Source organism: Anopheles arabiensis, chromosome 2, assembly GCF_016920715.1.
Source record: "Anopheles arabiensis isolate DONGOLA chromosome 2, AaraD3, whole genome shotgun sequence".
NCBI lineage: Eukaryota > Metazoa > Arthropoda > Insecta > Diptera > Culicidae > Anopheles > Anopheles arabiensis.
Genome location: NC_053517.1, coordinates 68,739,490 through 68,883,668, shown reverse-complemented (window position 1 = coordinate 68,883,668; position 144,179 = coordinate 68,739,490). Strand labels below are relative to the sequence as shown.

Genomic DNA, 144,179 nt, shown 5'->3' with positions numbered 1-144,179 from the left:
TTTTGCTACAGCGCCTACCATAACTATGTGGACAGTCGTTATCGCGATTTGCGAAAAATATAGAGGAGAACGATAAAAACAGTGAATTTATGAATTGTGCAGAATACTATTTCACTTCGTATATTTTTATCTTCAAATTTTTAAAACCATTATTACATGAAACCGATTTCTAACAAAAAAACCAAATTAAAGGTCGTAACATAACTATAAAGACACCTCGAAAAATAAGTTTTTTTGTGCTAAGTAAAACTTTAAAAAATCGTCCAAAATACAGGCGGTCCCCGAGGTACTCGGTACCTCTTATAAAAGGATTCGGATATTCGCGGCTTTCTAAATTTGACAGTTATTTGAGAAAATTGTACTGATTTGACACATCAATTGTAAATTCCATGTAATTTAATTGTTGATCGAATGTTAAAATTAAATTATACGAAAATTTGTGATATTTTGCCTGGAAATCACGAGATTCGACTTACGCGGAAATTCGAGATACGCGGTATTTTGTGGCCTATAGCATAATTATATTTTAGAAAAGTTTCACAGAAATATTTTTTTGGCGAATGTTAAAAAATGTTTTTATAACTGTTCTGAAATTTTTATGAGTGTTGAGACACAGGCACGGATTCCCTGTCATCGAATCGTGTTTAACGAAACACGAAGATTGTTTCGTTTAGCTTTGAGCTTTCGGCTCGGGTGATTAGTTTATAAGTATAAGTGTAGTTCTAAAAATAAACTCTCTTCTAATTTTGCAACAGAACAAGCCACAACCGCCGAATAAATATCGAACGCTAGAAAAGTTACACCGAAACAGGAAAGAAAAGATTATCCGAAAGCGTAAGATCGAACAATGAGTTTTATAAGAGTAATTATCAAAATATATTTATTCTAAATAAAAAAAAATAAAAAAAATTGTGTGCCAGTAATGATTGTTTTTTAACATGCAATCCAAAGTATGGAAAAAGATTCTCAAAAAATATTTTTAAATTGCCATGTGAACCATATCAATTTAGTGAATATTTGTTGCTGTTACATACATACTTAAGGAATGTAATCCTAGTTTGAAATTTTATCCTCTTATGACCCATTTCACCATCGTTGCTCTCTTAAACCGCTACAAAGCCCAGTCGAGCGGCAGAATAAACAGCAGCATTGACATTTACTCAAAACACCAAACCAGCTAAAACCAAACTGATGAATACATGTAAGTAGACTCTCAAATTGATATTACTTGCCAATCATTCAATAGAATTTGGCCGCGTGGTCCAAAAATGTAATATTACTACTACAGATTAATTGGAGGATGATTAAGTCTTGTAGGATGCTTGGGTCAAACAGTCCATCCAACAAGTATTCGTCTAGCTGAATATTTTTCAGAAAAAGGCGAATTATGGCCGCAATACTATTCGTCCAGCTTGCTTTTTAATTATTTACGCTGGACAAACACTACGTAGACGTCAATTAAATTTATTATTATCAATCTACTGGTGACTTCCTTCTAAAATAATGCATTTCTGTTGTTTCAATTGCACTTTAAGCGGTCAGAGAGGCACTAAAGGCGGGGGAGTTAAATGATTGGAGTATGATGGCGAAAATCGTTTCTTAATCCCGTGCTTAACCAATCCTATCCATTTCTAAAGGCTGCAAAATTTGTGGGAGGCATCGTTCCATCATTTGATCAGAGTTTGGCCATTTTTCTGACACTAATAGTGCGACAAACTGCCATGTAATCAGCCATCCTTGACGGTTAATCTAACGAAAGAAGCGGTTTAATTTCCAACAAATCAAATTTTACTCAGTAATCAGTTCATTTTGTGATGGCCAATAAGATCAGGAAAAGAGATGGGTCACATTTGTTTGATGGGTCATGCTGCATTTCATCGTAGCTGGTCATGTAATAGCTTGAATGAGTGAGTTGTTACAAACATGTTTTGTTTGAATGATACAATACACAGAAAGTGGTCAAATCTGTTAAGGTGCATCAAATAATTCAGGAATTTATTTCAAATTGCTAACATATTAAAACATGTTTAAATCGCCAAGGTCATACGGCCGACGTCTACCATAGCGAAAACAGTTTACTCACAGCATCAAAATCTCGTGTAACGGTAGCACCATGGAGTCAAGATACTAGGGCTCAGTGAGGAAAGGTGAGCTAAAGACATGATTTAAATTTATGGGGAAAAAGATTCGGAAACATATTAATGCAGTTTACAGGGTTTCGAATCATATAAGGGAATAGTTCAACCACTTAGGGGAATGTTGCAAATCGGTAGGGGAATGTTGCAAGCAAGCTGTGGATGTTTGCAATCACTTAGGGGAGTTTTGCAATCGATTAGGGGAATGTTGCAAGCGTACTGTGGAGCTGTCATCAGACTGTGGGTGCATGAAATGATGCATAAAATGCATGTTCCAAGAACAGTCGAGCTGGAGAACATACAGGGCATTGTCATTTGCCCGAAACGCCAAACCAGCATTAACCAAACTGATGAAAATGATTTAGTCGACTCTCAATATGATATCAGTTGCTAATTGTTAAATGGAACTTGGCCACGCATCCGATCCGATCGGATAATATGCTTGATTCCACCGGTAGAATTTGTTTTCCAATTGTCTCACATATCATAATGGTGCTGGCAAGTTCATCCAGAGATGGCGAGGACACCTCGTCGTCGGCGCCAATGCTGTCGCTGTTGTTACTGCTGTGCTGCTGCTTTGGCAGTTGCCTTGTTCTGCCACTTGCGCTAACTTCTCCTGCCTCTGCTCCATTCAGATATCCTTCGTAGTAGCACTTCCACCTTTCGATCATCTCCCACTCGTCCGTTAGGAGATTTCCTTCTGCATCCCGGCACATTGCGGTTTTATGAGCAAATCCGCTCCGTGCCTCCTTCAATCTCCTGTAGAACAAGCAAGTGTCCACCGATTGGGCAAGCTGCTCCAACAGCTGTTCGTCTGACTCTTCAAAACGGCGCTGCTTGGCTTGGAAGAGCAGGAATTCCTGTTTACTCAGTCGTCTGTAGATCTCCACGCATTGACGAGTTTCATGCCGTAGCATGCGGGCGCGCGGTGCGTTCTTCTCGGATAGTGCTCTTCTGCACTAGTGATGGGAAAAATGAAGTTTTTGTTGTAATCGATTCCGGCTAGATCCGCAGTTTTCTGGAATCGATTCCGGATAGTAGGTCCGGAATCAGTTTCCGGAATCGATTCCAGAATCGAAATCGACTCCGGAACTGGTTGCGAAATCGGCTCCATAATTGATTCCGGAATCGGAATCGATTCTAGCATCGGAATCGGCTCCGGAATTGATTCCGAACACGGAATCGGAATCGGGTAGGTCCGATTCCGAGCTCCCACCACTAGTCTGCACTCTTCGTCGAACCCAAGGTTATTAGACTCTATACAGGTTACGACAGAGCTCTTGAACAGCTCACCATTTTGAATATCTTGTTTACAATTTGTCTGTCAAAATCGCCGCCAATCAGCTGATGCTTAGCATCAACAACAGAGGTAAGTTAACGGAAGATAAAACTTTTGCGTACTTTTTCAATAAACTAAAACATATCCCACAGTTAATATAAAAATATGTACACATGCGCTACGCGCTATGATACAGGTGCTGAGTAAGAAAACGGTCGCAAGCGAGCCATCGATGTTACTCCACGCGCGGAGTCAGGTTCCAACGGGAACTCCACTGGAAGCAGGTTCCCACGACCAGGTGTGGTGTCGTATGGTCAGACGGACCGAGGCAACATGATCATCATAAACGTGGATGACAACGTGACCGGCAAACCTGGCAGCACCGAAAACACCAGCCTAGCTAAATAGCACCGAATGCAGAAGTTAGCTTTAGTCTTAGTTTAGCAGTTCGCAAATAAAGATCCCCAGTAATATTTTTTTAAAACTTACTCCGGGCAATCGTAAACATAATTATAATTTTATATTTTAGCTCAGCATAGCCGATCATAGAGACCCGGTATATGGTCGATCCTTACAGCTTTGCCGTAATTCTTCTTTCACAACAATCAGCTGCTAAGGCGACTGTGAGAAATAATGCAGCGGGCAAAGTTTTCAAACGCGTATGCTGGTTCTACAAAGTGAATGTAGGATTTCAATGAATGGCCCACGATCGAACGATTAACGTCGATTCTATAACATAACATGGTTATCTGAGGAGCAACGACTGAGTGCAGGAGCAAGTGCGGAAAGCCACTATGGTTACCGGACCGGGCAGGCAGTGAACCGGCTGATCGGATGATGGACTAATCATACAATGACATCAGCAGGTCGGTTGATGGACCGATTTGCAGACCAGAGAGTGGATCCTACGGTGCGCTCAGCATTAGGTGACTGATAATATAACTGACTCTGGCCAGTTCAGCGCTTGATGGCGAATCAGGTGGGTATCAGGTGTGCATTACAACCCAATGTTTACAAGTCAATCCGTCATCTAGACCGTGCCGTGCTGACCGCTCAATCGGACGCTTGTTGGTTTCAATCATTTGGCTAAAAATCGCGCTTAGCTCATGAGGCACGTAATAAACATGATATAGGAAGCGACCAAGAAGTGTAATATGCTGCTTCACACAGTAAAGGATTTAGGGTGCCGGGAGCCTTAAGCGGTAACTAGTCCGATTATCGTTGAAGCCGCCACTAACTTCACATTGTTGATTGATATTATATTTTGATATGCGAGCTCTGCGCGTGTGTGCAGATTCAATTGTGATTATGGAATTAATATTTTATTCTTTTTTGTAGGACAACAAGAGAATTGGTTGGTCTGGTTACACATCTCACATCACACATGCTAAGAGAAACCCGGTACATGATGTCTTGTTACACATGGTCCAGTCTACTTGAACATAGCTAATTTTACTATTTGCATGAAGCTAAATTATAAAAATGTTGCGAGTAACCATTCAAAATAAACGCATCGTTAATAGTGATGGGCGGGTCGACCCGAACCTATCGGGTCGGAGCCATCCGTAAGCGACCCGGAGTCGTTCGGGTTGACCCGAAAAGTACAAGTAGGTTCAGTAGATACAACGACTCCGGTAGGTGCAAAAAAGCATAAGCGACCCTGACCCATTGGTGCAACGAGTTCGGGTCGGGTCGAGCCAAGGTGGGCTCATTCCGACCCGCTGGTGCAGCGATTTCGGGTCGGGTCGAGTCAAGATAGGTTCAATCCGACTCGACCCGACCCGAACTTGCTGCACCAACGGGTCGGAGTCGCTTATGCTCTCTCGCACCTACACATCATTCGGGTCGATCCGAACTCGTTGCGGGTCGCGGGTTACTAGGTGTTTTCCCCAAAATAATTGTACGTATTCGATACACACAGCTTAGTGGAGAAGGATGGTCATAGGCTCCTCCCATTTGCCTTATTTGCGAAAATAAATTCTCTAATACGTCTTGGTTTAGCTGAAAAATAAAAATATAAACTTTATTAAATACAAAACTCTAAATACTTAAATATTGCTTACTTTATGTGTGCAGATGAATTGTATATCATGTTTTTTTTCATATCTGCAAAAACCATTTGCAAAAACGTGATTTGCATTATAATGGATCTTTGGAATACTTGCAAATTTGACTTTCCTGGTATGGTCATAGTTGATACAGTTTCAAACATATCTCTCAAGGCGCCAATTTGATCGTCACTCGCTTTGAAAGCTATTTTATAGTCTAACTTTGCAAACGACGTGTAAGAATTTGACACACTAAACCATAAATCAACCTTTTCAATAAAATCAGCTAAAACTTTTGCATTTTCATTGTAAGGGTAATAAGTTCGAAAAGCTACAGCGGTAGTGCGATACAGCAATTCTGCAGCTCGACGAACATTTTGACGCTGTTGGGGGGTCATATATATGTGTGCCATTGTAAGCTTGAACAAAGGAGTCATTTCGGACTCCATTCTTTGAGCTACCATACGTAAAAGGTTGCTGGTTTCTATGTGTTTGCCGTTATGTTCAAACCCATGATGCAATAACCAGTTCTTCAACAATTTTAGAAGATGCGGAGTATCTGGGACTACATATACATTATTTTGTGTTTTAGGATGTAAAAAATGTGGTTTTTCGATGTCATCCCTAGCTCCTAACTCCTTCCAACATTTTATGTTTGCTTGGCAATTATCGCTAACTATCGCTACAACATTTATCATCTTATCACTGAGCCTTGTTATTATGTCAATTACTATTTGTCAAAAGTCAAAAGGACCTACCACTTCATCCGCCGATGGATCGTATTCCAATATACGAGACACCTTCATCTCATCGAACGACAATACACATTCTCTATCCATAGTACTCAATGTTTGAGCAAAGGACCCAATGAATGATAAAATATCATCTAGAATGCCTTGTTTAAGGTCAATCCTGCTTGCATAACGTTGTAATGTTCTTATGAATGGCAGAGGAATTTTTAAATAAAAAATTATATATTTGTAAGCCCTTTGACTGAAATATTTTAATGTAAATGGTGCAGAAAGTTCTTGCATTGACCATCTTACTGTTTTCTTGATTTCTAAAATGAGATCAATTTGGTTGCTTGATAAAATGCCTTTCAGTGCCTCTTTTATAGTTTCTATAAATTTGTTTCGTGGCCATTCTTCCTTAATTTTGTTATTTGCTTAATATGAGCTTTTTCTTTTTCATAAAATATTTTCAATTTTTCGCTTAGCTAATTATTACATCAGCTAACCGCTCGTTCCTGTCTTCTACTGATTTAAGTTTAGATTCTAGATCACATATTTTCTCTTCATAGTCTTTACACTTGAAACACACATCTTTTTCATTTATTTTAATAGTAAAGTTGCCTGCACTTTGTTCAATGATATGTTCATTACAAAACGAAGAACCAGCTGAAATTATATTGATTTGCATATTAGTATAGATGAAAGTATGTAATACTAACACATAATTTGGTAACAACTTACCTTCCGGCAGGGGGCAATCGATTCTCCCTTCGTTTGTGTTTTGGTTTTTGGTATTGTTGTCTAAGTGCAATAATGCAATATCACTATCACTTTCTAACGACGATAAAACTGACGGAATGGCTGTAAACACAACAAAAAGTTAAAAAAATCGTAAATAGAATAATCATCAGGATTTATAGAAACATACCTTGAGGTTTTAACCAATTAGATCCTCGCTTAATTTCCTGCATGGTACAAAATGTTCCGAGCATACAACATTATTTGGAGAAGGCATCCAAGGATTATCCTTTTCACAAAATACAATCCATTTTTGCTTCGTTGCTAAACACTCTGGGAATTTATGGAAGTAAATTTTAGCTCCCATCTTCTTCACATTGTACCTATTGTTTTTACAAGAGGCTACAGAGCACTTATAGTTTGAAGACATAATAAATAATTAATTATAATATGTTGAGAACGATAAAGGTTGTTGAAATACACTCTGGAAATAACGATGGCTTTGCGACTGACCGATTGCAAACTGATTGTAAACAAACCGTTCAAATTGTAAACAAACCTTTCCAATTTGTCTGAAAAAATTTTTTCATTCATTTTTTTATTGGAGATCGGCCAAAAAGGGCTTTTGTCATAACCTGTATAGAGTCTAATAACCTTGGTCGAACCATTCCTTTTTCTCTCTGCGTGGTAAGCGGTCAAATTTGTGTTCGGCTGCAGTGCTGATGGCTCGTTCCAATTTATGCCAGTGGTCTTCGAGGGGTATCACGGCGATGTTGTTGTCGGCCGCGTACCCCTCCGCCACATCAGCCCATTTCAACCGGTCCAGGTTGAGCCGTGGGATGGACTGACTCCGTTGGTTATTAACCACGGAATGTTTTTGGCGTAGTTATACGTTTTGACTCTATTCGTTTTGACGTCGATGATATCCGAGAAGTGTCTTCCGTCAAACAGAACGTGGTCGATTTGGGACTTTGTATTACCCTTAGGGTGTCTTCAGGTGTAACTAAGGCGGCGTGAAGGTGCTGCGTATGCTAAGATACGGTTTGATTCCCGTAAGAAAGAATCAAGAAAGTGTCGCAAAATCATGAGAACTTCTGCAAGCCCCTGTAACGAATAGTCCGTCAATCCGTTTGTCAATAATCAAAGATGGAAAACTACGACGGATTGAAATGTCATGCGAAAAGTTGTTCAGTATTTTTTATACGAATAGTTTCTTCTCATCTTGCAAAATCAGGCAAATCTCTTCGTGGTCCAGATTTAATGTTGCGGCGAGCTGCATTTGACCCGTGGGCCGAACTTTCCCGATCCCGCTGATTTAAATAGTGTATGTAAATAAATACAATATATTTATTAGTGTAGTTAGTTTTATGGTTTTAAGTAATGAAAATGTTACATTTTTTGTTCTATATTTATTATAATAAGGTATGAAGCATAGGTACAAATACTAAATTGCTGTCACTAGTTTTAATTGCTACCATTTTACATTTTATATCCGACACATAAAATACCATTTCCTCTGTAGAAAGATCGCTTAATTTCGCTTCATATATATCTTTCATCCATTTAGAAGAATAATATGAGATAGTTACACTTATGCAACTAAAAGCCTTGCCGCTAATTATAATATCTGATCCTTCCATTTTGGCACTGCAATATTTAACAATATAGAAATCATGAGTTAGAAACCAATTGGATTGTTCATTAGGATAAAGAGTAATAATTGAGTTAATGTGCACAACTGCCCCATTACGTGTGGAGTCGATGTAAGGAAACGGGGAATGTTCACTGCTTGACGAACGTGTTGGAATCTGTTCTGATATCCTGTTTGCAGCCTGTACTAAAACTGTTTGGCCATTTCTTAGGGATCTACCCACATCGCATAATTTGGCTGCATAGCGATACGATGAAAAATTAACAAGTGGTCCAAATTTGTTCACATTTTCGTACACATGCAATAAATTATGCACATTGCTGGTTATACAATGTTCTCCGTAAATAGTACCATACTGTTCAACAAACTGTACAAGCAAAACATGTGCAGCTGGCCAATGCTCTTTGTAACATTCTGAAGAAAATAATCTAATCGCACAATAGTACAACATAAAATGTTCATACTGTTCTTTAGTTAACACTTCCTTCAACACTATGAAACTAGCATAGTTCAAAAACATATTGAATTCACTGGCTTTCCAAAACCCAGTATCTTCAATACTACGCAATTTGTGGTGAAGTTCTAAAGGAATTTCCACGTTGTCGAGAACATTATTGATCCAATTTAATGTTTCTGAACTCCATTTGGGACCTCCACCTAACATGCCGGATTTCCAGCCGTTGATTGCCGTTCGTGTAACTCCGAAGTCAATCAGGTGCAACAGATCAGCAATTATTACATTAAGAATTATATCGAAGTGAAGAAGATCTACAAGTGGCGTTGTTTCTCTGTGATGTTCATCGTCTTTGGAATCCTTGAAATCTTGGTGCGTTCTCGCTGGTGCGTCAATCCTGGGAAAATACATGACTCCTGTAGTTTCGTGAAATTTTCCTTCAACGGTACATTTCTGGCAACCTTTTTTATGGTTGAAGTAGACCTCTCCTGAAAGTAAAAGACGAAAACAAAATTGTTGCCATGAGTACATGCCAACAATATAGACGTGCTATTAAACTCTAAAACATAGAACAGCGAATGCTAATATGTTACAATTCTAACATGTTACGTTAATCTACCTTTTATAAGAGCTCGTGCAGGTGAGTCAGCGATAAAAGCCCAAACGCGTACTTCGATCAGCTTATTGGAAATTTGTATGCCATTCTCCATCAATCCGTTGAGCTCTTTTACAAGAGGTCGAAGGTACTCCTCCACGCTTGCGGGTCTTGACTCACCCAAATAGTTTCCAACCATCAATACTGGAACATCAGGTAATTCTTTAATGCTCATTAGTATCGGCCAAAACTGCTTACGAGAACTTTTGTATAATGGCAGGCCGGCAATACAGAAGTTTAATGAAAACTTGCTGACTCTTGGTTGAACATTACCAAATTGTTTCTCCAGAGCTGCCTTTATTCCTGGATACCAAAACTCTCCCCTGCTATTTGCTCTATTTCTTGACCACACTGCTTCGTTTTAAGCAACGTTCGCGCATCTTTGGGCAGCTTATGGCTGGTTGTAACCCGTAATATTTCTAGCATTTCGTCGATAGCCTTATGCGTCTGATAGGTATTCAAAGCCCAATTTCTGATTCGATCGGTTATTACTTCACTGTTATTTGATTGTGTTTCCTGTGCACTATCAGACGCTGTCTCTACTTCGTTTTCGTCGTCTTCGATATTTGCATTCGCTTCGATATTGTCACACCCGTCGATGTTTATCCAATCACTGATTTGTTCTTCTTCATCGATTCGTTCTTCGACCGGGTAGCCGATATTTTCTTGATGATCACTTGATGACGGAATATTTGAAGCACTAAGCATGTCTGCATCCGACGATACTACGTTTATGTGATGCAAGCCAGATGTACTAAGTACGTTCAACAGTTCTGCCTCTTCTTGCTTGTTAATTTTCTTAATGATTTTATACATCGAACCTGTTTTACGCATCCTTTTTGCCGCCATTGTAATAATGCACACAGTCCTCCCAAATTCACGACAAATCGTATGTTTCACACTAACCACAGTTTAACTTCACCAGTGTCTTCCTGGAATGTGACTGCTTAAGTCCGCATGTAGTGACTGCCCTAATACAATTGACAAACGAACATTATTTTTTGTACATACTGATACTTCGTAGAAGGTATTTTTTATTTATGAACAACAGGTAAGGTTTAAAAACATCCAACCTCTGCCCGGATAAAGATTATTATAGACGAGGTAGACTTTTTTAAAAGCAGAGCTATAAAACACAATTTAAAAACAGGTGGTGATGGTATAATTTCTCGTGTGAGGTATATTTGTTTGAAATGTGTACTTGTACCCATGTGATACCTGTTTTTAAATTGTGTTTTATAACTCTGCTTTTAAAAAAGTCTACCTCGTCTATAATAATCTTTATCCGGGCAGAGGTTGGATGTTTTTTAAACCTTACCTGTTGTTCATAAATAAAAAAATACCTTCTACGAAGTATCAGTATGTACCGATTTGTACCTCTTGTCGCGCTTATAAAAGTAAAAAAATAATGTTCGTTTGTCAATTGTATTAGGGCAGTCACTACATGCGGACTTAAGCAGTCACATTCCAGGAAGACACTGGTGAAGTTAAACTGTGGTTAGTGTGAAACATACGATTTGTCGTGAATTTGGGAGGACTGTGTGCATTATTACAATGGCGGCAAAAAGGATGCGTAAAACAGGTTCGATGTATAAAATCATTAAGAAAATTAACAAGCAAGAAGAGGCAGAACTGTTGAACGTACTTAGTACATCTGGCTTGCATCACATAAACGTAGTATCGTCGGATGCAGACATGCTTAGTGCTTCAAATATTCCGTCATCAAGTGATCATCAAGAAAATATCGGCTACCCGGTCGAAGAACGAATCGATGAAGAAGAACAAATCAGTGATTGGATAAACATCGACGGGTGTGACAATATAGAAGCGAATGCAAATATCGAAGACGACGAAAACGAAATAGAGACAGCGTCTGATAGTGCACAGGAAACACAATCAAATAACAGTGAAGTAATAGCCGATCGAATCAGAAATTGGGCTTTGAATACCTATCAGACGCATAAGGCTATCGACGAAATGCTAGAAATATTACGGGTTACAACCAGCCATAAGCTGCCCAAAGATGCGCGAACGTTGCTTAAAACGAAGCAGTGTGGTCAAGAAATAGAGCAAATAGCAGGGGGAGAGTTTTGGTATCCAGGAATAAAGGCAGCTCTGGAGAAACAATTTGGTAATGTTCAACCAAGAGTCAGCAAGTTTTCATTAAACTTCTGTATTGCCGGCCTGCCATTATACAAAAGCTCTCGTAAGCAGTTTTGGCCGATACTAATGAGCATTAAAGAATTACCTGATGTTCCAGTATTGATGGTTGGAAACTATTTGGGTGAGTCAAGACCCGCAAGCGTGGAGGAGTACCTTCGACCTCTTGTAAAAGAGCTCAACGGATTGATGGAGAATGGCATACAAATTTCCAATAAGCTGATCGAAGTACGCGTTTGGGCTTTTATCGCTGACTCACCTGCACGAGCTCTTATAAAAGGTAGATTAACGTAACATGTTAGAATTGTAACATATTAGCATTCGCTGTTCTATGTTTTAGAGTTTAATAGCACGTCTATATTGTTGGCATGTACTCATGGCAACAATTTTGTTTTCGTCTTTTACTTTCAGGAGAGGTCTACTTCAACCATAAAAAAGGTTGCCAGAAATGTACCGTTGAAGGAAAATTTCACGAAACTACAGGAGTCATGTATTTTCCCAGGATTGACGCACCAGCGAGAACGCACCAAGATTTCAAGGATTCCAAAGACGATGAACATCACAGAGAAACAACGCCACTTGTAGATCTTCTTCACTTCGATATAATTCTTAATGTAATAATTGCTGATCTGTTGCACCTGATTGACTTCGGAGTTACACGAACGGCAATCAACGGCTGGAAATCCGGCATGTTAGGTGGAGGTCCCAAATGGAGTTCAGAAACATTAAATTGGATCAATAATGTTCTCGACAACGTGGAAATTCCTTTAGAACTTCACCACAAATTGCGTAGTATTGAAGATACTGGGTTTTGGAAAGCCAGTGAATTCAATATGTTTTTGAACTATGCTAGTTTCATAGTGTTGAAGGAAGTGTTAACTAAAGAACAGTATGAACATTTTATGTTGTACTATTGTGCGATTAGATTATTTTCTTCAGAATGTTACAAAGAGCATTGGCCAGCTGCACATGTTTTGCTTGTACAGTTTGTTGAACAGTATGGTACTATTTACGGAGAACATTGTATAACCAGCAATGTGCATAATTTATTGCATGTGTACGAAAATGTGAACAAATTTGGACCTCTTGTTAATTTTTCATCGTATCGCTATGCAGCCAAATTATGCGATGTGGGTAGATCCCTAAGAAATGGCCATACAGTTTTAGTACAGGCTGCAAACAGGATATCAGAACAGATTCCAACACGTTCGTCAAGCAGTGAACATTCCCCGTTTCCTTACATCGACTCCACACGTAATGGGGCAGTTGTGCACATTAACTCAATTATTACTCTTTATCCTAATGAACAATCCAATTGGTTTCTAACTCATGATTTCTATATTGTTAAATATTGCAGTGTCAAAATGGAAGGATCAGATATTATAATTAGCGGCAAGGCTTTTAGTTGCATAAGTGTAACTATCTCATATTATTCTTCTAAATGGATGAAAGATATATATGAAGCGAAATTAAGCGATCTTTCTACAGAGGAAATGGTATTTTATGTGTCGGATATAAAATGTAAAATGGTAGCAATTAAAACTAGTGACAGCAATTTAGTATTTGTACCTATGCTTCATACCTTATTATAATAAATATAGAACAAAAAATGTAACATTTTCATTACTTAAAACCATAAAACTAACTACACTAATAAATATATTGTATTTATTTACATACATTATTTAAATCAGCGGGATCGGGAAAGTTCGGCCCACGGGTCAAATGCAGCTCGCCGCAACATTAAATCTGGACCACGAAGAGATTTGCCTGATTTTGCAAGATGAGAAGAAACTATTCGTATAAAAAATACTGAACAACTTTTCGCATGACATTTCAATCCGTCGTAGTTTTCCATCTTTGATCATCGTAAAAAGGATTTTGAGAAGTTGATTTTGGGAACTTTTTGACTCTTTCGTACGGAAATTGAACTTTATGTATCAAGAAGTGAACCCGCTCCGTGCCTCCTTCAATCTCCTGTAAAATAAGCGGGTATACCCCGACTGGCAGCTGAACTAGAAAAGAATGGAGATGCAATGAAAACGAAATTCATCAAATCGTTACTGAGGTGTGGGATAGTGAATCGATACATTGTTTTTGGAAAAACATATAAAATTATCTCCATGCTCCTTCAGGATCGCTTTGTCCCGCACGTCGAAGAGATAGTCGGAAACTATCAAAGAGGATTCCGAAACTGTCAATCAAATACTGATCAGATCTTCACCATGCGGCAGATTTTGGAGAAGATGGCTGAATACAGACACGACACATACCATCTGTTAATTGACTTCAAAGCCGCATATGATAGCATAGCCAGGGTAAAACTGTACGACGCTATGAGCTCTTTTGGAATCCCGGCCAAACTGATAAGGCTAGTTAGAATGACTATGACCAACGTCACATGCCTGATGAGGGTGGATGAAAAACTCTCAGGACCTTTTGCTATCACCAAGGGTCTGCGTCAAGGGGACGGGCTTGCCTGTCTCCTATTCAACCTTTCGCTAGAGAGGGCTATCCGCGACTAGAGGGTGGAGACTACGGGAACCATCTTCTATAAGTCAACCCAGATCCTGGCATACGCTAATGATATAGACATCATTGGTCTACGGCTCTCCTATGTAGCAGAAGCCTACCAAGGGATCGAGCAGGCGGCAGAGAACCTCGGATTGCAGATAAACGAGGCAAAGACCAAACTGATGGTGGCAACATCAGCGGGACTACCATTAAATAATCAGAATCTACGTAGGCGTGACGTGCAGATAGGTGAACGCACTTTTGAAGTCGTCCCACAATTCACCTATCTGGGATCAAAGGTCAGCAACGACAATAGCATGGAAGCTGAGTTGCGCGCAAGGATGCTGGCTGGCAACCGGTCATTCTACAGCCTGAAAGATCAGTTCACCTCAAAGAACCTGTCGCGACGGACGAAGCTGGGACTATATAGTACCTATATAGTACCGGTACTCACATACGCCTCTGAAACATGAACACTGTCCAAATCTGACGAAACCCTCTTAGCCGTGCTTGAAAGGAAGATGCTCAGAAGGATCCTTGGTTCCGTGTGTGTGGAATGATAATGGAGGAACCGCTATAATGACGAGCTATGCAAGATGTACGGCGACATCACTGTTGTGCAACGTATCAAGCTCGCCAGGCTCCGGTGGACTGGCCATGTTGTACGCATGGAAACGGACGACCCAGCCCGTAAAGTCTTTTTAGGCCGTCCGCAAGGACAGAGGAGGCGTGGTAGGCCCACATTGAGGTGGTAAGATGGCGTGGAGGCGTTCGCCATTAAGGCCGGGATAACGGACTGGCAGATGAAGGCGCGAGATCGTGGGCGGTTTCGGACATTTCTTAGGCAGCCCAAGACCGCAAAGCGGTTGTATCGCCGTATAAGTAAGTAAGTAAGAGATAGAGGAACTTTTTTATGTTACTAAATATCGTTCATACATAATTTATTACTTGATTTTTTTGTTATTAATTATGTTTTTCATTTTTTTCTCTATGAATTGTGACTAATTTACTTTTTGTCCCATGCTTCTATAATGAAAATATTTCACGAAAAGTTTTTGTTGCAGTTTTTCCTTTCCTTCGATCCATTTTATTCACTAAAATATTCACGTAGTAGTCATTGAATTGAAGAAAGTTGTTTCATTCAGCAAATTTAATTAATACGAACACATTTGCAAACGAATAAAATGCGATTTTTTTATTTGGACGACCAATCTATATGGACGACCAATCTATTTGGACGACCAAATAATCTATAGTTTCTTCAAGTCTTTCTTTGACATTTTGTATACGATCAATTGTATACAAAAGTGAACATAGCATTTTAGCCATATACGTATTAACATTTAAATTAGCATAAAAGGTTTCTATATCTTCTTCTGTATCAATGGTGGTGATAGATGTATTGCGTGAGGTTGTCCGTGCTTTCGGATTCATATCGTTAAACTTAATTTTGACCTCAGACGTAGTCTGCTTCCATAGCTTAATAAGAGTGTCTCATTTTTTCGAGTGTGTTATTATGCGCGCCGGGTGACGAAAATGAATCAGGTAAAGACGGCAGACTGGGCGAGGATGATGGTCGGGAAGAGGTTTGCTATCCCGGCATGTCTGACTAAACGGGTATAAACATCTGAAACATACAAAAGCTGAAGTGTCCAACAAATGAGGGGTACGACTATGTTTTTTCGCACAGGGGCATTTTATACCAAATGTTTTTTTTTTTTCAAACAAACAGCCATGATGGAACTTGAGCGCCCATGATGGCTTCAACCTTGAGTGTCACTAAGCGCCCCGTGAAATAGCATTTCGGGGGATGTCATCGTAATGGTAATCATTGCGGCTCGGGTAATGGACTCTGCTAGCACCTATCAATGGGACCCTTCACGATTCTAGTCAGTTTTTTTGTATGGAGTTTGACAGTTGGAAGTTGAAATCATGTAAACAATCCAAACAAACCACACACAAAACTAGCTCGCAATTTTCAGTGTAGATTATTCTAGCCTCAAAACTAGAATTAGATTCGAGTACCTGCCCGAAAATATGTCATTACAAGGTGGTGTTTACGTTTATCCCAAGGTACATTGAAGAGATAAGGTAATGGAATCTAGAATCAAAGTGTATGTAGTCGAGGTGGTCTCCTAGCATGTTTTTTATAACCAAATTTGAACATAACTTTTTGACAGGATGGGTGAAATTTTTTGTTCAAACAAGCATTCTGGAGACTTGACGAATACACAAAACACTCTTAAAATCTTCATTCAGAAACAGAAGCGATAAAAATCAGCCTTCTAAATACATACATGTTGGGTTAAGCCCACCTGTATATTATACCCATTTACCCTGCGCTCTAGCACCAATCGAACGGGCAAGGTTGGAGCAGCGCGAAAAACATAAATGCCGGGCTATATTGACCGTACTCCGTAATTTTCCGTGTAATTTTGATTTTCACTAGCGCATCTGGCGGAAGCTGGTGGAAGCTTTTTTTGGTCGTCAAGGGAATGGTCATGCCGGATCTCAAATTTAAGTTGTTTTTTAATTGTTTTTTTTTTATGCGAAAATGGTTGCAATACTTGCACAACATGTTTATCTATCAATTGCATAGCTTTTCCAGACCAGTTTGTGTAAAAAACATGGAAAAATAACATATTTTCTGAAGCGGCTACAAATTGTTTGGCAAAATGCTTCAGTCAAACGCAGCCAGATGCGCTAGTAAAAATCGAAATTACGCTATAGAGTACGATCAATGTAGCCCGGCCTTAAGAATAGAGGAAAAGCCAAACAAAAAATCCAAGCAAAGCGAAAAGAAATCGGAACTTCTTATGATGCACTCTAAGAATGAATTTTTGATGACTGTCCACAAAAATATCGGTCAAAGAATGTCATGTTTTTCCTGTGGTTTCTGGGAAACTTCATATCAACACCTTAATTAGTTTTTGCTAATTAGCCAACCATCTATCAAACTAAACCATCCGTGGATATCTTTCCTCAGTATGAATATCTCTCTACCGTCCGCTGCCCCTTGAAGATTCATCTCAGAGAGATTTCACTGTAATTGAATTATTGATAATTTTATTCGTTGTTGTGAACTTAAAAATAAAAATTAAGAAATTCTTAATTTTGTGTTTTCTTCAAGAAGATTTTATTTTTAGATTAAAGGATAGAATTAAAATTACCTACTTGCCACTATAAAAAAAAAATCTTTGACTCTTGAATAAAAAAACATCTTTCTTATAAAATATACATTGTGTTGGCACGATATCTACCTCGTGGTAGATCAGCAGCCGTAATGTTTATAAAACAACGAGCTGTCAAGGACAGCTCGAATAATATACGAATAAAGCACCAGATGGCGCTGTAAAACAGATAAGGACAAAAAGATATCCCAAAGGCGAAACAGCTAGATTATCAAAAATAGGGCCAATTAGGATAAAGTTCGGCAGCGGTCGCGAAATAGGGTCAAATGCGGTCAAGACTGATCAGCTGTTCGTAAAAATAGGCGCCATCGAGAATGTTAGGCCAGTAGCAAAAGTCAATCGACCGAAGAAAGACTAATTTTTAAACTGAGCAAATACATATTATATACAAACAAGCCAGTTCTAAGAAAGTCTATCCAGCTACTCACCAAATTGTTACCAGGCGTAACAACAGAAACGAACCGGTGGACCGAAGAACCACCGAAGAACCACATAAAGGAAACTCGGTTCGGTCTACCCCACGAACCCATCGCAGTAAGGAGCGCCCTGGGCTGGGCCATCTACGGGCCAAACAACGCAAAGACAGGAAGGACGATGCTGGGAATGCATCAAATTCCCCAGCAACTAGAAGAGAGTTCCCGCGGAAAAGTCTGCGACGAGGGAACGCAAGACGATCTTCTTCAAGAGATCCTACCGGAGAGCTCCCGCGAACCCCATCGCGATGAGGGAGCTAACACGGATCTACAGGAGGAATTGGTGATTCCACAACAATCGGTGAGCGAAACACACTACCTACATACTCTACCGGTTAAGATAACAGTAGATAAATGTGCCCGCGATGTACCTCGCGACGAGGGTACAGAAAAGGTAGAAGTTGACCGCGAACTAAACGAATTGCTACGACAACAATTCTTGCTAGACGATGTAGGGACGTTTACTGGCCCGATTCCGGAGCCCAAAGATATAGAGAGAGCAAAAACAATTTAAAAAGCACCTCATTTAAGATAGGCGGTAGGTTTATAACCGGCCTACTTTGGAAAAATGATAGTATTTGCTTCCCAGACAGCAGACCGATGGCCTTGAAACGACTGTTTGCTCTGGAGAAGAAGTTAGAAAAGGACCCTGAACTTAAAATAGAGGTACATAAGCAGATTAGGGACTATGTGGAGAACGGATTTGCCCATATTGCGTCACCAGAAGAGCTCCGTTCAGCTGATCCAAACAGAGTATGGTACTTTCCTCTTAACATCGTGTCGCATCCAAAGAAACCAACAAAAAAAACGCCTAGTTTGGGATGCTGCGGCAAAGGTAGGTGGGATGTCCTTGAACTCACAACTCCTAAAAGGTCCTGACTTACTAGTAATGCTTCCTCAAGTTTTATGCACATTCAGACAAAGACGAATTGCGTTTGGAGGAGACATAGAGAAGATGTTTCACCAAATTCGCATTAAAAAGGAAGACACACATAGCCAGAGGTTTTTGTTCCGATTTGAAAAGGACCAAGATCCAAAAACATACCTCATGGATGTAGCCACCTTTGGAGCTACTTGCTCCCCCTGCTCAGCTCAATACATAATGCATCGTAACGCAGACGAATGTGCGAACGAATATCCGATAGCAGCTGCTGCCATAAAACGATCTACATATATGGATGATTATTTCGACAGCTGCGATACACGAGAAGAAGCCATCGAGCGTGCAAAACAAGTTAGATTAATTCATTCCCAAGCTGGTTTTAATATGCGAAACTGGGTGTGCAACGATCCCATCGTTTTAGAGCATCTGGAAGAACGAAAAACGAATCAAAACCCGATAGTTTTCAAAACTACAACTGATGATTATCAGACAAGAGTACTCGGTATGGTCTGGGACCCGGCAGAAGACATTTTCCAATTTTCTTCAGCTTGGCACAAAGACTTAATCCCCTACGTGAATGAGGGGAAAAGACCAACAAAGAGAATAGCATTAAGGGTGATTATGAGCATCTTTGATCCCTTGGGAGTTCTAGCTCCTATGTTAATTCACGGTCGCTTGCTTATGCAAGATCTTTGGCGAGCACACATTAATTGGGATGAACAAATGAGCGATGAGGAATTCGTCAAATGGACAAAATGGGCCGCTACACTTCCCAACATATTTGAGCTAAAAATACCACGATGGTATTTCAAAGGCACTGGATCGATACCCCAAGAACCTATGCAATTACACGTATTTACCGACGCGAGCGAACAAGCCTATGGTTGCGTGGCGTATTTTAGAGTAAATGATGGAGGTAAAATCCGCTGCGCATTAGTAATGTCGCGAAGCAAGGTAGCGCCCTTGAAACACTTATCAGTACCTAGACTTGAGTTGCAGGCAGCCCTGTTGGGAGCGAAATTGATGAAAACGGTGTGGGAAAATCACGATTATACATTGAAAAAAACCACATTATTTATTATTTGTGGTCCAATTCACATTGTTAGTGTACAATTCCTAATTTTGTCATGTTTTGATAAAATCATGAAAATGATTTTTCCTACTACGAGGGCTGACAATAAAGTAAGGTCTCCAATTTTTTTTTTCATAGAAAATGATATTTATTAACAAAAAGCGATACACCGTTGGAAAGGCCAAGGTCTTGGCTACTTTTCTACATAATCGCCATTTTTTCCAACACCTTGCGCATCCGCACGATGAACTTGTCTTTGCCGGCAAAATACCACTCTCCGTCCGCCTCGCGCAGCCAGGTGTTGACCTCTTTCTGAACCTCCGCGTCACTTTAAAACTTCTTCCCTCCGAGATGTTTTTTTCGGTATCAATTCAAAGCTTTTTACACCGGCACCCACCGTCACACGAAAGCTCCACAGTACGCTTGCAAAATTCCGCTAAACGATTGCAACACTCCCCTAAGTGATTGCAAACATCCACAACATGCTTGCAACATTCCCCTACCGATTTGCAACATTCCTCTAAGTGATTGTACTATTCCCTTATATGATTCGAAACCCTGTATTTTGATACAAAAATGGAATTTAATTAGTTCAGATTTGATTTAGCTCACAATTAGAAATATATTACGTGTTTTTAAGGTATTTCAGTGCAAATAACGTAGATTCTAAGATTGTTTGTGTGTTAGGCAAGTCGTCAGAAAGCTTGTTTGGGGAAATGTTTTCACCCATGCTGTCAAAAAGTGACGTTCAGCTTTTGCTATAAAAAACAAGCTATGAGACCACCTGATCTTCATACACTTTGGTTTATATCCATCACAGGAACCCTTATGGAGATGAACACTGTAGCCAATAGTACCCATTATGGGGGTCCTTTCCGCTTTAAGTTGGTAGGCTGAAATTTCAGCCTGTCAGCTGTTTGCATTGTATAGCAGTTTTCGAGCAGCTATCTAGGGCGGCGCTCTAGCAGCAATGGAACATGACATCCGACACAAACAAACCCATATAATCATATGGAGGTGCACTGTCAGACACAAACAAACAAGTCAAATCCCATACATTTTTCATGTTCTATATCGTTTTGCTACCTATATCGTTTTCCTTTGTATTCTCGGCGTTATTTAGATTTTCTTTTTCTTAGTTGCTCCTCTTTTTCTTTTTGTCCTTTTTTATGTCGGATTGCCTCCGTACGCTCTCCAGCCGTTAGTACGGGGTGAAAATTGGTTTTGTAATTTCGATGTCATTAGTACGTAGTATTACGACGTAGCGTTGCCGGTAGAGTTAATACCTCGAGCAGGATACGTGTGGTATTTTTGGAAAATTAGTTACATCCTCAAGAACATTATCCACTTGTTTCGATTGCGTATTGGTTTTCATATCCTATTTAACAATATGACCGTTGAAGATGTCTAGCTACACTGTAATTAAAAAAGAAATATCAGTTGGGAAAAAAGTCAGAAAAGTCAGATTTTTCTTTTTACTTACCATGCTCGAAATTCGTGCTCTAACATAATTTTTCAAATTTGTGGTTCATCGGAAAGATATTTATCCAAAGGCAATATATTAGGCAACATTTCAGTGTTTTGATTGTGAACAATTTCACATTTGCTTATATCGATATCCGTATAATTGATCTCAAAGCTATTCACTTTTTTTTTTAACAATCGGGTTAGTTTATTTCAGTAAATTTACAATATTTAAAAATTCCCCAACCCTCTTCCTGCCCCTTCCCCTGTGCCCCGCGAGGGGTCTAGGGGGAGGGGATGTTATAGCTCTTAGGAGCGCATCCTTTATCCTCCTTGGTCTCGCTGGTAATTTGCACTCTCTGCCCTTGTGTGGGGCAAATTCGCACCAATTTTGGCATTCCTTCGCGTGCTTCCGTGTGATTTTTTGGCTGACTAGCGGTAGGCCACGTCCGCCTCCACCGCCGCCGCCTCCTCTGCCGAGGTCAAACCGCCTTGCCGGCTGGCCAGCTGGCCAGCTCAGGATAGACTGACTCCCCTCTCTCTATATCACCTCCTTCAAACTCCTCGTCGCTCATCCTGTTGTTGCTGGCGATGTCGCTGCCGAAGTCTTGTCATCCGAGTGTGGATATTCGCCCGGCGCTCCGACGTTCGTGGTGACGATGAAGGCACAGACGGCCGTTCGCCACGCTGCTCCTCCCTTTGACGCACCGTCTGCGTCCTTCTCGCTACATTTCGAAGGTCATTCCGGGTACGCCGGACTGCTTCTGGGTCGAGCCGATTGGCGGGTTCCTCCAGCATGGCCTGTGCGGCGAGAATGGCGCGTTCCTCGTCCCAGCTGCGTTGGAGTTCTGAGGTGATGCGCTTGGCGGCCTCGCTCACGTTGCTCCAGTTGGTGGGTGATTGAAGCATGTATTTAAGAAGCCGAGGTATTTGAGGGTACGCGAGAACGGCACCACATGTACCTTTTACGGTGATGGTGATGTCCTCCGGAGGCTGCTGCAGGCTAGAGATCACCGTCATCTCCGTTTTCGCATGTGCGAGCTCCAAGTGATGCTCGCGCAGCCACCGGTCTACCGCTGACACAGCTTCCTCAGCTACTACTGCTGCTGCTGCCGGCGTTGTACCTGGAGCCAGCAAAACGAGGTCATCAGCATAGCCGATAAGTTCCGCCCCAGGTGGTAGCTCAACGCCAAGGACTCCGTCGTACATCACGTTCCACAGGGTCGGGCCCAAGATGGACCCCTGTGGAACTCCCGCGCTGATGTGACGCTCGACCGGGCTCGCGCTGGTGTTGTATATCAGCTTGCGTTCCTCGAAGTAGCTTCCTAATATATTTAGAAGCGCTGATGGGACCCCCTTATTCCGCAACGCATCAGCTATAGACTGCCAACTAGCGGTGTTAAACGCGTTGCGAATATCCAATGCGACCACCATCAGACAGCGCTTGTCGCGATTGTTGGTACGACGGAACGACTTGGCCCTACTTCCTGCGTCTACAACACGCAGGATCGCACTGATGGTGGAGCGTCCTCGGCGGAAACCGTATTGGGCATCGGACAACCGCGGTGAATCCGGGTCCTAGAGATGCTTGTTGAGGCGGTTCAGGGTTAGTCGCTCCAATACCTTGCCGAGTGCGCCGAGCATGCACATCGGCCGATATGAGCTGCTTTCCCCGGGTGGTTTGCCCGTCTTCGGAAGTAGTACCAGGCGCTGGCGCTTCCACTCGGACGGGAACGTGCCACGAGTTAAGCAGTCCTGGTACATTCTGCAAAAAACATCCGGGTACATCCCGATCGCCGCCTTCACCGCGGCGTTGGGAATTCCATCCAGTCCTGGTGCCTTCCTTGTTGCCATCTGGTGGGCTATATCCTGCAGCTCCCTGGGAGTTACGTCGTCGACGGATGCCTCTCCCTGGGTGACATCACTTACATACGGCCATGGGACCGGCGGGTGGTTGGGAAACAGGTCAGACACGATCCGCCCCAGCTCGATAGGGTCTTTCTCCTGCGGCACTCGACTGCCGCGCAGCGTGGGCATCACCACCCTGTACCCGCCACCAAACTCATTATCCTCGGCTGTATCGATCAGTGCGTCAATCTGCTGACGTTTGCTGCCACGAATCGCCTTCTCCAGGTTGCGTTTCGCCGTGCGATGGTCTGCCGCAGCAAAACTCCTCTCTTTTAGATCGGTGATGAGTCTAAGCCGCTCGCGCGCGGCTAGACATATTCCACGTAGCCGCTCCAGCTCAGGAGACCACCAGTAAAGGTCACGATAAGGGTTGCTGGACAAGTGGTTGGCTCGTTGCATCACTTCATCACATGCCCTCGTCATCATCTCGACTATATCCGCATCAGTCACAGCTTGCTCGGCGAAGTTCACGTCTCTGAGTGCTAGGAGGAAAGAATTTTCGCTGAATTGTTTAGTTTTCCACCTCCTACCGGCACATGGAGTGTGCTGCCGGTTGATTGGTGAATCACGGCGGGGAGACCGTTGTTGCGACCGATTCCGCTGGGAAAGCTGAACTCTCCTTGCGGCCAGTGCAGGGCTGTTGGTCTCGAACCGGATCAGCTGGTGGTCGGATCTGGCGAAATCTAGTACCTCCCAGGTGTCATGCAGTACTAGCGACGGAGTTGCGAAGGTCACGTTAATGACACTGGGCCTTGCTGTTCCTCTGCCGATGAACGTCGGTGCGCTGCCACTATTGAGAATGGAGAGTCCCAGCACCTCCACCATCTGCAGTAATTCCTCGCCACGCAGGTTATTGCGTCTGCTACCCCATTCCGTGTGCCAAGCATTGAAATCACCAGCGATCACGACGTGGGAGTGGGATGAGGCCTCCAGCTCAACGGCCTCAAGAAGCCGCTCGTATTCCTGTAGAGATAGGCTCGGAGGAGCGTAGACGCTGATAAAGACGATCCCGGCCACTTTAGCAGCCACCAGTCCCGGCACTGTACTGCCCCATACCCCTTGTATTGGGTACGAGCCGGTGGCTACTATAGCTACTTTCCTCGATGCGTCGAATGCCCATCGCCCGTTGTTGTTGGGAGGCGTAAACATGTCCGACAAGATCAGGACATCAGCACGATGTTCCCGCGCGGATTGCAGTGCTATGCCCTGTCCTTCCCGACAATGATCCACATTGAGTTGAAGTACCCTTAGTGAGGACATCGCAGCATGGGGCGTACACAATCTCTGTGGCCGACGCGATGAGGACCACTGCACACGGCGCACTTCACCTCGGCGTTGCAGTCTTTAGCCAAGTGGCCTTCTGCGCCACACCGAATGCATGCTTTCTGTCGGTCGACCGGAAAACGACATTCGCTAGCAATATGGCCACGCTCCAGGCAGCGGTAACAGCGCTGCTGTTGGAGATTGATGGCCGGGGCTTCCTAGATATTGCTTATACAACAACTTACCGTCAACTTTTGCCCCACGAGTTGTTTGGCTGCCTTTGCCGGTAGTCTAACGCGGGATCGTTTTGTGCCATCGGACAGTTGCCACATGCTGACCTTAGTAACGGCACTAGCTTGCAACTTTCTGTCTACGGCCTCCTTTAATTCTTCTTCGCTTGCGAGAGGATCGATGTGAGTGATGAGAATCTCGCCCATCTCTGTTATCACTCGCGCAATACCAGCATTTCCAATAATTTGTTGCACTTCCTGTAGCACCAGCGTTGAGTCTGCCGTGCAACTGAGCTGTATCCGAAGACGGGCAGCATGAGTCCGGCGGCCGATTACTACGTGATCCGCCAGATCCTTATGCGCCGGGTCGAACTTAGTGGCATCCTTAACCTTTTGGTAAACAGTTTCCCAGGTCTGGTTCTCGCCTGGGATGACTTCTACCTTATCGACATTATGCCGACGCACCGTATGCTTTTGCTGGCGTTGATGTTGTTGTTCCGGTTGCAGGCACTCCTGCTGCGTGCTGATAACCACCTGTCGGTGAGACTGGCTTTGCTGCTGCTGGTGGCCGCGCGGTTTGCCGGTATTCCGCCCCCATTTGCGCCTCACCACCTCAGCGAAACTGCCTTGACCATCGTCCCCCTCCGGGTCGAACGATGCTCCCGACACTAGGAGTTGAGGCGGTGCAGCCGAGGTAGATGGGCCTATTTGCTGGTGCTGCTGCTGTGGCGGCTGCCGCTGTTTCTCCTGATGCTGCTGCATTCGGCGTGGCTGAGGTGTTGGTGTTGTTGGTGTTGCTGCTGCCCGATGGCTGCTAGTACCGGCCCCCTGCATAAGCAACTTGTTGAGCGCAGTACGGTCGCGCTCATGTGCTGCACGCATCTTCTCCATTTCTTCCCGGGCAATCAATTCCCGATGCTCCGCATACTCCTGCTGTTTAGTCATGAGGATGCGCATCTGTGTTAGCTCCTCATTGATGCGTTCGTTTCTTGCATTCGCCTCGGCCAACGAGTTAGTGAGTTGCCTGATTGCCTCTCTCATCTCCGTAAGCACTGGCGAAGCTGCTTGCTTCTGCGTTGCTCCGCGGCTTAGCCGCTGTCCTGCAGCCACGGGACCGGTGCCAAGCTTCGGCACTGTTGCGTTGCTGGCATTCGAACGTAACGCCCTCCCGAAGGTCGACATCACGCTACTTCAATTTACACACCTTGCTATTTGTCCGCCTCTTGGTCTTATCCGAGCGTTATCCGACTCTTGTCTGACACTTTTACTAGCAGCTCCCCCTTTAGATGTAGTTTTGTCCTTTGGAGTTTGTTTTTTTTGTCAGTTGGACGTGACGTCTTTCCAATGTCACCTAGTTTACGCCATATTGTTGTATTGTTGTTCCAGACTTGGGCCCTCGCACTTTTATCTTTTTAATGAAAAATACTCCACTTTCCACTCGGTACTCGTGCTGCGCACATACTCTATCACTGCACACATCTACCAATGTTTCTTTTTAGGACTATACTGGTGTTTTTAACTATAATTTCCTAGTTTAACACGGAGCGCACTTTTGGACGTCAGCACTGTTTTGACAGCTCACGAGGATGTCTCAAAGCTATTCACTGGAGATTTTTGTTGGTAGAATGCAACATGAGGACGAACAAATTCTCTGTAAAAAAGCGAATGACACGTTCTTCACGAGACAGGAGGTTCACGTCTCCTTCGATTTTAGTTCTCATATCAACGTCAATCAAGTCGTATGTCTCAATTATACGTTCCATCCTTATTGTGACGTTTTCCTCACCACTATCTTCCTGTATAGCTGTGATAATTGGCTCCACAATTCATGTACGAAGAGCATCGCAAGTGTCATCCACTTCAGAATGTTCAACTTTAAATGCCGCTGCTGTCATAGCAATGCACTTGGAATAGTCCACCGAAAACTTTGCACTACCTCTTGTAGTAAACGTTAACCTGGCAGTATCACTTTTTACAATAACTTTGGCGGCAGTTTACTCTGCTTCATAAACATTGCGGGAACCAGTAGGAGCAATAACCTCTTTTGATTTTGGATGACAGAAAAATGAGAATACGAAATCTCATGTTAAAAATTCTAGCTTTATCATTCAATATTTCTTCGCATTCTTCGCTCCATTCTCAGTTAGCCAACCATCTATCAAACTAAAACATCTGCGGATATCTTTCTCGCCAACTCGGCTACTAGCACTAGACAAAGCTTCGGGTATACGGAAATTCTAGAAATTCTTTTAACTTAAAGAGCAAAACCCTTTGGGTGACTGAAAATCCACCATCCTGCATTTCGCTCAACCAGTCAGCAATGTGTTGTTCCTCATCCGCTGATAGTACAGACTGTGGACCCGGTTTAAACTTATTTCTGCAATTACCACTTATTCTGTAACGGATGATAGACATCGGGATACCAAATTCCTTACAGGCAGCGTACAATGTTTTACCGGTATGAATAGACTTAATACAGTCGCTAATCGCATATTCGGTGTACGTTTTCAAATTACGGTTGCGGTGCCAATATTCTAAAAATATACAATAAACGATATTGTAACTAATATTTTGCAAATAAAGATGTTTTAACTTAGTCAGACTGTTTTTCTTTAACGGCAATGTTCATCATAACCATTCCCAAAGGAATGCGTTTTTGTTGACGGTATTTGGTACGGCATTCGTCAGTTTTAATCGTTCAAACACAAATTTTGCTGTGAAATGATTAAATAAATAACATTTTGTACCATGATATTGTTTTTGAAGAAAAACTAATTGTTGTGGGCAGCCGTGCAGACCCCTGGACTTGTCGTGGTAGTTTGTTTATTTGAACTGTTTATAGAGGCTTTGGCTCCAACGGAGTTCTTTCGCCGTAGTCCGAAGCTCCTAATTGCCGTGGCAGTTACGCTGCCACCGGTCAACGTCCAGGAGGACGAGAGTGTCAGTGTCGCCGACAGAAATGAACTAGGTGGATTCTAAAAATAGAAATGAACTAATTAGGATTAGGACTAGAACTAGGATGAATTCGGAAGTAGGATGAACTATAGCATAGGATTAGATAGGAAGGCCACGCCCACTTTATAGATTAGGACAGCTAGTGCGGGTAGTAGTTTAAGTAGTGTTAGTAATTAGGATGCGCGCGTAAAGTGCGTGGGCATAGAAGCCACATTAAAATAAGGGTGGGGGTATTCATGATAAGGACATAGGACATAAGGAAACTAGGATTAGGAAAATTAGGATTAGGCATCGCTAGAGTAAGATAGCGGCGTAGAACGGCTACGCCGAAATGAATGAATAAAGTTAGTTCCGTTCTTCCCTAAGAACAGTGTAGCGTTTACTTACTCCGCTTGCATACGGGGTTGCGATTCCGTCACTGCAGACCTTTTATTGGGATTATTGCCCGGTTAAGGATAGTCAGTGTTGTGAGCTTGAATCAATTGGGGGATTCAAGCACGCAGACATGATGCCTATCCTGAGGGAAAAGGTGAAAAAAGAGGATGTGCATAGAATTCGCACAAACTTTAAGGGTCATCTACTCCTGGAATTAGCACCAATGTCGCACCAGGAAACGATGACCCTTTGGAGAGAGGTGTCTGCGGCCCTTGATGGCAAAGCAAAATGCCGTCCGCGGACACCCTCAGTGCGGGTGAACTGCACCAACATTCCGCCTGGCACTTCGTCCGAAGAAATTTCTTCGGAAATGAGTGCCGCGCTGGGCGTTGAAATTTTCAGCGACCAGATCACGACCGTAAAAACGAATTACGGTACGTTGGTCGCATTTTTCGACTGTCCAGCAATAGCGATGACAGACCAGGCCCTGGCGAGGCAATACACGGTCGGTTTCAGCAAATGCTGCAGGCTTCGGCTTTTGGAGCGTCGGTGGCAGTGCTACCGTTGCTACGAATACGGGCATACTGCTGCCCGTTGCCGTGGCAAGGACCGCAGTAACAAATGCCACCGCTGCGCGGAAGATAAGCACGAGGGACCGTGCACTAGGGAGCGGAAGTGCTTGGGATGCGAGGGCCCGGATGCAATCGGGCATTCGCTGGGCCAGCGCAGTTGCCGCTACTTTGGAAAGGTAACCCCACAGCCCAGTCATGATTAGAGTGTTCCAACAGAACCTCAATCATGACCAAACGGCACAAGACTTGCTTTTGCAAAGTGCTCGTGCTGAGGGTTGTGATATTCTGATTATCTCGGACCCCTATTGGGTGCCGAATAATAACAGCAATTGGGTTACCGATACCACTGGTCGGGTAGCAGTGGTATCAGTTGGGGATTATCCTTTTCAGCGCATCATTGACAACCAACGCGAGGACTTCATTGTGGTCGAGATGCGGGGAATTGTTTTCTGCTCCGTCTACCTACCACCCGTGGGTTCCGATTTGACTGTCGAGGAGTACAAACGCAAATGGACCGAAATTGTGTCTGTACTCCCACGGAATCGGGACACCGTGATCGGGGGTGATGTAAACGCCTGGTCAGGTGCATGGGGAATGGAGCGGAGGCCAAACGATGGGGAAAGGGTATCTAGGGGGGGAGTTGTGATGGATGCGGCGGCTGCTCTGGGATTGGTTCTCCTGAACCAGGGCAACCAGAGCACTTGGATTGGGGCAAATGGTCGCAACTCCATTGTGGACGTATCCTTTTGCAGCCCCTCCTTGATAGGGGACAATAATTGGCGCGTGTGTGACGAAACCCCAAGTGACCACACTAGGTACACTCAGCAGTTGATGGGGGAAGGTGGTCCACAAGATTCTTCGACAAGGATTTGTTCGTTGAAATCTTGAGGGACCAGGACATTTTTGGGCATGTTGCTACGCCAGAGGAGCTGACCCAGGCCATTACGGTGGCCTGTGATGGCACAATGCCTAGGCAACCCCCAAGGCGACAGGGCCGGCGGCCAGTTTATTGGTGGACGTCCGAGATTGATCGGTTGCGCAGCCATTTTCATGGAATGAAACGGCGGTTCAACCGGGCCCGGACCGAGGAGCAGCGCGAGGAAAGGCGTCAAATGAAGTCGGACGCACGCGCTGCCCTGAAACGGGCCATCAAACTCAGCAAGGACCAACACAAGCAGGATCTGCCGGAACAATTGGAACCGCACGGCTTTGGCCCTGCGTACCAAATCCGCAAGCAGTGGGAAGGAGCTCGGGTTCCGATGGAACGGGATGCCAATAAGCTCCAGTTCATCGTGAATGAGCTCTTTCCCGATCGTCCCCCGATGGAGTGGCCCGAGACGGAAGTAGGTGGGGATCCACAGGATCCGGTCTCGGAGGAGGAGTTGGCGGAAGAGTTGAAGGAGATTGCCCGCTCACTCAACCCCAAGAAAGCTCCGGGGGACGACAACATTCCGAATATGGCAGCAGCTGCGGCAATTCTGGCTTTTCCGGAAGTTTTTGCTAAAAGCTATAAGCGGCTACTGGAGGCAGGCACTTTTCCCGACGCATGGAAGCGGCAACAGCTGGTGCTGCTTACCAAGTCGGGGAAACCACCTGGGGAGCCCTCGTCGTACCGGCCAATTTGTTTGCTGAGTGTGCTGGGGAAAATTTTAGAGCGGTTTATTCAGCGGAGGCTGACAACCCATCTGGAGTCGACCGGGGGACTTTCGGACGCCCAATACGGTTTCCGTAAAGGGCGTTCAACCGTTGATGCCATCACTCGGGTGATGAACAACGGGAAAGTCGCTCTAGACAAGAAGCGAAAGGGAGATCGTCTCTGTGCGGTGGTAACGGTGGACGTCCGGAATGCCTTCAACTCGGCAAACTGGACAGCGATCGGCCAAGCTCTGCAGCGTAAAAACACTCCGCCTTATTTGCAGGCGTTGCTGCGGAACTATTTCATTGGCCGAACGCTCCACTATGATACGGATGAAGGAGTAGTGTCGAGGACTGTATCTGCTGGCGTTCCTCAGGGTTCGGTTATAGGACGAACACTTTGGAACGTCATGTACGACGACCTACTCCGCTTGCCGCTCGAGGGACTACGAGCGGACATCATCGGGTTTGCTGACGACGTGGCCTTCACATTTTTTGGGAAGGACCACGGAACAGGTCAGCGCATTAGCAACGGCTAACCTGGAGAGGATCGAGCGGTGGCTGCAAGGAGTCGGTTTGGAACTTGCCCACCAAAAGACCGGGTTCATGATCTTTTGTACCCATCATGTCCCGCAGCTCACAGAGCTTCAAGCGGGCGGTCACTCGATCCAATCCACGGAAACGCTGAAGTACCTGGGAGTGGACCTCTGCCGCAAACAGCACCACAGCCGGCATCTGGAGAAGGTGGTCAATAAGGCTTCACGGATTACGAACGCCTTCACCTGCCTAATGCCGAATAAGCGTGGTCCTAAGAGCCTCAGTAGGAGACAGCTCGTAAACGTCGGCAACAGTATCATCCGATACGGAGTTGCCACCTGGGGGCGATGGGTGCTCGACAAGGAGATCCATCGCAAATCGGTCCAAAGGGCGCATCGACCGGGGGCTCTCCGAGTCGCCAGCGCCTTCCAGACCGTGTCCTATGATGCCGCTTGCGTTGTCGCCAACACCACCCCGTTAGTCCTCCTCATGCAGGAGGATATCCGCTGCCACGACGAAAAGGTAGCGAGTGGTAGTGTTCAGTCAGACATACGGAAGCGACAACGGGAGGAGACGATGAGGCGCTGGCAGGACCAGTGGACAACGGGTGCAGGGCAACCAGGAGCACCAGGACTGAAGACGAGGAGGCTGATTCCAGACATTAATCTCTGGGTCAGCCGCAAGCATGGGGAAGTCGACTTTTTCCTCACCCAGCTCCTCACGGGGCACGGGTTCTTGCGCTCCTATTTCGTCGAGAAAGGCATCCTGGAAGGCTCGCCCAACTGCCCCGAATGTGGGGACGCCGTGGAAGACGTTGAACACGTGCTGTTCCACTGTCCACGGTTCGATCGGATCCGGAACGAGATGCAGCAGCGGTGCCATTCCCGAGTAACAATGGATAACATCGTCTCGGAAATGTGCGCCCGCAGCGATACGTGGGAGGCCGTCCGCGCCGCCGCCAGGACAATCTTCTCCACTCTCCAAGCGAGATGGGATGTTGAGCGTCCACCAACGGCAAGGCGACGCAGGCGGGCCAGACGGCGGGCGAGGAACGCAAATGGTGGTCCCTCAGGCCCTGCGGCACGGCAACAACCCGCGCCGCAAGGGCCACCATAAGATGGAAAGTTACTAATCTTTTATCTCTTTTCTCTTCGTTTCTTCCGGCTTTCTTTTTCTCTTCTCTCATCTATTTTCAGCTTTCTTCTATCTCTTTCTCCTTTCTCTTGTTTCCTCTATCCAAATTTCGTTTCAGGAGAACTGCCTCACGGGCTTGGAGTGGTGACAAACGATGCAGACCCCCATTGCCCACCCGAAGCGTGGGCGATAGGACCAAAGGGACCGCGTCGCACCACGGAAAGCAGCGTAATAAGCAGAATCATCAGACCAGATCGCCGCAGAAGATGCGTCGTGACCCAGGGTGCAACCGCACACACGACTCTGCATGAAGTAATACGCACCACAAGCGTACCGCCCGAGTTGGGTGAGTCGGAGAGGGGGATGGAATATGCTCACTCTTCGTTAACAAAAAAAAAAAACAAAACAAAAAAAAAAGGATAGTCAGTGTTGGGTTTCATAAATCTTTCGTTGAGATTCATTCATATGAAACTTCAGTGATGAGTGATTCAAATCTTTATGAATCTTTGAAGATTCATGAATCTGTAAAAAATCATGAATCTTCAAAGATTCATGATTCTCCATGGATTCTCTTAAGATTCGTGAATCTATAATACTCACAAATCCATTAAAAATCATAAATCTCTTGGGATTCATGAATCTTTAGAGATGTATGATCTCCAAAATATTGAATTTGCCCAGTCCCACCTACAACTTTCCCGTTGTCGGTTCAAATGCGTGGTACTTTTCAATAAGTACAGGCTTTTGAGACTGGCATGAAGGCTGGCCAGACCACGTAGGTGGTTACGCCAAAAAGAAGAGTAATAAAAAGCTCAAGCTTTACGATTAATGAATCCTTAGACTTTAATGAATCCCTAGAGATTCGTTTGGGACCGGTCTGGTGGTACAGTCATCAACTCGTATGACTTAACAACATGCCCGTCATGGGTTCAAGTCCCGAATAGATCAGACCGTATACCCCCATATGTAGGACTTGACTATCCTGCTATGATAACAATAAGTCACTGAAAGCCAAGCTCACTTCACTAGTGGGTACAGGCAGGTCTTGACCGACAGCGGTTGTTGTGCCAAAAGAAGAAGAAGAAAGAGATTCGTTAATCTTTCTAGATATACATGAATCTTTAGAGCTTAATCAATCTTTCGAAATTCATGAATCTTTTGAGATTAATGAATCCTTCGAGATTTATGAATCTTATCATCTTTCAGGCTCATGAATATTTCCAATCGGGATTCAGAGTCATTGCATCATTCCAAAGTTTCATTCAGATTCATGTACAGGCGTCCCCCGAGTTACGACCCCCTCGAGTTACGACGATTCGCAGATACGACGATTCTGATTTTGACAGTTAAAAGTTGTCATTGACAAGAAATTTATGTATTTTTTTTTGAATTTCTGGGCTGATAACCGTTATACACACATTTCCAAAGATTCCACAACTACTCTATCTTGAATATCTATATTGTGTACGGTTTTTAAAATATAATTCTTACATTATCAAACATTATTTTAAATAAAATACACGATATCATAAACTCCAACTCTTCAACTTCGGTTATAACCTTAATATTCATAGATATTCGACATACGACTTTTTCGACTTACGCCTTGCTTTGGGACATTTTTTCGGTCCCAAATACAGTCGTATCTCGGGGGACACCTGTTTCTGAATCTGAATTACCCAACACTAGACAGTGTGTCACGCACACTGTCGCACACACTAAGCGCGCGAGGCTTAGGCCCAGGTCTATGAAAATGTTGCGGGAACATTTGTTGCCAAATCGTATGGACGAACCGTCAAACTCATGTTGCGGGAACATTTTTGATGCAAGTGAAACAAATCGATTTGTTTCATGTTTATGTGTTGCAGGAACATTCTCGGACTTGTTTCATCAACACGGATGATACATAATTTCAGCTTAATTTTAAAATGTTTTTGTGAGCAAATTTGTGCACAGTTTGTGAAATAAACAGAGAAATAAATAAATGTTGCCATTGAACAAATGTTGCCGCAACATGTTCATAGACCTGGGCCTTAGTGTGTGACGAGCGCCGCACGACGAGAGTGTGTAGGAAGGCCGATCGCGCATGAGCTCTCGACAGGGACGCTCGGTGCGGCTGGTGCGCGGCTCGCACTTGTATAATTTTAAAGTGTATTGTGTATCTTATTTATTTTGTATGTTTTATGAATGTAGATAAAGTATTTAAGTCTAAAAGTTTCAAACATAACACTAATACTAAATATTCCTTATTACTCAACGATATTACCTGTTGAAAAACGCGGTGGATTTTTTAGAGAAAACACTTTATTTACGGAATGAGGTTGTTAATAATTATTAACAACCGATTCGCACAGAAGGTGTTGTTCCCTGTAATTGCCGACAGAGGGCGACGCGGTAAATGATTAGTGTGGACAAAGTCCAACACTGATCGGGCCGAGTACTCCCGAAGGCTCGCGATCAGGGCTACGGGAGAGAAGAATATTCACTCTTTCGCCTTAGCCCGAGACAAGTGACGGATTTTTTAGCGTCTCTCAATAAAATTCTAACTTAAAGATAGCTTAAAAAACGCTTGTTTTTATTAACAATAATTTACTGCGGGCGAAAGAACGAGTGCTGTTGATAACGTCTCAACAGAGGTTAAATAAAAAAAATTAGTCCACATGTACCGATTGTCGAATTTCAACTGCCAGGCCAGGAGCGCACGAATATGTCAAACATCTTGGTAACATATTTTAAAAGGGTGATATTTAACAATCGGAAGTGGCCAGCATGGAACTAACAAAGCTCCAATGTTTTTAAAATGATCATATTTGAAATAAAAATCCATCAGTGGTTTGAAAACGCAAATTGACTGCATTAGAGCCAAATTAATATTGTTCGTTAAATCCACAATTGTTGCCATAGTCACAATTGGTACACTTACCCTATATAAGTTAGATCAAGGTTAAAAAAAAGAATATAGGACTTGTGATGTTGACTAGGACATACAGCTACAATTTTGTTCAGCCATGTAACAACTAAGTAGGAGAAGAGCGGAGATGATGTGCATTCTAATTATTTGTTTGCGACACTTTTATTTCAGCGGCGGAGAAAGCCATGTTCATATCGCTTTGCCGGTTTTGTATTTTTGCCGAATGGTATGTGGTCGTTGGGCCTTATGCATGATGATAATATCCTAAAACTAAACAAATAAAACAATGAATTTGCCGCAAAATCACAAATCGTGCTTGCATCGCAAAGAAAATCGGTATGTATTTCTTTTTCGGTTCAATAAAAAACGGGGTTTCCATGTGTTGTTGGCTGTTATGCGTATTGATGCGTTTAGTGTGATAATAAAAATCGGTTTGTTTTGGCGATTTTTTATTTTGTTTACTTTTTCTCACGTCATATACAAATTTGGCAATCATTCTTCCACCCCACATCCAGGCGCTTCATACGTCTCGGTCCGTTGTCTGCCAAAATTACAATCATAGCAGGGCAAAAAGAACTTACAGGGTTTCACACTTTATCTTAAGACCGCGGGCCCCTTGCCGAATCTGTATAAGCCAATGCCATGACTGCGGTATCATGCTTGAAAACGTTGATGACACCTGAATTCTTCGGAAGCAATGCTGAATCAGCGGCACATTTCTCGAACACACTGTTGTGCGTTTCGGTTGTTTTTGATAAGTATGTCACATCTAATATTTGTATGAATGGACGGCCTGAACTCTCGCGGGTGTGTTGCTATCGTATAATCTGATTTCTGAATTCATTATCTGAATGTGTTATAATGAATGGGTTACAATGGTGTGGTGAGCGGAGCCGCGAAATTGTCTGGAGCCGGTCGGAGCCGGCTCCGGCTTCGGAGCCGTTTTGCCCATCACTAATTATAATATGTTCTATAGAGCAGATATGCTACAATACGATTATATCTTTATTATTAACGTAAGAGGGATACCACGAACGTACCCGTAAGGTATGCATGCTTCACTCATCAGGATCTTAAGGACAGGCAAGGACAAGACAAAAGAGACACTGAAAAGTTTCTTCACGGCTACACATGTCCTTTTGATGCATAGGTAACGCGTCTCGCTCGGTATCAGCGCATACGCCAGGTAAGCATTAAGGTAACTTCAGCTACCTGATACGCATACATGTTTATCAAACACAATTATTCGGTTCGGCTTGGTAAACGTCGGGTGGATGTCAGAACGCGCAGGGCGCAGACTTTTCCTGATTTTGTATGACTTCGGCTGTTTTTAACCTCACGATGGGATGCTCGCATTCGGGAAGGGGTCCCGCGGTCTTGAGATTAAGTGTGAAACCTTGTATAACCCAGGTTGGACGCATGTCTTAAAATTGCATGCAAAAGTACTGAAAATCTTGTCCCAATTTTGAAATACAACATGATAAAATGAAATTGGTTTTAAATTTTAATGAGTCAACATCACAAAATACGTTGCACGTAATCCGTGTTTCAATCCTGACGATATTTTGGTAAATAAAACTTACAGGGTTTCTCTGGCCAGCTGAGCATCGGAAACGTACAATACCCCTTAAAATCGTAACGTACAATCCCGTAAAATACATTTCAACTATGAAAATTAAAACTCGAATGATCTGTTATGGGTTGTTCGGTATAGGTACGACATTCATTTGACAATGTTGAATAGGGATTTTACGGATTGGAAATGAAACTTACAGTGTTGAGCTGGCTGGAGAAACAATGTATAACCCAGGTTGCACGAAAATCTTGAAATTGCATGCAAATGGGCACGAGGGTACGTGACGAGCAGCTTGGCGACATTCGGTAGTACCACCAACAGGCGCAATTTCTTAATCTAACTAACAGCAATGAACAAACAGCAGGGAGACTAAGAGCAGAGCTTAAATATTAAAATAAAAATGATATTAGTATGTCTATGAAAAAAATCAGTGCAATTACTCAAAATTATTTTTGTGGCGACCAACTACGCCATTGTAAACAGCTGTAGACAGCCGTTTAGATCAGTTATTCCTGAATGGGATGCTATGGTGTGGGAGTCAGAATTAAAATAATAACAGTTTCATAACAAGCCTTATCATAGTTAGTTGAATTTAGCTAGCAACTAGGTTATCTGTAGTCGGCGCTCTATCCTCGGCATGAAAGCATAACATTGTAAACCCAAAATAACATTGGATATCACGGCATATCCATTTCCTTCTCCTACATGTCGTTAAGCTCCTCCCACTCTTTCATAAGTCTGCGCACCGGCATTGAGCACGAAAAGGACAACCGGCAGCTCGAAAATGTACACCAGCAGCTCGAAAATGCAAAAAAATGCCGTATAAAAGCGCTAAAACTTTGTTACCCGATTTAAGTTTAACTTCAGACTTCCAAGTTAAAACATCGTGTCAGATAGTGCTTCGTGAAAAAGTGCCCCACAATAAATCACCAGCTTCAGTACAAAAAGTATCCTCAATGCTCTTTGTTTAAATTTGAAAATATTAGTGCAATTCCGTACACTTGCAGAAGTTACACCATGTCGACGCAAGATAAACTAACGTGTCTTCATTTGGTGGAAGAAGTTGTGGAAGAGTTTCAAGTGCCACTTCCTTTACAAGTGATGCCTTCAGCCATTGCTTGTGTGCAATCTCCGAGTAAAACGTCATCATCATCAACTGCTGTAGGACGATTTCTTCCGGTAGTTGGTGCTGGTGAACAAGAGCCGTTAAGGAGCGCTGTCACCGCATCGTTTCCTGCAACAAATGCAGTTCACGCAGCGTTTCATCAGTCAGATGTACCAGTCCGTGTTGTTGGTCAACTGCCGTCGACGGGTGCAGTGCCATCGATTGTGCCGGTAGTCGTTTCCCGTGCCGTTCGTCCTCCAGGCTTGGCGGTCCGTATTGTTAGAGAACTTCCGTCGACGAGTACAGTGCCATCGGTGGTTCCGGAGGCCGTTGCTCGTGCCATCCGTTCTCCAGGCTTGGCGGTCCGTGTCGTAAAGCAACTGTCGTCGACGAGTGCAGTGCCATCAGTGGTTTCGGTGGCCGGTCAGTGCGCACAGATCAATCAACAAAGCATGCCTGTCCGTGCTGTTGGACAGCTGAAGTTAACGGATGCAGTGTCATCAGTGGTTTCGAATGTCTGTGATGGTAACCATCATCGGTCAACAAGTGTTGCTGCTTTATCATTGGTATCATTGCCTGGAGTTCATGCACCAATCCGTTCGTCAGACGAGCAACATGGACAGCAACCGTCAACTGGTACTGTTACGCCATCATTGGTACCGGTTGCTGATGTTCCACCGCAGGAATCAGGCATTAAGATCGGTAGAAAAAAGGCATCGACAGGATCTGCAGTACCATCGATTGCATCGCTTGCCGATGTTAATATCCCGAAGAATCAGCATGGTATGATGACTGCTGTTGTAAGACAAAAACTACCTATCAGTGCTTCTGCATCGGTGATACCGGCTGGTGGAGGATCTGTTTGTGTTGTGAGCCGTACACCAGCCAAAATGATCAGCGTTCAAAAACCATTAACGAGAACTGTACCTGAGCTCTGCTTTACCAGTGTTCCTAGCCAGATCCGTCCTCCAGGCAAGATACTTAATGTCAGTAACCAAAAGCCATCGACAAGTGCCGGTACATCGGACATAACGACTGATCGAGCAACTGACCCTGTTATGATAAATTTGCCTGAAAATATAACCAGGGATAGTGATCAGAAACCGTCAACGAGTGTTGCTACGTTTTCGGTGTACGAACCTGTGCTGCCTTCGTCGCCTATAATGATGATCACCGATGAACACCAGGCCGCTACAGGAACAAATCAACCAGTCGTTTCAACTACTTGTACAGAGCACTCTGAAAGTTGCTGCCTTCGTTGTCGGATGCTATTAATGAAAATAGAAGCACGCAGCGCACAGATAATGGTGGCATTATGTGAGCAGTCCGCGATATTGAATCGAATGAAGGGAATAAGAAGAAATGCGCGGAGGTTAGCAATGGAAATAATCGGAAATCAACAACAGTTTGATGCATTTCAAGCAAATATAGATGAAGATGATTGTGCATTTTACAGTTTGACCCAAAGATTAGATGCAGAAATCAACAGCCAGAATGCCAACAACAGGATGCACGAGGCATTGGATGTGTTGTTTGATAGGATTTTTCTAGCTCATTGTAGCTGAGAAGGATTGTCAGGAAAAAATATCTTTTAGTAAATACACAAATACAGTGTGCTTATTTAAGTTTATCGCCAAAAAACATTTGGGAATATAAGTAGATATAGAATATGAACAAGAATATTTAAAAAGAGAACTGACACATGCACCGGCAAAGGTAAGAATGCAGGGAAATGCAATAGCTGAAAGAAAAAAAAAGTTAAACAGGTGTACCGATTAATTGTTGCCGTTAACGTAAGGTCGTTTATATGTTACATGTTATTTATTTATAATTTCTTTCGTTTTATACTTGTGTTGCGTAAGACCACTTTATAAATCAATAATACTTCAAGTAAATACATCTCAAGCAAAAGCGCGAGCTACAGAAACGCAACAAACAAAAATAGGTATTCCGGCTCTCGTGGTACAAACGAGGAAGTTACCTTAGGCAATTTACAAATCATATGTACATGGGTACATAAAGAATAAATTAATACATGTTATCGTAATAGTCATCGTTACAATCAGCTGAGTTATATACAATAGTACACAAGAGATCAGAACCTAATTAAATTAAGCGCATTCAAACACAAACCTCAGAATCGCTCGTTTGAGAGTACCTCGTAAGAGGTACGAAAGCGATCCATGCATCCATCCACGTCAAATAACATTATAAAAAACGTACGCCCGAAAATGGCTAAAGTTAGACAGGGTAGAGCAATAGACAGGCCAAACGAGCCAAAAAAAGTAAACAACTCCAAGCTAAACAAAGGATATGGCGGGTATAAATTTACATCCTCGGGCCTCGCAAAAAAGGAAGGAGACAAACGATCAGGGCAAAGATAAAGGGAAATCTTACCCGTAAAATAGGGATAGCAAAGATGGAAAAATAGAATTTAATACATTTCTAATTGCTAACAAATATTTGCTATTTTAACTTCAAATTCAAAAATCATGTGTGTCTTCTACTTCTTCTATTTGGCGTAACGTCCTACGCGGACATGCCGGCGGCCTATACAGGCTTTCGAGATTTAATTCATTACCACACAGCCGGATAGTCAATCATTGCTACGGGGGGACGGTCCATTCTACGACTTGAACCCATGACGGGCATGTTATTGAATCGTTCGAAATGACGACTGTACCACGGGACCGCCCGACCCTGCAGGTGGATTAAAATGCCAATAAAATCCTTCCGTAGCACACCTTTGTTGAATTTGTGCTATTACTCTACAAACGCGAACAAAAGAAATACCATTTTCGCGACATTTATGGGCAGTTTTTCCCCTTCGATGCTGCATATTTTTGAAATTCATTATAAAGGTGTTAAAACTAAGATCGTTGGCAAGCTCTAAATGAACATCTCGGTTTGTTAGGCTTGTAAACAATGATCCCCATCTTTTTTCAGACCGGCTACCAATCGTAACAGTAAGTTATCCAAAATAATCCACTCCTGTATGCGTAAATGGTTTTAAATATGCGGCTGTCCCACAAGGTGGCAACGCTGACATTTGAGGCTCTTGTGGGTTGGCTTTATTATTTTTACATTTTTGGCAGATATCTGCTACCCTTTAATTCTGCTGCATAGCTGCACATTGCAATTCTAAACAGCAACGCAACGCGAGATTTTGATGCTATAGGATAGACTTCAATGCCATTTGAACTGATTGCTCTCATGTATACAATGGCTGCAAACGCTTTGTCGGACGCATCGACAAACATGTGAATTTCCCTTCGAGTTATGCTGTGATTTGTTTTGGAATAACGTTTCAACTATTTTCATGCTCTTAACCCAATCATTCGAGTAATTATATCAGTTGGAATCTTGGCATCCCAATAATGATCTAAATGTCACAACTTCACGCTTTGTTGTAAGTTCGTTGGCCATGTTAAGAAATGTTAGTATGTATTCAAAACAGTCGCCTTCTGTATCCCACCATTGCACAATGGGCAGTTTAGAACAAATTTCAGGATAAAATTATGTTTGCAGAAATTGTTAGTTTTTTTCGTTTGTAGGCAAGTATTATGATTATTAGTACCCGTCAAACATTGCGAGGGTTGCAAGTAGAATCATTTGCTTGAAATTTTATGATATTTCAAATATTATTTATTTTTTATTCATAAATTATTTTTTTTGTGATATTATTCGTTTGAAAGATCACTATTTCTAATTTTATGGATCTTTGCAAAATAAAATGTTAAAATTCACGTGTTTCTTAGGCTACAAATTGCACTGTTATACCCGCTCTCGCGTTGCTATAATTATAAATGTTAAAACTACATAGCAAATTTTCTCATCCGGCTTCAGTAAAGTTTTTTACTGAAACGGTTCAGTAATAGAATATTTTACTGGTTTCAGCATGAAAGTCATGTTTTACAGACTTTCAGTAAAACAATTTACTGAATGCATTTCAGTAATACACATTCTACTGAAAATCAGTAAAATAAGTGTCAAATTTGTCGTTTCACTGGATATCAGTAAAACAAATTACTGTAAATGCAGCAATTCATTCTGTAAAATAGACCTGTCAGTCAGAACATCAAAACAAAACAATGCGGTACCCACTTGCTCGTGATGTGCAAAAAGTTGATTTGGCAGGCGCTTACAGACACCCTGGTGAAATTTCAGGTGAGATTTCGGCTTACGGGATTAATTTCACACAATTGGCAGCCGTGCTGGTATGTAAAATGTTTGCTACAATCCACTGCGCTTGCTAAAATTGCGTGGTGTCTGTGAGCGCTTACTGAACCATTTACACTTGCGGCAACAAAATACAGTATAAAAACTGTATAAAACTACACAAAACATGTATGAACATGAATTGAGGAACTGCCAATCTCAGTGCATCAATAAAAAACTCAATTTTAAATAAAAATTTCGTCACTTTTTCATCGTTACCAACTACTGAAAAATCAGTAATATGAGAATGGCTTTACTGCGGTTTCAGTAAACGAGCTGTCATTTTGGTGAGCACCAGACATTACTGAATGGTTCACATTCTTTTTAATGAAAGGATTACTGAAACTTCAGTTAAAAAAAATTCAGTAAAATTTAAAAAAAAAAATCAGTAAATTAAAAAAAAATTCAGTAAAAATACTCTTCTACACTTTAAGCGCCGCATCATATGAAACCGCATGACGGCTTTGCTCACCGCTCAGTTTTATATCTGACGCTCAGTGATTCTCTTGAGAACGAATGAGGTAGGAAAGAGAACGAGAACGACATGTGCTACGCCGCTTATCGCAATGAAACAAACGAGTGATGACAATCGCACGGATTTGTCGCTCCAATAACTCTCTTCCCGCCATGCAATTGACGATTTGCGACGACATGCAAGCGATTTGCGAGGGCGCGCGAGGGCTCGCACGCCATACAAGTTCACCGCCCCAGAGCCCTCGCATTACGGCCAAGCTACACGTACCGGACGACATCGGACGATGCTATAAAACGTAGGACCGCAGACAATAGATTTGCGTCGTGCCGGGCCATGACGGATCACAGCGGGCCGATTTTGTATGGGATTTGACAGTTGGCTGTAACGGATTTATGGCATCGTCCGGTACGTGTAGCTTGGCCGTAACAGCTTGATATCTAGCATACGATACACCTGAATTTCGATATTTTATTTTGTAAAAATCCATAAAATTTAAATAGTGATCTTATCGACAAATACCACCGCAAACAAAATAATGAAGAAAAACTAAAGAATTTTTTAAATACCAAATATTTGGAGCAGATACCACTCCCAACTCTCACAATGTTTGACGGGGTGCCGTGCGCTACGTGCTCACTCGAAAATCTGTGACGTCAGACCGGCGATCAAAGTGTTGATAATAAAGTTAGATTAGAATAAAAATTTACATACTAGATAAGTACATGAACGAAAACTAAGATACACAACTTACTAAATGGAAATGAAAGGTGATCAAAAGCACGTAGAATATATTTTTGTAGAATACTCAAAATACGCTACACTAGGCACCTATGGAGCCGTCTAGTTACGCATGTGTCTGTTGTTAGAAAAAGTTGCTGTGAAAAAACTTCAATAAAATTCGCGTTCGCAAACTTTCGCAGAATATTTCATCGCAGATTGATTGTATATATATTACACTAGTATGTGACATATATGAGACAACGCCTCTGTACGCCTCTTATTGCATAATGGCATCAAGTAAGAAATTATAAGGATAAAAAATTTCAGGAGGTTTCTTCAGTTATTATCGTATATTTTATTATAGTATTAACTTAACTCAAAACATTTTATGTATTTATAAAGTTGACTAAATATCATTTTCAAATTGCTCAAACTTATCTAAATCGGTTCATATTTCAAAAAATTAACGCATGAATGCTAACAGCCGTGTAAAACACTGCACATGCGTCCCGTGCTTTTCTGCACATGCGGTTACGTGTTTTACCATAGTGGATGCACCACCCAAGTTGGAAATAAACAAGGAAGACCTCCAAAGTAGGTCATAAATAAAGAAGAACAATTAGCATAAGAAACGCATTAGACCTTAAGCAAAACATTGTCATGTGGCCTTCCTGGTGGCCTTCCTGGTGGGCTTTTACAATTTACAAACATTCGTTAGTCAAAGCGGATCAAGTTGCGAAAGGGAAAGTTACGAGCGTAAACATCTGGTGGACAAATGTGCGCTAATTTTCTTAAGATGGGAGTATAAATAAAGCTACTAGAAAGGACAGAAGGTCAGTTCTGATCGGACATAGTATAGTACATCTTGTCCCTTCAACTCATTTATGAGCAGTATTGTCCCCTTGCCCAAGGTAAGGCTTTACTGTCTCCAACAAACGCACTGTACATCAGCTGGCCGGTCAGTAAAACTTCAATCCGAAAGGTTTACGTATGCTAGGTGGCATAACGTCGAAAGTTCCCACGGTTTGGCATACCTGGAAGTCCGCTTTTCACCTGACGCATCCTATCGATAGCAATTGTTACGCAAGGTCAAGTTCGAATAGTTTACCGCGCCAAAGTTCGAAGTGCTAACTCAGCGCTGCCACCAGGCCTATGACGTGAAACCGTACCGAACCAACAACATTTTTCATCACCACATTTGTGCACATGAGGGTGAGCACCGAAGGTCATAACCTGCATGACGTATACATCGGGCGCCTTCCGTTAATCATATACACGACATAGTATGCCTTGCGATTGCCGATCCTTCTGTCGCACCATAACCTGGTGTAAGATTTCTTTTTTATCATCTGCTACAGCAATCTTCCCTTCTCTGAATCTCACAAGTATACCGAATAGCGACGTCGTTGCATCCGGACCTGCTAAAAGCTGAGTGATACTCCTTCAATCTTAGCGGCGGCGTCAAACAACAATCGTGGCTTCGAATTCGGCTTGATTTTGTTGGTGACGATGATCGCAAACATCAGAAAGTAAAGTACATCCGTGAATTAATCTTTAACAACTCTGACGGCGTAAGCTTTCGAATGTACCCTTTTCCATCGTAGTCCTTGAACGTTTGTAATTCCTTAAGGACAGGTTGTTTGTTCAATTGTCGCTCTAGACTCGTCAGTCCACCCATTGCATTTGAATAATTGTCAGGAAAGTTGACTACATTCGCCCTCCACAAGAGACCGATTTCACAGCTCTCTATGTCTCCTGTCCATTTAATCGTTAGTGGATCTCGCACACCTTGAAGTTTCATACGTTTCGCCATACTTTCTTCCAAAAGTGTCACAGTCGACAATCTCTCACTTGGTGTTATGTGTATTTCAATCAACCGTGGCAATTACCTGACTTTCTGACGATCGTTAATTTTGTACAAATATCTCGTTCGCAAAATGTTGCACAATCTGTTAGCCAATGATCGCCGTTGCAGCTTCAACACGATTCCCTCGAATGTTCTTTCGATTAATTGGGGGCGTGACGGTATTTTTTGTGTCATCTCCGTGTGTTCGGATGGCTCAGGTGTTTAATCTGGGGTACGTCCAGATAGCTTGGTTTTTAGTTGGGTTCTGTTTTTACAAATTTGTTTCTTACGCTATCCCTAACACTAATACTAATAACGCTAATGTTCATTTCGATATTAGTTCGATTAGTGATCTAGAACATATGCTGTGAGTTCAGGAATGCATACATTTCGGCGCAAACCCGTTCACGGCCAGGTTATGTTACGAATTTTTGCGCCGCTGTCTGCTGCGATCTCTCACGCGCTCCTTGATGTATCAGGAAAAATTGCTTGACTACATGTCTAGTTTTACCATGATATCGTCGATCAATCTTGCATCGTTTAAGTATGACGTTGAAGACAATCCTTTCGTCTTCCTTAATTTTTTAGATTTCGGTCGGGGAGAAATAAGGCACGTCAAGATCCTTCGATGGTCCGTTATAAACGAGACTGTCCATTTATTCTATTACCCCTACCTACGCCCTTACGCTAATCACGTACACTAATACTTATGTTCTACTGCCAAGCTTACGCGCTACATGCGCGTATAAGATTTTATGACATATCGTTACAGGGCTCGCTGTCGTTACTGTACAACGTACACTTTAGCACGATGATGTTAGTGACCAGATTATCGATAGCGTTTGATAACTCTGGTATTTTTGTTACATATTCAACTCGTACCTTCATCACATACTTCAATAAAATAACTCCCTGTACACCAGTTTAGGTCTACCAAAGCTTTCTTCTGGTCTATCGACTATAGCAGCTACCTCGCACATATTGTAGGATTCGGTAGAGATTCTCCAGCTCCGTAAATCTACCTTGCTTAGTAATTTCTGTGAAGGTTTACTTAAAGAACGGCCAATTTCTCGGCCTTCTGTCAAACACAATAAGTTCGACCAATTCGTCTTTTTTACAGCTGGTACAGTGATAGTTTTTGGCTCTTTGGAACTCTTTCCTCTCGTTTCTATATCATCGGCTGGTCGTCTCGTCTCTTCTCCTATTACTGAACCAGATTGAGCCAATTGTCTCACGTCGCTGCCTGTTGCTGATGAGTTGCCACCAGTTGGTTCTTGTTCGCAGGCCAGATAACGCGATCACTTGGCGCTTTCTTCCGCCTTCCGGAAACACCTGCTCGAACGTCCAACGGTACGTTGGAAGCACCTTCTCGGAGCACCGTTGAGCGTTGATACAGTCCGTATCCGTACGCCTGACGATGTGGAATCTAGGGGTTGCTATTCCTCTCTGGAAACACCATTTACTCACTGCGGGATCGATTATTCCGGAGCGTTCGAAGTAGCAGTCCGCCGATCAACTGAGAAAAAATGGGGAGTGATTTTCGTGTATATGCCCACATGAGCCATATATTTGAAGGTAGCAACGAAACTCGACACGGACAGCTTTATCATGTGTCTTAAGAATTTCCAGCACAGAAGAGGAAAGGTTAGTCTCATGTATTGTGACAATGACATAAACTTCGTTGGTGCGGAGAAGGAACTTCGCAACCCAGCGAAGGAAATAAACGATAGAATGGGAAGGGAAACAACCAGTGAATTTCTAATAGAATGGCACTTAAACCCTCCATCAGTATCGCACTTCGGCGGAATATGGGAAAGGCAGATTCAGAGGATATATACCGGTGGATAACAACCTGATACCTGGTGGATGATACCTGGTTCGATTCCGCACAGTAATTATCATTTTCGTTGTTACGACCCCGAACAGGATAGGACTAAACATGGAAAAGGACTCCAAATGTATTTACATTTTCGCGGAAAATTCTCTAGCCAATGTCTAGTGCAGCATGTCCTTTGTGAACGACTCCAGTGGAAGAAAAATATATAGTTAATAATAGTTAGTAGCAAAAGGAAAAAAATAGTGCAAGCGATTATTACATATTTAGAACCGTTCCACGCAAGCCCTGTACTTCCTTCGAGACCCTACCCAAGGTGATCTTAACTGGACACTACTTGGCGAGAATTCGTGGTCACCATCCTCTCCTTAACTACCCGGGCTCGTTCCCTCGTTCCCGCTCACAATTTGTGCCGAAATTTTATGCCATATTCGAGAATGAAACAATATAATAGTGAAGGATGATCGAATAGACCATATTTTTGGCGAATTGGTGAAAAGAAATTCTCATGAACATCTTGATTGAACTGAAAACGAGGTGAATAAAATGATACAGATAATGCATAAGATAATTGAAATCAAATGAAATCAAAAATCAAATTAAATCACATTTACCTCATGCGTTGATATAAATATCATGTATGATGTTTTTCTTTCGTGTTTTCAAACTGCATTCCTAGTGATGTAATAGCCTCAATGTTGATTTTTGAAACAATTGCATGTTTTTACCAATTAGAATTGCTTTCGACATGAGATCAAGCATATCGTTTAACGCTTGATTTTGATTTGCATTAAACGATTTTTTTAAATGGACTTTTGCAATCGGTGAGTATTAATTTGAAATATTGAACGAAACATATTTTTAAAAATAAAATCGGCTTATTGTTTGGCATCTGTACGGGTCGGAAAATATATCTTAAAGCAGTAGCAGTGCTTTGCGACAGTATTACGGCTGCTTTTCGTGCATTTTGCCTCTCTTCTGTGGATGTGTTCAAGTGATTTTGAGTGAGTTTAAAGAAAGGAGTAGTCTCGAATTTAATTCTTTCGAGGACTAGTTCACCAGGAATATGAGCGCTTATAAGATTTTCTTTGAATTTAAAACCGGTGTCAAGTTTTCCTTCCCACGAGGATGTTTTATCTTAATAATCTATAGGTATATGGGAAACTAAGTCTGTCCTGTTCAATATTACTCTAGTTCATAGGATCTTTTGGATAGACGTATGCAATTTAATCAGTTCAGCTGTTATTAAGATACGAAAATAAATACATCGTTAGGCATTCGTTGCTTCCAGTTTTCTTGCGTAGCGTTGCTATGGTGATATAAATAATATCGGTATATTTAAATCAATGATTATTTATTTTAGTTCGTTTAGTGACATGCCGCGGTGTAAATGCCTTAAGGCCGGGGGACACTGTCCGTACCTGCTAGAGTAATTTCGATTTTCGATTTTCTTATTCCATCTACCAAATCTTATTGCACCTGTTGTGTGCGAAGTGCATGCAGAATAAAAATTGGAGTTGGATTAGCAAACATTTTCCCTTAACTTTTAACGCGTGTGGTGTTACAGGAATATTCGCTTCCCGCTGCTGAAGAATCTAGCAAGAAGAAGAATTCGGTAACGTCATGCGTCTTCATATTTTTTTTCCATTTTCATCATGCGACTTACCTTCGTTCAAATTCCTTGCAATTTCGCACCTTCTCGCAAGCGTTTTATTACGTTTCGTTATAGTCGGTGCGGTATTCATAGCAAGAATCAAACAATTGTATGATAAAAAAAGCCAAACTTATTCACCGTCACTATCTGAACAATTAAATGAAAAGTGAAATGTGTGTTATGTGAATCCAAAGGGATAACTATGGCCAACGTTGATGAAAGTAGTACAGCACAGTAATTTTCTGTTTTTATTTGGTTGCTTTGATGGTTACAATTACATTATAACGAACATCGTCCGCTTATTGAAAAGTAAAAACATCCCAGTTAGCGGACCCTTACTGTAATTATGGTAGGCGGTGTATTAACGATAGCGAGAAATGATCGTTAAGGCTCGTCAAAAAAAAAAAATTCAACGAAAAAGCAGCCAGGCAGTTCGCCGAGATAAAAAAAAGGAAAATTTGGTTTTACTCTCACTACCGATAGCGAGAAAACAGCTCTTAGTATAGTCTCACCGATAGTTTTGTCGAAAGAACGTATACCCTTGGATGCTTAGATTTTCTCTTAGTGTAGATGTTTCTCATGCCTCTTTCAACTTTCACCATTGCAGGAAAACTCTCGCTCTCATGATATAAGTTGGCGAGAGTAAAGCCTCCCTAACACACTGCAAAACGAACCAGAGTTCCGCAATCTCCATTTCTCTCAGTGGATCATCTTTACTGTATGTCATGCTGTTTACAGTATTACACGACCGCTCCCCGACAACGGAGTGTTTTTCCTCGAAAATTACAGTACAATATTTCCGTTTCGTGATAAGATCTGGAATAGTGCATTATCTCATGTGTTTGAATCCCCATTATATGTGCTTGAAACAAATCAAGCAATATTAACCATACGCCAGTGTTAGTGTACGATTCAAATAAAATTGGCAAAGATTTCTGTTGAAGAAAGAAAAAATGACTAGTCCAGTGCAGTCATCAAACGGTGCAATGAACAACGCGCTGCTGGAACACTTTCAGAAGATTGACGTTAATGTGGTTGATGAGCCCAAAACCTTCGCTGATCATGTTGCCAGTTTTTGCCATCGCTGGCATATTAAGAAAATGTTATCGCATCTTGGTTTACTAGTGTCACTTGCCATCTACTGCGGTGTTGGTGGATATGTGAGTAATATTTATTTTCTACAACAGTAATACTTACCTTGCGGGTGGTTTGGTGTAACAGTTAGTGATGTTTCATGATATAAATAATTAATATTGAAAATATAAATAATACAAATTCATCAAAATTATAAACAGCTACAAAAAAAAAAAAAAAAAAAATATTTGCAATTTTGAACTTACTGAACTTGCTCTGTTCAATATCGTGTCAAATGTCAAATCTGTGTTAAAGAGTGGTGATGAAATGTTTGTTTTCAACATAAGCGGAACGTTTTATTATGTGTGTAAAATGTGTATGTGTGTGTTTTTGTGAAGGACTGTTAGTAAAAAAAAAGAAAAGTTTTTAGAAACAAAACAACGTTGAATCGGGTTTACTGTATATTATTTAGGGTAGCAGAAATCATTACAAAGGAACTGTCCATATTACTAAAGAAGTAATAACAATGATACAATTGTCAAAATTTAACGGAAAAAGGTTATCTCTCAGTTCAGTATACATTTTGCTTGCTACTCTTACTCAACCACAAATTGCATAGGATCGTAAACCGAAATGAGACCAATGTTCGTTGCTCGGTACTTTTATCCTCGGTTTCAAAGGGTCATAAAATAAGCACTTTGGTTACGGTAATGGTTTTGAAACATTTCGATGTTCCAGTGATCTTTTAATGGCATGCCACGCCTGGTTTTTTGCCATTCTAATAATGCAATAGTTCATACAGCATATTCTTATAAGACAAAAACATGTTTGTTAGAAGAATGTAGCGTAAAACCTTTGGAGGAATATTGAAAAAAAAAAACAAAATGAACAGAATAAAAACAAATAGATAAAAAATTCCAATCCTCAAAAATACTGCTCAACAAACTTGGTACATTTACTTTTTCGAATCGGCTACCCATTAATATTTATTTTTTAATATTTATTCAAACAAGCAAACAAATACATTAAATAAAACATTTACGACACCGTTGTCAAACAACACGCAGAGCATGATGTAAAACAAATTAGGAAAATTGAAGTAATCAACTAGTCGTATCGAATCGTATAGACGTAAAGTCGTGCACAAACGATTTTTTTATTTGTCAGAAACGGCTTCGTTTGTGTTCAATTATATTTATCGAGCATTAAATTAACAATATGACAGAATGACCATTTTTCAGCTAGCGAGTAATTGATTTTTGAACACAACAAAATAAACTTAGCTCTATTCGTTCCTCACTAGCGATGGAAATGTAAAATGCGCGTGCATAAACACGAGATTCAACGCAAACTAAAAATAGCTCTTTCAAATCGACTATCCCTTTCTTGCCGTTTTCTATTAACGCGCGCTCTTGGTTAATCTCACGGAGATTCGTGTCGAAGATGTTCGTCGCTCACATACAATATAGAATAGACTTAAACAACAAACTCTCCATCGTACAACTGTTCACATGCACCAAACGTGCTTCTGAAAAGATTGACCGAGTTCATTGCGCTCTATTTAATAAAATGTAACTGAAACTGCGTCAAAACATTAACATTTGATCACGCAGAGTTCATCATGGAGAGATGGGGTGGGTTCGAATGAAAAATAGTTGTATTTGAGGAAATTCTACTAACACTTCCACCCACTCATCTGCAACAAAGTATTATTCATTATAATGATTGTGTTAACATTTATAGTAGGTTTTTACAAAGTGCATTATGGCTTCAATAGCTTAGACAAAAATATTTAAGGATCAAATAATATATTCTAACACCTTTTCTATGATGTAGCACAAAACCATAGATTATCTACTTCATCCATACAAAAGGTTGATTGATGATGATAATTGATCGGTATACAGATAATTATCTCTGTTCATTGGGTACATGGTGTATGCGAGATTTGATGCAATACAAATGTTTAATGTGTAAAAATTGTACGACTTACCACGAGAATAAGTTTCTTATTAAATTACATATATTTTATTACATTTGCAACTCTCTGTAATGACCATTCATTAAGCTATCCAATAATATTTTATACATTTGCTCAAACGCAAAGTAAACATGGTTACTAATCATGTATCTAATTGATTGCCAACACATGTAAAGGAAAACCGATATACCAACGATAGAACTTCGTTAGAGAAATGAAGTCCCTTGGGATGGACACACAGAGGGGTCAGAGCAGTGGAGGTTGTTTATGGCTTTGCTTCATCTCCATCAAATAGGGGGAATCTACCCAACGTAGTTCAGCCAATTTTCTCGAGCGGTCACAGTGCAATAAGTATAATATGCCTTGTGGTAACTGTCGTTCACTCTAATGATGCAATGTTTCGTTTGTTAGACAACTTTAGAGGTATTATTCGAGCCTGATTTTGTATATTAAGAAATATATACTAGCATAAGAATGAAAATAAGCAAAGCATTTTTGTTATTTCAAACGCGAAACCCATAGATGAATTTGTCTTTTTTTATATTTAGAGAAACCATGGATGAAGATCCTGGATATTACTGAAATTAAATCATAAAGGGGATAGAGATTTTTTTTCCAAACTAGTTCTGAACTGTGCAGCTACTAACGGTGAAATTGAAAAATTTCTGAAAAAATAGCACTATAATGCAGTACCTAACAGATACCATTCATATCGAAGGAGGATTTTAAGAGCCAGAAGCCAAACGAAAGGAATGCTTATTTTTAATATATTTTTTTTAAATTTAAACTAGCATGTTTAGAAGCTTAAACTATATTAAAGGAGTAACTAACTTGTGTTGTCCATTATGCTAGATCTTCTTCATTAAAATTGCAGATGAATTAAATTAGATCGTTATGCAAAAGAGCCGTTGCACTCTATATGATTGTATAAAAACTAATAAATCAGTTCCCCACACACACATGAATAATACAAATGTCCATATGATGACGTTCCATTAAACGCTCACTGGAACAGTGAAGAGGTAGGGTATAATAGGGCACATCTTTCAGCGTTATAGCTTGGTCGCTCCTTTCTACTATATAACAATGTCTTAAATTGTAACAAAACATAAGATGATTTTAAAGTTGCAACTTTCTTAAATTGATTCAATTTTCAAAAGAAAAGCAAGTTTCTTCTTCTTCTTTGCTGCAACAACCGTCGTCGGTCAAGGCCTGCCTGTACCACTAGCGGGCTTGGCTTTGACTGGCTTACTGATTACACTCAGCAATCGTCAACCCTACGCATGGGAACACGGCCCATTCGGGGCTTGAACCAATATGAGGGGGGCATTTTATCAAGTCGTACGAGTTGACGGCTGTACCATCAGATCGGCATGAACAAAAGCGAAAATTAGGTTTTACTATGAGAAGAAAGAAATAAAAATCTTGTTGTTAGAAATACACAATATTCAACCGTTAGAACAATCAGGGTTAGGGAACGTTCGGAAAATTATGTTAAAACACGAAAAATCACGATATTTCGATTGACCTGTCAAAAGATTGCTAGCAAATATTTTTGTTATCCATCCAGCGATGGATAGCATACATTGCTTGAAAAAGATTCGCCACAGGTTACTAGACTTCCCCTTCATCAGTGAAAATGTTGGTTAGACAGATATTTTCTAGCAGAATATGTCGTGAACGCGGTTATTCAGTTCTTGTTTGATCCGTAGCAATGGTTTTGTAGGACCAACTGCAACCAGATCTTCGGTACTAAGTTGATAGAGATCCACCAAAAGATTATATTGCTCTAGTTCCAAAAATCCGAACATGGAAAAAGTTGGGTTTGTTTCCTGACCTCGCTACCTGCGGAGTAACATTATGATCTTTGCGGTGGATGTTTGATGAACAATGCCGTACTTCTTTAGGTAGTTTGGGAAATCTGTGTTGACATATTCTTTTCCATTGTCAGTTCTGAGTACCTGAAATTTTTGTCCAGATTGCTGTTTCATTGTATTGTGAAAATCCTAGAAAATTTGGTTTACCTCAGTTTCCAACCTAGAGTTCAAGAAATACGTCCACATCCGGCGTGATTAGTCATCCACAAATACGATATAGTATCGGCTTCCTCCTAGCGATTTGACTTACATTGGCTCGCCAATGTCACAATGAACCAAATCAAGTATTTCAGCCGCCCGCGACACTATCTTGCTTAAAGGATGATGGCTTTGCTTGCCCATTGGACTATCAATCGACCATGGTTTCTCCAACAATATTGATGCCAGTCACTATTCCACTCGCAAGGCTTCGCACACCGTTGATTTTAAGATGGTCCATCCTTTGATGCCATAGTTCCAAGCTTCCTGTAGAAGAAATTGTCATCGCGATTTTCTTATTTTCCTTAAGTTCGTCAAGCTTGAACATATCGTTGTCATGGCTACCATTAGTAATGATATTGCCGTTTCGCTTGACCATTTCACATCCTTCAATCTTGAACGTAACGGAATAGCATTTTTAACAATTTGATTCACCGATAATAGGTTCACACATAGATTCGGTATTAGCTGCACCTCATCAACAGGAACTTCACCTTTTTAACACGAAGGCTTCAAAACACAAGATCCCTTCGCGATGATTTGCATATTCTACCTGTTGGCTGTTACCACAGTACTACTGGATGCTTTCGTATTCACCAAGAAATTGCTGTTGTTCGTCATGTGGACACTTGCCCCGGAATATAAATACCATTTTCCATTTTCCTTCGATCCTCACGTAGAATGCACTACACAGAACGAAACGTTTCCTTTCGTGCTGTAGCAATCTTTCGCTATATGACCAAATTTGGAACATTTTCGAAATTTTGGTTCTAGAAACGTTTGCACAGCAACCTTCCATGTTTCCCAATGTTCGATGGGATGAGTTGTTCAATGCCAGGAAAACTTGATGTTGTAATTTTACTACCTGCAGCGTTTGAGGATCCAGTGGAATTAGCGTTCATCTTCAAATTTCTTCGGAATAACGGCGAAAATATTCTGATCCTTTTCTGGGCATATAACCTATTGGGAATAGTGCAATCAATCAGCTTGTTGTACGGTTAGAATCAGAATGAATATATTTCAAATAAAAACTCGTAACTGTACTGAATCATTACTATGATTAAGATACTCGTTACCGAAATATGGCTTACTATGATTCTAACACCTCAACCTCAGTCTTTAAACTAAAATTGGAGTTTTGATCTGGCTTTAATCAACCTGTAAACGTATTCTTAAGCACGTTTAAAGACTTAAAGACGTTACTTGAGACTAAGGCATCAATATCAATTGATCTTGTTAAATGCATGCAAGTCTTGGACGAAGGGAACTTGGAACATGATATACAGGTTGTACCTGAAATACGCTATTAACGCAAAACGTTGATAAGCCGAGTATTTGCATTATTGGCTGGTAACTTATGTGTAAGTTGTATTTTGCGATTTTCAGCCAAACAATATTTAATTTTAGTTTCTTTTTGCTTGCTGTGGGTGGTTTCATCGCCTGCAAAGATTATTCCATAAATGGCTAATTCTATTAATAAATAGAAATGGATAAAACAGAGAAAAACGCGAATATGTAAATATGCGTGTACCAGGTTCCGCGTATCTCTGACACCGCCTGTACGAGGAGATTCTTAAAACTTATTAGTCTGCACAAGCGGTTCCTATAGCTATGTGCTGTTTAAAAACATCTTAGCCACACATATTGCACTTCAAATCAACTGAACTTGTGATCAGGAAAGTCCTTCTGATCTTAAGCCAATGGAATCCATTTTTATTATTATGATTGTTCATTTGTGTATGCAACATGTGTCAGCCATGTTGATATTTTAATAAACAAATTCGTAGTTTACAAGACAAATAGAAACAATGACAATTTGCAAAACGACCTTCACCTCATGTTTATTACGACACACCTTTTAGTGCAAATTGAGGGCATTTAAAACAAATCTGTATTTTTAATAATTTATTTTTCAACTTTAAAGGTGCATATTATTGAGGCGCTTTGATATTTTTTCAAATTATTGTAATGTATTTCAACAGTGAACTTATATTGGCATGGATTTCAGCTCATACGCGAGCGAGATCATCAGAGAAAAAAATCGATACAACATAAAAATTCGCAAATAACTCTCAACCATTATTATGACTTCATATTCAATGCTTCATTGCCATCTCAAGAACATATACATAGCAATATAATGTAATTTGGATAGTTTATTTGCGCCTCACGTTTTAAAGGTCTAGAAATTGTTTTAACTAGTCTTTCAGTCTGAAGAGAGTTTACCCTTAAGCTATGACTGGTTTTGGGACCGAAAAAATGTCAAAAAGTAAGGCGTAAGTCGAAAAAGTCGTATGTCAAGTTTCTGTCAATTTATAACCTATAACCCAAGTTGAACAGAAAAAAACTCTATCGAATATTGTTTTAGTTAAAATTGCACAATATCGCAATAAGCACAATACATTTGTATTGATTTTATACCAAAGGTCGCTTACACAATTGAAAAATTCAAGATTGGGTGGTGGAAATCATCATTAATGTGTATGTTAATGGTTATGGTGATTTTAGACTAGGTAGATGGAATAGGAATTTTTCTGCCAACACCGATGCCAGCGAGCGATTTGACATGAAAACTCTACTCGCTAGTAGAATAAACCGCAGCGAACCAGAAAAGGTTTTTGTAGTCAATATTCTACTTCAACGATAAAAAAAACACAGTTTTGCCTTTCATCTAAGGGACAATTAGCTTTGGTTCATTGGTAATAGAGCACTCTGACAGTTAACAAATTCGACTGTTCTTCTTCTATATATGCGAGCTTTGGGATATATCCTCCTATGAATAGACCCAACGTGCCGTTTTCATATTCAGAGGCTTACCAGGCTTTTTTAAACCCTTTTGATTAATCGGAGTCCTATAGGTGCTTAGGTTAAAAAGTTCGTCTATAGGCTTGCTGTCTGCTTTTAGCTGTTGGCTTCAAATTCTGCTTTTAGCTGTTGGTTTAAAATTCTAACTTTGTTTTTATAAATTACATGACTTGTTTTATATTTTTTCCATCCCTGTCTTTCCAATGTTGTTTGGAAATTCGGCATTTAACATAGAGTTCCAAATTCGTACAAGCGTTACAAGACGTACACACCCTGTTATGGTGTCATTAACAGTAAGAAACTGGAACAGAAATATATCAGTTTCTTCTAAATACCAGTTTTAAATGGTCAAAATCAAAATCGATGTAACTCAAAGGGATCGTATCTTAAGGGTCGCCTGTAATTGTTTTTGTTGTTAGTGCATGCTCTCTCGCTCAGGGACATATCACCGTGCAAATAGACATAGAGCGAAAAGTCGCGAGGAAATTGTATGGTATATGATGAAATTTCGATTAGTTACGATGAAAAATATCTCCTCGCGTGCTTTGAAGTTGCTCAATCCAGTCGGTAAACCTGCATATTTTTTCTTGATAAACAAAATAAATTAATATAAGTTTATGTTTAATTTTAACTTTTTTAATGCCGAACTCACAAAGTTACACACATGACATTCTGGCTTGTAAACAGACGACTGTTCCGTATGAAACAGAAATTTCGCTTGAGACTAATAGCCCTGTTTGAAGATTAAGCTACTTTTACAAAATTTCGCTCTACGTCTATTTGCACGGTCATTTCATGTTAGGCAGAGAAAGAAGGAATTTCGGTTTAGTTGATGTGAAGAGTCAAGAGTGCATGTGTGCACATGAAGAGAGGAGAGAGCATAATTATCTCGTATTGGAAACAAACATAAAAAAGACATCAATAGAAAACGTGTAATAAAAAATGATCCTACGCGAGAATGATTAGTAATCCTGAAAAAATGATAGCGATCATTTGTGAAGCACAACATACAAGCAAGAGGCAAACGTTTGTCAAGTAATTTAACCAATCTTTTACACTTCGTATACACTGGTATCTACTGTTTCAAACATCCAACTATCATTTTAAACTTGAACTTTTGAATTAAGTATATTTAATATATTAAAAAACTTGAATTATTGAGTAATTGATAGAAATAAATGAAGAAAATAGAGCGTTAATAAAAAAAACATTAAAAAACACATTTTAGACATATTTGTTCTCATTTCTCTGCTTTTTCTCGTGAGAGAAGTAGTTTGTAAAAAAAGAGTTGGCCATACTTTACGCACCCACAGGCAGCAGGCCTACCGAGCTTGTGTTCCAAAAAATCTTTGCTTCAAAAAAAAAAAAAACAAAAATCGTCGCGTGGTGAGGTCGGCAGACAACCTATAAAATGCGCAGTGTGAATTGCGCAGTGGGATATCTTAGACATAAATAAAAATAAACGTAAGTGTTTTTGTTTCGTAGCTGGTGCAGTTCTGGTCTTTCGTGCGACAAGAAAAGGAAATGTGTTGTCAACTTTCTTCCGTGTTCATTCCTGTAATACGATACACATTACTCTGATCTTGTAACAGTGGGGAATCTGTGGCTATATATTGTGCGAATTGTTTGCCAAACCATTAGCACTGGATGGAACCTAAAATAACATACATGGGGGTGACAACTATCGCATGTGCTTTTCTTTTTTCTCATTGTATTGAATGTTATAAAGGTATTGATTGAAGGTTAATGATTTGTAGGTTAGTGATAATTTAGATATGCATTTGTTGCACGCATTATTTATATTCAACCAACATTTAATAAGGTTATTAATTGTTATACATTCATTGTTATACATTAAATGCATTTAACATGCTGAATAAACATTTAAATAATCAAGACATTTATGATTTTCTATTTCAATGTACATGTGTATTAGTTTAAAGTATTAGTTTTCAACTTTTCAATTCACTTTATTAATCTATCTTTTTAGAAATACGTCTTTTGACCTTTTTGCTTTTTGAAAACAAATTTAACCGTAATAACTATATGCATTCACTGCAAACCATTTGCCCTTATATGTGTGCCACCAAAAGTCGGAAACTTAATATTTTAACATTTTATTTAATTATGCAGTACCCTGGATAGTTCCTAAGTAGTTGTTGTTTTATTTTTTTATGAGCCTTTTTAGTACTCACCTCTCGTAATTCACAATTGAGAAACCACTTATACTATTTGAGATAAAATATAAAAATGAATTAAAAGTTCAAGAAGAAAAAAAATACAAGAGTTCTTATGGTAATGGTGAATGGTGAAAATGTTTGTTGATTCTGATGCTTTTTCATTTAAATTATGTTTTTATAAATATATTTTTATCCGTATTTTCTATACTTGTTTGTAGAGATTAGTGTCCTTTAAATAATTCAAGAGCTTTTCACTTTCATTGTCATTGTTTGAAAGTACCATGTTCTCCAAGTTTGTGTGTTTTCTTTTCGGCGGCATATCCAAGACAATTTATTAAAATGTGTTCTACAGGTGATTCCTTTTTTAGTTTGTAGGTATGCGTAAGTCGGGTGTGTCCAATTCTCAATAGTTCCTAAGTAGTGATGGGAAAAGTGAAGTTTGGTGGGATTGATTCCGGATAATAAGTTCGGAATCAGTTTCGGAATTGGAATTGGCACCTGATCGCAATCGGTTCTGGAATCAGAATCGGCTCTACAATCATGATCGGCTCGTTTCAAGTACATTTGGATCCTTTGCGGCTTATTAAATAGAGGTCTAAGCATTCAGTACATTCGGGTAAAAACCATGGGACCATTTTGACAGTTACATGCAAAAGTATTCATCTTTTCATTGCACCATGCATTGAATGTTTAGAAGTGTTGCATGCATTCCCGCCATGCAATTGACAGCGATTTGCGAGGTCGCGCGAAGGCTCGCACGCCATACAAGTTCACCGCATCAGAGCCCTCGCATTAAAGAACTTGCGAGCCTTGGTAATTTTTTCAGCCCTAGTTTTAGCAGTTATAATTATAGCACCCCATTTAAGCAATACGGCAAAGCCGTCCCTCTTGAATAAAAAAAGATTATAGCATCCCGAGAGCAGGTAAAGCAGTGCAAATTGTAGCATACTAAACACTTGAATTTTGTCATTTTATTTTGAAAAAATCCACAAAAATTTAAATTGTGATATTTTTGACAAATACTACCGCAAAAAAATCAATGATTGTTAAAAATACCATAAGATTTCGAGTAGATGATTCCATTCGCAACCCTCACAATGTTTGACGGGCGTTCGCAATGTTTACTTTTTTCAAAATTAAATTTTAGAACTTTTAGTGCTTTTAGTGTTTTTATTACATCAAATAAAAAAAGAAAGAAAAAAGAGTAAGTTTGATCATAAAGCCATAAATATCAAATAATAGTAACCTTTATGTCATGCATCCTTTATGTCACCATTTTTTACAATTAACTGCATTAACTTTCATTCAATTAACTGATATAATTATGTTATTGATTATGCCTATATCCAAAGGTTAAAAAACACATGTGTGTTTGGGAGGAAGAACTGGAAGAATTTTTTGATGTGATGGACAATTGTCTTAACACAACAGCACATGTCTTTGCTGTATGTTTAATGTTGTGTCCAATTGTGTTAGCCAGGTTTCGAAAATTGAAGTGGTCATCTAAACTTTCGAGTTGTTCTTAAACATGACAAATATTACAAACAAATCAAAAACAAGTTATAGTTCTTTAAACTTCGTGAGTTTCTACTTTTTCGTATGACGGACAGAGCAAGCTTCTCGCTATCATCTATGTTGTTTGCAAAAATTCGCTATGTTGTTATTGTGTTAAACCAGTTGTAAACCGACGGTTTAGCCGGTCTTGTGGTACAGTCGTCAACTCGTACGACTTAACAACATGCCTGTCAGGGGGCTTGAATCCTATTTGGACCGTCCCGCCATACGTAGGACTGACTATCCTGCTATGGGAGAAATAAATTAGTCACTGAAAGCCAACCCTACATGTGGGTACAGGCAGGCCTTGACCGACAACGGTTGTTAAGCCAAAAGAAGAAGAAGAAATCGACCGTTGCCATCACGGAACTAAATAAATATTCATTTTTTTGTGCGTATTCTTTACACTTCAATAACAAATCATACATAATTTGATTATATGATGAAATTGACCAACAATAGCGCGTGGCCACGGGGGTGAAAAAATGTTGAAAAAATTTTCAACTTTGTCAAAATTGCTTGTCAACTGCAAAAAAGAGCTTTTCTCGTGGCCGCACCAAAAACATATACAAGAGCGACAAAAAGCTCCAACATCTGAATATCATCGATATTTTGTTTAAGAAGCACGAAATAGGTACATAAATCAATTATAATCATGCATTTTTGCATTATTATCATAGCAATGGGTCACAACTGCCCCAAATAGCTGTTTGTTTACGCTTTTCCGCAAACGTCAAATTTTGTCACTTTTTGTCAACTTTTGTCAACTTTATTTCCTGGTTGTTCCAGGTTACAAAATTTTGACAAAAGCTCAAAAAAGTGACAAAAGCAAATTTTGAAAAATTTCTCAGCATTTTGTCACTTCCATGGCCTTTCGCTTATAGACCAGTAAAACCACTAAAAAAAGATTTAATAAAACTATACACTGTGCCGTTACTCGTTTGTGCTGTATAAGTTCGAAACCACAATCAGAATCACTGTTTTTAATCACGCATGTTTTTTCGCATTATTTTATATTGTAAATAGATTTTTCGCGAGTTTGAACGACCGGCTGAGGTTAATCGAATTCAAGGTCTACGAAAGCTCTTGGTCCAGCACAGGCAAGAGTTTATCTACTCCATCGTTAATAATACGGACGTACAGAATTTGGATCGACTTCTGACACTAGAACTCGAAAAGTACGAGCAGGTAATCGGAACATTAACGATAAACTTTACATCTTACATAAAACAACCATTTGGAACTCTCTTACTACTTAGGTGGTTCAAGATGCGGCACAAGGTGGGATTTTGATCGACGCTAATGAGAACTTCCCAGTAGCGGTTGAGAAATGGAGTATGCTGCAGGCAGTCTTTTTTGCTTCTACTGTAATTACAACTATAGGTACGTTACACTTTAAGAGATACAGGCTACATTTGATTATTGTGCATTTATAATTAATACGCATGTTAAAAAATAGCAAAGGGGGATTCCACCAATTTGACTATCAAATTTGTGAGATGAAGTAATAATCGGTCAATTGTGATAAAATACTAATAAACCTGTAAATATTCATAACATTTCATAAATGTCATGTTAAATAAACATTCATTAATTGTATAATTTCATTAATATCATTAAAAATAAATGAATTAAATAAATGAAAAATGAATTAATAAATTAATATATAACAAATTAATATAATAAATAACAATATAAATATATAAACATAAATAAATTGATGAACCTAAAACTTGTAGAGATTAGTTAATTTAATTATTAATTATATTATCGTTATTTATTAGTAATACTTTGTTAGCGTGAGAGGGATGTATTTTTAAAAACATATGGAATGAGGAATAACGAAGACGAAAGCGGTATTGGAAAACAGGGACGTTGCAATCGAATAGGTGATAAGAGTCATTAAATGCAGAAATATCACCTAAGAAATAAGATCATTCTGGCCGTAAGTCGGCGGCCGTAAGGCGATTCTCGACTTAAGAATATCGGAGAATCGCGGTTTTCGACAATTGTAATTTTGTGGAACAAAAAGCTTATTAATTTTGTAATCCAAATATTGCTTTTCATTAAAACCTGTAGCAAACGATTGGAACACTATTTAACTTTCTCTGTTTTAGTGTCTAAAATAAAATAAAACAAATATTACTCATATTTTGAATGAAATTTTGATATAAAATTGTTAATTTGGCTAGTCATAATATTCGAGTGATGATACTGACTTAAGCATTTAATATATAAGGTTTTTTAAAAAGCTTGCTTATCTCTCCAAAAACTCAATAATAAGAACAAATATTGTTAGGTCAACAAAAACAAATCAATGTTCCCGAGCATTAAGGTTATTGCAATAATACCATTAATTTGTTTTTGTTGACCTGTTTGTTTTCATAATGATGAATGATGATCATAATAATGTTTTCATAATGATCATATTGATTTTAATGTCGGCATTACAATTTCCGTTTTTAGGATATGGTAACATCGTTCCTGTTACACTAGGTGGCAGAGTTTTTTGCATGTTGTTTGCTCTCATCGGAATACCTTTCACTTTGACCGTAATAGCTGATTGGGGTCGCCTGTTCGCTACAGCTGTCTCAATTCTGGCTAAAAACATTCCTGATTTACCTTTGGCAAGTAAGTATGCTCTTATTTACTTCAAACAATATTTATAACATTAAAATGTCATGTATGTGATACTGTTAAATCAAGCAACTCGAACAATCATCCAATATGAGCATTCACCGTCTCACGCGTGTAATAAGAAACGGAAAATTCGGTTAAAAACGTTAATTTTTAAAATTTCTAAACGGTTCATGTTGGTAAAATTCAAAGCATTTAACTAACTGTTATTTAATATTTTTTTGACTTATAATATCAACATTATTAATTTGATTGTATCTTTTTCTATTGTTTTGATTTTTTAAGAATTTTGTCCTGATGTTGGGATCAAAATGTCCGACAAGAAATGGCTGTATGCAGTTGGTGCAGTCGGTTTCCTGGGTGTGTATCTGGCTGCTGGAACTGGGCTACTATTGTTATGGGAAGAAGATTGGGATTTCTTTGATGGATATTACTTTTGCTTCATTACGATGACCACTATTGGATTCGGTGATTTAGTACCAAGTGAGTTGGACCACTGATTGACTTATATTAGAAAAACGTGACTAATAGTGTGTTTTTTGCAATGTTCTTTGAAACAGGCAAACCAAACTATATGCTGCTGTGCACGTTATACATTCTGGTTGGATTAGCCCTTACCAGCACTATTATTGAGCTGGTTCGAAGACAATACGCACAAAGCTGGCAGAAATTACAGGTAAATGATCAGTTATTTGTAACTACACAAAACCCAATTAATTTCCTTCTATTTTTGCTCTAAAGGCACTCTCGGGACCATTAGCGGAAACTTTACGCAGATTGGGAGAATCGGCCGGAACCGGTATAGACGTTACAGCTCTTCACAATGATTTGCGCCGTGTGTTGACTGTTGTATCAATGCCGCGCAGACATGGAAACAAAAAGGCACAAGCGAAAGAAATGGCCGCCTTAGAAGCTATCACAAATGCTATTTTGCAGGACATAAAGGAAAAGCAAAACAGTCAGGAAGGGGTACCAAAGGTGGTACAAATAGTTATCTACGAATCTTCAGTGTAAATGTATAAAGTTCTCAATAAAAAATAGGCGTTTCCTATTCATAAACGAAACGTATATTAAAAGCATGCTTCCTATCAGTTAGAGTTGCTCATAGCATAGTTCCCAGGATGTGCATATTCAATCTCGGTCTTTGCGCCTCCATCTTCCACTATTTGAATCAATGCGACCTACAGCTGCTGGTCTGGATGATATTAGATTGCGTGCGGGGCAATTATTTAATTTGTTCGGCCACTTGTTTAATCATCATCTCTCCTTAGCAGCATTCTGCACAAATTTCAGAGTTAATATTTACACATGTCGACACGTTATGTAATCAATTATTAAGGTCTGCTGTTAAGATATTACAGAAATGATGATGATGAAATAAATAAATAAATAAATAAATAAGAACCTAATTTCTACCCGCTTTGTCTTACACGTGGACGGACAATGCTTAGATGCGGTGATTCAAGGTTTCTCAAGCCTGCTCAAAATCGTAACAAATTTTTTGGAACACGTAAATCCATTGTTAACATTCTACATACAATTCGAATTCGTGTAAACTCTTTTGAAATTTGTAACACTAGGTTGTGAACCCATAAAATACTATCACGAATCTGGTAATTGTATATTGGCCAACAGAACAAAAACCCCGTATGTAGATCGAATCAATCTATTGCATAACTTGTTTTTTTTTTTTATTCAGGAGGAACGGTCAAATTGTATAACCTGTTAAGCAATATACAAATCCATTTCATATCCAGTGTGAGAGTTGTCATGAGTGAAGTGAAGTAATTAGAAGAACACGCTATTGCAACGCCTCCTCCTCAACGATTTTTTTTTCTTTTTCTTCCAATTCTTTTTACCGCTCTAGAACGATCACAACGGTAAAAATCGCAGTCTGTACACAGGCGGAATTGTGAACTTTGATGAGGAAATTTGGTGCGCATGAGACCATTCAAAAATTCCAAGCTGGGCTTCTATTTTGAAGCTGATGCGTTTGAAAGATCAGCCAGTTTTCCCAAGCGCGAGAGGGTTTTCTAAGGCACTTTAATGCTGGAACCGAAATTGTAAGCATCTCTTATAGTGATGACCGGTCCATGATTCCGTCAACTGTGCAATGATATAAGCCTACATTGAAAAATAGAGGCACGATTATAAAACAAAACTATCAGTTTTGAATTGGCCAATTAGTTTTTAATTGGAACCCGCGCAGCCTTCAATATTAATTTAATGTTGTTAAAATTCTCAGATTCAACATTACAACGGCTTACAAACCCTGTATTTATCTCGAAGATGAATTAAAAGCTGCTACACTCACTGCAGCGCTCAATCGAGTGAACTTGATAGAATTATATAAAATGAAAATAAAATGAGGTGGTGTTCGTAAAAAGCGGCCAACTCCATAGTATATTTTTTTCGGAGGGGAAACGAAAGGAACCAGAAGGGACTAGCCAAAATACCAACCTGTGAAATTACATACATGTGACAATTAGTGTAAACAAGGATGGTGACAGACTAGTAGCGACATCTATTGGCGAGTAGCTAGAATATCAGAGTAATGCATATTGCATACTCTTTCGCCAACAGTAGTAAGGATAGAGATTCACTTTTTTTTGATATCACTTTTTGTTGAACGCTAGGATTTATATTTGAGAATTTTTACAGTGCTCTAATAAGTTGAAGAAAGATATGAAGATATGAGCGATTTGTCAGGTGTTGGGTGTTTAATTATTTATTCGTTTTGAATGTGTGAAGTTAAGTAAAGGTAAGTATGATAGATCTAAAATAAATGTTATTAACCCATGGCTGACTTTATAGTGAATGACTTTTATTTAGAAAGTTAAGTAATTAAAGTGTGTTTTTACACACCCTAACATTGCATTTCTTACGATTGTATTTAAATTGTTTACTTTTAGTCTTTTCGTACCTGCTAAATATAATTAACCTTGGGAATTAAATTACAAAAAAAACTAATTAAAGTAAAATTAAAATGATTGAACATTAATAAATAATTGTCCATTAATTATTTACAAAAATAATCAACAACAAATTAATCAAATGGAAAATTTAAAGAAAAAATATAAAAAAAGCTTGTGAATAAGTACGAAAAAAAATAATGTTATTTTTTATATACTCAACAGAGTAAATAATGTCGAACAGGTCTCACTTGCTAGCTGAATTCATTTATCTATTTTATGTTAATCAATTGTCAACCATCAGTATCAGCTAAAAAAATGCATCCGACTACTATAGCTGCTGCAATCTGAACATCTTTGTGACAGTGCATAGAATTATCAATAATTTACCCGACTGCACGCGCACTACATTATGCGCGCGAGAGGAAGGAACAATACTTGACGCAACATAAATGAGGAGGGTGAACATGACGTTGTGTGAACACAGGTTGAAAGCCGCTAATCGACATTACGTAGCCAAAGTCCGACGTCATTCTTAGTGAGCAGCGTTGTGTTATCGTAGACAGACTGGGGATTCTGTTGCTACCGATGGTAGAGAATGGTTGCTGCATAAAGTCGAGTGCCAGCAACAATAGCGGTCACTTTTGAACGTGCCGACTGTGTGAAATATAAGTCCTCGATGAACGAGCCCGAGTGATTTTGCTTAATCCGTAAAGGTTCTGTGCAGTGTTCAAACTAAGTTAACAATGAAAAGTTTCACTTTATTAATCTGCTATGGTAAGTTATAATAAATACGTAAATAAATAATAGTAATAAATACTTTACATTGCCTAATTGAATGCGCAAGACCTCAATTAGTAGTATCCAGTGAAAGGTGTTTAAGTGCTAATTAGTATCAATAAACAATTTAGCCCCAGTTGTTTATTTAACGTGTGCATTTTGCCTTTAGTTTCAACATGATGAAATTATGAGGTTTTCATAATTAAATTGTATGACAATTGTTAATATATGGCAACTTGCCATTGTAGTAGTATCACTTTGAAATCATAATTGTTTTCTTTAAAGTAAATGATAATTCCCAGTGTAAATGGTTGTAGTTTTGAACAAGTTGAAACGATGTTTGATGGGAATTACTGAGTAGACTTCCTTTTCCAAAGAGAAAAGATGCCTCGTGAATTGAAATCAAAGATGATAAGTAAGAAATCAAAAATGATTAACTTATTCCGTTGCTGTGGATGGGATATATTTGTTCATCTAACGAAGGCCAATTCATACTAAATCAGCTGACTAGTACGGGAAACTGTCCATAAATAATCAACTAACAAATTGATGGCGTTGCAATAGTGATGGATTGGCTTAAGATAATTGATAAGACATACCATCTGCCGAAAAAAACAACGTTCCTTTCACTACCTTTCCTGGACGGGTGAGCTTCGATTTGATTGCTTTTGTTTCAGTATGTTTTTAATAAGCATGATAAGCATGATTCGCTATTGATAAGCAAACTATTCCGGTATAGACAATTATTGTAAAAGTTATCAATCATATTCAGCAATATTATTTGATTCTCGGCCATTGATTGTTTATGAACGATTGGTAGTGATCAATTGCATTTGTGACACTCCACATTTCATACAACATTTATTGATGTAGGTCTGCTGTACGAAATAGAGATATATGGATAAGGCAGTGGTTCTTTACAAATGTAGATAGTATATTTAAACCAATCAATTGTGTCAAATTGATAATAATGATGTTAATTTGTTTAGCTTGTTGTTCGTTCAACTGAATAGATTTCGTGAGGGGCTTGAAGTTAATGATTTCAATTTAAAATTTTAAATTATTGTTCTCTCAACCAAGTGATGCTTGAGGCACGCGTGAGCAATACAAGCGGCAAACAAAGCATCGAACAGTAATGAAAGATGCAAATAATCCAAATTACGAAATTCATCAACTCCTAAAAAAGCAATCGCATTATCAAAATGTATGCAGATTTGATTTTATTTGGAATTATTTAAAGGTTTAATTATAGAAGAAAAAATATTAGCTTTTTTAAATATTTTGTTGGTATGTTTTGACTTTTAAATATTATTTTAATAGTGGATAAAAGGGACAACGGGGTCTGTTTAATACTGAACATAATTAGATTCAATACTATAGGTAAATTATGCTTATAAATGAGGACTTTTTTATTGTGACATTTTAATTTCTTAGCTCTGTTCGTGCTTCATGCTGCTCGTGGCGATGAATGGAATTATCCTACACCTGGGACAAATGGTGTCATGAGTGGTAAGTATGATGCTGAAAAAAAACTATGCGATGTACGGGACTCTTTATCAGAAATTTCACTGCCTTTAGGTATTTATTTACAATACATTTCGCACAAAACAAATGCTATTACCGACACAAGTACAAAGGCGTCCGCGTGGTAACGTTAATTTGCTAATCGTTTAACATGGATTTAAGCGGATCTAAGCGAGTGGGTTGATATAGCATCATGAAACTCTGTTCTAAAATATATGATTAGTTAGGATGTACTATATTTTAGCACCTCGCTTGTATTGTTTTATTCGACGGTACTATCACATCATTCATGTGTCTTTTTGTTCATGGGGAGGATTTTTTCTTGTATTAAATACATTATCTTGGTACAGTCACGTCGTACGACCTAGCAACATGACCCGTCATGGTCATGATCCTCGTGTGGACCGTGCGCTAGGTAAATCAATTTAGCATGTTTTCAAATGTGTCCTACATATCAATCGAACCTAACAGGAGACACTTGGCACGATAGGAAAGCAGCAGATTCATCCTTCGAATAGAGAAGCCGGATCGCATAGTGTGTAAATTTCCCTTAGAATGATTCAAATTTATTGCTCCATGGTGACGGATCGTAAATGGTTAGGTCAGGGATTGATAAAGTCCGGCCAGATAGCATAACCAAAATGACTTGCGAGAACATTTTGCTATCTTATTTACAATAATCCAAAAGAGTATCATGTGAATAAAACTCTCGACTACACTTCTTCTGACAATCATTAACCCAATTGACGAATTACCTGAATTGCAGATCTTAGGCATACATTAAAAACGCGTCAAATACAAACAGCTGCATAGTATGATGCCATTTATTATTCGAAATATTACATCAACGTTAACACAATAACATCTATCCTGGTGAAGTCAGTATGGCGTAACCCATGGTATTAGATGAATATAAATTTTGAAATTAATTGTGCTTATTCAGAACACTGATCCCTAAAAAGACAAGGACTCACAGATTCTTTGGAAATGGTTGTTTGCATGATTTTTATATGAATTCACTTCCATCCATTGAAACATTCTGCAATGAATGGTTTGGCTGAATTGACTACATAATATAAAAACTGTCTACATTAAATTTAAGAGGGTTTTATTAAATTATTGTTAACACCTTGTCCCCAGCTTCTTCAAAAAGTGTATATTCCCTTTGTTAGGCATTCATGATAACGGTGTGTTGACAAGACAAGATGTAAACACGCGATCAAGGTTAGAAGTGAGCTTGCTGTATTGATCGATAACAGATTAAACAGATTACTGATAAAATGTCGCACTAGAAAATATTGAACCAGATTAAGAAGCAATAAGAAAAAAAGGAAAAGCTTGGAATGATATAAAACAACCTTGCCTCTAAATCGTGAAGTAAAACCGCAATAAATATATCACAAATGAACTAGTAACCGCTGACATTGTTTGGTCATTATAATTAAAAGTAATACAAACAATAATACCATAAATCAAAAGTAAACGAGCATCGTTGCAAACGTACCTGATAACCACCGCTACTGATAAAGTATGTGCGTTGAAAGGTTACGTCAAATAATAATTATTTGAGTATTTCAAACAATTGTGGCGTTTGCTTTGCAAAATGAAAGACCAAATACCATGAAGGATGGGAGCTGGAAAGAAAATGTAATAGACGAGTGGCACCTTATCAATCCATGTCTTCAACCTTGCCTGGATGGAACCATGCTTAAGTTGGGCTCATTGCTCTCGGTCAATAGCAGCTGCACTTGATAGTTACGGCCTTGACACTACTGTACGAGCTAATTATCATTCCCTGGAGAGCTGAACCCTGAACATTTCAGGGTATTTCCGATATGTCTGTTTCTACAATGCTGACGTACGCGACGAAGATAAAAATAATACTTTTGACGCCAAATGTGTATTTCGGTATCCACGTTAAAATTTGCAAATTTGCACCGCAGCACTGATTGCCGTTAGCTGACCGTATTTTTTCTACAGTTGTCAATCATTGCCTCAAACTGACACATTCTTTGTTTATTTTCGTTGAGCGCTATCGGAATTTACACTTTGCGCCTGCGTTAATTGACAGGAGACGATTAGGAAATCTAACTTGCAAGTCTGAAAAAATAAACAAAAGCAAAATAAGCCAAAAGCGTAACTTGAAACTTCTGTCTTGACCATCTTACGCGTCAGAAAAAAAACAAAAGAAAAAAACAAAAATGGATTGATTATACAAAAAGCAACCATCCAGCGAATAAGAAACCATGAGCTAAGAAAGTGAAAATCATTCAGTTTTCAGCTTTTACTGAGTTCTATTTACTCTCACTTTCCCTTGTCTTATTTTAGCTTCGAACAACTACACTTTGACCATCTGTGACTTATAACAAATTGACTGGCACACCATACGCCATGCATAGGTGACTGACACCTAAGTTTTCACTTATATTATATTCGTCTACTAGCTCTGTAGCAAAACCGTGCGGCAGCCGTAATGAATGCTTGACAGTGAGCAAACATTACTTCCATGCCGCTTTGCTCGGTCCTTGACACTGACCGAGGTGTAGCATAGTGCCCCATTGATCGATGTTGAAATGCATCATCTGAACGGTGCATGCATTATTATTTCTATGGATTTGTAAAATCAACGATAGAGATTTGGTTGATCTTAATCCATACCTATAAGACATAAAGCTATAATATTATGTAGTTAACAAAATAAAACACATCGCTTACAACTGGAAACATCCTGTTGAGGACGTTAAAATACGAGCAGTTGGGTTTTTCTGACCGAACATTTCGAGAAATATGTTAAATATTCCATGAATGGGCGGTCCCGTGGTACAGTCGTCAGCTCGAACGACTCAATAACATGCCCGTCATGGGTTCAAGTCGTAGAATGGACCGTCCCCCCGTAGCAATGATTGACTATCCGGCTGCGTGGTAATGAATTAAGTCTCGAAAGCCTGTATAGGCCAGCATGTCCGCGTAGGACGTTACGCCAAATAGAAGAAGAAGATTTGATAAATAATTGCTATCCGTATATAATTTTATCAACAAGTATGGAATATTTTGATACTACTAAAAAATTTAATTGCATTTGAGGAGCATGAATTGTAAAAGCAACCAAGATTTTTTTTTGTTGGAGTTTGTTTATCATATCTTCTTCTTTTTGGCTCAACAACCGTTGTCGGTCAAGGGCTGCCTGTACCACTACTTGTGGGCTTGGCTTTCAGTGACTAATTGATTCCCCCCCATAGCTGGATAGTCAAGTCCTACGTATGGCGGCACGGTCTATTTGGGGCTTGAACCCATGACGGGCATGTTGTTAAGTCGTACAAGTTGGCTCGAACCGGTTTATCATATCAGGTTTCGGTAATTTTGCGAGACACTGCACTACAAAAACGAAAAAAATAAATACCCAAAGCAAAAAGATCTGACCGTTTCTATACAACAAGTCCTTTAGTTGTGTTTTCTAATGATCATTACTACCAATCTACAACTTTTAAACGCTCTCCTGACGTGCTTTTCGGATTGCGTAAAGAGAGGCGGTTCCCGTGGTACAGATATCAATTCGCACGACTTGACCGTCCACTGTTGGATAAAACGAGAGCACATTTGAGGAAAAAGTAGTGCATAATGCATATTGAAATAATATACATAACATTTTAAACTGTAATGTGATGAGCGTACAACTGTACCTCGAGTACCGTCGCGGTAGGTCAGTTTTTACTGATATGAGCCGAGGTGGAATAAAACTTCGATCGAGCGGACTTTTCGACACTTGATCGTCCAGGCGATCATAAAAACCCAATTTGGAGCATACCTGGAGGTTTTTGAATAGACGCTTTCAGAGCGTCGACACTGGTGTGAGAATTACCACAGGTCTGAACATTTGCTCATATGTAGTAATTGAGGGGGTTACAGTCTGGGCTGCTAGTAGGCTATACATATTTTAAATATTATCCTTACACCACTAAATTATGTTATCCTTACACCTCTCTCGAGTCCTTTTAGAGGTATGTCAGGACGCTCGGTCTTGTTGAACTGTTCCTTGTAACTTGTTTGTGACTTGTTGTAGCTTATCGACAATCTTTTTGATCCAAGGTAGGACCTTCTTCATCAAAATATTCAAATAGATATCAGTATTCACCCTCTACCCAGCTTTGATGAAAATCGGTGGCATTTTGAACCCATTACTTGCAACTGATCCGAAAAGCTTCTGTGACAAAATAAACCTATCGTTGCGTGAATTTGAAACAAGATGGATGGTGGCTTGTTTCTCATAAGAGAACACAACAATAGGATGATTTTTTTTAACGTGTTCAACAGAACCTTCGATCGTTCCATTCGCAGAGCTTTGATCCGGTTTGTTATTAGTGTCTTACTCATGGTACGCGTGACACCTTTTGTTGATGAAATACGCAACAGGTATCACGAACTAAACATTCTTATTGTCACTAATCATACAAAAATTGGCAGAAGTTCGTAACGTTCCGGCAGGTTCAGAAACATAGACAAATTTTGGTAGACAAAACCTTTTTAAAAAAGGAGCCCGAAGAAGATTCAATAGTAAATATTAAATAACCTCATGTACTGATACAGGTAATCCTCGAGATACGCGCCTTTGGAGACACGCTATTTTCTAAATTTATCAATTCTTTGCGCAAATCGTACTGATGTGACACATCAATTGTGCAATGCAAAGATATTTTTTCATGTTGGTCGAATTTTAAAATAATTTAAAATGATTCCAATTGTACTCTTCAGCTAGAATCGAATCAAATAGTAAATTCAGTAGCTTAAACTTAACCCAAAGTAAAATTACACGAAAATAACTATATTTTGACTGAAAACCTAGGGAATCGACAAATGTGGAAATCAATATACGCGAGTTCTTCTCGGTCCCAAGAATATATTAATTCTTGTCCGCCAATGATGGCTCCACAATATAAAAAAATGGATAGTGGATAAAAATGTAAAATGGATGTGTGGAAATCAACTAATGCGTTGAATAAATTAAAACTACGTGCCATTGCTGATATCGGCTCATTTGCCGTATAATTCGTGTTGGCTATCTACATACAAAAGGGACGATGAACGAGGACTAGAGCGAAGAGCGTATTAGTTCACTTTGCTTTATAGGCGAAGGGCGTCAATTTCTCCTTTTAGCAGTTTAGCTCCACGATTGCCGAATTACCACTCTAAGCCATTTCATTATTTATTTTACAATCTTGTATTATTAAAAACATATTATTATTTTTAAAAAATACTATCTTTTCAGAACCAGAACGATGGGGCGGTCAATGTGACAATGGTCGACGTCAGTCTCCTATCGACCTAACAATAGCAGCTGCGGTTCGTGGCCAGTTCGCTCCGTTATTTTTCAGCAATTACATGTTGCCACTTAAACAACCCCGCGTGACAAATACCGGTCACTCAATTCAGATAAACAATCGAGATTCTGCCATTACAATGCAAGGAGGTGGATTAGGTGGACGATTTGTGCTTGATCAAATGCATTTTCACTGGGGCTCTGAGCACACTTTAGACGACACACGCTACGGGCTCGAACTTCACTTAGTGCACCATGATACTCGTTATGCGTCACTAGAAGACGCTGTACAAGCGCGTAACGGTGTAGCCGTACTTGGAGTATTATTTCATGTGGGTAGCCAGCCAAACATGCACATTGATACTATTCTGGACACAGCAACAGAAATTCAGAACGAGGTTGGAAAAGAAGCACTCCTGAGAGGAAAACTTTCCCCGTACAACTTATTGCCATCTAACCGTACTTCATTTTATCGATACGAAGGCTCACTCACTACACCGGCCTGCGCTGAATCAGTTATTTGGACTGTGTTTACCGAAAGTATTTCCGTGTCACTTGAACAGGTAGAAAGGTTTAAAGCTATTCATGATCAAACCGGTCGAGAATTAGTGAACAATTTCCGGTCTGTACAACCATTGAACACGCGAGCGCTAGTTTATGCGACTGAGTGGGATCAACAAGGAAACAATTTTGCAACAAAAATGACTTCAAATGTTGTGTTTCTGGGAGCGATAGTACTACTAGCCATTACATCCAGATTAAGTTACCACTGAAAAAATGAAATCCAAAGAATTTACCAAAAGCAATATAATTATACAGTTTAAACGCTTTAATGGTTTTAAGCAGCTCAAAAATGGCTTACCATTGAAGATCGACAGACGATCGATTTGAAATACATAAAAGTTAAACTTTCATTTGATAATTAAAATTTCAATCGTCTATGACGGTGTTAATTGTGTTCCAAATCAAAACATGTTATGACATGAAAATATCACAAAATAAATAATTTTAGGTTGAATGACTATACTACTGAAGGTAAATACACGTTTTATCATGGCAGTAGCACAGCAGTAGCAGTATCCCTACACAAACTCAAATGATGAGTTTGAATCGCCCAAACCAAAAGCAGATTTTCCATTATTCAGCATTTTACCCTTTCCAAGTATTGGTTTTATGCAATACACTAGTGCAAGGATGTTCATGTTACCGTTGTAGGTTGCCACCAAACCAAGCACGGATAGGTCAAAAATACTTAATTAAGGAAAGAACGACATATTCGGCTCCTATAGCAAAGCAAATTATATCGAACGAAAAAAAACATATGTTATACAAAAACAAAAATATAAATATACATAAAAACATTCAAAAAAAAATTTAAAAAGTGTTCGTAATTATTTCAAACTCCCATGTTCTCTCACCAAGGTTACATAATGTCTACTTTCATACCGTATTTAGGATACATGTATCGTAAAAATGAATTGTTGGTGCAAGATGAACATTTCTAGGATCTCTGATCTTATACAAAGCGTTAAAAAGTTAAAAAAAAGTCATTCCGTCACAATCGTTTGAATTTCATCACGAAACTCATATTTTTGTTAACGCTGTAAATGACCACATAACAACGCAATTATTATTTTCAACATAACTTTTATCAAATGTTATTGATTTACTTAAATTCACCATATTATTGGTTGAACCGTATTGAAACCGAATTTATTAATTTATTTTACTTCTTATATTGGGTGTACAACTTAAAAATCGGAATTTTTTAGCGAAATTTTATGCTTTATTGTGGAAAAATCTATATTTTATTCAAAGTATTGTCCGTCAGAAGTGGGCGTTGCAATTGCGTTGCTTCAGTGACTGAAGGCCTAGCAGCGCACAGCGACCGTCATAATCTCCTTGGACACTATATCTTACACACTCCTTACGTCTTACATGATTGATTACACCGTACCTTCGTTTGATATACCCACAGTAGAAAAGTGTCTCAAAAACCTTAAACCATCTACAGTTCCTGGCATCGCGAGTTTCATTATCAGTAAATGTTATCAGTCCCTGGCACCTGTATTAACAAACATATACAACACGTCACTGAGTTCCGGTATTTTCCCACGCTTATGGAAGTCCTCGTGGATGGTACCAATATTTAAAAAAGGGGATCGTTCATGTGCTTCAAACTGTCGCGGTATCACATCACTTTGTGCGGTATCAAAAGCTATTGAGCTTCTGCTTTACGGTTCTATGCTCTCCGCTACATCGAATTACATTATGGATAACCAACACGGGTTCGTACCCAAACGTTCATCATTAACGAACCTCACTGAATTCGTTAGTTTCTGCAAACGTAACCTCGACTCCGGCGGCCAAGTGGATGTCATTTACACAGATCTCAAGGCAGATTTCGACCTCATCTCACACGACATTTTAATCGCCAAATTGCAGAAGTTAAGATTTTCGGAACAAATAGTTAAGTGGCTGCATTCCTACCTCACAGAACGCTCATACAAAATCAAGAAACCCGACCCGACTCGAACTCGCTGGACCAACGTGTCGGAGTCGCTTATGCTTACTTGCACTTACCGGAGTCGTTGCAACTACTGAACCTACTTGTACCTTTCGGGTCGACAAAGACTCCGGGTCGCCTACGGATGGTGGAGGTTCAGGTCGACTCGCCCATCACTAGTAAGTATTATGTTAACGCCACAACTAAATATTAAGATTTTTACCGAAGAAATATTAAGATGTATATTAAGATATTAATGTTTAAAAAAAAATCATTGTTTTTGTTAAGCTACAAATTATAATTTGTAAAACTGCCAGTTATGTGTCCATAATCAATTTTAAATATTTTACTTAATGTATTTACAATCCATATCCAAACGCTGTGAACCCTCTCTTATTCGACACCTCTCCAATTTGAGAAACCCTTCTTATTTGAATATTTTTAAAGGTTCCTTCATTTTCAGTACATTTTTGCCTTTCCTATGTGGAAAACCCAAAGTGTATGAATATCAGGTGGTCTCATAGCCTGTTTTTTATAGCAAAAGTTGAACGTCACTTTTTGACAGCATGAGTGAAAACATTTCCCCAAACAAGCTTTCTGACGACTTGCCTTACACACAAACAATCTTAGAATCTTCGTTATTTGCACTGAAATACCTTAAAAAGCACTCAAAATATATGTTACTGTAAGCTAAACCAAATCTGAACTAATTAAAATCCATTTTTGGATCAAAATAATGCCGTCGATGAGGACACCAATGTGTACTACGTATGTGTTGCTAAGAACAAAGCGAACGGTTCCAATGGAAATTCACTTCACCCATTCTGTCAAAAGGAGATTTTTTTGATTTCGAAATTAGTTGTCAATTTGTATGGGACGAGACCACCTGATATTCATACACTTTGGGAAAACCTCTCAAATCTGTATCCCTCTTATTTGTGCATGGCGTTGCCATGGCGCGCTTCTCTAGTCTGCAATTTTATGCGTGGTTTCCCATAGCAACGGTCACACGTCCTAGCATTTCAATATTCTCTAATTTGGGCATCAGTCTGTTCTGAGCGAGCCAGCCATTCAAGTGTTTTTATCAAGAGGGAATCAATTTGAAGTGGACCTTTTACTTTTGTAACTTGAAACTAAGATGAACTTCAAGCATAAATTTTTAACACTAAACGAACGCTTACAAATTATAGCGGAAAAGGAAAATGGCAAAAGTTTTGCTGAACTTAGCCAATTATTCGGCGTTTCACGCACTACTGATTACATTAGGCTAGAGCTGAAGATTAAATAAATAATAATAATAATATTTTCCACCGAATACAACATCTGTTCTCCAGCCATGGGTGTGGACTTGGGTGTGATCAAAAATTTGAAACACTACTACCGATATAATTTAGTCAGAAAGCGATTGCAAGAATTAGAGGAGGAAAAAGTAAGCATTTAATGATTAGTAGTGAGTTAATGTAACCAAATTTTCCTTATTTTTTCAGAGTCCATCAGAAGTAACAGTTTTGGAAGCAATCAAGATTGTGGCTAAAGTATGGGCAGTAGACGTTAAGCCGGAGACAATCGAGCATTGTTTTAGAAAAGCCTGATTTGTGGCATTCAATTATAATGAAGTGACCCTTGAAGATCACCAATATATAGATCATGATTTGGAAACAGATATGTGTTTAGAACAGGCTTTAATGGAACTGGATCCTAATTGTTGTGCAATCGATTATCTAAACATCGACGAATCTTTAGTTTGCTACGAAATGCTGACAATTTTGATATTCTAGAGTCGGTTACAAAGATAGAACCTCAATTAAATGGTGCAGTGCTAAATAATGCAGATATGGATACAGAAGATGACGAGTGAGAAAATGTAAACCATTCAATCTGTAACTGAAAATCTTATGTTTATGACCAATACTTTGCATAAAACTTGTGAAGTTCCTCCAGAAATTTTCCACCACTAGTACAATCTGCAACGTTTTTATTTATGAAAACATAAAAATTTCCTTCGGACAGTTTCCCGTGATGATTCACCAAGCTATGGAAATGCAATAGAACGAAACATTAATTTGATTAATTAATGAATTCATAACTACCTATTTAACCACTTTTTTCTTATCCTAGAAGTGCTTTACATGAATTCATATTGGTTCATTAATTACCATAAAATAAATTTCAATACTTGTTGATTTTAATAAGATTGTACATTTTTTTATGTATTATTTTAGTAATGATTTTAAACACACCAACCTAAGGTTATAATTACATCATTTAAACAATTATAATTAGACAACAGTCTCATATTTCGATAGTAATATTTTTATTTGGTCCTATTCTAATTTTTTTACTATTTTGACGACAACGAAATCAATTATTTGAAATAATAATAATAAGCGATCCCATAGGAGATTTGGATATATACGTAACGGTATGACTAGTGTAACGGTATAATACATTTGTTGGTATCAGTGTTAGAAATGATAATACCAACTTACTTCTTCTTCTTCATTGGCTCAACAACCGTTGTCGGTCAGGGCCTGCCTGTACCACTTGTGGGCTTGGCTTTCAGTGACTAATTGATTTCCCCCCATAGCAGGATAGTCAGTCCTACGTATGGCGGCACGGTCTATTTGGGGATTGAACCCATGACGGGTATGTTGTTAAATCATACGAGTTGACGACTGTACTACGAGACCGGCTATACCAACTTACACATTACATTATAATAGTATATTAAGCGTATTAGTGTAAGCCTAGCCATAAGTAGTAGTGTTAGTCCAAAAATGTTGAATTATATAAAACTATCGCAGTCGAGCAACGTACTCCGAAGCGACAGCATCACCCGTTGTCATAACTTATATATATATAACCCGTCATGGGTTCAATATATATATATATATATATATATATATATATATATATATATATATATATATATATATATATATATATATATACACATATTTTTTCATGATCAAATTGCCATTGCCATGAAGAAACTCTCTAATTTGAAAACTCCAAAAATGTTGAATTATATAAAACTATCGCAGTCGAGCAACGTACTCCGAAGCGACAGCATCACCCGTTGTCATAACTTATATATATATATATATATATATATATATATATATATATATATATATACACATATTTTTTTCATGATCAAATTGCCATTGCCATGAAGAAACTCTCTAATTTGCAAACTCTTCTTATTTGCCGGTCCCGACGACTCTCAAATAAGAGAGGGTTCACTGTACATAATTTAATTTACTTACAATGTATTATATAGGGCAAGGTAGGTAAAGACGGACACTGCGGGTAAGATGGACACTTCTCATAAATGCATCAAAATGGTAATTTTCGAAAAAATCAACTATGCAGCATCCTAACTTAACGTTGAACAACACATTTGAGAAAATTTTTGGCAATATATGTGCAAAATTGGTTAAATCAGCGAACAAAATAAACTTTCAGTCATGAGCATCCTTGTGGATCTAATTTGACTACTACGGATCTTAAGCTCTACAACTTGAATTGTTTATATTTTCGGAAATTTTATTTCATGAATGGGTTGTCGTGATCATTGATGAAAAAACTGGCGAAAGAACGAGGATAAAAGCAATACAAAATATTGTTTTCTGGTGGATTAAACATTCTGACACCAAAGCGGGAAAGACGACCTTGTTGTAGGGAAAGATGGACACCAAATTTATTGATTTTTTTACTTCTGATATCAATTGGTGATGAATATATTTCTTCAAATACCTTAAATAAGGCTATTCCGGTGCTATAAATCAATCAGTAACTAGAGAAAGTATTTAAATAATCGAGAAATGAAACCGGTCAAAATAGTAGCTATTACAGTAGTATGCTATTACACGCTCGACGCTGATGAGGCGCTTCACGAAATCCAATATCTTGTCACGACTTGGACAACTTTAAACAATAAAAAGATGATGCATTGATACGACATTTTTCAGGAATAGATGAGAAATTCTATGGGATTACAAACATCAAATGTTGAATTTTGACATGGTGGAAAATGGATTAAACTATTAACAAGTCCCTCAAAAAATCGTGGTCTTTTCGCGGAGTAATTTCCTTAAAGGAAGTTCTAGACTGTTGTTCTGTACACTGGAGCAATTTCAGCTGTAAGTGCGCGATATGTCAATAAAGCTTTAGATGCTGCATTCTACGATATATTAGAAGCGGTGCTTACAATTTCTAAAACCACGGCTGAATGAATTGTCGTTGCAATAAGCCAAGAATTGGTTTATAAACGTACCAGGACATGGAAAGCGATAGAATTTGTTAAAATACTGTAAAACTCTTCACTTTCCAACGTTTTCTGCAGGTGTCCATCTTACCCTTGATGGTGTCCATCTTTCCCATATCAGGTGTCCGTCTTACCCGAACATTTGATAACCGCACGAAAAAAATCATGTTTTTCATTCGTAAAAAAAACGCAAAAATCGATGGAAACTTAAAAGTTTCAACACATTTTCTGATAAAACATGAGTGTAAGATAATGTATGCACATTTTCATGGTCGTTGCACTTATATATCCCTAGATTTTTACCATTTCCCTTAACGTGTCCGTCTTTACCTACCTTCCCCTACTGCGTGCCCTATCATGTTTTTTGTAAAAACTATGAAAATACCATATTAATAAAGATTTTTTTATTGCAGAATATAATAACCTGTTCTACACCTTTTCAGGACATTTTTTAATAAAGTGATGTGATATTTTTCTATTATTTAGAAATGTTCCTCAAAAGAGATGTGAAGTAGCATTCGCGTAAAAATAGTTTTCTGTTATTTTTTTTCGATATTTCTTTTAGGCTATGATTCAGTTTCGATTAGTAATCATCAGAACATAATTGATGCTCAAAGAGAAACAAAATTGATATTATTTTTGCCGAAGACTACCAGCATTGGATTGGTCGCACCCACCGTCTGACGATCGGCACCCACCGTCTGACGACAGCTCCACAGTAGTGGTGGGAGCTCGGAATCGGACCTACCTGATTCCGATTCCGTGTTCGGAATCAATTCCGGAGCCGATTTTGATGCTGGAATCGATTCCGATTCCGGAGTCGATTCCGGAGGCGATTCCGGAGTCGATTCCGGAGCCGATTCCGGAGTCGATTCCGGAGCCGATTCCGGATAAGATTCTGGAGCCGATTTCGGAGCCGATTCCGGAGCCGATACCGAAGCTGGCTCCGGAGCCGATTCCGGAGTTGGCTCCGGAGCCGATTCCGATGTTGACTCCGCAGCGAAATCAGTCCGGGAATCTCCATGAGAATGGATCTTTTACAAGTAAATTTGGATTTTTGCGGTTATCAATAAGTAGTATGGACCCAAACGCCTTTTTATGGCGATGCCGAAACTGACTCCGTTTGGTAGCCGATTCTAATTTATGAGCCATTTCCGATTCGAGAGCCGACTTCGATTCCGGAGTCGATTTCGGAGTCGATTCCGGAACCGACTCCGATTCCGGAGCCGATTCCGGAGTCGATTTCGGAGTCGATTCCGGAGTTGATTCCGGAACCGATTCTTATTCCGGAGCCGATTCCGGAGTCGATTCCGGAACCGATTCCTATTCCGGAGCCGATTCCGGAATCATCTCTGGAGCCGATTCCGGAGTCGATTCCGATTCCGGAGCCGATTCCGGAATCGATTCCGGAAACTGATTCCGGACCTACTATCCGGAATCGATTTCAGAAAACTGCGGAGCTAGCCGGAATCGATTCCGACAAAAACTTCATTTTTCCCATCACTACTCCACAGTACGCTTGCAAAATTCCCCTAATCGATTGCAACACTCCTCTAAGTGATTGCAAACATCCACAGCTTGCTTGCAACATTCCCCTACTGATTTGCAACATTCCCCTAAGTGATTGAACTATTCCCTTATATGATTCGAAACCCTGTAACGGACTACTTGATCCACTCGGTGGAATGTTTGAAATAGTTAGGGGATGTTTGCTATGGAGGCAACGTTGCTATGGAGGCTTGCAAGCATATAGGGGAATATGTGAAACGCTTAGGAGAAGTGTGCAAAACAGCTATGGAGTTTAGCTGGATGGCTTTAAATGTTTGGGGTGATTAAACATATGTCTTTGGTATTGTCATGCAAATGGTATTATGGATCAAGTAGTCCATTATTGGCCGGTCTCGTAGTACAGTCGTCAACTCGTACGACTTAACAACATGCCCGTCGTGGGTTCAATCCCCAAATAGACCGCGCCGTCATACGTAGGACTGACTATCCTGCTATGGGGGGAATCAATTAGTCACTGAAAGCCAAGCCCACAAGTGGGTACAGGCAGGCCTTGAGCGACATCGGTTGTTGAGCCAAAGAAGAAGAAAAAGAGAAGTCCATTATATGATTCGAAACCCTGTAACGATTAGATATTTTGTAGAAATTTATAAATTAGGTGCCCAAACGTCAACGGTTCAATTTGCCGCTTGAAAACCGAAGAAGCCAATATAGTTTTCTGTGTGAAAAGTGTGAAGTGAGGATTTAGGTACGTTTACAATTTTTATTCGTCGAAATATTCGTCAATTTTATAGGGATCCGAAGCCCATTTTCGGATTGTTTCTTTCATGTACTGGCGGCATTTAGGTAGAATTTTTTAAAACTCTTAATTAAACTACTTCAAAAATTCCTCGTCATCGGGATTCGGAATTTCCTCAGTGGGTGGAAAAGACAGACCGGGTGGTGGTGAAGACTCTCGTGGCATGTCAGAGGAGTGGGACTAGAATGACATAATTAAATAATAAAATTATAATTAATTAAATTTATAAATAACTAATTTTATAAATGTTGATTCCAAAAAATCTTATGTTTGATAAACTATCGTAGTATGTTAGGATATTTTCGGAGTTTTGGATAATTATCTTATTTTTTAATATTAATTTATATACTTCATGTTTTTCCTATGAGGAAATTTGAAATTTGCCATGAATTATAGTGTTTTTTGTTCTTGAAATTTGCTCTGATAATCGCTTTTTCAAATACCTTTGAATTGGACTGTCATTTCTATTGACAGCACGAATAAACGTACAGCTGGACAAAAGGTACCCGGATAAACGGCGCTCCAATATAACTATAATTAATCGTTCACCATAAACTGTAAATTCAAATTGTTCCCAGCTCCATCGTTCTTTGCATGCCGAGCAGATTTTCCGAGGAGATTTTCCGAGGAGAAAGCATTCGGTCAGTTATTGTCTCAGTAGCTCTCTCGGTGCATGAAGAATCGCTCTTTGACGATTGATGTGACAAATCAGTACCATTTGTTAAAAAAACTGTCAAATTTACTAAACCGCGCATCTCCAAGTCCGCGTATAACACGTACCATATATCTTGGGGACCGCCTGTAATATTAATTTTGAAATTATTGTACAAATCTTACCCGTTATTGTACCCCGGTGAAAAAAAAGATGACAGATATCCTTTGAAGGGTTGAAAATCATGCTGACAGAGTTGAAAATAATGCTGATGGAAATGAAATATCATATGCAATAACATTTTACACGGGATGAATTACAACATTTAAATTCGAAAATGTCTTGGAAAATCCTGTGAGGAAATTTGGGTATTTGGTTTACTAACTTAAACGTAATTTACCGTATCTGTTGCCGTGTTTAAAAATTTTAATTCCTCATATGCATACCACTTTAGCGTAGTCCGTCTGTCTGTAGCCTGTCCGACTTAAATTAAATATATAAAAGATTTAATTACTATGCAAGAAACCGAAAAGTAAAATATTTTATAGATCATACGTTGTTCGCTTTCAATTTTCTTGTAATGCCAAAAAGAGCTATTCAATGAGATCCATTTTTTTGTAATTGCTCCCATGGCATCTCAAAATCTACTTCTAGCATTTATCTGTGCTTGCTTGTTTTTATGTTCTGGTGATTGTTTGCACCAGATCACTGGTTTTTTTTAACAGCGTGGATGAATGCAATGCTGATCTCGTTCGTCATACTGACCGCCTAAAAACAGTTGTAGTAGTAGGAGTAGTAGTTTATTTGAATTCGAAGCATTAAATGTAATTATGTTTTACAAATTTTCCTTGCGATAATGGGTTCTTAAGCTCTTAAGCTCTTAAGCTTTCCTCATTATTTTTTTCTGTGTAGCAATTGCTGGATTTTTCGATTTTGTTCTGATGTTGAGTAGTAGCGTGGGAAAAATTTACAAAAAAATCACAAATTTTGTTTTAGAAACTATCCTATCTAACTATGCTAACTAAACTAACTAACCTAGCTATGCAAACTACACTAACTAACTTTACATTAAATATTACAAACAAGACCATAACCTATAACTAAGCCTAAAATTTAGCTAAATTCTATGCTAGGCTACCAATTGATTTAATATGGGAATTTCGCTCGATTCACAACTATCGTGATATTTTCTATAGATTCTTTCAATGTATTCTTTGATTGTAGCCATATTTGAAATCCTATGAAGCTCTCTTGTGTTAAATCATAGACGGACATTAATAATCATTTTAAAGATTTCGTTTTGCTTAATTTGTAACTTTTTATAATGAGACTGAGCAATTCCTTTCCAGGCTGGTGCAGCATATTACTGGCCGAAAAAATGCCTTATAAATAAGTAATTTGTTTTTTAAATTCAATTTCGATTTCCGGTTTAAGAAGGGATACATAGTTTAAACCATTTTCTCTAATTTTATAAGGGTATTCTCAGTTTGTGTTTTGAATGTAACACGCTGTTCAAAGTGCATACCAAGGTATTTTATACTCCTTTTCCATGGTATGTTTTCTTGTCTCATCACTAGATCTCTTTGGGGATGTCTTCTCATACACGTATTCCTTATGAAAAAGATTGCTTCTGACTTGGTACTATTGGTTTTGAGCTTCCAGTTTATACAATATTTAGCATACGCCTCTAGTGCGATGTTTAAGCGTCTAATGATTGTTTTAGGATTTTTCGCTGAGGACGAGATAGCGAAATCATCAGCATAAAGGAAATTAGAACAATATCTTGTGTTTGGTATATCTGCTATGTAAATATTGAATAACAGAGGAGACAGCACGCTTCCTTGTGGTACACCAGCTACATTATGGTATGGTTTCGATTTGGATTTTCCAATGTGTACAGAGTTTTTCCGGTTATTCAAAAATGATCTTACTATGTTTGTTATATAAGGAGGAAAATTAAACTTATTAAGTTTGAAAAGTTTAAGCAATACGGCAAAGCCGTCCCTACTGAATAAAAAAAAAAAGTTTGAAAAGTAGTCCCTGGTGCCATATCTAATCAAAAGCCTTTTCATTGTCTAAAAGCACTAAATCAGTAGATTTTTTAAGTCCCTATTTTCAACAATGCTATTTTTTAATCGATGGATCTGATGTGTTGTACATCTAGCAGACTGAAACCCAAATTGAGATTCAGGTATAATATTATTGTTATCGACATGTTTGCGAATTCTGATAGCAATCAGTTTTTCCAAAAGTTTTCCCAAACAACTTAGAAGACTGATTGGTCCGTAGCTTTCAGGATTCGTATGGTCTTTACCAGGTTTAGGAATAGCAATTATTTTAGCAATTTTCCATTCAGAAGGAAAATATCCTATTTGTAGACATGCGTTAAAAATAAGAACTAGATAGACTATGGCTTTTCTCGGGAGATGCTTAATGGTTTTGTTGTTGACTCTATCACAACCAGTTGATTTTTTGTTTATTAAATTTTTAATTAATCTCGTAAGCTCGCTTGGTTTAATAAGTTCAGATGAATGTGGTTGTTTTCTCATATTGGAAGTCAAATATTTTTCATTTTTGTTAAGTATCCTACTTTCAATGGGACTAACATTATGATGTGTTATATTATGCGCATTTTGAAAATGATTTTTAAGAGCTTAAAATTTTCCTTTAGTCGTAAGTAAATAGTGGTTGTGGTTTTTGAGTATAGGAATATTTCTTTGTTGGTTTTTTATAGTACCTACGAGCTTCCAGAAGCGATTTGTGTTTTCATGACGGGGATTTATACTTTCTAGGGTATTCGCCCATGCCTTATTCCGTTCCAGGGTTATTAAGTATTCAATTTTCCGTTTAAGAAAATAATAATTGTTTTGGTATGAAGGATCCCCTACTAGTAATGAGAATGTAATAGTGTGCGTCTTTCAGGCGAGGGGTATGTAGAAGCAGGGGGAGGCGGTTGGAAATACGCGGAATTACGCGTCGGCGAGAGCGTGTTTTGCTTTCTACACAGTTTTCGCACTCACACAATCACACATGTGTGAATGTGTGCGTTCACTTTCAGCCAGCGCGCTCAGTTTGGTTTTCTCGCAGCGGCTTGCTGGTGTCGGTGTCTCGCTCGCACTAGTGCAGCGAGTGTTCCTCGTGCGTTCCCTTTCTTGCTACCACACAAAATCGTCAGTACAGTTCAAGCCTTCGCAGTGTGAGGCCGCGCGTGTTTTAGCCTAAGTCCCGGGCGCTCGATGTAATTTGAAGTGAAGTGTTGAAGTGTTGTTGATTTCAATTCACATTATTACGGCATCGGCCGTATTTTCTATTGATAAAGTGTTGTGCGCATTGAAATAAAGCAGCGTTAATCTTTCGTAATTCAACATGAATATGTAAATTATGCTGCTTTATTTTGTAAAAGTTTGGAAAATGTATATACGTGTAAACGCTACTTGATGTCACGGTACGTGTATATTAGCATTAGGTTATTTTTGACAGCTGCCATTAGAACAGAATAAAAAGCGAACGAATCAGGATGCCAAATCGAAGTGACTAAAATTTAATCGATTTTACATCTCAGAAGTGGGATAGTGAGCCCAAAATGTCCGTAGATGACCAGAGAGTGACTAAGGATGAGATGCTGTGCGCACTCCAGTCGGCCGAAATAACCGTGCCATGTACGGCAACACTGATGCAGATCCGTGCTCTCTATAAGGAAGCGTACCCTAGCTCGCAACAAAATGGCGATTCCAACGACACCATGTGCAACGCAGCCATTGCCGAAAGTAAAGAAGAGAGCGTCACCCAGATCATGAAAACTGATGTGATCAAAGAAAACGACGAAGCTGCAGCAGAAATTGTGCTCCTAAAGCAAAAATGTGAGATACTTGAACTGCGGAACAAATTAGCAGCGCTTGAGAGCCAAAGTCGTGAATACTCCAATACAGCTAGATTGCTTCATCCGGAAGAGGTTAAGCAGATTATTCCGATGTTTGGAGAGGGTGCCAGTTTCTTGCAGTGGATAAAAACGGTAAAACACAGTGCTGAAGTTTATGGTTGGACCGACCAAATGACATTGATGTACGCTAGCAGTCAGCTAACTGGCGCTGCAAAGGAGTGGTATAGTGGTTTCCGGCATTCTGTAACATCGTTTAAAGAATTTGCCGAAGGAATGGGAAAAGCTTTCCCAGACACGCATAATGAAGCTGCTATTCACAAGAAGCTGTTGCATACATTCAAAAGGAATGATGAGTCCTACGCCGCCTACATCTTTCGTGTACATGCCCTTGGAACAACTGGGAATGTGAGTAACGCAGCGATTATAACATACATCATCCGAGGACTATCGCGCGATCCCATGTATGACAACTTAGTGGCGAAAGAATATCGTGATGTGTATGATCTGATTGATCATGTAAACCGATGCGAGATGCATTACCAAATGCGTGAACCACCGTCATCCCCCACTCGTCCACAACCTTCAAGCCGTTTTACATCGATGCTGAAAACCAACACCAAACCAGCCAATGGGCGAGAAGAAATGGTGCGATGCTACAATTGTTCGAGTTTCGGCCATTTTTCCAACCAGTGCCGAAAACCACGTCAGTCTGCCCAACTATGTTTCTTGTGTGGAAGCCCTGATCACAAGAAACAAGACTGCCCGAACGTTGCCCAGAAGATGCCTGCCGCTATATTTGCACCGTGCGATCAGCAGAGTTTCCAACATCAGTGTCCGGCATCACGATTGCCTCAACCCGGTGGCAATGATTACTCACATCTGAACCTGTCGATGGCTGCTGCAGCAGAAAACAATTACGGAGATGATAATGGAAATCAAGTGACTGGTTCAGGAGCTAGGATCGATCCAATTCAGGAGGTAAGTGTCGCATTGCTGAATGATAATGAATTAAGCGCAACGCAATCACGTGTGTTTTGTTTGTTTGATTCTGGCAGCCCTAAAAGTTTCATCAGTGAACAACTTGTGCCAAACATCAAACATACTCCTCAATTTTCGGGATTCTGTGGATTAGGCAACCAGCAGCTTACATCTTTGGGCCATGTGAACATTAGAATAAAATTTCGAAATATCAGCGTTTCCCATTCCTTTATGATACTGCCAAAACAACAAACAGCATGGCCCTTGATTGCAGGAAGGGACTTATTAAAAAAGATGAACATCCATTTACATTACCTTTGTTATCGTTATTCTCAAGACAATCTGATGAACTTACTAAAAGAAAATAAATCTACTCTTGCAACACACGTGAAAGCGCGCCTTAATTCATTGGGGATTTTTAAAACTAATTCGAAGGATGAGGCAGACATTTGGACGCAATCTATTTTCCAATCAGACCAGAAAAGATACGATAGTGTTGATGAACATAATCAGACCAACGATAGTGGTACGGAGGCTGAGAGTATTTTGAGGACTTTTTCAGAGTTATGTGCTATTGATATTAGTAAGGAAGCGAACACATTGGATATAGGAAACGAATTGAGTGAAGACCAGATGTGTCTGATAGCTTCATGTGTGGAAAATAACTATCTTCAGCCCTTAAATGAAACTATTCTTGAATCACAACATTCAATGAAAATAAGTGTTACAAATGATACTCCAATATTCTGTAAACCTAGGCGGTTGTCTTTTGCCGAACGCAATCAGGTTCGTGATATAGTTAAAAATTTATTAGAAAAACAAATTATTCGACCCAGCAATTCACCTTACGCATCTGCTATTGTGTTAGTACGGAAGAAAAATGGTGAGGTACGAATGTGTGTTGACTACCGTCCGTTAAATAAGATAACAATTCGTGATAACTATCCAATACCTTTGATTGACACTTGCCTCGAACACCTAAGCGGTAAACGGTATTTTACTCTCTTAGATCTCAAAAGCGGCTTTCATCAAATTAAGATGCACGAAGATTCTATTAGTTACACTGCCTTTGTAACACCTGACGGACAGTATGAATATCTGAAAATGCCATTTGGGCTAAAAAACGCTCCATCAGGATTTCAAAGATTCATTAACTCAGTACTGCGAGAATTCATCGACGAAGCCAAACTAGTCGTCTATCTTGACGACATAATCATAGCGTCAAAGACGTTTCAAGATCATTTAGAAACTCTAGGTGCTGTTTTAAAAACTCTTAGGAAGAATGGATTGGAACTGCGTATTGACAAATGCAAATTTGGGTGCAGTAACTTGGATTACCTTGGTTACTATGTAAACTCAAAGGGAATTCAACCAAGCAACTACCACATTAAGGCTATCCAAAATTACCCAGTGCCTAAAACCTCAAAGGAAGTTCAGCGTTGTCTTGGTTTGTTTTCCTATTTTAGACGATTCGTCCCGTCTTTCTCGAACATTGCAAAACCTTTGAGCAATCTACTTAAAGAAAAAGTGTCTTTCCAATTTGATGAAGCATGTATGAACGCATTTAATGAATTGAAAACCAAATTAATTAATGCTCCTGTGTTGGCAATTTATGATCCTTCTCGAGAAACAGAACTACATTGCGATGCCAGCACAGTTGGATTTGGCTCGGTTTTACTTCAAAAGCAAGATGATGGGAAATTCCATCCAGTGGCATATTTTTCGAAAACTGCTTCTTCTAGTGAGTCCAATCTTCACAGCTACGAGTTAGAAACTTTGTCAGTGATTTACGCCTTGAAGCGTTTTCATGCATATGTGCATGGTATCCCTATAAAGATAGTAACCGATTGTAATTCCCTAGTGGAAACTTTGAAGAACAGGAACTGCTCCGCCAAAATTGCAAGGTGGTCCCTGTTCTTAGAAAACTATGAATACACTATGCAGTATCGCCCTGGAACAGCAATGGGTCACGCTGATGCACTTAGTCGCTCCAAAATGGCAGGTGCTGTTGACGAGTTGGATCTCGACATTCAGTTGCAGATAGCTCAGGGCCGAGATCCTACATTAGTTCATCTAAGAACCGAACTAGAAACAAAACCAATTCCAGGGTACACACTACTGGATGGTGTGATATACCGTCAATCCCCTGAAAGCAAATTGCAATTGATCGTTCCAAAAGAACTGATAAAAAATGTGATTAGAAGCACTCATGAAAGCATAGGCCATTTAGGTGTTGACAAGTGCTGTTCACAAATCGCCAAACACTATTGGTTTTCAGGTATGAAAAATCAGGTACAAAATTTCATTCAGAATTGCCTTAAATGTATACTTTTCTCTGCCCCCCCAAGAAAAAACAAGCGCAATTTGTACAACATCCCCAAAAGTTCAGTACCTTTCGATACCCTTCACATCGACCATTTTGGCCCATTACCATCCATAAAATCTAAAAAGAAATACATTTTAGTGGTGATTGATTCTTTTACTAAATTCACAAAACTTTACCCCACCACTACGACCAACACAAGGGAGGTTTGTTCTGTGTTGGGACAATATTTTAACTATTATAGCCGTCCCAAACGAATAGTGAGTGATCGTGCAACTTGTTTTTCATCTCAGGAGTTTAAAACGTTTCTCAGTGATCGTAACATAATACATGTTCAAAATGCCGTTTGTTCCCCTCAAGCCAACGGTCAGGTTGAGAGAGTTAACAGAGTAATCAAACCCATGTTAAGCAAAATTACTGATTCCGTGGATCATGCAGATTGGTGTTCCAAATTATCTGAAGTCGAATATGCGCTGAACAACACAACACACTCGTCAACGTATTTTGCTCCTTCGGTTTTGTTATTCGGTGTCGAACAACGTGGTACCATTATAAACGAATTCAAAGAGTATCTAGATAACAAAAACGAACCTTCTAGAAATTTAGAAACTATTCGTTCTGAAGCTTCTGAAAATATAAAAAGATCACAGGAAATCAACCTGATTCAGTTTGGCAAAAGACACAACCCAGCGGTAGAATTTGCGGAAGGGGATCTTGTTGTTATTCGAAACGTCGATAATTCAGCAAATTCTAACAAGAAATTTATTGCCAAGTTCAAAGGTCCTTACATAGTTCACAAACAACTTCCGAACGACCGTTATGTAATTCGAGATATCGATGGTTTCCAACATACTCAAATCCCATATGATGGTATACTTGAGTCTGATAAGCTTAGACATTGGATTGCGCCAGAAGCTGATCTTGCCCCAGAATTATGTGATGCGACACTACATGATGAGAATGTTTAACGAATTGAGGACAATTTATTTGTCAGGATAGGCCGAGTTGTAAAAGTTTGGAAAATGTATATACGTGTAAACGCTACTTGATGTCACGGTACGTGTATATTAGCATTAGGTTATTTTTGACAGCTGCCATTAGAACAGAATAAAAAGCGAACGAATCAGGATGCCAAATCGAAGTGACTAAAATTTAATCGATTTTACAATTTCAATGTTTTTTTTACAGTATTCAACATACACAACATACAGGCAGTAAGGCGGGTGCTTGAAGTGACGATTTTTTAAATTATTTATAATAAAAAATATGTGTGGTTTTGTGGCAAGATTGTGGTTAGCGATGTGTGGAACTGTGCCTTAAGTTTCAATAAAGTGTTAAAATATCAAACGAGTTTGATGTGTTTAAGTTTTATTTCGATGCATGCGATTTTATTACGCTGCAAATCACAGTGAACGAAAGCGCACAGCGCACAACGCGCAACGAAAGAAACGAGGGGGAGGGGGTGTCCAGCGCTACGCGCAAAGTGCGGCAACAGCGCAGCGCAAACCGAAAAGAACGCGCGGGAGGGGGTGTTCAGCGCAGCGCGCAAGTGCGGCAACAGCGCAGCGCAAACCGAAAGAAACGGGAGAGAGCAAGAACAGCTGATCCGCGCATCCAGCGCAGCGCGAGAGGAAAGAAACGGGAGGGAGGGGGTATCAGCTGATCAGCTGTTTTGTATCGCGAGAGCGCCCCGTGTAATTTGAAGGCATGCGAGAGAGCGCTGCCCGCACTCACTCTCAATTCGGAAAAAAATCACTGCGGCTCGACTATGGCGGCCAATACAAAATCGACCGAACCCCTTCCCCCTGTTTCTACATGCCCCTCGCCTGTAAATTTTGCTCTCTTTGTCTGTAGGGCAATGTCTGGGTGAGACGGTGATTGTGTGAAACGCTTCTTGCTTCAAGCTCTTGCAGTAACAGCGTTAAAGACAACAACAACAACAGAGAATAACGCATCGCGTAGAAACAAACGGTGTGTTCGTGGGTATGTCAGGGGGGGAAACAACGGGAAAAGCTCAATTCTCTCTCAGCGATGCCGCTTGGGTCAGCTGTTCTTGCTCTCTCGCGTTTCTTTCGGTTTGCGCTGCGCTGTTGCCGCACTTGCGCGCTGCGCTGAACACCCCCTCCCGCGCGTTCTTTTCGGTTTGCGCTGCGCTGTTGCAGCACTTTGCGCGTAGCGCTGGACACCCCCTCCCCCTCGTTTCTTTCGTTGCGCGTTGTGCGCTGTGCGCTTTCGTTCACTTTGATTTGCAGCGCAATAAAATCGCATGCATCGAAATAAAACTTAAACACATCAAGCTCGTTTGATATTGTAACACTTTATTGAAACTTAAGGCACAGTTCCACACATCGCTAACCACAATCTTGCCACAAAACCACACACATTTTTTATTATAAATAATTAAAAAAATCGTCACTTCAAGCCAACTTACTGCCTGTATGTTGTTCATGTTGAATACTGTAAAAAAAGCATTGAAATAAAGCAGCAAAATTTACATATTCATGTTGTATTATGAAAGATTAACGCTGCTTTATTTCAATGCGCACAACACTTCAACATTTGAAAATACGACCGAGGCCGTAATAATGTGAATTGAAATAAATAACACTTCAACACTTTACTTCAAATTACATCGAGCGCCCGGGACTTAGACTAAAACCCGCGCGGGGCCTCACACTGCGAAGGCTTGAACTGTACTGACGATTTTGTGTGGTAGCAAGAAAGGGAACGCACGAGGAACACTCGCTGCACTAGTGCGAGCGAGACACCGACACCAGCAAGCCACTGCGAGAAAACCAAACTGAGCGCGCTGGCTGAAAGTGAACGCACACATTCACACATGTGTGATTGTGTGAGTGCGAAAACTGTGTAGAAAGCAAAACACGCTCTCGCCGCCGCGTAATTCCGCGTATTTCCAACCGTCTCCCCCTGCTTCTACATGCCCCTCGCCTGAAAGACGCATACTTTTACATTCTCATTGCTAGTAGGGTGGTGTTGTGATGCGTTTATTTGTACCCCCGCCCCTATGTTCTTCTTACCCGTACCGCGCACCCCATACATTCTGACTTAGAATTCAAAGCAAAGCGAGATGGTCTAACTGAATTTGGAAAAGATGACTGATGGATATTTCATAACGTTTCAGATCACATATTTTAAAAACAAAATTAAAAGAAACTTGTACTAAAATTTTATGAAAAAATTAAAGGTTTCCGCCATTGGTATAATGATATAAAAATAATTATATTAACAACTTATATATAATATTATATATTATATATATATATATATATACACATATATATATATATACATATATATAAATGAATATATATATATATATATATATATATATATATATATATATATATATATATATATATATATATATATATATATATATATATATATATATATATATATATATATATATATATATATGTATATATATATATATATATATATATATTTATATATATATATATATATTTATTTTATATATATATATATATTTATTTATTTATTTATTTCTATATTTATATTTATATATGTTTGTGTATTAATATATGTATTTATATATGTTTTTTAAACAAAATTACATGTTTCTATTAAAAAAAAACCGTATCTTGAAGAATTGAAAAAGGGACAGAGTAAATTGTCTGTTTTACTTAATAACATTCATATTGGGATCACAGAAAAAAATATCAAATAATTACACACGTGCATGAACATGCTTACTAGTTAGGTTATCGTTGTACATAAATGTAATAAAATACATTTTAATCATTATTAAGTTTTTAATTATCTTTCTGATTATTTAAAAAAAAAGCACTGATGTTTGTTTTAATTTATACCGCTTTGAAAATAGCAATATATATGATACAATTAGAACTCGCTAATTGCATTTATATCATATGTCTACAAAAAAAGATAGATTTTGTTTATTAGAAAGACATTTTGTAACACGACTAATGTCTGCGTATTTTGTCATGTTTGTTATTTTATACAATGTGGATTAACTGACTTTTTCTCATATTTATGTGAACAACTCGGATTTTTTGTCTTCAATTGAAAAAGCAGACTTGCAATTGGCGAGGTTTGAATGTATTTCACTTCGTCACATGACAGCTTGCATATCTGTCAAGTCAGAAACCTAAACAAACACGGACAACCGCCCAGATTGTGTGCAGAATAATCGTAAAATTTTATGTGAAAACTCGAGAAAAGGTAAGTGTTCTGTGCATATTTCAGTAAATAAACTATCTTTTAATGCTTGAACACATTATTCCACAGGAAAAACATCATTTCATCCCGAAATTTGGCAACATTCGTCCGAGTATGATCGAGCAGCTATGTGTGTGTGTGTGTGTATGCCGACGAAATACGACGCCGGTAAGATGAAATGTTTTACTTTTTCACTTTTACTTTACTTTTTCACTTTACTTTTTCATGAAATCACAATGAATTGTAAAAATAATGCAGATTTAATGATAGTGATCTTTGTTACAGTTTCTACAACAATCACTAAAGCCGGCTGTGATCGTGATCGGCACATTCTCAACTGGACCAACACACCGGTCGTTGTGTATCTTCAAGCAAACCAACGTTTCCATACACCACAAAATAGCATGGAAAGGAAAGTATTATAAAATAATGTCATATTTGAAAGCATTCTAATCTTTCATTGTTATTTTTCCACTGCAAACAGGACATTGAATCACCGCATCGACAAGTGGTTTTTATGTGCAAGTGTTGTTAAGAAGTGTGTTGTATGGTGTATTATGTGTTTTACTTTATTTGTATCGCTTTGCAAGTGGTACAATTAGTGCGTTTAATCGTTGTGCTACTGCTAACGAAAATACGACCCGAGCATTAGAAGCGGCAACAATAAATGTGCCTGACGCAGAGACAACAACGCCGTCGGCATCCGTTGATACCATCCAAAGAGATGGTTGAAATCGTATTTAAACGTGTAAAACCATGTATTGGGGCATGTAAGTATTGAATAATAGTTAAATAAAATACATTTTATCGTTGTACTGGACAATGTGCATCGAAATTTAAAAAAAGTGTGTGTGTTTTTGTTTACATCCGAATACAGAACCCTCAGCGTTATACTGTGGTTCGAGCACTCGCTAAGTAACGCTTGAGCTTTGAGCTTTCATTGAGCTTACATAGAATGTTACACGCTACCTGCTCACTAAGGACTGCTATCGAGCAGTGTTATGAGCAGGTAGCGAGCAGTAACGCCTCCATACAAAAATCGCGAAACGTAACGCTCCAATGCTATTTGGGGATCCGCGCATCCAGCGCAGCGCAAGAGGAAAGAAACGGGAGGGAGGGGGTATCAGCTGATCAGCTGTTTTGTATCGCGAGAGCGCCCCGTGTAATTTGAAGGCAAGCGAGAGAGCGCTGCGCGCGCTTACTCTCAATTCGGAAAAAAATCGCTTCCGCTCGACTATGGCGGACAATACAACTTCGATCGAACCCCTTCCCCTGTTTCTACATGCCCCTCGCCTGTAAATTTCGCTCTCTTTGTCTGTAGGGTCTAATCTGTTCGACGGGAGGTATCGGTGATCAGCGAGCGTTTTGCACGCGGAAGCCCGCGATTAGGCGGATGCGCGCGCTTCTCTCAATTCGCTCTTTGCTGTAGGGTCTAATCTGTCCCGACAGACAAAGAGAGCGAAATTTACAGGCGAGGGCATGTAGAAACAGGGGAAGGGGTTCGGTCGAAGTTGTATTGTCCGCCATAGTCGAGCGGAAGCGATATTTTTCCGAATTGAGAGTAAGCGCGCGCAGCGCTCTCTCGCTTGCCTTCAAATTACACGGGGCGCTCTCGCGATACAAAACAGCTGATCAGCTGATACCCCCTCCCTCCCGTTTTTTCCTCTCGCGCTGCGCTGGATGCGCGGATCAGCTGTTCTTGCTCTCTCGCGTTTCTTTCGGTTTGCGCTGCGCTGTTGCCGCACTTGCGCGCTGCGCTGAACACCCCCTCCCCCTCGTTTCTTTCGTTGCGCGTTGTGCGCTGTGCGCTTTCGTTCACTTAGATTTGCTGCGTAATAAAATCGCATGCATCGAAATAAAACTTAAACACATCAAACTCGTTTGATATTTTAACACTTTATTGAAACTTAAGGCACAGTTCCACACATCGCTAACCACAATCTTGCCACAAAACCACACATATTTTTTTATTATAAATAATTTAAAAAATCATCACTTCAAGCACCTGCCTTACTGCCTGTATGTTGTATATGTTGAATACTGTAAAAAAACATTGAAATAAAGCAGCATAATTTACATATTCTTGTAGAATTATGAAAGATTAACGCTGCTTTATTTCAATGCGCACAACACTTCAACACTTGAAAATACGACCGAGGCCGTAATAATGTTAATTGAAATAAATAAAACTTCAACACTTCACTTCAAATTACATCGAGCGCCCGGGACTTAGACTAAAACGCGCGTGGCCTCACACTGCGAAGGCTTGAACTGTACTGACGATTTTGTGTGGTAGCAAGAAAGGGAACGCACGAGGAACACTCGCTGCACTAGTGCGAGCGAGACACCGACACCAGCAAGCCGCTGCGAGAAAACCAAACTGAGCGCGCTGGCTGAAAGTGAACGCACACATTCACACATGTGTGATTGTGTGAGTGCGAAAACTGTGTAGAAAGCAAAACACGCTCTCGCCGCCGCGTAATTCCGCGTATTTCCAACCGTCTCCCCCTGCTTCTACATACCCCTCGCCTGAAAGACGCACACTATTACATTCTCATTACTAGTAGGGGTGTCTTTGCCATTTTTTCTAAATTTATTTCTATGTTTTATCATGGTCTTTATACGATCAGGTAGTATAATGTTAAATTTACCTGGAATCACTGTTGGTATGGCTCTGTCATGTGCTCTGGTTATGTTTGAAGTAAATTTTTTAATCATTTCATCGATTTGAGACACATTATGAATATTTCATAAATGCGTTGAGGTTAAGTCAATAGATTGATTAACAAAGGATTTAAAATTGTTCCAATCTGCTTTGCTATAGTCAGGGATTTTATACTCAGGGATTATATTTGCTCTAGAATTGTAAATTGTAAAGGAAATCGGTAAATGATCAGAAGTTAGCGCTGTGATTGTTTTTAACTGAGAAAAAAGGTTAAGGTTATTAGTTAAAGCTAGGTCAAGTATTGATGGCTTTCTAGAGGGATCTCTAGGGACTTAAGTTGGTTTATTTGGGTAATAAATAGAAAATTGACCTCTTTGTGATTCCTCAAAAAGGATTTTTCCTGCTTGATTACGAGAAGCACAATTCCACATTTTGTGGCGAGCATTAAGATCACCACAGATGAAAAAATTATCTTTTCTTGAGTTTTATAATGTCTTTTTTGAATGCCTGCATATTAATATTCGTGCCGGGATGATATGCAGTGATAAATGTTAAACTATTTTGCTCCGTGAAAATTTTAACTCCTATTGTTTCAATTATTGAAAGGTTTAAGTGTTTTATCAACTGGTGTTTAATTTTATTACTAACAATAACCATCACTCCTCCTTTGGGGCCCGATAATCTATCTAGTCTATAGCTATTGTATCCTGGCATGTTAAACACGTGCACCGGTTTTAGGAACGTTTCCACTAGCATCATGATGCTGATGTTGTTTTCATTAAAAAAAATGGGACAACTCTGTATTTTTATTGGCAATGCCGTTGGCATTCCAGTATGAAACTCGTACATTACCTTGGAAATTCATCACGGAAAACAAAACTTGGCAACCACTTGGAAGATTGCTGTTATCTGGTCTTGTTTGCTTCTGCATTGCTCCAGCTTTATGAATACTTCCTGAACAATGGGAATTATTTGTTCTGCGCTAATCGCCTTAAAACAAAATGCTATGATTTATATGTGTAGTTTAGTCATATCTGTAGTAGCATATCTGATTTGATGCGCCCATCAATTGTTGTCTCGAAGGCATCAATTTTGCTAGCTGCCAATCGGTCTTTCTACAGCCTGAAAAATCAGTTCACCTCAAAGAACCGGTCGCGACGCACGAAGCTGGAACTACAGTAGAACGTCGATCCGGGCAGCTCGGGACCGGACGATTGCCGGTTAATCGATATCCAGGGATAATAATCCAATAAATGTCAAATTCATATAAAAGTTATAAAATTCACTGGTTTAACTAACAATTTAATATGATTCAATCGATTTATCATTATAAGAATATAATTTTCATCTTAGTTGTCGATGTTCATGTACGTTTACGTAGGTTAAACAAGTGTTCATGAACAAACATGAAGTACGAAAATAGCACTAGACACTAGGTAGCTGCACAAAAATAATGTTTACGAACTTCACTATCGCTTTGAATGTTCGTCACGATTGCAAAGCTGTCAGATTTATGCGCACGGTTAATCCGTCCGCTGGTTAATCCGTCCCCGGATAATCTACGTTCTACTGTATATAGTACCATTATAGTACCGTTACACACATACGGTACTATAAGAGCGTTTCTATATATACCGAGACTGAAGGTGAGAGATGGCTGTGAGATAATTGGCAATCGGTTTCTCACGTCGGTGTGTGTAGAAGCTCTGAAAAGCGCCGAGCTGTTAAAATGATGTTGAAAAAAAGCTGTTAAAATGATGTTAGTGTTAAAATGATGTTGAAAAAAATCCATTTTAATCGCTAAAATAAAGTAAAAAAAGTTTCTTTTACTTTTTAATAATAATTTTACGATTATTAGACGGCAAAAATGCCAATTCAATTTTTTTCTCAGCTCCATCGTTCTTTGCATGCCGAGGAGATTGCTCTCACCGAAAATGCTGTCAGTAGCTGTCAAAGCATGCTGTCAGTTATTTTCTCAGCTGCTTTCTCAGTGTATGTAGAAACGCTCTAAGACATGGACACTGTCCAAATTTGACGAAACCGTTCATTTATGTTTACAAGTTATCTTTTGATATAAAAGTCGTAAAGACTTTGAATGCGTGGAATGCCTGGATAAATATGATTTACACTTCTTCTTCTTCTTCTTCTGGCACAACAACCACTTTCGGTCAATGCCTGTCTGTGCCACTATTGGGATTGGTTTTCAGAGACTTATTTTTATTTATTTATTTTATTTTATTTTATTAATTGCTCGGCCACGTTGGTTTACAGCAATAGTGCTTACTGACTATAGTATGCAACTATTCGCGAAGGAGTTGGAAGGAGTTTATGGTACGGAAAAGGAGCGAAGACGGGATCGGTAGACAGGATAGAATAGGTTGAAATCGAACAGATCTGAAGTACTATTAAAAGACGACATAGCTCTTACAAAAGGCTCATTGCGAGCAAAACGTGTACGACATATAGGTAACTGAAGACGATAACGATAACGTAAGGTGCGCCAAGGTGCATACAAATGTAAGCGCGATAGAAGGGTAGGAGTATCAATCGTATTGGCAATATGCCAGCAACGAAAGAAACCTGAGCGACCTAGAGGCGGTGCTCCAACTTGGCAAGGCCTGATAGAATGCATCTATCGTCATACGAAGGAAACGGAATAGGAACGGAACCAACAACAATAAAGGTACTTAAGACAAAAAGGATCACAAATTTCAGTGGACATGCGACAAATATAACCAAGACTTTTGTTGGCCTTGTTGATGACATAGTCCGTGTGCTCCTTGAAAGAAAGACTCGGGTCAAAGAAGACGCCAAGATCCTTAGACAAGGACACACGGGGAATAGGGGCATCACAGACACTGTAAGCATGAGTTATACTTGTAGAGGATCGGAAGAAAGACAAGACAGAACATTTTTCAGGACACAGGACTAAAACGTTAGAAGCACACCATGTAGAGAATTTACCTGATTGAGCCAGGATTGAAGGACTAGACAATCAGCTGTAGAAGATACAGGAATAAATTTTTTAACCTCATCCGCATATAGCAAGAAGCCGTTAGGAGGAAGGATCGAAGTACAGTCATCGAGGAAGAGAATGAACAGTAAGGGACTAAGGACACTACCTTGTGGGACACCCGAAGAACTAAGAAAACATTCAGAGAAAGAGCCACAGATTTTAACTACATATGAACGATTCTCAAGATAGGAGTTGAACCACGGCAATATATAGCCACTGAAACCTAATTTTCGAAGCTTAGCAACAAGTAACAATAGAGGTATACTGTCAAATGCCGCACTGAAATCGGTATAGACAGTGTCTACTTGCTTACCATTAGACAGGTTATGATAAAGAGAAGACAAAAAACACATTAGGTTGGTGGACACTGAGCGATGGGGCATAAATCCGTGTCGTTCCGTAGAAATATAATTTTTTACACAAGGCATTACAGATAAATGGACAATTGACTCGAGGATTTTAGAACACGCAAAAATAATAGAAATGCCTCTGTAGTTTGATGCTAGTGTGCGACCACCTTTCTTATAAATGGGAACAAGCCAAGCTAGGAAAAATCCCTGCACTAAGCGAGCGAGAAAAAAGCCGAGTGAGAATAGGAGTGAGGGTATTGCTACATTTTTTCAAAACACAGGCAGGGATGCCATCGGGGCCTGGTGAAAACGAAGTTTAAAGTTTGGATAAAGCGGATGTTACTAGGCTTTCGCTTACAACGATTGATTTACATGATATCACATCAGAGAGGGCGTGTAAGACAAGCTTACGTCCAAAGGAACCTTAAAAGAACTGGGATCGACAAATACACTAGAGAAATGTTTGGCAAACAGGTTACATATATCAGCATTAGACGTAGCAGAGGACAGATCAAGAAACAGGGGTGATGGAAGGCTAGCATAGCCTCGCCGAGATTTCGCAAAACGAAAGAATGACCCAGGATCAATAGAGAGGCGCATTTGAAGACGCCGGACGTAGCGACGGTACAGATGGCGATTAAGAAGACGATAAGCCTTAGCCGCATATTTATATACACAAAGATTGTGTAAAGTACTATTTAAACGGTAGGCGCGTTGAGCGCGGTTTTTGTCGGATTTTAATAGACGTAAAGCTCTGTTCGACCACTTAGGATTAGGAGCGGGTTTAAGGAGAGGACAGCAGGAAGGGAAGGCGGAAGTGATTACATTAGTAAACGCAGCTACAGCTTGATTTATGTCACAGGCATTATCAATAAAAAACCTATCGGTATAAGCTAAAATACGATGAACCTTTTGGTAGTCCAGCTTCCTAAAATTGAACATACGAGCCGGAGGTATTCGTTGAGAGGATGCAGGGCGAGAGTGCGCAAGGAGCACACTTGTCTCAAGAGCAGGATGATGATTGTCTAGCGCGACGAGTGGAGCAGGTGAAGCTATGACGGGGGAGCAGCGCTCCAAGAAGGCATCATTGACAAATAGAAGATCCAATTGTCTTCCGCATATATTTCTTATGCCAGATGATTGCAGCAGACCGTTTAGCGATATTCCATCAAGCAGAGAAACATTTTCACGAGATACGCCAGTAGGAATAAAGTGATTAACGCACGATGTCGACGGTTGCCAGGAGAGTGATGGTGAATTAAAATCACCAAGTAACACTATAAGATCATTTGGTTTAAGTTTGTCAGCAACGAAACTAACACTCTCATGCAAATCGTCAAGGACTTCTTCGGAAGAACGCAGATTGGGTGGGATGTAAACGGCGTCGATATAGATTGCAAAGTTTTGAAGCTTAACAATTGTCCGAACAGACTCCAGCGAGTCGAACGGCAGTGATAAAGTTGACGTGTTCAGCACGGAAGATCAGGCAATGAGTACACCACCACCACGACAGCGGTTACTGTTAATAGAATTTCGGTCACAACGATAGATGACATACGCATCCTCCGAGATGAGAGATGGGGGGATGAGGGATGAGAGAGCGTTTCTACATACACCGAGACTGCAGCTGAGAGATGGCTGTGAGAGAATTGACAACCGGTTTCTCACGCCGGTGTGTGTAGAAGCTCCGGAAAGCGCCGAGATGAGACTTTTAAAATTATGTTGTAAAAATCCATTTGAATCGCTAAAATGAAGTAAAAAACATACTTTTACTTTTTAGTTATATTTCTACGATTATTAGACTGCAAAAATCCAAACTATAATTGATCGTTCGCCATAAACTGCCAATTTAATTTTTTCTCAGCTTCATCGTTCTTTGCATGCTGAGGAGATTTCTCTCACCGAAAATGCTGTCAGTCGCTGTCAAAGCATGCTGTCAGCTTTTTTCTCAGCTGCAGTCCTCGTGTATGTAGAAACGCTCAGAGAGCTAGATGCGCCAGGAGTGCCAGGAGTCAGACGGATTGTGTGTAATAGATGCAGGGTTAGCTTCCATCAATTCAGGTAAAGTCGGTAGTTCATGAGATTCTTCAGCCGGATCAGCCTGTTTACGCTTGCTGAAAGTACTGCGTATAAGGCAAGCTCATAGGACCATGATCGGGCGAAATAGTGAAATCAGCGTTTCGCAGTTGTGTCGTGTGGTTGAAAGAAGGTGGCGAAGAAGGATGAACCGATTCGCGAGTACTAGGTGCAGAAGAGGCAAGGGATGCTGCAGTAGTGGGTCGCCAAACATTGACGGAGCGAGGATTAAGGTCGATGAACTCCTTAAAAAAGATCCCGCGAAGCCAGGTTGAAACAGCCAAAGCAATAGCCCGGTGCGAATCCGGTACACCAATTTTAAAGGATACGTATGAGAGCGTAGAAAGATCCCGGTTGCGTCGTACAAGGCTATATACCAAGATGTTCTATGTCCATTTCACGGATCGCGTCAATCGGAGTATCAGGAGCAATGCGGGCGATAAAGACCCAAGTACGCAGCGGCGGATCTAACGGTAGGCGGACTAGGCGGTCGCCTGGGGCCCCGCTGATTTAGGGGCCCCGTAGATCGCCATTCTATAGTATGCCGTATGGACAGAGTACTAGCGACAAGGGCCCCCGGAAGGATGGCCGATGGGACCCCGAGGTTGTCGAAACATTTGCACCCCCCCCCCGCCAGCAAAAATTGAAGAGTTTGCGACTGATGATCGAAGGGGGCCCCGACGGCATTTCAAGTTTACTGTCCAATCTCCCAACAGCAAGTTTAGTGCCGCTACCCCTACCCATGAAGTGAGAGATATCTTATCTTATTTAAGGAAAACATGATTTTGATTATGGTTTAGTTTGGTTTATTTTTATTTAATTTGAATATTTCGTTATAGTGGGCTAATGTTGCAGAAACAAATGTTTCAAAATTGTTTAAAATATTTGATAAAAGCCTGTTCGTCTCATAATTTTGTTTTAAGATAAGTTTTTGAAATTCTTGTTGTGTCAGCTTTGAATTTGTCTTGGTTTTTTTTGCAGCTGGCTCCTGTGTGTCTTCGAAACTTTGATTTCCGATACTTTCATCAGAGATATACTTGCGGTCATTACTTTGGTCAAGGTCATTCGAATCGGCAGATATTAGCTGGTGTGTATCTTGAGGATTTTCAGGAAGTTCATTGATGATAGATTTTGACAGTTCCGTAACTTCTACGTTTTTTTTTTGATGGATTCTGGAATGCTTATACAGTTGCTCTCTTCGATTCAGGCAGCCCTTCCTCTCATGTTTGTTATTTGAACGATTCTTTTTTCCATCTCTGTCAAATTCCATTATTTTGGTATTCCACCCCCAGTTTTGTTCATTTCCTTATTATTTTGTGATAGTTTTTTCTTGGCAAACGACTTTTTTTTTCAATCCAGGTCTATAAAAAATAAGTGGATTAAATATACTAACTTAAAATAATAAATAGTTACTGCATTCAATAAAGCAAACCTACTCGTTTCCATGCGGTTCCTTCTTTTCTGGGAGGTCCCAGCGCATTCAGTTCAGCAGCAAAATCATTCCATGCAGAATCCTGGTTAGTGCCAAAGCTGTTAGCTACGTCAGGATTTTTTTCCATTATTTCAACAAGCTTTTCAAGCTGAATTTTTGAAGCTCGAGATTGTCTGTTACGTGAGCAAAAGAAAAAAAAAGGAATAATGCGTTTAGCTATATATTCATTTAATTGATAATTAAAATTATATACTCACTCCTTGAACTCTGTAGGTTTCTCCATTTTGAAAAACAGCAATTTCTTTTTATTTCACTAGGACCAACCTATAAGCTCTTCGTGTCTCAAATGAATGAGGAATGTACTTGAAGAAGCAGCAATGGGTTCTTTGATTATTGCCATTAATACCTATTCGGGACTAATTTGGAATCTGTCTTATCTGACAACCAACAAAATCAAACGATTGGCACTCTATGGAGGGGCTCTTGAACAACATGACAAGCTTTATAGAACACCTCTATACAGCAGTTGTGTCAAACTCATTTCATCAGAGGGCCAAGTACAAGTTTTCATTGATTCGCGGGCCGCAAGTTAAACAAATTGACGTTTTGTACTCCTCGCTTCAAATCTGGAATCGTTTCTTATTTAAAAATTTGCGATGTTATTTTTCATTGTGCTCTTTTTATTAAAAAAAAAGTTAAATATACTTTCAAAGTCACATGCAATCTCTTTTATCCTTATTATTAAAATAGGATATTTTTCATTTGTCGCGTTCTCACACGGCAGTTCTATTAGAAAATATCACTCAACCCAACTTTTTCACTGAAGTAGGGCAAATCTCAATTTCGAGTTCACCGCTCCAAGAAGCATGCTTTGGAAGAGCAAAACATGCGGGAACTCGAGCAAACCAGAGAGGCGTACGGACCGATACGAAAGTTTTACCAAGCGATAGCAGGTCACCGAAACAACGTTGTACCTAAGGTAACCTGCTGTCGCAACAAGGATGGAGATCTGGTTAGTAACCAGCCAGAGGTCCTCTCGCGGTGGGCTCAGTACTTTGATGAATTACTCAACGACCAGTTAAACGAACAGCTAGAAGCGCCACTAGCAGATAGTGTCATGATACTGCCACCTAGCATAGAAGAAACACGAAAGGCTATCCGTCGGCTGAAAAATAACAAGGCACCCGGAACCGACGGAATTGCAGCTGAACTGGTCAAGAATGGAGGTGCACGACTAGAAAACGAGATTCATCAAATTGTTACTGAGGTGTGGGATAGCGAATCGATGCCTTGTGATTGGAATCTCGGCATCATCTACCCCGTATACAAGAAGGGAGACAGGTTGGACTGCAACAACTACAGGGGTATTACGGTGTTGAATACTGCCTATAAAATATTCTCCCTGATCCTTCAGGATCGCCTTGTCCCGCACGTCGAAGAGATAGTCGGTAACTATCAAAGAGGATTCCGAAACGGAAAATCAACTACTGATCAGATCTTAACCATGCGACAGATCTTGGAGAAGATGGCTGAATACAGACACGACACATACCATCTGTTAATTGACTTCAAAACCGTATATGATAGCATAGCCAGGGCAAAACTGTACGACGCTATAAGCTCATTTAGAATCCCGGCCAAACTGATAAGGCTAGTTAGAATGACTATGACCAACGTCACATGCCTGACGAGGGTTGATGGAAAACTCTCAGGACCTTTTGCTACCACCAAGGGTCTGCGCCAGGGGGACGGGCTTGCCTGTCTCCTATTCAACTTGGCGACTCGAGGGTGGAGACTACGGGAACCATCTTCTATAAGTCAACCCAGATCCTGGCATACGCTGATGATATAGACATCATTGGTCTGCGGCTCTCCTATGTAGCAGAAGCCTACCAAGGGATTGAGCAGGCGGCAGAGAACCTCGGATTGCAGATAAACGAGGCAAAGACCAAACTGATGGTGGCAACATCAGCGGACCTACCAATAAATAATCCAAATCTACGTAGGCGTGATGTACAGATAGGTGAACGCACTTTTGAAGTCGTCCCAGAATTCACCTATCTTGGGTCAAAGGTCAGCAACGACAACAGTATGGAAGTTGAGTTGCGCGCAAGGATGCTGGCTGCCAACCGGTCATTCTACAGCCTGAAAAAGCAGTTCACCTCAAAGAACCTGTCGCGACGGACGAAGCTGGGACTATATAGTACTTATATAGTACCAGTACTCACATACGCCTCTGAGACATGGACACTGTCCAAATCTGACGAAGCCCTCTTAGCCGCGTTCGAGAGGAAGATGCTCAGAAGGATACTTGGCCCCGTATGTGTGGAAGGACAATGGAGGAGCCGCTATAATGACGAGCTATACGAGATGTACGGCGACCTCACTGTCGTACAGCGTATTAAGCTCGCCAGGCTCCGGTGGGCTGGCCATGTTGTACGCATGGAAACGGACGACCCAGCCCGTAAAGTCTTTTTAGGCCGTCCACAAGGACAGAGGAGGCGTGGTAGGCCCAAATTGAGGTGGCAAGATGGCGTGGAGGCGTCCGCCATTAAGGCCGGGATAACGGACTGGCAGACGAAGGCGCGTGACCGTGAGCGGTTTCGGACACTCCTGAGGCAGGCCAAGACCGCAAAGCGGTTGTAGCGCCGGATAAGTAAGTAAGTAAGGGCAAATCTAGCTTCCTGTTGTGATTTTTTAATAATAAATCCGAGCTATCCATCGCTTGATGAATAACAAGAATATTTGCCTGCAATTTTTTTACAGTTCAAGAGAAAAATTGTAATAAATCGTGTTTAAACATTAGTTTTCGCTAATTTCCAAGTCCCAAATGCTCTGGTGGTATATCCATTTCTTATAACAAGAATCCGTTGTTTATGAATAATTTTGTTAAATTACGATATTTTTATCCGACGCAGATTCATGGTGTGTGAACCCAAAAAGATTGTCAAATATTTTTTTTTTTTTTACACTTGAAGGGAAATGATTCGCGAATTAAGGAAAGGACTGTGTGTGCTAACCTATTAATTAGCAATGTATTGCAGGACTTCGGCATTTCGTTTAATTTTAATCTCTAATCTAAATCCTTTTATCTTAAGATTATGCTTTCATTTCATTTTGGTTTTTATTTTTGGGGAGGTTGCAAATAGTGATGAGTCAAGTACCACTTTTCACTGTGTGGTGCTGTGGTACCACGCACAATCTACTGTGCTGTGTGTGCGTGGTAGCACACTTAATGTGTGGTCGCACAGTAGCTGTGTTCCTGCACAGTTTTTATGCACGCACACAGCTAATGTGCGACCGCACAGTTACTGTGTTATCGCACAATTAGTGTGCTTTGCACACTTTTTGTGCTCCGCACAGCTACCACACAGTTTGCACAGTTTGTGTGCTCCGCAGGACGACACGAGCGGCTTTCAGATTTTGAATGTCTAATGAAAGTCATTTAAGTTTCATTTTGATGAATCTTATTAGATTTAATCTTACTTTACAAATAAATGGTGTTTTAAGTATACATATTAACATATTAACACTTTAGATTGCAAAAATAACAATGGAAACCTCGATTTATTCACTTGCACAGTTTGTGTGCTCCGCACAGTTGCATACAATAACTGTGCGGAGCACACAATAACTGTGCGGAGCACAGAAACTGTGCGGAGCACACAATAACTGTGCGGAGCACACAAACTGTGCGGAGCACAAAAATCGTGCGGAACACAACAAATGTGCGAAGTGCTACTTGACTCATCACTAGTTGCAAAGTACAATTCGTCTTCTAGAATGTGAGATGCAAATAAATTCAACTTGGCTACAAACGCTTTCGACAAGTCGTACATATTGGATATTAACTGATTGTTATGGTGGGATGATTATGAAAAAAAAAACATAAGTGGCTCCAATCGAATATCAAAGATGTAACATACTAAGGTCGGAGCCGTGCACATCCGTTCGGAGCAATTCAGAGCCGACTGAAGCCTTTACTCGGCAGTCAGAGGCATTAAGATCGGTTGGAACGACCGGAACCATTTCTGACTGCAGACTAGCCGCTCCGTGCAACAACCGATGACTCCAACGGTTCCGAATGACTCTAGATGGCTCTATAGGCTTCGGACGGCAACGAGCGAAACTGTTGGTTTGACAATCCATCACTAGTTGTAGCAAAGTTTCCAAGTGTGTGTATCTTGTTATTTTCATTCCTATTTCGTTTCTAGACAGATGCATATCTGTTTTTCCATATAGAATGTGCAATCGAGTCTGCACAAAATTATGCTGATATTAAGAATTTAATAGAAACATAAAACAAATGAGTTTGCATTGGATTTAATGTTTCTTAAGGGTCTCGGTTGTTAGGTACGTACGTGTAGAATAAGTTTGTTAGATGTTATGAGAACATTAATGTCAATTTAGAAGAATATAGCGACACAATGGGCCTGATCGCCAACGAAAATCGATAAAATTTATCCAATCGGTTAATATGCTCGAATCCACCGGTGGATAATTTCTCCACTGATGGATAACTCTTTCCGATTCGAGTAGCCATTGCTTTTGCCTATATGGCAATCACAATTTTGTTTACATTTAGAGGTGTTGTTTTGCGGAATGAATAAAATAATAAATTTGGCTTTTTTACGGATCATCTAGTGAAGAGTCCACACCAGAAGTGGCCTTAGACAGTACCGACTGTAAGCCTGTTCAAACGATCCTGGTAATGTGTAAAACGGGTTGTTGGCTGAACAAGTCTAGATGAAATAAAATCGTATGAACTGGAGGAAGAGATTTGAATCTTTTCTGAACTTGCCGCATTCGCTGACCCTTGTCCTGTGCCATGTACCATGTGCGCCCATCAACTGCAGCCACCGCGAACGTTGATTCCGTGAACGTCCGTATTTTACGCTCTCGTGCAAAAATATTTTGAAACAACGCGGTACAATTATTCCATGCAATAAGGAGTGTCCGAAGCCTCTCACGGTCTCTCGATGTCGCCAGTCCATTATCCTGGCCTTAATGACCGAAGCATCCAAGACATCTGGCCACTTAAATTTAAACCTATTACGCCCCCTCCGCAATGGCGGAATTAACGGTAAGAGGACTGAGTGGCCGCGGGAGGCCCCGTGGATATCAAGTCCAGCATATAGGGTGTGTACAGTACTCCCATCGCGGGCCTCCGTGAGCGATACAGGCTCCATGGACAAAGGGACTCAAAGACTACAGGGGGCCATATATGAGGGATCCCGACCAACACCCCCACTCCCCCAAGAAAAAAAATAAAGTGTATTTGATTCAAAACCAATTTGTTTTGTTGGTTTCTTATATCTTAGCCTGTACCATAAAAACCATAAAAACTGTACCTGTTATAAACCTAAATTTATGTGTTTTGATTGTTTATAAAAAAAGGTAAATTCATATTTTCTAAAAAAACAATATTTTAGCTACATCGAGTGATAAAACATCTCAAATAACTCAAACAGCGATAAAATATAATTTTTGCAAGCTGTTAAACATGTTTTTTTTAATATTAATAAGTTATCCACTGTTATATCAACTGGGGTGGAGCAGTAGATATAGCTATCCGACTGAAATGGTTTTTTTATATGAAGTTTTCAACTGCATATCCCACTGCTCGACTTTTTAACAGTCTAAGATCATTTGTGTATTCGGCATGTCGTCAGCAAGCTTGTTAGGGGAAAAGTTTTCACCCATGCTGTCAAAAATTATTTTGAATAATATTTATTTTTATGCATAACTTTTATTTGTCTGAAGTTCAGTAAAACAAGTTTTCTGTGTAAGTTTTCAATGAATGAAGCTAGTTTTTTTGCATCACTATCATCTGGGAAGTATCTTTGCCGAGCAATTACAGTGGTCTTGGACAAAAGCTCTTCGGCTTTTTAGACATTTTGGCCCTCTTGTGGTGTCATATGCAAACAATTATCGGTTAGTTTAAATATTGGAGTGATTTTAGCCACGTTTGTATTTCCTATCAGTTCAATGAACTTGTCGTGTATTAATGTAATTGTATCATTTTATTCAAATCCAGTGCCTAACAGTATTATTCCGTATTAGTCTTAAAATATGAGGTGCATCAGGAAAAACATAAATATTAAAATTTGTAATAAGGTGGTTAAAATATGGACGAGAGTAGTCATGAGCTCCAAGATCCTTCCAGCATCCAACATTGGATTGGCAATTATCGCTAACTATACCCATGACATTTATATTTTTAAAATAATGCAACCGTCGAATGATTTCGTGGAGAATATCTTTTATCATCGGTGATCGAATTCAATAAATACTGGTTGTTTTCAGTTTTTAAAAAGTTCTCTTGCTATGACCACTTGCAAATAATTATGCGCTCCAAGAACTTCATTAGCGCCCGAATCATATTCCAAAGTGTTGCTTACTTTTATTTCATCAAACGATAATATAAATTCACTTCGTTATCATTCATTTTGAAGGTATCTTATTTAATACAATTAGGACATCATTTAGTATACCTTGCTTGAGATCCAGTTCACTTGAATATCGTTGTATTGTACATGGGCCTACTACAGTAAAATGCATGTCATTTTCAAAGTACTGATACGATCTTTTTCCGAAATAGCCTAGCATAAAAAATGTCAATTTCTTCTTTAGTCCATCGAACTTTTTATTCGTTTCTCTGTAATTATATCTGTTTGATTTGAGGCTTAATTTATTTTTTACATTTTTAATTTTTTGTTCATACTGGGAGGGTGACAAAACAGTTTCTTTAAATTTATTAAAACTAATTCGCTGAAGTTCGACTTGCTTTATTGAGTTTTGTAGCTCTTTGGAGACAGATTCTAATTGCTTAGATAACAATCCATTGACGACATTTCTCATTTCTTATTTCGTTCTGAAGTAATTATTTAAATATTATTTTCTTTTTGATCGCAGAAAATACACGTCGGCTGGTAGATGGGCTTCGAACGACGAGATCCGTTCGCCGCGGTTGTCAGAAGGCGCTCACTTGGTGCTCAGTTTTAAAATAACGTACCGTTGAGAGACCGTAAGAAGCGCGTGAAAGAATGAGTTGTACCTGCCGGGGTCGAACGTTCCCGTTTGTATGGGAAGAAATCCGCGAAGTTTTGCGCTGCGGATTTGGAACGAATGTTGATTTCTATGTAACGTTTTGCTTTAAATTAATATATATGTATATATGTATATTATATATATATATATATATATATGTATATATATATATATATATATATATATATATATATATATATATATATATGTATATATATATATATATATATATATATATATATATATATATATATATATATATATATATATATGTATATATATATATATATATATATATATATATATATATATATATATATATATATATATATATATATATATATATATATATATATATATATATATATATATATATATATATATATATATATATATATTATACTGGAGAATACTGGGGGTGGGGAAGCAATTCATAGCCTAATTCTTGAATTTTCGCCATTGTTTTCACTGATTTGTGGCACGGTGCGTTGCCTCCATTGAACACAAAAATTTTTTTCTTCAAATGTGGCCGTTTTGTAGCAATTTCGTCCTTCAAACGCTCCAACAACTTGATGCAGTATTCGCTGTTAATGGTCTTTCCTTTCTCAAGCTAGTCCATGAAGATTATTCCTTGCGAATCCCAAAAAACTGACGCCATAACCTTGCCAGCTGATTGTTGCGTTTTTCTTTGGAGCTTTGGAGCAGGTTCATCGCGACCAGTCCACTCAGACGATTGTCTATTGGACTTTGGAGTGTAGTGGTGAAGCCATGTCTCATCCATGATAACATACCGACGCAAAAACTCGGAATTATTTCGCTCAAACAGCTCCAAACACTGCTGCGAATAATCAACTCGTTGTTGTTTTTGGTCAAATGTGAGCTCATGCGGCACCCATTTTTCACAGAGCTTTCTCATATCCAAATACTCGTGAACGATATGTCCAACACGTTCCTTGAATATCTTTAGGGTGTAAGCTATCTCGATCAACTTCACATTACGGTTACTTTTAATAATTTTGTGAATTTTTTTAATATTTTCGTCTGTAACCACCTCTTTTGGGCGTCCACTGTGTTCACCGTCCTCAGTGCTCATTTCACCCCGTTTAAATTTAGCATACCAATATTTTATGGTTGGTTTTGGTGGAGCAGTATCCGAAAACTCATCATCAAGCCAATTTTTGGCTTCAACTGTATTTCTTCCCTTCAAAAAGCAATACCTTATCATCACGCAAAATTCCTTCTTTTCCATGATTTATCGAAACACAAAACTTGCGTCACACAAAATGCTCTAGCTCACTAGGGTATTGTCCGAATGCTGTCAAACTTTGACAGAACTCGTTTCATGGTTGGTACAAACTAAAAAAAAAAAATGGATTTAAATTTATCAGCGCCATCTATATGTCAGGCCAAACATTCATCAGCCGACATGTTAGAGCGCGATTAAGATTAAAGTAACATTTAGTTGGTACTTATTGTTATTACTAAAGCTTGTGTAAACATTATTTGGCGGAATCGCCACACAAAAAAAAAACATTAAATATATTAAATGCCTTCCAGGAGCTTTTGCCGGTCAATGGCTACCGGAACTTTGGAAACTTTCCTCTTCTTTATCGGGACATCACTGTCCTCTTGCAGCAATCCTCGGGATTTTGTCAAATCTGGAGGCGCCGATTGTATATGGCGTATAAAATTCCCCGTCTGATATTTTCCATTTTGTTGCCTATATTTACAACCATTTATTTCGTCGACAGTACAAACAAAGTGTTCATTTTTTAAAGCCAGATAACCTTCTGTTAGAATTTCGCGGAGTTTCCGCGGAGTTCTCCTGATTTGAGATTTGATACCACCTTTTATCACACTATTGAACGATTGGATACAATTGAATTTGACAGAATCTGAAAGAATGAAGGCAAAACAATATTTTTTTGAAAGGTCGGGAATATCAGACGTGGTGATATGTGTAGAAGGACCCACATAGGGATTGCAAACATTTTAGAGATCTACATAGTTCTGGAATAACTGACAAGTTGTTTGGTATGTACAAATGTATACCAAACATTTGTTTTACTAACGATAGTTTGTTTATTTTTCATCATAGGAGATGCATGGTATTCTTGGAGCAGATGGGCGTCTCAATTATTCGCCAAAAAAGTGCACAAATATTATAAACATATGTTGTGCACTACACAACATATGTATAGAAAACAACATTGGTTGGCAGCAGAATCTTGATGAAATGTTTTTGTTTAGAAACGATTAAATTAAAAAAGATATAATAAAAAAAATTAATCCCTGCATAAATATTGTAATGTTTTCATATGTTATCGTAAAGGAGTTTCATTTTCATTCTCAGCATTTCTTTTGTATATTAAAAAAAGATGTATTTACATTAACATTGCAATATTTTTAGTTATATCTAATTGGGTTTATTTTTTTAAAATGGTAAGTCGTTCATAACTTATTTCTATCTGCTTGTTCGCTTTTGCAGATTTTAATTCTAATTTCTTATTAGCTATTTTCATCATAAGCTCTAATTTCTTATTTGCTACTTCGCGTTTTTGGGCCAACAGCTGTTGATTTAAAGCTAACTTCTTTCTTATTCGCGATTTCTTTTTTAAAACTAAGCTTTTCTTTTTGAAGAGCCAGTTCTTCTGTTCTAATCTCTAGTTCCTTCACTTTGAGATCAAACATGTTCTGCTGCATTTGATTGTACTTTGCAATCTCTAGCTATTTCAATTGTGACAGTGTTTTCTTTCTCGCAGGATTAGGGAAGGAATCTAGCTTGGTGCTCTTCATTTGCTACGCTGTTTTCACCAGATAGCATATCATCAATTAGTGGCGGCAAAAAGCTACCACTTGATAGAACAGGTCGTTCTTCATTTTCTGCTGTTATTGTTGTTGATGTTGTTGTTGGTAATGATGATGACAATGATGATGATGAGCAAATCTAGCAAATCTATAACATGCTGCTCTAAGGCAGAAAAAGTATGCAGATTGCAAGGCTCCCCTCCTGTCGCTCGATATTCTTGAAGATAAAAAGATGTTTTTTTGAAATTATTACCTGTAATCAGACCAGACCTGTAATTGAATTAAGGACTATTAGTTTTCGAGTCACATGCAAAAAATAAATAAATTACCTTCTTCCATCCTGAGCTATCCTTGGTTGGTGGACCTAATGAATTCAATTCCTTCGACACTAATTCCCAAAATGTTGCGCCCCTTTTTGACAAATCCTTGAACACGTCAGTATTCGACTCTATTAAAGCAACAAGTCGTTCAAACTGCTGCTTGATTGTTGTTTTACGTTTGTTCTAGAAAGTTTTAAAATGTGTAATAGTTAGTTGATTTACAAATAGTTTGTTGTACAATAATACTTACAGCTATTTTTTCACAGGATCAAAATCACACACTGTTCAATGAAAAACGTTTTCTTCCTTCGGTGTTTTAATAGAAAATGCCGAGAGATGCAAAATCTGATCTGTGATTGATGCTACGGAAATCTGTCCTTCATATGGTTGCCATGGTAACCAACCAGTAATAGAGTAGATAACCATGGAAACAATATAGGAGCCTTCACAAACAAGCTGCGCTGAAACAAATGGAAATTGGTGGTGTAAAGGAAGACGCAGCAAAGGTACGTGGTTCGATACCCACCCTGATCGTTCCTCAATAGCAAGAGCGAATGTAAGCGGTAGATTTTTCAAGACACGCGCGCGTATAGTGGACTTTGGGGTTTAGACCAACTGATTGTAAGATGATAGGACTTAGCGACACCTTAACGGATTCATTAATGGGTCGAAAACACTCAATCATCCACTCGAGTGTTATGTAGAAATATTACATTCATTTTTTATACCTAAATATCTTTAAGATAATTTCGTCCTTCTCGAAACTTTGATGGGGAAAGTGGAGGAACCATATATATATTTTACACTAGCGTCAGTACATGAATGATTGGCCTGGGAAGATGATCATCATCCTCCCATTCTTGATTTTACACTTTCTTCAACACATATTCATATTCATATTCATATTCATATTTATTTGTCTACCTGTTGGTTACACAAATACTTAAATAATACTTATTACCTATGTTCCTAACCTAGCAAAAATGAACACAAATTATCATAAAATCGAAAAAAAAAGATTAAGAATATTGGAAATAAAAATAAAAATTAAAAATTAAAAATTAAGGCAGCTCGGGATTATGGAGGGTTCTGATGCGGGATCTGAAAGAGGATAAGGGAAGGTTGAAATCAAACATAGAATATGCACAGTTAAATCGACGAATTGCACAAAGAAGGGGGTCATTACGGCCCACTGCAGTTCGACGGGAAGGAATCACTAGGGGAGGGCGGTTACGAAGAACACGGTTAGGGGCGTAGAAAGGGATAGAAGAAAGACGGGAAGGAGAATTAATATTACCAAGGAGTAATGCGGCAATAAAGGTGGATTGGGCATGGGAACGGCGGTTTTCCAATAGTTCTAGGCCAAGCTGCCGACACCTGCCCTCGTAAGGAGGCATGGGAAAGGACAATCCACGCAGGATTTTACATATAGCAAACCTGGGGAACGATCGCTGCACCCGCTCGATACACTGGTGGACATAAAAATAGGAAAAAAAATTGTGTGTTTTTTTTTTTGCGTTCACTAGGTGTGTCATCGCCAACAGTTCGATGCGTACTGAATTTGCAATAGCCGAATTTTGGCTTTTATACTCTCATTTTTGGTGCGCTACTTATCCTGAGTTTTGAGTGCCGGCAGCGTTTTGCGGCAGTATAAAAGGAGAGCCAAACCGTGTTGCGCTTCATTCTTCCATCAGTCAGTCAAGTTCCATTCGTGATCGTCCGACTTGTGACAGCTGAAGTGTGCGGACGTATTTCTTATACCTCCTGCTCTGTAGTCTGTGATTTGTTACCCGGTATTTTTCCTCTTTGTTTCGTGTGCGACCTTGCTGTGAAGTGTTACTTTTAGCCGTTCAATGCAGTCCTTTTCAGGACTGGTTTTACGTGGTTAGGGATAATATCTGTATCACAGTGAAGTGTTTGTTGGTGTGGTGATTCTGTGATTTAAACAGTGATTTGAAATTGAAATAAATAGTTGTTTTAAAAGAAATATTTTTACATTGGGCTGGCACCATGTCAGACCCTTCCCCCTTAGGGGGGAATTTTCCCCCTCCCGGGACCACTCGTAGAGTGAGACCTATGCCCCCATGGATGGACAAAGACAATGAGAATGGTGAACTAAAGTATTTGGTGCTTCAAATGGCAAATGACTCTGTCTTGCCCGTAAACCCATTCATCGTAGGTAAAACCATCAAGGACGCCGTTGGCAGTGATCTTAGTGAGTTTGGCCGTAAAATCGACAGTGGAAAGAAGCTTTTGCTGAAAACTAGGAACCAAAGCCACTTCGAGAAGCTTCAAAAAATTACAAAGTTAATCGATGGAACCCTTGTGAAAGTTGCTCCTCATGTGACCCTCAATAGTGTTCAGTGTGTAATTTTTGCCCCGGATCTAAAAGGAATAAGTGATGAAGATATTTTGGAGAACTTGAGTGACCAAAAAGTAATGAATGTTCGGCGTTTTACGCGTAAAGTGAATGGTGAAATTGTGCCAACAAACATTTTTCTGCTTCGAATCAATGCTACCTCCATTCCGGAGTTTATTCGCCTTGGTGCTTTACAAGTAAAAACAAGAGCCTATTACCCGAAACCAATGCAGTGTTTTAAGTGTGGACAGTTTGGACATACACAGATTCACTGTAAACTGTCGCCTACCTGCACTAACTGTGGTACCCCTGCGCATGGAGAGTGCACCGTAGATCCCGTGTGCATAAACTGCAAGGACAACCACAGCACCACGTCTCGTACCTGTCCCCGCTATATTCAAGAAGAACAGGTCATCAAGTACAAGATCGACAACAACTGTTCTCACGGTGAGGCACGTAAAGTTCTGCTTAATGCTACCCATTCCACAAATTCTAGTCCCATTCAAAACCGTATCACATACGCACAACAGACACACACAGTAGATGAAAAAGACACCAAAATTGAAGAACTCAAGAAAAAGAATGAATCTCTAGAAAAAATGATAATTTTGCTTACACAAACAGTAACTAATCTAACAACAAAAATCGAAGATCAGGATAAAACTATGAAAAGAATGTGCAAGAATTTTGAAAAGAGTTTAGAAAAAGAAAATAGAATCTCAAATGGAAATTGAAGAGGATGAAAGTGAAGAAGAATTAGACGATTTTAGCACGGAAGAAAGCACGGAAGAAAGCACTGAAGAAGAAACTGAAGAAGATAATGAAGACGAAAAAGTAGAAAAAGTAAAACATGTAAAACAAAATGACGCAGACGAACAAAATAACACCACTAACAAACGGAAACGTTCCCACCAAAAGAACACCCCCTCCTCGGAAGAGGAATCCCAACCCCGAAAAATCATCCCCATCTCTCCCTCATCCCAATCCCCCAACCCTCTCACATCCAATCCTTCTCCCTCTGTCGCCTCTAAAAAAACTCTTAGATCTAACACGAAATCTGTAGATTAGTTTATAATTTCAATATTAACAATATCCTTCTGATTACAAGCATTAACTTTTATCCATTTTTCCTTTACTACATAATTCAATTCATCATATCAATCGAATAACTATTCATCCATATTTGCATTATCCTTAATTAATATCAGAAGCATGAACCAAAATATAGAAGAACTAAAACTACTAATCAATAGACACGATCCAACAATAATCACCCTTCAAGAAGTAATGACAGTTCCCTCTCTCCTTAGCTCTCCTCTTAATAGATACAATTGGTACACTAACATACACCCAACCATACCTCATCATAGTGTAGCTGTAGGCATTTTAAAACACATTCCATCAAATAGAATAGCTATATCCACTAATCTTCCCGCAGTAGTTGTAGACATTTCTTCTCCCGTACAATGCTCCATAGTATGTTTATATCTTTCTCATTCAATCAACCCTTTTACAATAATTTCCGATCTCACTAGTACGTTTCAGCAAATTAGTAATAATTTAATTGTTTTAGGGGATTTTAATGCCCAACATACCACCTGGGGTTGCTCGACCTCATGTAACAGAGGGAACAGCATTGCTTGTGTTTTAGAAACAATTGGTCTGGAAGTAATTTCAAACCAATCCGCTACACGTATTTCTCCCATAAACGGCAAACGCTCCATACTTGACTACTGCGCTGTATCATCTTCTATGGCACAGCAGTTCACAGTTACAGTTTCTAATGACACTCATGGTAGTGATCATTTTCCACTTTTAATCCACAGTAGTTTAAATCCCCAGCGGCCTCTTCTCCGCCCCAGGTGGAAATATGAGGAGGCCAATTGGGCAGCATATCAAAGAGAAATAATATTCAATCTTCCACTTGATGAAAATCCCCCTCTCTCTCTCGCTTTACTGCATGCATTGAATACGCCGCTTCTCGGAGTATTCCCCGTACAACTGGAAAACCTGGAAAAAGATGTGAGCCATGGTGGAACGCAACAGTTGCTGCAGCTATTAAAGCTCGCAGAGCTGCTTTGCGTAAATTCCGCCGAGCTAGCAAAAATCCGGATAATTTTTTCACACCAATTTTTGCTGAGGAATTTCGTACAGCCAATCGACTTGCCAAGGAAGCAGTTCGTCTTGCCAAAAAGAATTACTGGGATAATTTCATTAATGAAATTAATCCTCAGTTATCTAGCAAGGAAGTGTGGAAACGAGTCGGTTGTTTGAATGGTAAAAATCAACAAAGCTCCACAATAGTTCTCAAAACCCAGGACACTATCATTGCCCCTGCTGAAGTACCTGAAGCCTTTGCCATCCACTTTTCTGATGTTTCTGCCACACACAATTATCCGAGTAATTTTCAAACCCATAAACTTAACACTGAATCTGTTCCAATTTCTTTCCCTGATGCCACTGAACATAGATACAATAGTCTTTTCACATTAACTGAACTCCATTGGGCACTAAGGAAATGTAAAGGTAGATCTGCTGGTCCCGATAACATAGGATATCCCTTACTGCAAAACCTCCCTGTAGAAACTAAATCCACCCTTCTTAACATTTACAATAGTATTTGGTCTTCTGGTAATATTCCTAATGATTGGAAAAGTAGTTTAACTATCCCCATACCCAAACCTAACAAACCTAACAACAACGTTGATAGCTACCGTCCAATCTCCCTCCTTAGCTGCATGGGTAAAGTTTTAGAACGCATGGTTAATCGCCGCCTCTCGCAAGAATTAGAAGACAGAAACCTGCTTAGCTCTGACCAACACGCTTTTTGGAGCGGGTTGGGCACGGAAACATATTTTGCCAAATTAGATGATACTATTCAAAAATCAATAGACCAGGATCATCACATAGACTTTGCCATCATAGATATTTCCAAAGCTTTTGATCGCACTTGGCGCCATTCCATTCTTTCTCAACTAGCTTTTTGGGGCTTTGGTGGCCGGCTCACTAATTTCATAGACAATTTTTTTACAGACAGATCATTTAGAGTCCTAATCGGTAATAGTGTTTCTAATCCATATCCTCTAGAAAACGGTGTCCCTCAGGGCGCCATCCTTTCTCCTACACTTTTCCTTATCAGTATAGAATCTCTGTTTTGCTCCATTCGATATGAAATCAAACCTTTTGTCTATGCCGATGATATCATTCTGGTCTCTTCATCGAGATCTGTTAGCACGTCTCGTCAGCTTCTCCAAAAAGGAGTTGACAAGATAAGGCAATGGTCTCGGTGGACAGGTCATGAAATATCCCATTCCAAATCTTAAATCCTCCATATCTGCAAAATGGGCTTTCATCGCAAACTACCAATCAAACTTCACAACCACATCATACCAAATGTAAACTCAGCGAAAATATTAGGTGTTACATTTGACACAAAACTTACTTTCATTCCCCACTCCAACCGGATAAGAAAAGAAGCAAAAACCAGACTTAACCTCTTTAGGATGTTAGGAGCTGGACAACATCGTGCATCACGTCTAACACTTCTGCAGATCCTCAATAGCTGGATGCTTCCCAAAATTCTCTACGGTATTGAGATTGTCTCTCGCCAACGAGAAAACTTTGAGAAGCGTATTGCTCCCATATACCATACAGCCATCCGCCTTTCAACTGGAGCCTTCTGCACCAGTCCAATCCTCTCTCTACTTTGTGAGAGCGGACTTCTTCCTTTTGATTACATTATCACCAACAGATTAACAGCAGCAGCAGGACGCATCCTAGAGAAGGACATCAAAGCCGAATCATTTATCAACAGAGTCAATGCACAATTTCATGCCCTTACCAACGACCAGCTTCCCCATATCAGCAAGCTTACCGGACGCGGAGGACGCCCTTGGTATCGTCAACCGCCTACAATAGACTGGTCTTTAAAAGATAAACTACGTGCAGGAAATTGCAGCCATTTCGCCGGCCATCATTTTACCAGTCTCATCCAAAGCAAATACCAGAATCACCATCATATCTTTACCGACGGCTCTGTCCTTAATGAATCCGCCGGTTTCGGTATTTTCTCCTCCAACAACAGTTGTGCCATCAAACTACCAGACCATACCTCTATATTCTCAGCTGAAGCAATAGCCATGATAGTCGCCGCGCAAGAAGGTATTTGCCTTAATAAACCAAATATTATTTTCACCGACAGTGCCAGTGTTTTAGCCGCCCTAGAACATGGTAACATCCGAGATCCGCACATCCAACTATTAGATCAACTAGATAACTCCCCGGTTATAACATTCTGCTGGATACCTGGTCACTCGAGTATCAGCGGAAACGAGAAAGCTGACCAACTTGCAAACCAGGGTCGGCTCCGTCCTCCAGAAAACAACACAACCATAGCCCGCAGAGACTTCAACAAATGGAGCAAAACAATAGTTGACGAAAAATGGAACCTCACCTGGCACCGGAAACAAAATTCTATTCTTCGAACCATCAAACCATCAACAACAGCCTGGAAAGACACACACTCCAGCCAGAACCAACGAGTGCTATCACGCCTCAGGATTGGACACACCCGGCTTACACATTCCTATCTCCTAGAAAAGTCCAGTCCACCGTTATGCAGCTTTTGTGGCGTAAACATTACTGTTCGTCATATTCTCACCGATTGCCATGGATACACCACCGAACGCGCCTTATGCCATCTTGATACCAGCATAGACATCATCCTATCACCCGACCCCAAATGTCAGCGAAAACTCCTCAAATTCCTCCGTATGACAAACCTTTATGAAGAAATTTAGTTTATGTGTCGTAAATTAATATTGATCTTAAATTGATAATTTAATAAATTGATCTTCCTTTTAGTTTTAAGCTTAGCTTTAAGGTAACCGAGCAAACTCGGATTAAGGTTTACACAGGGAGGAAATGCCCTGGGAAAGAAGATTGTTAGGTTTAAGTAGTTTACGAAGAGGCGAATGAAGCCGAAAGGCTCAAAGTCTCTATAAAAATCAATTTAAAAAAAAAAAAAAAATTCTTCCATCAGTGGTCAAGGTGAAAGGTTGCTATTTAGAGATATATATATATGTGTATATATATATATATATATATATATATATATATATATATATATATATATATATATATATATATATATATATATCTATATTATTATTATTATTATTATTATTTATTAATCTTCAACGGGCCGTATGGCCTAATTAAGATGTATATATATATATATATATATATATATATATATATATATATATATATATATATATATATATATATATATATATATATATATATATATATATATATATATATATATATATATATATATATATATATATATATATATATATATTATACTGGGGAATACTGGGGTGAGGAAACGCTCCAACAACTTGATGTAGTATTCGCTGTTAATGGTCTTTCCTTTCTCAAGGTAGTCCATGAAGATTATTCCTTGCGAATCCCAAAAACTGACGCCATACCCTTGCCAGCTGATTGTTGCGTTTTTCTCCGCTTTGGAGCAGGTTCATCGCGACCATTCCACTCAGACGATTGTCTATTGGACTTTGGAGTGTAGTGGTGAAGCCATGTCTGATCCATGATAACATACCGACGCAAAAACTCGGAATTATTTCGCTCAAACAGCTCCAAACACTGCTGCGAATAATCAACTCGTTGTTGTTTTTGGTCAAATGTGAGCTCATGCGGCACCCATTTTTCACAGAGCTTTCTCATATCCAAATACTCGTGAACGATATGTCCAACACGTTCCTTGAATATCTTTAGGGTGTAAGCTATCTCGATCAACTTCACATTACGGTTACTTTTAATAATTTTGTGGATTTTTTTAATATTTTCGTCTGTAACCACCTCTTTTGGGCGTCCACTTTGTTCACCGTCCTCAGTGCTCATTTCACCCCGTTTAAATTTAGCATACCAATATTTTATGGTTGGTTTTGGTGGAGCAGTATCCGAAAACTCATCATCAAGCCAATTTTTAGCTTCAACTGTATTTCTTCCCTTCAAAAAGCAATACTTTATCATCACGCAAAATTCCTTCTTTTCCATGATTTATCGAAACACAAAACTTGCGTCACACAAAATGCTCTAGCTCACTAGGGTATTGTCCGAATGCTGTCAAATTTTGACAGATGGTCGTTTCATGGTTGGTACCAAGGTTATTAGACTCTATACAGGTTACGACAGAGCGATTGAGAGGGTCACCATTTTGTAAACCTTGTTTACAATTTGTCTGTCAAAATCGACGCCGGTCAGCTGATGCTTGGAATAAACAACACAAATAAGATTGTAGAAGCTGAAACTAACGCTTCAAGTTTTCTTCATCCTACCACGTTCCATCGTTGTTGACCTGTTCAATGCTGAGTAAGTTCTGCTGATTTGCCTAGGATATCATCGCATTGTTTACCCAGTTCCGTTTGTTCTCCAGGTTTGAAATTGCAGTCACAGCTTCTGGGAACGAGGGTGTATGCCGTCTAGCAGCAGCATTGTTAAAAAGGGTTAGAAATTATGCAGTCCTGAACGCGACCCTACTGCGATGTGTGGGAAGCGGCGAGGCTCCATGCCTCCAGGGTGATCGTCTATGCTGCTCCTGTTACTGTTCCGTATCATAGGAAACGAATGTTCGTGCTGCAGTCCCCCCCCTCCCCCCCCCACGACTGCAGTCTTGTTCCAGTGGGGGTTGAGAATTAATGCCACCTCGGGTGAAGCTTAATTTAAGTGCTATAGCGAAAAGACGAGAGATAATTGTCGTCGCGGCAGCTGCTATAGTGTTAAACAACGGCGGGGGTCCATTTCATTTATGCTCGAGTCAAGTACAATATCAGAGCGAAAAGGATGTTTGAAGCATTTGTGGTGGGTACATAGGTGACATAGGTAGGGGGATCATAGGTTACAAATTCCCACATTTGAGTGAGGCGAGTGCATTGCAGAAAAGAGAGTGTGTACAAAGGTTGATCAAGTAGGTGCTCTCGGTAGGGGTGCTGCTGGTGTGCGGCCCGTACAGTATGAGTATCAAAATGTTTTGTAAATAGTGTTTATTTATATAATATTTTGTGATTGCGTAAATGGTTGTGACGAAAGTTATGAAGGAAAATCGTATTTGATAAAGTTATATTTTGATTTGCCAAAGTTATAAAGGAAAATCGTATTTGATAAATGCTACCAAAAAACACAAATATATTTGAAGTTTATTTTCTAATTATTATTGTTACAACGGGCTCGTTAAACATTAACTCACTTTTACATCCTTCTCCTACTCCTTGGTCAGCGATCCGACAACTCACGCACGTTCTTCTATACACACACTAGTGAAAGGCGGGGCAACTGGAACGCACCGGGTCGGAGCAATCCGAAGCATCCCGGAGTCGTGCGGGTCAACCTGAAACGTACAAATAGATGCAGTATGTGCAACGATTTCGGTAGATACGAGAAAGCATAAGCGATTCCGGCCCATTGGTGCAGCGAGTACGGGTCGGGTATTGAACCTACTTTGACCTGACCCAAACTCGCTGCACCAATGGGTTACTGGGTTAGTAGATGGAATCGCTTATGCTTTCTTACAACTACTAATCATTCGAGTTAACTTGAAGTCCTTACTACCTCGGGTCGGATTTGTTTCTGTTGTGGGCAGCCGTGCCGACCCCTGGACTTGCCGTGGTAGTTGTGCTACCACTGGTCAATGTCCAGGGACGACAGTGTGTCACGCACACTGTCGTACGCACACTAAGCGCGGGCCGCTTAGTGTGTGTTGTGCGCTCGGACAAGCAAGTGTTGCGAGCAGCCGGTCGAGCAGGGCTCCCGGCAGGGCACGGCATGGCTGGCGCGCGGCCGAGTATTTTAGTGTGTATTGTGCTTGTTATTATTTATGATGTGTACTGTTATATTAGTGTTTTAATAAAGTACGTGATGCAAGCCAAAGACACAACAGTTTCCGACTCCGATCTAGCACACCCGCTCCATTTGCGGGTCGGAATCATTGATGATGCATGATGTGCGTTACCCCACTGCTTCAAAACCCTTTACTGTAGCTTATTCTATCCTACTTTAGAATACGCGAGCATTGTTTGGTACCCAGTTAGTCTGGTATGAACTGACAGGGTTGAAAGCGTTCAACCGTTAGGCGGCTCTTGAGGCAATCGAGTGCTACTCTTCTCCCATATGAAATTCGGTGTCGTATGTTTAGTTTAATGATCCCCACGATCGTCGATATGCTTCTCAAGATTTGATTATTAGTGGTTTGCTTCGATATGAGATTGACTGTCTTTCATTGTTCATTAGTGAGCTGAGATGGTAGATGACGTATGATCACGTGCATCCAGTCTGCGTGTCAGAACTGATTATGCAACCAGATCACACACTGGAGTCGGGCTATGGTTGCAATTGTTGGTTATTAGTGTGCTGGACCCATCACGCGGCACTGTTGGAACCACAGGGATACGCCAATACATGTGGTGGCCAGCTAACGGTTTATCTCTATATGACGGTATATATGAGCAGCTTCTCCCTCTGCTGATGCTACAGTTACATCCGGGTGGTAAAAGAATTCGTTCCCTAGAATGGAGCAACATTCAACGGGTCATTCGTTCATTAGTGCAAAGATACTCATCTAGCCGTAGCAACATGCCATCTCGGTCATCAGGACATTATGTTGCAGTCGGGTGGAATCTGAAGGGAGCTAAACCTCATCCCAACGGATACTGTGCAACAGCCAGGCATGGTATGATTCCTCATCTAGTATGAACAGTGATTGCTTTGGGAATATACGGCACTTTGCCCCCCTCCCTCTTCATAGTTACTGAACTGTTCTTGGTCGGAAAGGAAACTCGTAAGATGAAACTGTGTCTGCACTGCACACGTATATGAGAAATCTATGAGAAGAAAGTTTGTAAAAAATGAAAATTATTTTTATATTCATTTCATTAAAATATGAATCAAATTACCGCACAAGTTATAGCAACTGCATACATTTTCCCTTCAACATATGCTTTCTAGCTGGGTACTTCACTCGCTCATTTATCTCCTGGTCCGTAATGCTAATAATGCTGAAAAGCGAATGATTTTAAAGCAATCTTCCGCTTGCTTGATATAATCGTTTTACCTGACACAATGTTAAACTCCTACATGTTGGATCTTATCACCACAACAAATGCATATTTTTACTGGATGCTCACTTTCTCGATTTCTTCCTTATCACAGCTGTTAATTCATCACAATATTAATAATCATAACATTACAAAATAATTAAATAAATTATAACTTGCAAGATTCAACACCATACCATAGCACGATTGCAATCCAGACAAATTGTAAACAAACCAGTCGAATTGTAAACAAACCATTCCAATTTGTCTGTCAAAATTTTCATTCATTTTTTTGTTGGAAATCGGCCAAAACGGGCTTTTGTCGTAACCTGTATAAAGTCTAATAACCTTGGTTGGTACAAACTAAAAAAAATGGATTTAAATTTATCAGCGCCATCTATATGTCAGGCCAAACATTCATCAGCCGACATGTTAGAGCGCGATTAAGATTTAAGTAACATTTAGTTGGTACTTATTGTTATTACTAAAGCTTGTGTAAACATTATTTGGCGGAATCGCCACACAAAAAAAAACATTAAATATATTAAATACCTTCCAGGAGCTTTTGCCGGTCAATGGCTACCGGAACTTTGGAAACTTTCCTCTTCTTTATCGGGACATCACTGTCCTCTTGCAGCAATCCTCGGGATTTTGTCAAATCTGGAGGCGCCGATTGTATATGGCGTATAAAATTCCCCGTCTGATATTTTCCATTTTGTTGCCTATATTTACAACCATTTATTTCGTCGACAGTACAAACAAAGTGTTCATTTTTTAAAGCCAGATAACCTTCTGTTAGAATTTCGCGGAGTTTCCGCGGAGTTCTCCTGATTTGAGATTTGATACCACCTTTTATCACACTATTGAACGATTGGATACAATTGAATTTGACAGAATCTGAAAGAATGAAGGCAAAACAATATTTTTTTGAAAGGTCGGGAATATCAGACGTGGTGATATGTGTAGAAGGACCCACATAGGGATTGCAAACATTTTAGAGATCTACATAGTTCTGGAATAACTGACAAGTTGTTTGGTATGTACAAATGTATACCAAACATTTGTTTTACTAACGATAGTTTGTTTATTTTTCATCATAGGAGATGCATGGTATTCTTGGAGCAGATGGGCGTCTCAATTATTCGCCAAAAAAGTGCACAAATATTATAAACATATGTTGTGCACTACACAACATATGTATAGAAAACAACATTGGTTGGCAGCAGAATCTTGATGAAATGTTTTTGTTTAGAAACGATTAAATTAAAAACGATATAATAAAAAAAAATTAATCCCAGCATAAATATTGTAATGTTTTCATATGTTATCGTAAAGGAGTTTCATTTTCATTCTCAGCATTTCTTTTGTATATTAAAAAAAGATGTATTTACATTAACATTGCAATATTTTTAGTTATATCTAATTGGGTTTATTTTTTTAAAATGGTAAGTCGTTCATAACTTATTTCTATCTGCTTGTTCGCTTTTGCAGATTTTAATTCTAATTTCTTATTAGCTATTTTCATCATAAGCTCTAATTTCTTATTTGCTACTTCGCGTTTTTGGGCCAACAGCTGTTGATTTAAAGCTAACTTCTTTCTTATTCGCGATTTCTTTTTTAAAACTAAGCTTTTCTTTTTGAAGAGCCAGTTCTTCTGTTCTAATCTCTAGTTCCTTCACTTTGAGATCAAACATGTTCTGCTGCATTTGATTGTACTTTGCAATCTCTAGCTATTTCAATTGTGACAGTGTTTTCTTTCTCGCAGGATTAGGGAAGGAATCTAGCTTGGTGCTCTTCATTTGCTACGCTGTTTTCACCAGATAGCATATCATCAATTAGTGGCGGCAAAAAGCTACCACTTGATAGAACAGGTCGTTCTTCATTTTCTGCTGTTATTGTTGTTGATGTTGTTGTTGGTAATGTTGATGACAATGATGATGATGTTGTTGATGATGATGAGCAAATCTAGCAAATCTATAAGATGCTGCTCTAAGGCAGAAAAAGTATGCAGATTGCAAGGCTCCCCTCCTGTCGCTCGATATTCTTGAAGATAAAAAGATGTTTTTTTGAAATTATTACCTGTAATCAGACCAGACCTGTAATTGAATTAAGGACTATTAGTTTTCGAGTCACATGCAAAAATAAATAAATTACCTTCTTCCATCCTGAGCTATCCTTGGTTGGTGGACCTAATGAATTCAATTCTTTCGACACTAATTCCCAAAATGTTGCGCCCCTTTTTGACAAATCCTTGAACACGTCAGTATTCGACTCTATTAAAGCAACAAGTCGTTCAAACTGCTGCTTGATTGTTGTTTTACGTTTGTTCTAGAAAGTTTTAAAATGTGTAATAGTTAGTTGATTTACAAATAGTTTGTTGTACAATAATACTTACAGCTATTTTTTCACAGGATCAAAATCACACACTGTTCAATGAAAAACGTTTTCTTCCTTCGGTGTTTTAATAGAAAATGCCGAGAGATGCAAAATCTGATCTGTGATTGATGCTACGGAAATCTGTCCTTCATATGGTTGCCATGGTAACCAACCAGTAATAGAGTAGATAACCATGGAAACAATATAGGAGCCTTCACAAACAAGCTGCGCTGAAACAAATGGAAATTGGTGGTGTAAAGGAAGACGCAGCAAAGGTACGTGGTTCGATACCCACCCTGATCGTTCCTTAATAGCAAGAGCGAATGTAGGCGGTAGATTTTTCAAGACACGCGCGCGTATAGTGGACTTTGGGGTTTAGACCAACTGATTGTAAGATGATAGGACTTAGCGACACCTTAACGGATTCATTAATGGGTCGAAAACACTCAATCATCCACTCGAGTGTTATGTAGAAATATTACATTCATTTTTTATACCTAAATATCTTTAAGATAATTTCGTCCTTCTCGAAACTTTGATGGGGAAAGTGGAGGAACCATATATATATTTTACACTAACGTCAGTACATGAATGATTGGCCTGGGAAGATGATCATCATCCTCCCATTCTTGATTTTACACTTTCTTCAACACATATTCATATTCATATTCATATTCATATTTATTTGTCTACCTGTTGGTTACACAAATACTTAAATAATACTTATTACCTATGTTCCTAACCTAGCAAAAATGAACACAAATTATCATAAAATCGAAAAAAAAAGATTAAGAATATTGGAAATAAAAATAAAAATTAAAAATTAAAAATTAAGGCAGCTCGGGATTATGGAGGGTTCTGATGCGGGATCTGAAAGAGGATAAGGGAAGGTTGAAATCAAACATAGAATATGCACAGTTAAATCGACGAATTGCACAAAGAAGGGGGTCATTACGGCCCACTGCAGTTCGACGGGAAGGAATCACTAGGGGAGGGCGGTTACGAAGAACACGGTTAGGGGCGTAGAAAGGGATAGAAGAAAGACGGGAAGGAGAATTAATATTACCAAGGAGTAATGCGGCAATAAAGGTGGATTGGGCATGGGAACGGCGGTTTTCCAATAGTTCTAGGCCAAGCTGCCGACACCTGCCCTCGTAAGGAGGCATGGGGGAGGACAATCCACGCAGGATTTTACATATAGCAAACCTGGTGAACGATCGCTGCACCCGCTCGATACGTTCCACGTGGATTCGAGATGTAGGGGACCAAACTACTGAGCAGTACTCCAAAATCGTGTGTCCACACACTACACACATGTAGTAGTCCAAACCACAACACAATGGCGGCTCGACGTGAAGAAGATATTTTTATTTACTTCGAAATTCAACCTCATCATGATATCACTGTTGTTACGCCTGGTAACAGTATATTGAGTAGCTGGAAAGACTTTCTTAGAACTGGCTTATTTGGACTTTATTACGCAGTTTAAAAATTAGTATGTCTTCTATCGATTGATATTTGCTACCCCTGACCCTGCTTAACGACCTTAGTCGAACTTATTTCTAATTGGTCCTAAAATCGCTAATATAGTTGTCTCATGTTAAGGGTTATCTTTCTGCCCTTGTCTGTCCAGCAGCGCCATCTGATGTTTTCATAATAAATTATTCGAGCTGTCCTTGACAGCTCGTTGTTTTGATAAACATTACCGCCGTTTTTCTGCACGAGGTAGATATCGTGCCAACAATCACCATGTGAGCGGTTGTTTCCTGATCATCTCATCAGAGCAATCAACGGGAGTAGACTTGCTCACCTTACAAACAGAATCATCTCGCCTCAGCGAGGAGAAAAAACGAGCTTGCTCAGTACCCAGGAGGAAACAATGATAACCTCTCAGTATGGATTGAAGCAGCTCGCCATAACAATAGCAGGCTCTGCCTTGTAATTTAGAATGCTCCGTTTTATGCTGTGTGGAGTCCTGTGGATATACGTTGTAATGAGCACTGAATTTAAAACAATTAACTGACAGAAGGCAGAATACTATTATTATTAATTATTAAATTTTGTTCAGATTATTACGTCAATGTTGGAATATGCATTCAAAAGTCATAAGCCTCCAAAGTCGCTAGTTACCCGGGAAGCCCGGATGCCTGGAAAAGGGGCATTGCAAAAATTAATTAACATTAACATTAACATTAAATTAACCTAATTTAGTGATAGTGAACAAATTAGACAAAATATTATTTTTCTCTCAAGTTATTGGATAATTTATAGTGAAATTGGTGATTGGTGATTTGATACAAAAAATGTGGTTTTATGTGTCGGCATACGCATTACAGTTTTCTGATCAAGTTTTAAATGAATATTTAACGAAATTAAAAGTGTGTTTTTGATTCAAGTTTCGGCAGTAGCCCAAAGCATTGATCTGTCAAAAATCAACATTTACCGAGTACCAATTTTCGGCAGCATTTAAAATGAATAATTACTTGTTTTTAGTGATTTTAAAATTCCAAGCGGGCTAGTATAAAATCTGCAACCATCAAATCTTTCATAAAAACCATACTTTTATTGTTTTGGTGCTCTGATTCTGTTAATAATGAAACCTGCCGAACTATTGGCTAAATGCAGACTGATCAGTAGAATGGGTTGCCGGTACATGATGTCCACTCTCGGGCTGACTGGATGCCTTCCATTCCGCCAACAGCACGTCAAGGGGTAGCTGAACTGCTGGTGATGAACCGTTACCAACTCGTCGCCTCAGCTGATTCTCGTGACGCCTTAACAATCGTCCATCTTCGGGAACGATCTCGAACATTACACGCCCGCAGCTGCGGACAATCTTCCCTGGGATCCACTTCCACGAGTTGTTGCTAAAATACTTTGCCCAAACTGTGTCGCTACGATGAAATCTGCGAACTGATGAAATTGATGATGATGGGGAAGATTCTTCGCACGATGAAGGAGGTCGCAATAGCTCCAATGCAGTTCTTATAGGGCGACCGAACATTTCCTCCGCTGGACTTCTCTGCTGTTCGAGTTGAGCATTTGGTGTAGAACGATACGTCATCAGGAAAAGCTCCAAGTCCTCATCTAGCTCACTATCCTCCGTTCTGATCTTCCTCAAAGAACGTTTAAGAGTATCGACGAATCGCTCCGCCTGTCCGTTCGACTGTGGGTGAAAGGGAGCCGTAGTAATATGCACAATCCCGTTATGCTGACAAAACTCCTTCAACGGACCGCTAACGAACTGTGTGCCATTGTCGCTGACTAAGGTTGCAGGCATACCGAAACGAGCAAACAAGTTCCTTAGAATGGCAATCGTGGCTGTTGTGGTGGTGCTCGTAGTTTTGACGATCTCCGGCCATTTGGAATACGCGTCGACTACAACCAGGAAATAAACGCCCTCCCAAGGGCCCGCGTAATCGATGTGAACTCGGTTCCAAACTGCCGAAGGTTTTGGCCACGCCATTGATGTTGCCCTTGGTGGTGATTTTGCCGCTGCTGCACATGCCTCGCAGGAGGCCACATAACGTGCTATTTCGTCATCCAACTTAGGCCAATATACGTAGCTACGTGCAACCGCTTTCATCCTCTGCATTCCCGGATGTCCTCGGTGTAGTTGATTTAAACAGCGATTGCGCAGCTTCTCCGGGATGACTCTCCAAAAAGAATGCAGCCATCCACGTTGGTCAGCGATTCCCTTCTATCGTAGAGCCGTGCAAGATCTGTTCCGTAAGCTACGTCGCGAGGCCAACCATCTCGCAAGTACTTGTAAACCTTCTGGAGCGACGGATCTTGCTGAGTGTAGAGCTCAATGTCTCTGAAACGAATAGGGAATGTTAGTAAGGCATCTGACCTGAGATCCTGCTCTAATTCGATGCTTGCTACGATGTATTCCGACTCTGGTTTCGCATGGTTTTGTATGAGGCGAGAAAGAACGTCGGCGTTGCCAAAAGAACCAGTGGGGATGTATTCGATGGTCATGTCGTGAAGCTGAAGTGTTAATGCGAACCTCTGCAATCGATTAGCTGCATACGTTGGAATCTCCATTTTGCTTCCAAAAATTCGCACTAATGGCCGGTGGTCGGTTTGCAACGTAAAAAGTCGACCGTATAGCATCCGATGGAATTTCGTTACAGCAAACATGATGGCGAGACCTTCTCGGTCGATTTGGCTGTAACCCTCTTCAGCCTTACTCAGCGCTCTAGATGCGTGTTGCACCACCTTAAGAGATCCATCAGGAAATTTGTGACTAAGCGTTGCCCCAAGTCCAATAGATGAAGCATCGGCCGAAACCACAATGTCAAGCTTCGGGTCATAATGTGTGAGCAGGAGGTCTAAAGAAAGAACGGTTTTGAAACGCTCGAACAATTTTTGGCATTCCGGTGTCCATTCAAATGTGTTTCCATTTTGCAGCAATTTGTCCATTGGGTAACACAGATCTTCAATACTTGGGATGAACTTTGCATAGTAGTTCACCGCACCGATGAACGATCGTACTCCTGAGATATCTTTCGGTGGAGGCAGTTTTTTAATGGCTTCGATCTTCAACGGGTCAGGTCTGAGGCCTTGGCTGTCTATAATATGCACTAAATAGCGGATTTGTGGCTTATTGAACGCACACTTTTCTGATCGTATTGTAAAGCCGTAGTCTTGTATGCGTTTAATTGTTTCCTCCAGGGCGATGTCGTGCTCTTCTTGCGTTTTACCACCGATAATCACGTCATCCATATAGGCTGATACTCCGTTTATGCCGGTGAGCATCTTGTCCATGATCTGCTGGAATGCTCCCGGTGCTACTTTGATGCCTGGGGGGAGTCTATTGTAGTGGTAAAGGCCTCGGTGTGTGTTAATCGTGAGCAATGGCCGACATCCTGTCTCTATTTCCACCTGGAGAAACGCATCTGAAAGATCGAGTTGTGTAAATATTTTGCATCTAGCCATTTTAGAAAAAATATCCTGTGGTAACGGAAGTGGATACTCATGCGGGTGTAAAGCTGCATTCAGGCCGGTCGAATAATCGCCGCATAGTCGTATCTGTTCGTTAGCCTTCCTGTTCCCGTTGCTGCATAAGCTGAGAAAATAGTTGCTGCTGCTGTGTCATTTGCTGCTGATGTTGGGCCATTTGCTGCTGTAACAGGTGCAGCATTTGCTGTATCATTGTGATGGCCGATGTTGTTTGCAACGATGGCTCATTCTGCGATGGTGGTGGATGCTGTATGAATGCTGCGTTCAGGACACCATTCTGCGACAGCCGTCTCTGCTCCTCGGTGATCGGCGTCTCTTCGGGGCTTAACATTCTACGGCGTTTTCGCGGAATTGTTGCACTTAATAAAAACGTTGACTGGGTTCACTTAACTCGTCGCCACTTTTGTGTTTTGGTACTGTATGCTTTTATTTGACAAAATAACTTTAGTAAACTAACACATTAAAAATTGTACACATATAAAAAGACGATACGCGGTAGAAAACACGTCCTGCTACGACGGCACCCGAAATGGAAGAGAGCCGATCTCTCTCGCTTTGCCGCCGCGTGAAGTACCGACGAACCCTTCGGCTACGTCGGATGCTGTCGGTTACCAGACAACACCGAGTACCTGTGGCTGCGTACTGCGCCCAGCGTAAGACCGCGCTTGCACAACATATGCTATATAAACTTATAAACTGTATCCCATCACATAAAGTTCATTTCCCGAAAGAGTCAAGAAAGTGTCCCAAAATTATGAGTACTCCTGAAACACTCTGTTGTCAACACCTAGTTAGAGAACCGGCACACCAGTGTAGCGACCTTGGCCGCTACGATATAGACCGTCGATGACAGCTGATAACGGCGGCCGTATCCGTACAGGCGGCTAAAGAACACGAACCGTGAAATAGGAGAGGAGGTGAGAGAAAGATCATCGTGAGAATGGAGAGAGGACAAGGTTGACGATCGAAGGAGCCAACGGGCGACAGCGGTAAAGCGCAAAATTTATCGCATATAAAGTCATTTCTGGCTGGTGTTCTTAACCCGGGTAATTTGGTAACGGTAAATATTTTAGTGATAAGTGGTGCAGGGAAAACGCAGCGTCATAGTGGTAATTATAGCTAGTGAATTAATTTTAATATACATATATTTAGTGGCCTAATAGTAAAGTGCATAGTTATTAAAATATTTTGAAAAAGTTATAGTGTCCAAAAAAAAACCTTTATTTAGTGATTTTTTTTATTAATCATAGTCACATATTTTTTCGTACATATAACAACATATAAGGTAATGAACAACAAAGTTCTGTCTCTTAGGAACAGAACTGTTCAAATTAACACCGAAAATATAACACATATTCGTATCACCCAGACTGCAAATCATTTAAATTCAACAACAATTCGTGAAGCGTGTTTAACTAAAAATTATAGCTTCAAAGAAAGCCTTCAAATACTTAAAGCAGAGCTTCTTAATCAATGCGCGGAACTTGATAGAGCAATAAACGGATCGCATAATAGCATGGCTTACGAGTTTCCCATTAAACAGGCAATGCTTTGCATTCCTGAATTTAACGGAGATGCAAGAGATTCGCACAGTTATGTTTACCCGCTGCGCAAAGCGATCGAAAACTTCTCACACTCAAACTGCAAACATATTTGTAGCAGTTTTGTAGCTCGGATTTTCGATCGGTTTCCGCCAAAAGCGATATACATATTTCATTTATAAATTTGCGACAAGTTTGAATGCGAAATATTTCACAGCCATGGGCTGTGAAATATGTTTGCAGTTTGAGTTCAAGGAGTTTTCGATCGCTTTGCGCAGCGGGTCGCTTTCTCGATCGCTTTTGGCGGAAAGCGATCGAAAATCCGAGCTACAAAACTGCTACAAATATGTTTGCAGTTTGAGTGTGAGAAGTTTTCGATCGCTTTGCGCAGCGGGATATTTAGAAATTTTCAATGCTGAAATTTTTGGATTGAAATATTTCTTCGATCGGAATCCAAGCGTTTTCCCTGACACCCGCTGCGCAAAGCGATCGAAATCTTCTCAAACTCAAACTGCAAACATATTTCACAGCCCAGAACTGTGAAATATTTCGCATTCAAAACTGTTGCTAATTTATAAATGAAATATTTCGAAATTTTCAGCGCTGAAATTTTAGGATTGAAATATATTCTTCGATCGAAATCCAAGCGTTTTCCCTGACATTTCTGCTCGCTTTTTCGATCGCTTTTGGCGGAAAGCGATCGAAAATCCGAGCTACAAAACTGCTCGATTTTGTCGTGCGGGTAAGTTAAAAGGAAAAGCAGCTGGTTTTTTTAATCGTATTTTGGACGATACGTGGGAAAAGGTGAAGATGAAATTGATTAGACAATTTGGAGAAAAATTTGACATCGAAGCCATTTTTCAACAAGTTGAGACGCTTCATCAAGGGGTCAATGAACCTTTCTCGGAATACAAAGAAAGGGTGTTAACACTAAAAGAGCAAATCATCAATAATGACATAAATAACACGGAAGATTCATACGCGATGAAAAATTTAAAAGTTCACTTTTTGGCCGGTTTAAGGAAGCCAGAATTGCAAACACTCGCGAAAACAAACAAACATTTACATTTTAATGAACTGTTAGAATATCTCCAGGAAGAGGTAGTTCAAATAGAACACATACGAAAAATAGAAGAACGATTAAATCGTACAATGATTTCCGAAACAAACGACACCATAACCAATGCTCTTTTCACCAATTCAATCCACAATAGTGTTGATAACGGAAGCTCATCCAGCCCACATGTCCAAAATCGCGGTATTACTAGAAACCAGCAGTATGTAGATTTTTGGAATAATAGTAGAACACGCTGCGATAATTATATTAATAGCTTTCAATTGTCAGACCCGAATCATTTTGGGCTACCACAACATAACAGCACTACATACAATCCTAACATTACTAACAACACTAACAATTTTTCACGGCCAAAAAGATTTCCAACGCCGTATAGAAGCTATGGTGCACAACATATTCCAACACAAAACAATTACTCACAATATACTCCAACACGAAACAATCATCCACAAGGGCCTTTTCAATACAACCATTTTAGAAATACATATAATCAACCCCAATCACATAACAGTACAAATAAAAAAACTACAACACGGAACACTATTCGGTCTAAATAAAAATTCTAGTGTTCCCATCGTTAAAACTGATTTGTTCTGCCTTAGGGCAGAAGAAGCACACACAATCGAAAGGGATCCGATAACAAATAGTGAATACATACACAATTATGAATCACTAGATATAGCATTCACTAAGGAAGGTAAACTGATGGTTCAAATTTTATCAGAGAGTGAAAAGAAAAAAAAGATTAATTATCTAATTGATTCGGGAGCATGTTCGAATGCATTGAGTTGGGAATTAGCAAAAGAGCTTGGGTGTTCTACAATAGATTATCAGGATAAAGTAACGTTTTCAAGTTTTAACGGAACATTATCCGACACTGTGGGTTCAATTTTTATAAATTTATACGTTGGGAAATCGTTGTATGGAACAAAATTTTATGTTATAAGAACACTTGGTGTTCCTGGAATAATTGGGGCAGAATTTTTAATAAAATATACTGTTAATGTTGGGGAAAACTTTCGAACAATAAATTTAAAGAAACCATCAGGTGAAAATATAGAGGAAACAGAAAAAAAAATGGGAACAGAATACAAATACTGTTATCGATGATAATAATACTATACCACAAGATAATTTTGAACTTCTCCCAAATATTGAGAAGCAACTTACAGATTGTGATTTAATTGAAACAAGCTAAAGCACTCCATTGGTGGGCTTAGAACGATTTGGGGAATTAATGAAACAAATCAATATCGATCATTTGGATAGTTCAATGGCAACGGATATGAAAAAATTCTCATTGAGTATAAGGATATATTTTACTTGCCGGGAGATAAACTTACATATACCCAAGCGGCAACGCATGAAATTGAAACAAGCTCTAACGTCCCCATTTATAAAAGGCAGTACAGATTCCCTGCATTATTAAATAATATCATGGAAGAGCATGTAGAGGAAATGCTGAAACAAAAAATTATAACCCCAAGCAAAAGCCCATGGAATGCACCCGTGATGTGCATACCAAAGAAATCTGATAGTGACGGGGCACGAAAATATCGTATTGTTGTTGACTTTCGTGCGTTAAATTTAATAACAAAACCATTTATATACCCTATTCCGAGGATAGATGATATTATGGACAATGGGGGCCTTCACTATTCTAGTTAGTTTTTTGTATGGAGTTTGACAGTTGGAGGCTGAAATCATGTAAACAATCCATACAAAACCCCACAAAAAAACTAGCCTGCGATTTTCAGTCTAGAAAATTTTAGCCTAAAAGCTAGAATTAGATTCGAGTACCTGCTCGAAAACACGGGTTTGTTTACATTCATCCCAAGGTGCATTAAAGAAATCAGGTGATCGAATCGGGAATCAAAGTGTATGTAGTCCTGGTGGTCCCATAGCATTTTTTATAACCAAATTTGAATATCACTTTTTGACAGAACGAGTGAAAACTTTTGCTCCAACGAGCTTTCTGGAGGCTTGACGAATACTCAAAACACTCTTAAAATCTTCATTCAGAAGTAGAAGCGATAAAAATCAGCTTTCTAAATTCATACACCTTGGGATAAGCTCACCTGTATATTATACTCACTTAGATAGCTGCTCGAAAACTGCTATACGATCAAAGCAAACAGCTGACAGGCTGAAATTTCAGCCTACGAGCTTCAAACGGAAAGGGCCCCAATATTGGAAACAGTAAATTGTTTTGAACAATTGATTTGAAATCGGGTTTTTTTTTTCAAATTCCCATAGCACGCAAAGACGCTGCATAGACTGCATTTTCAACGTCTAAGGGACACTATGAATTTTTACGAATGCCAATGGGTCTCAAAAATAGCCCATCAACGTTCCAAAAACTATTGAACACAGTCCTATACTCAATTCAGCCTATCAAAGCGTTTGTCTATCTAGATGATATTGTGGTGTTTGGCGAAACGGTAGAGGAGCATAATTTTAATTTAATTAAAGTTCTTAAAGCACTAATGCAATACAATCTTAAAATTGAACCATTAAAATGCAAACTTCATCATACAGAAATTAATTATTTGGGCCATACTATAAATGAACAAGGAATTAAGCCAACACAAGGAAATGTGAAAGTTATATTAGATATGCCAACACCAAAAAGTATAAAAGAATTACGATCGTTTTTGGGAACAATTAACTTTTATGGTAAATTTATCCCTAACGTGTCTGAAATCAGGAAACCATTACACGAGCTACTGAAGAAAAATAAAAATTTCGTTTGGGATGAGCACTGTGAAAAGGCATTTGAAAAATTAAAACAATTTCTAGTTTCAGAGCCTTTGCTGGTACGACCAAATTATAAGGATACCTTTGTCATTACAACCGATGCTAGTGATTATGCTCTTGGGGCAGTATTATCCAATGAAACAACGGTAGACAGACCAATTGCATACGCTAGTAAATCCCTTGTACGAGCGCAAAAACGGTACCATCCTATTGAAAAGGAACTTTTGGCTATTGTATGGGTTGGCCGTTGAATATTTTAAACATTACATTTATGGGCAAAAATTCCTAGTTTATTCTGATCATCGACCGTTAGTATCGATTTGGAGGCTCAAAGAAAACTCTCCGATACTATCAAGGTTAAGATTACGACTCCAAGGGGTGGAATGCGAAATTCGCTACAAAAAGGGAAAGGAAAATGTAGTCGCTGATTTTTTATCAATGCTACCAGAACTTAATCGGAACGAAATACAAGAAAAACAAGCAAACAAGACAGTAGCCGTAGTTACACGTCAACAAAATAAACAAATATTAGAGTCACTAAATAACAAAAAAGAGAATAATGTACAAGAAGATGTTGTGAAAGACGAAGAAGAAGATCACTGGGGAAATTTGTTAAAAATACATTGGGATGGGGATCTAAATGGCAAGGAAATGCAGAGAAAAGAACAGCTAGATAAGATTAAACAAACAGTTAAAACCAAATTTAAAAACTACAGCTCAGATCTAGACAGGATTGAAATCGAAAGAAGCGAAGTCAATACCGTGCTTCAAGAATTTCGCGATGCCCCATTAGGAGGACATGTAGGGGTAAGAAGAATGAAGAAAAGAATCAAGGAGTTGTTCTTTTGGAGAGGAATGGATAGTGACATTGAAGGGTATGTCAGATGTTGCAAGTCATGTCAACTCAATAAGATTGGAAAATTTAACAAAATCCCTTTGCAAATTACCACTACCTCGAAATACGCATTTGAAAAATTATATATGGATATCGTTGTCCTACCAGAATCAGAGGGGGGTAACAAGTATGGGCTTGTCATTCAAGATGATCTTACAAGATATCTTATACTTATTCCCTTAGAAAACCAACAGGCAACAACGGTTGCAAAAGCGTTTGTTGAAGGGGTAATCTGTCTTGTAGGTACCCCATCCGAACTAGTAACAGATCAGGGCACAAACTTCATGAGCCAAGTCATGAAAGACACTTGTAGGTTATTGAAAATTAAAAAAATTAATACTTCGGCATACCATCCACAAGCGAACGTAGTAGAGAGAGCAAACAGAGAGCTAAAAATTTATCTGAGACAATTTGTGGGAAAAAATTATCAGACGTGGGACAGAGTATTGCCATATTTTGCGATGGAGTACAATACTAGTGTAAACTCCTCTACTGGGTTTACGCTCTACGAATTGGTATTCGGTAAGAAAGCTAGATTGCCAACATCAATATTCCATAAAACAGATCGTAAAAAGTCATATACGGATTTTTGTGAGGAGTTAAGAACAAAACTAAGGGAAATACACGCTATTGCTAGAGAAAATTTAATTAATTCAAAAACAAAGATAAAAGCAAAGTATGACCGAAGTGCAAATGAATGGCAGCCCATGTGGGGAGAAATGGTTTTGGTGAGGAATAACCAAACAGGTGTAGGGCAAAAACTACAAGGCATTTGGAGAGGGCCATATGAGGTAGTGGAGAAAAGAAGTAAGAAATGGAAAAAAGTTGGAAAAAATTCACAACAATAACAATAAAAAATTTTATGATTAAAAAAAATAATAATAATAATATGGTTGATACCAATACGAAAATAGATTAGGCATAGATTTAGAGATAGATAATAACGGAAGTATGGGATATAGATAGCCAGATAGATAGGAGTTATCATACATAGGATATAGATAGTTAGGTAAATAGGATTAGTAGTAGGATTAGGATTAGGATAGGTAAATAGGATATGAAAGATTTAATTGTGAATAGATATATATAAACACAAGTATAATAATGCATTAAAAGAAGAATCGAATTATGAAATCGCGCAGAACTTTGGAAATTATACGGTTTTTATATAAATCTATGGAAAAAGTTGTAAATTAGGAATAAGGATTATTAAAAAAAAAAACAAAAACAAAGAAAAAAAACTAGAAGAACTAGCACCTCACAACTTTTACGCGACACTTTTAGCCTACACACACGCACACATCAGCAAAATTGTATACGGTACACTATACACACATGGAACAGCAGCGAGTGGAACAATAGAAACACGGGTTCAGGGAGGTCGGCACAACGCCAAATGTAACACCAACAATGTTACGAGTTGCTTTCGTCTTCACACATGACGGCACCGATGAAGACGAATTTTATGATAGAGGTTGAGCTGGTGAGGTTGAGCTGTAGATTGAGGGGCGCAATTGAATGATGAGGCATCGAACTAATATGCAAATAGCTCCCCCAGCATGTGGTCGACTCACGGTTAGCAGCATTCAATTTATAACGAGCGGTCAGAACAATATACCCTATCAAATAAGAGAGAAAGCAATTACACAAAACCGAAGCATTATCAAATTAAATAGTTATACTTACTTAGCGAGGTACACCAGCACCAGCACACGTCTATTAAAAGCACGAGGAAGGTTTGCCGGATGCGATAAAAAAAGGGCAAAGTTCGGCGATAACAATATCGATATGCATGAAAAAACAATCCACGTCGGAATTTTCTTGCTAAAGCTTCGTTAAAAAAAAAAGTGTAATGACATGTAGCGACCTTGGCCGCTACGATATAGACCGTCGATGACAGCTGATAACGGCGGCCGTATCCGTACAGGCGGCTAAAGAACACGAACCGTGAAATAGGAGAGGAGGTGAGAGAAAGATAATCGTGAGAATGGAGAGAGGACAAGGTTGACGTTCTGGTGTTGGGGAGCATAAAATTTAGCATTTTATTTATAATAAATAGTTCTGACCGTTTCACCAGGTTCACCATGCGCAGCTGATCGCCCAGTGGCTGTTTCAGCCGCCTCAACGCGGCAGTATGCTGGATGGACAGCTGCAGCCGCTGCCTCGGCCCGGTGCCCATGCACCGGACCATCTGCTACCGCCGACATCATTGACAGTGCAACAGCATCAACATTAGCACCGGTGTGCCTTGAAGGACGCATCGCGTGTTGTTGTACTGGTCGGATGCATTGCCAGCGTTTCCCATGGCAGTGCGTTCCATTCGCGACGTCTTGCGGTGTCCTATCGCTAGTAGCCGGTGGAACAGCAAATGACAGCGACGCTCATAAATCACCTAAAATCGGTGGTCGCTTCGATTGAGGAGCGCATTGTGCAGTTCTAGCTAGAAAGGGGAACGAAAGGCAGAGTTTAAAAGCCATTTAAAAAATATATAGCTTGCGATGGCGTATTATGTATCGACATTGATTGCAATGGAGAAAAGTAAACAAAACAATAAGTAAAACATTATTTATATGTATGTATATCCCGACGTGTTAATTTTTACTCATAATCAAAAGCTTCATTTGTGATCCAGCACAAATGGAAATTGTCCCATGGCTCTTTGACGACTGTATATGTGTTGCCGTTGAGAAAACGCCGTTGAAGGTATTGTTTTTTTGAAAGACATTGTAGGTTTTATTTGATAACATAACCACGTCAAACCTACATTCTTAACGTACGGCGTCGCCCGCCAGGGATTTGCCGTACGTAAATCGTCCCTTTCGGATGTCGCTATCCCATTTCTTTATTTTCGCTTATATCTACTTCCCACTTGTCAAAAGGGACGCTTCCCGAGTCCGCATGACTCCCTCGTGCTTAATCTCATTGAAATTGTCTCTCTGCTTAACGGTCCGACCATTCCGCCTCGCTAGCGGAAGCCTCCTCCGCGGCTGTCCATCGCCGACCTGCAGCCGAAGCTCGACGGCGTCATTCGTTCTCGCGTCTGTTCCGTCGTGACCGAATCAAGTCCGCCTCCGTTGGAATGGACCGACGACGGCGCGTTGTCGAAGGACCCTCTTGTTGAACACGAGCTCTCCACGCTCGCTGCATGAACAGACGCCGCTGACGCGCTGCTCGGGATTCGTTCACACGCCGCGTGACGTCCATTATGACGTCATCTCCTATCTCCTCGCCGAAGAGTGAGGCCACACTTTCAAGTCATCCTTTCTCGTCATCCTCCGCGAAAGTCGCCTCCGTTCGTCCGTTGGCGAGCGCTTCCTCATCGCGCCACAACTGTTGTAGCACTGTGGTGATCTGCTCGATCTTCGCTGCTCGTTGAATGCGGTCCCACCACTCCGCACTCTCCAGCAGCTTCTCGACGATGTTATCCAGCCGGACTGCCTCGGGTGTCCCCCAGCCCAGCAGCTCGCGTCGCGTGTCGTCGAACACTGGGCACTCAAACATGACGTGGGCCACATACTCGACCGACCCTGCGCACCGTGGACACTCCGGGGACGAAGCAAACCCGCAGACGCTCAGATACTCGCGAAAGAATCCATGTCCGCTAAGCACCTGCGAAAGATGGAAATCCACCTCACCATGCCTCCGTCCAATCCACCGAAGCACGTCGGTAATCATCCCGTGCGCCCACGTCAAGTAGCGGCTGGCCGATGGTGTTGCCGCCGCACGGTCCCATTCGTCCTGCCACTCGATCATCGTGGCCGCTCGCTCCATCGCTCGTACTTCCTTCCTGCTGGTGTCAGGTTCGGCCAACAGCCTACTATGGCACCTTACGTCCTCTTGGATGACTAGACGGTAGGGTACAAGACCGGCCATCACCATTGCCACCTCGTAAGACACGGAACGAAACGAACTCGTCACTCCACGTGCCAACGGTCTCTGGACTTGGGCGAGTTTCCTCCGACACCACTGCAGGTCCGTTGCCTTGGCCCAGATGGGCGAGGCGTAGCGGATGACGGACTCAGCCACTCCAGCCAGCAATCGCCGCTTGGCCACCTGGGGGCCGCTGTGGTTTCTCATCACCAAGGTGACAACCGCCGCGACCGCTTCCACGTGCGGTCTTCACGATAGCTTCTCTTGAAGCTGAACCCCCAGATAGCGAATCGATCTCCTAGTAGTGCAGGTCACCTCGCCGACGCGTACCGGAACCTCCAGTCGTCCTCGTCGCAGGCTAGAGATTAAGACCGCCTCGGTCTTGTGGGGGGCGAGACTGAGATGACGTGCCTCGAGCCACCCCATCACCGCCTCAATCGCTGTCTCGGCAACCGTCGCCGCTTCTTCCGGTGTGCGGCCCTCGGCCAGGACGGCGATGTCATCCGCGAAACCGACTATACTGGCCCCTTCGGGGAGCTGGATCCGCAGCACGCCGTCGTACATGTCGTTCCACAGAGTCGGGCCAGTTGAAGGTATTGTGGTGGTATCATTAAGTACACCATGCCACCCTGGCTGCCCAACGTTCTTCCGCGCACGCCTTTTCTACTCTTTTCGATTATTTTACAATACCAGCCCGGGGGAATAACTTCCACAGGGGTCGGTAAGATTGTGTATGTATCTGCCACATGAATCTCCTCTTTGTCACATAACTGGTAACGCATGTGACCGTCAGCTTTTATTTCGATTACTACACCCTGTTCATGTATCGGTGTACGAATAAACTTGCCGATGGCGATTTGAGGTTGTTCTATTTTTGTAACACTTGAATTTTGACCTTGGTTTCAGCTAGAAATTGAACAAAAAATAATCACAAAAATGATTTTTACGGTGCGCGATTATTTTCTTATCTTGAAATGCTTCCTTTGCTACTCGGTGCAAGCGCAAAATGTATAATGGCGGTGTCTGTCGGTGCTGGGTTGCTGTTGGGGCGATATGTGGCGTCGCCGTAGGTAAATGAGCTCTCTTTTTTGCCGTTGATAATGCTAAGCACAAGCCGGGGTGGAGTTGTAGGTCGTTGATG

At 39.9% G+C, this 144,179-nt stretch overlaps 2 protein-coding genes and 4 long non-coding RNA genes across 6 annotated transcripts; 4 read left to right on the top strand and 2 right to left on the bottom strand.

The window, feature by feature from the left end:
- Nucleotides 1-49,085: 49,085 nt before the first annotated feature.
- On the top strand, nucleotides 49,086-64,109 carry LOC120895221 (TWiK family of potassium channels protein 7). Its single transcript, XM_040298365.1, has 7 exons — nucleotides 49,086-49,556; nucleotides 61,092-61,253; nucleotides 61,325-61,448; nucleotides 62,532-62,696; nucleotides 62,988-63,185; nucleotides 63,263-63,378; nucleotides 63,444-64,109. The coding sequence occupies exons 1-7, from the start codon at nucleotides 49,350-49,352 to the stop codon at nucleotides 63,714-63,716; spliced, it is 1,245 nt and encodes a 414-aa protein (XP_040154299.1). The 5' UTR covers nucleotides 49,086-49,349; the 3' UTR covers nucleotides 63,717-64,109.
- Nucleotides 64,110-66,159: 2,050 nt separating this feature from the next.
- On the top strand, nucleotides 66,160-74,171 carry LOC120896484 (carbonic anhydrase 1-like). The gene is made up of 3 exons (XM_040300643.1): nucleotides 66,160-66,391; nucleotides 67,829-67,903; nucleotides 73,182-74,171. Exons 1-3 carry the CDS (start codon nucleotides 66,361-66,363, stop codon nucleotides 74,003-74,005), a joined length of 930 nt encoding a protein of 309 aa, XP_040156577.1. The 5' UTR covers nucleotides 66,160-66,360; the 3' UTR covers nucleotides 74,006-74,171.
- Nucleotides 74,172-94,289: 20,118 nt separating this feature from the next.
- On the top strand, nucleotides 94,290-94,851 carry LOC120894356. Its single transcript, XR_005738188.1, has 3 exons — nucleotides 94,290-94,370; nucleotides 94,437-94,535; nucleotides 94,653-94,851. It is a non-coding gene; the product is annotated as an uncharacterized LOC120894356 (long non-coding RNA).
- Nucleotides 94,852-122,633: 27,782 nt separating this feature from the next.
- LOC120897032 lies at nucleotides 122,634-123,674 on the top strand. The gene is made up of 2 exons (XR_005738486.1): nucleotides 122,634-122,839; nucleotides 122,904-123,674. It is a non-coding gene; the product is annotated as an uncharacterized LOC120897032 (long non-coding RNA).
- LOC120897033 lies at nucleotides 123,624-124,164 on the bottom strand. Its single transcript, XR_005738487.1, has 2 exons — nucleotides 124,076-124,164; nucleotides 123,624-123,854 (listed from the first exon to the last, which is right to left on the bottom strand). It is a non-coding gene; the product is annotated as an uncharacterized LOC120897033 (long non-coding RNA).
- Nucleotides 124,165-125,227: 1,063 nt separating this feature from the next.
- Nucleotides 125,228-125,902, bottom strand: LOC120897031. Its single transcript, XR_005738485.1, has 4 exons — nucleotides 125,754-125,902; nucleotides 125,574-125,671; nucleotides 125,416-125,517; nucleotides 125,228-125,343 (listed from the first exon to the last, which is right to left on the bottom strand). It is a non-coding gene; the product is annotated as an uncharacterized LOC120897031 (long non-coding RNA).
- Nucleotides 125,903-144,179: the final 18,277 nt, after the last annotated feature.

Bases quoted from the DNA above. Each gene is read 5' to 3' on its own strand.
- LOC120896484 (XM_040300643.1), top strand. From the start codon at position 66,361: ATGAAAAGTTTCACTTTATTAATCTGCTATG. The intron at 66,392-67,828 runs GTAAGTTATAAT...TTAATTTCTTAG, and splicing joins CACTTTATTAATCTGCTATG to CTCTGTTCGTGCTTCATGCT. The intron at 67,904-73,181 runs GTAAGTATGATG...CTATCTTTTCAG, and splicing joins GACAAATGGTGTCATGAGTG to AACCAGAACGATGGGGCGGT.
- LOC120895221 (XM_040298365.1), top strand. From the start codon at position 49,350: ATGACTAGTCCAGTGCAGTCATCAAACGGTGCAATGAACAACGCGCTG. The intron at 49,557-61,091 runs GTGAGTAATATT...TATTGTAAATAG, and splicing joins ACTGCGGTGTTGGTGGATAT to ATTTTTCGCGAGTTTGAACG. The intron at 62,697-62,987 runs GTAAGTATGCTC...TGATTTTTTAAG, and splicing joins TCCTGATTTACCTTTGGCAA to AATTTTGTCCTGATGTTGGG.